This window comes from Megalops cyprinoides, chromosome 17, assembly GCF_013368585.1.
Source record: "Megalops cyprinoides isolate fMegCyp1 chromosome 17, fMegCyp1.pri, whole genome shotgun sequence".
In the NCBI taxonomy this organism is placed as follows: Eukaryota; Metazoa; Chordata; class Actinopteri; order Elopiformes; family Megalopidae; genus Megalops; species Megalops cyprinoides.
Window position 1 is genome coordinate 7572980 of NC_050599.1, and position 101151 is coordinate 7674130.

A 101151-nucleotide genomic window follows, 5' to 3' on the forward strand; every position below is an offset into this window, starting at 1 on the left:
AGATCTTTTACAGATTCTCAGTGAGTTAAAAGGAATGGACTGAACAAAAAAATAGCCTACACATCCAAACAGCAGTGCTAATGGGTGCAATGGGTCTCTTGCTCCATGGACACAGTGTGTATTCTGACATTGACTATTACTACAGACACACTAGAACTGAAATTGTGTGACTTACTGAATGAATATTGTAGATATTTGATCATAAGAGTAGCTTGCCTTCATTTCAACAAACGCATTTCCACCTACTGTGTGTAGGGTAAGCATCTTGTATGTTCAAGGTCGCCCATGTCAGTTATCTATTACCCAGTGAAGAGTAATATTTTTAACATGCTGTTGCAGCAGACTGTTCAAAACTTGAAAAAAAGACATGAACAACGGTGTTTGGAAAAGGGCTTTAATGAAAAAGCAGTTATACAGAACAAAGCCTGAGGAACATACACTAGCAAACAAAATAATTTCATTTGTTTCTGACAAAACAATTAGAAAAAACATGTATAAATGGCTACGTTCCCTTCAATCATTAGGCTGTAGGATGTAACAGTTCCTTTCGAAGAATCCTTTTTTTTTTTCCATCACCATGAGAACAGTATGTAACTCTATGGCAAGCTATAGACACCAGCAGCTATGCTGCTACAATGCTGGCAGCTCGAATTTTACAATCACCATTTGCAACCTCTCATTGGAGGTAAATACACCAATAATGAGTGCCCCAGAAGAGGTTAGCAGGCCATGATTTCAATGGAGTAAAGGTGCAGTAACTCTTCGTAACACTGCAGGCATGATTTTAAAAAACATTTCTCTGCAGACAGAATAAATAGATTGCACAGAATAGAACATAAACAAAAAATAACAAATTATAGATCACATGTAACAATGAGCTCATCCTTATTACCAGACAGAAACTCATAATCCTCTTATCTTTCTTACTGGGGTGAAAGAAATCCCCCATCATTCTCATCAGGTTGCACTGTTTGCATTGAGGCACAACCCCAGACAAAGCCGAGGTCACACTTTGTGCAACTGTGGGTGTATGGAGTAGGATCTTTTCCAAAAACAGGAGGAAAAAAATAGACTACCTTTAACAATAAATGTCATCATCCTAATTAAGTACTCCAACTCAATAATTATCCCTTTCTGGTCCTCAATGTAGAGACTACCCAGTACCTGAATTCACACTGTGTTTAGCAGAAGAAACAGATGTCTCTGAATTTCATACAAATCTAAGTCTCTGCGTGGCCTCCTTTACATTCCAGGAGGCCAAATGTAAATTTGTGGATTTACAAAAATGGCAGCCAGGAAAAACAAAATCTGAAATAAAAAAAGAAAATTTCACCCAATTTCCGTATGTCCACAATCTCGGTTTCTTTGATTTAGTGAAAACGGATCTCAGACAGCAAGAATTTGGTTTTACCAGAAAACGCCAGTTTCAATTTACTGGTTAGCAGCCACACAGAAAGGTTTAAATTTGTGAGAAATCAGTAAAGGAACCAGGTTTACAGGAGTCGATTGCCCAGCAGCAGAGCGAGAGGTGGCCGCAGATCACCTCCACCGCTAGCAGACAAAGCAGAAAGCACGTGACAGTCGTGCACCGCTGACATGGTCACACGCGCTAGGCTAACAGGGCTTCCCAACGCACGGAGAGGAGAATGACTATTTACAGACCACGTGTCTCCGTTTATCTATAGATCAGTCTGTACAGTATGTACACAGGATCTGAGCGCGCTCAGTTGGCTCGGGCGACTTGGGGGAGGGGGGAGGGGGGTTTGAGCGCTCTCAGTTGACGCGGGCAACTCGAGAATCTGAGCCGATGAAGTTGAGCATGGTCTGCACAAGCTCGGGGAGGTCGTACTCGTGCTTCCACCCCCAGTCCCTGCGCGCATTGTCGTCGTCGAAGTTCATTGGCCAGCTGTCGGCTGTAGAGACAAAGATGGGAAGATACGGATTAGAAACCCGACACTCGTAGACTGATCATGTGCTGCAGCAGTTCATATTAAGAAGGTTCAGCAATCGTCACATGAAGGATTTCGTAAGGAGTTCGTAAAATTAGACAGACCTCCCTGTAGATCTACACTGTCAGTATGAGATGAGATGATCTCTTTAAAAAACAATTCAACAATCTTAAAATACGTATGTGATGGATTTAACACACATCCCAACAACTATTCCTATGAATCCTTCAATTGCTAACTCTTGACCATCTGTTTGGTTGCCAGGTTAAAATCATTAGGGTGTCCAGCTCATATCGGGGGGGATATCCATTACCGATGGCCTGCCGCACGGGGTCGATGTCGTAGGTGACCTGCAGGTCGGGAAGCTGCTTCTGGACCTCGGTGGCCAGCTCCTCGGGGGTGAAGCTCATGGCGTTGATGTTGTAGGTGCGCATGGAGAGCGTGTCGGCGGGGGCCTCCATCACCTCCAGGGTGGCGCGCAGACAGTCGTCGATGTACATCATGGGCAGCCGCGTGTCCGGCTTCAGGTTGCACTCAAACTTGCCCGTCTTCACTGCGTCGTGGAAGATCTGCACCGCGTAATCTGGGGAGGAGAATCAGAGAGAAACACAGGCTCACCATGTAGCTCGCTCTGAGTGCCAGGGAGGACACGGTGCTCACATACAAACTACAGTAACGGAAAGCGGTCTATTCACTTTGGCAATGCTTTGTATAAGAATTAAAAGGCCATGAGCAACACTAGGTTTAAAGCTCCTTTCAGCGTGGGCCCCCATGGTGCTCCGACAGACTTATTGGACTGAGATTTACTGGCAGCCTCAGGTTTCTCAGAGCTGAAACACGGCACAGAGCTCCTACCTCGCACAGCGATACCAGCTGGGGCTGGTATATACAGTACTACCCCCCCCCCCCCCTTTCCCCTCCACGCCTATTAAATTACAAAGATGAGCCCCAGAGAGACTGATCTGACCTTTATTATGTAATAGGGCCGAAGAGGCACAGAAAAAGGGGGAACGTTTGGAAATAGAGACGTTGTACGTGTCACCAGAAATGGCTATAAATACCACGGGGAACAACCCATTGCTTGAAACATGGCAGTTACGTAGGAGGACTTGAGGATTTAAAAAAAAAAAAATACAGAATTTCCTGTTCAACAACCACAGCCTCTACATGAGGGCTCTGCAGCGGATGAATGCTTACCAGTGGTGCCTCCGCCGGGCTGGGAGTCTGCCGAGATGATGCCAGGGTAGCGCAGACAGCGGAAGTCCAGGCCGTACTTGTGGTGGTAATACTGCCAGACACAGAGCAAGACCGTGTGAAACACTGCTCATGCACAGCGCTGAATATCCGCACAGCAATTGCAAGCTGAGGTTCCTCAGTGCAAGGGCGCACCGCGGGCGACCAGCTCTCACCTCTCCCATGAGCTCCGCGTGGACCTTGGAGACGCCGTAGATGGTGCGGGGGCGCTGCACGCACAGGTCGGGGGTGGGGTTGCGGGGGGAGGTGGGGCCAAAGGCGCCGATGGTGCTGGGGACAAACAAGCGAAGGCCGTGCTCCGCTGCAATGTCCAGGATGTTGTGCAAACCTGAAGAACGAGAGGAAAAACAAACTCAGTCCCAAGAGAGAAAACCTCCAATGGTTCAAGGCCCATAAAAGTATTTCACCAACGGCCTCAGTCTATATGCAACAGAAGTCTTTCTTGCCAAATTGCTTATATCCATCAGATCCATTTGCCAAAATTGTACGGGCCTAGCAGCGCCAGGAAGAGTCTGGCTCTCCCAGAACCACCTCACTCCTCCCACGCAGAGATAGTGAACAGAGGCATCACTTACCAGTAATATTGACGGCCCGAGCCAGGGGCACATTGGCCTCCCCCACAGCACTGAGGAGAGCGCTGTAGTGCACCAGCCAGGTGATGCGGTTGTTCACCACAATCTCCCGCAGGTTCTTGTAGTCCAAGATGTCAGAGTAGATGAAGGGGCCTAAATGTCACAAAAAATAAATAAATAAATGTATGCCAATGTATAAACTGTATGCCATTAAAAGTTATTTAAACACACCTTTTATAACTGTTTACAAAGTGCCTCTGTTGAAATGTTCAAGTTGTTCTATGTATTGCTGAGTGTAATGACTTAACTGGGTGAAAAACAGACACCTCTGGTACTCTTTAAGGACAGTGTGACCCACATCTGACCTACAGTGCATCATTCCAAACACCATCTTCCAAGTTCTACTCACCACTGTGGAAGACATGGCTGGGGGGTTTCCTGATGTCTGAGAGAATCACATTGTTGTTTCCAAACCTCCTCCTACAAGACAGGAAGTTACACCGGGACTTAACACAGAGCAACAGCTGTTAGCAGCGAGCATACACTGACATCCACCTACTGTCACTTCCAACTGACGTATTCTTAGTGAAGTCAGTTAAGTTAGACAAAGGCGAATAAGGATTAAACATACATGGTGGTAAAAAAAAAAAAAAAAACACTGTAAAAAAGCTATAGAAACATATGTGCATGTGAGGAGGGGTGGAATTCAGCTCTTACCTCAGCAGCTTAGCAAGCCCCACCCCAAGCTGTCCCAGCCCCCCTGGACAACAGAGAGAGAGGAAAGCAGACGTTATCAAGGGAAATCGGAGGATGGTAAACATGCTGTTCCCATGGAGACACGGCAAGGTCATGTAGGGGGAGCTAGATTTATTGAGATTTATCTTCCACACAGCTTGGGTGGAAGAGATCGAGCTATAGACATCAGAGGCAAATGTAAACGTATATAGGAAACAAATACTGTTGTGTTTTGTTTTTTTTTTGCCCCTGCACCAAAAACATAGCATGCAGCACCATCAATATAGATGCATATAAAATTACAAAGCATATAAAAGCATGTACGTAGCATATAAAAATATGCTTTGTACTGCATTGAGTACATTACAGTAAATGTACACCATCCTACCTGTGATGAGCACTTTGGGGTGGTCCGTCTCGGAGAAGGACACGGAGTGAAAGCTGGCGTCAGACGTGACCTGGCGCGGGGAGAAGCTGATGTTGCGCACGGCAACAGCCAAAGGCTGGCAGCTGCAGTGAGGGGCAAGGAGGGCCTGCTTGGCCACTTTGCTCAGGGCTCTGACAACTGGCATCTTCAAGTCACCTGTATCGGAAATAGCGTCGGGCAACTGTAAGGGTGCTGGGGTGCAGCTGTGCCAAGATCAGTTCCCAAATGTAAGGCGTTATCATTGTCCCCGCGAGCTATATATAAAGCATTAACCGTGATGAAGGTACAAACATTCCGCATCGATAGTTACCTACGGTGACATCAACAAACCCAAACTAAAGATAAGGGCAAATAATTGTACTGCTTGTGTTCTTTTTATTTATTACAGTAGTTTCCAGCAATTGTCTAATTCTGCCTGGGTGACAGTTCAATACCAAACAATCCTCATTTGAATGCCGTCTCCTGTCTGTTGCGTCTGCAGTACTGGACGAAGATCTTCGTGAAATCGGCTGTTACGGTCCTGTCCGTGCCAAACAGGACTGAAATTTTCAACTTTACCGTTTTCTGTTCACTAACTACACTCGATATTTCATTTTCAGTGCTAATTTGGTTATACTGAAAATGTAATACTTGGCAAATCACCGATGTGCGCGTTATCACTAACTTGTCCCGCCTGACTGCTAACGTTAATAGTTAAACGTTAGACGTTAAATGTCCGCACTAGAAACTTAAGTTTGATTTTTAGAAATAGGAAGATATTCTCACACTTTAGTAACTGTAACCAAATTTCATGATAGTGTCAGATGTGTAGAGAGGCCAGCTGGCTTGATCACTCAAGTTAGCTCCGCAAGTAGTTCGATTACTCAGACACAAGACATTTCCTTGCATGAAGGAGGCCACTATAACATCTATAATGTCACTTCATTCCAAACCAACGCTAAATTAAAAACAATCATACAGTTTTTGTTTTTTAAATACATCAGAAAGGCACGTAATTTCGAACTTAGCTACAGTCGGAGACAGGATGTGTTCAAGTACATCTTACCTTTACGTCTGGTGCGTCTGTGAAGGGAACGCGATGTGTAATTTGAGAGTATTTATACTGCCCTGCCTTCGTCGCGATCCAATCAGCATATGAGGGGTGGACATGCAGAAAACAACTTGGCGACCCTGTAAGCGTGTGCATTGACACGCTCCTCAAGGGGACAGCTTCATAAACTGAATTTATGGGCTCTCCAGCCAAATCTTGATAAGATCCATAATTCTTACCAAAGCTTTTGTATGGTAGGAGTTACCTCAATTGCCTTTGCAAACTTTAGTCTGGCCACGGTTCTAAGACAGTATCCGAGTTTCTTGACTAGTTTGACATAAGACTACAGATAAGGACGTCCCCAGAATCTCACAAATTTCCTTATTTTCAGAATTTCCAAGAAAGGGTTGACTAGGTCTTTATAAAAGGTTCGATATTTGACCATCAGATCGTTAATAGTGCATTACATTGATTTTTGGATTAAACATTATAGCACGTGTCCGAGAAGTAATATATCTCAGCTTTGATCCAACGGGGAATGAGATCATTTGTTAATTAAACGTACACGCATATTACTATGACAGATACCGGGTAACACATGGCTCATTTGACAAGATAAACGCATCCTCTGATTTCACCGTTGAGTAACGATGAGAATATGGCCATCGCCATTGGCTGAGAATCCTTTTTACGTCAAATGATGTCATCCGAGGAAACGTGATCACTTAGCACGTCAAGCGCCTATGGCCGTTACACAAAGTTATTTTGTGTTTTATGTGATCCTTCATCAGCTGTTACTTGTTCAGTACAGGCTAATTAATACCACGAGTTAGGTTAGATGGTTAATGGACAGATGAACTCGCAACGATGACACCTACCATGCACCTTCGCTGGCGTGTTAACTTCCTTCTTCCTGACAGCCCGCGTGTATTGGCATATTCATTTCCGATAGATGAAGTAAATCAATAGCGAGCAAATAGGTTTCAGCTAAACGACTTTATGTGAAATGATGTGTCTTCAGCTGATCGAAAATGTGTTAGGAAACTGACCGCTAAACACATGATGCTCAGCTAGTTTTGTGGACCCCAAACGTCATTTAGTTAAGATTGCTTTAGCTGAATTGGCAACGTTTGCACAAAAACGTAAGTAACTTCATTCAGCAATACAATAACTTTGGCTAGAATTAGCCAGCAGCCTACACGGAGGTATATATATATTTCCCGGCATGATGAGCGCTTGGAGTGGGACAAAAGCCAAAGATGCTGTCCTGTGGTCTACTGATAAGCTATCTTCACGATTTACTGGAAACAAGTTAGCTAGCAACACAAATACAGAAGTTGCACATTATATAGCTAATTTACTTACCGGAATGAATAAATAAGATTCACAGTTAAAATAATATCCCTTATTTTTCCTGTTTGGGTAGTGGGATGCTGCTCGGATGCAGGGTCAGATGGAGTCCTTTGCTAGCCGGCTGGAAGACACACGCGTTGTCTGCTAATACTATTGCATCAGCTCCGGCCATGGGTTATATATCAGCGCCCATCTGCTTTCAAGGGAAGCCGGTTTTCGTCCTGATTGGCCGATACTGGAGGTGCGGTCTCCGCCTGCGACTACTCCCATCCGACGTCACCGCAACACGAGGTCAGCCAGTGTGCGTCTTTTTTTCCGCAAGGCGATTTCGCCACGACGCATATTTGCCTCCTCCCCGTGTGTCCGCGCTGTAGAAGAAATTTTGTGTGTATACAGGGGGACAGACACAATAATGGAAACACAGACTTTTGAAGTAAATAAATTGCAATTTAAAATGAGTCTACACATTAGCTGTAATTGTCAATATGATTCTGTTATAGAGGACATTTTAAAATTACTTGAAGTTCTTTAATATTTGAGTTTCTAAAGCAACATGAGAAATATATTTTTGAAAGAGGTCAAATTATTGTTGCCTGAGTTGTAGGTGTTGTCAGTCACACAAATAGTAAATTATTTAATATGATAAGGGGAACAGTGTCTAAAATCATTACAGTATATGCTAAAAGGAAAAACTGCATCAGGAAAGAGGAACAGTGGCCACAGCTCAAAGCTCAGAGACATGGATAGATGAACACCCAGCACAGAACACCAGTCTCAAAAATTAGTACAGAACTTAATGTACACCTCAGTAACCCAGTCTCAACAAAACTGTTAATTGTGATCTTCACAAAGCTAATGTTTATAGTAGGGCTGCCATTCAGAAACTAATTGTAACAAAGGCTAGTGCACACCAACGTACAACCTGGTGTAATGGGCACAAAACCAGGACTTCTGAGTGGTAGAAGAAAGTAATATTGTCCAATGACTATTCTTTTAGGCTTTTTCTATACATGGATGGGTTTATGTTTGGAACAATCAAAAGGAAGCCTTCATCCCACATTGCCTGTTCCCACCTCTTAAAAATGGTGGTGGATCTTTCATGGCAGCCATCTTATGGGAGTCATTGGGTCTGATTATTACTCAGCATGGTACTATTACAGCCAAGGAATACAAAGCCATTGTAGATGGCTATTGTTTCCTCAAGGTGTTCCCAGATTTGATAACACCCCCACAGCTGAACAAATTCAGGAGTGTTTTCATAACACCAGCTAGTGACAGATCTACCAACCAATAATGAGTGATTTTTCTTTTTCAAAAATGGTGGTTTCATCCAATGCTGGAGTGAGGCAAGTTCTCTAGCCAGGTGGTTTCACATATGCTAATTGCCATATGCCATTTGCACCTCTGCCGCTGCCCTCCACACCCCCCCCCCCCCCTCCAGTGATTAATTCTCAACAATTTATGACACAATGGTCCAATATACCACTAGAAACAGCTCAAAACCTGTTGTACAGCATATTGTGAAGGACTGAAGCTGTTCTGAAGGCAAAGGGAAGCCCATGTCCATAGTAGTTAGTATTCACATATTGTTTGGTGTTTACATTATTTTGTCTACCTGCTGTGTACATGTATATGGTTTGTAGCATCAATTATATGTATTGCTCATAGGTTCTATTAGTATCATGGTCAAGTATCCAGCCAGATTAATTGTAAAGACATGATCAGGTTTATCTATCTGAATAGTTCATCCTACCAATATAACTGTAGCTTAATATTTAAAATTTCCCTCAAAAACAAGGTAGGAAATGTAACACTGTAATGCAGTTCCAAAATATATTTCCAACATGTAAACGTTTTCATTCAAGAGGGTGGGCAGGATACATGTCGTATCTTTGATGGGCAAGTTTCTATAATTTTATATTGACATCATAGCCCCACCAAGTGAAGTCAGTTCTAATACCCTAACAATTTTGCCTTTATCTTAACCATAAAATTCAAGCACATAAATCTAACAGTTTGTACCAGTCTGAATCAATCCAAATCAATTCCTCTGGCCACAATCTTGCTTGAGTTTCAGTTCATTCAGATTCTTCGATAAGATTAATTTCTCAGTTAAATTCAAATCGATTGGTTTTATTCGCAAGACAAGGAAACATTTGTGGTGCCAAAGCACAATCGCATTCACACCAAACAGTACAAAGCTGATTTACAAATACTATTCAAGGAGCAAATTTACAAGTGTAAAGGATCAGAAAATAAACATGTTTCTCCAGCTAGGTTTCATATTCCTGTCACTGGAAAGTGAAACCACTGCAGGGCTGTTTTTCACTGTTTGTTTTCAGAGGGGTGCTGGCCCCGCAGATAAGATGTTCGAGTGGAGAACAGGCTCTCAATGTCAACTGTTGGTTAATACAAATGGAGACCCCGCTCCTGTCTCAACAACAAGCATGCTAATCATTCACGTAGCCTCTGTCATGGACACTGCCTTGTCTTCATAATAAAGAGGAGACCAACAGCTGAATGCTGAATGTAAATCCATCAGTGTTTGGCTGAAGGTAGCCCAGAAAAAAATATTATACACACACACACACACACACACAGATATATAAGTTATGGAAAGCCAGCTAGGAAGTCATAAGATCTGACTGGTGCAAGCAGACGCCCATGTGTTCCCATTACTGTCTCCCTCATGTGCTGCCAGTAGCACTACAGTGCTTTACTGGAATGAGTGTCTGTGTACTTGGGAGTGGCATTTCGCATGTGACACCCTTCATAATCTCATGTGACAAAATTAAACGTGTGCCTGTCGCAGTGAATTTCTACCACTGCCCAGTACCTTTCTTCAACTCCTACTTTTTCAGTTACAGTTTTTTTTCATAAGAGCTCATTGATCGAATATAAAATTCATGCAAAATACCTTTAACAAATCAAAAGCAATATACTGCTATAAAATATTAAGTACATCATTAACTTGAAGGGTGAAAAAAGTAGTCTAATCCAACACTGCTTTTGAGCACAACCATTTTTAATGCCATGAGGAAAAAATAAAGGAGAAATTAACTGAAATGCATCACAGATACAAGAACAACATTTTAAGTGACATTCAATACAGAGTAACAAAAATGTTTCAGTCCCTATTAATTTTTCAGTATTTTTTTATTGACTTGATTCAAGTGAATCAGTTAGCAACAAAGTGTGATTACAAAGCTGCCAGCACTGCCCAAATGACATGTGACCTGGGTCCGGTACTGTATGTGCTCACATATGTGTCCCACCTGCTTATCGCATGTTCCTGCAAGCACACCCACTGTTGCCTTCCACATGTTCCCCTCTCTGACCCTGAACAGAAACATTCCCCACACATGGAATCACATTCCAAGACACACCGAGTGTACTGTAGGCATCTAGACGCAGGCTCCTTTGGGCAGCAGTTACTGTGGTCACAGCCTGAGTGTGAGAGGTAAAACAACTACTGTGGAAAGTGCATGTAAAACATGTGGACCTGCCCTCAGAGACACTATTTCATACCATTATGCTGGTTGCACAAGTCAGACTGCTCATAAATTCCACTTCCATTCCACCTATGCCTGTTCACTCATTCCTGGGGGAAACTGGAAATATTTGACATAATTGTAGAGCAACCGATTCCACTTGCTGCATCTGAGACAATTATGTGCTGTCTAATGCCAAAACACTGAAAATAAAGACAGAACATCTCACTGCAAAGAGGAAAGCACAGCTAGCTGGATTACAGAAAGCGAGCAGCCTCCGAGTATGTAAAACATACCACATTGTGTAGTCTCAGGACTTTGAGAGCACTGTGCACTGCATAATCGCTGCACTCAGATGTGTAAAGCAATATGCACCGTATAATTTCTGCAGTGTGTAAACCTTTGTTCAGTGTGTAGGCTCTGCACCCTGAGTGTGCAGAACGCTGTCCACTGTGCAGGTATGATAAAGACGCAACATATACTCTGTCAGTCATCTCCTATATTCAGTTTAATGGTAAAACACGGTCACCTCAACTTTAAGTTACAAATTTAAGCAGATGTTCCTTTTTTGATACTTACACAACATCACAAGTTCAGCAGTTGATGGCATTAACAAAGCAAGTTGTGTAAGAACCAAAAAACCCTAATATTTGCTTAAAGTCATCATTATTGAGTAAAGGAGAAAGCGCATTGCAGTCAGATTTAATAGAGGCCTTTGAAAGTTTACAATATGCTACTTTGGCAAGTGAAAGGACAATGATTTTGAACAAAGAGTAACTGTTATAAAGAAAAAAATAATCAAGTATTAGACACATATATCAATATAACATATGAACACACAATACCTATACATTTCATCAGAAATATCTTTGTAGTCTATGTACAACTCTAGTATATTTTGGTGAGGTGTTACACTGACACTGAAGAAAATTTGGCAGTTCACTCACTCTGATCTTTATCATTATCCAGGCTATGCAAATATTGATTCAGACAGAAAATCACCAGTGAGACTACAGGATAAGTACATTGACATTTCCAACACATTTACAGTTAATATTCTACTGTTTGAAATGTGACATTAGAATAGTTAAATGAATGGAAAAACAAATTTAGGATTAGGCATTTGGGGAGGCTTAACTAAAAATATCACTCAAGGACAGGGAATAACTAGAGAATTTTGGAATGAGAAATAATTATCTTGGAATGAATTTTGGAATGAGAGCCAAAAATGTTTGGACTTCCATGAGCAAAACAAAGGATGTTCTGCAGTCTACACATGCCTGGTGCCACTTCCTGTTAGTGCATGTATGGGTAAGAACACAGGAAGTTACATCCTGCCTGAAAGACAAATAATTTTTTAAGTCCAGCACTTTCTGTCATTAGCAGTACTAGACGGAGCCAAAAGCACCATCTTACTGCATCCATTCACTTCTTGCTCATTCATTATGATATGAAGCCTAAGGCATACAGTTCATCTGTTGGTGTATATGGAGAGCTATAGACATCTATGTTTAATGGATATGACACTTTAATGGATACTACATTTTCATGTCTATATTCCAGTCATGATCATGGCTCATATTTTGATGTTTTAAATTACATTGGTAAATCAGTTTTGTTATTACTGTAACGTAGTGACAGTGGCTCCATCCCCACACCTGAAGACTCCCTCTGAAGCGAGTGCTACGCTATCCTCACATCATCCATTCAAAGGAAAGCTTCCACATGGACCATTTGGCAGGTTCTTTGGGTGTGTAGTTATTTAAACCAGAGCCCGACATTTTATATGACCCGAGAATTTAGGTCTATGCTAGGGGGACTTGACTGTACTTGAACTCTGGGACCAGCGTTCAGGTCTATCCCAGGGGCATAAGGCCAGTGTTACGAAGTGTCTGCGTAGTGTGTTTATGGGGGCGGCCGGGGGATTTGGTTTAGTGTGCATGGTGGGGGGGCGGAGCTGAGGAGTGTGCATTGGTGTTGGCTGATACGGCCACGGTTCCTCGGCCCTCGCTAAGGCGTGTCCAGCAGGCTGTCCTCGGTCTCCAGCTGGGCCACCTGCTTCCGCAGGGCATTGACCTTGTTCTGCAGCTCCTTGTTGTACTCGATGATGTGCAGCATCTCTTCGTACGCCTCCTCCAGGCACTTAGAGGAACGATTCCAGCGCAGAAACACACCTGCGGAAGGGAGCAGTCACACGATCACACCTGCTCTCTTGTATTCAGTCACACGTGTGTATGTGTGACTGTGTGTGTGTAACTGTATTTGTGCATGCCTGCACATATATATGTGTGTGTGTGTGTGTGTGTGTCTGTCTGTCTGTCTTGGCCAATCACTGAAATTTGAAATACTGACATAGAGATCTGTGTTTACTGTTTACCAGACATCTTGACCACTACAGGCTACTCAGCCCCCCCTTGACCCCCTTGGAGAGGTCAGCCAGTCCGGCACAGAGCAAAGCATCCAAACTATTCTATCCCCACCAGACACCACCATGACACAGCAATTTCAAATCACTCAACTTTTCAGCACCCTGATATAACACTCTTTATTTAATGTGCTTTTACTGGAGTGGGCCTACAGACACGATGCTGGAATACCATTAAAACAAACACAGAAATGAAAGCAGAGAGTGTTGAATGGCTTAAGCAAGGCAGGACAGGCTCAGAACGAAACTGCCCATAACTGGGTCAGGCGCCGATGCGCTCCGAGTCGAATTACTGCACCGTCACCAAATTCCCATATTTAGTCATGTCAAGGACTCAGGCCATGTCTGATGTCATGAGGTGGGAGAGGGGGCCCATCCCAGCGAGGCTTCCGAGCACACCAACACGTGCCACCCAGCTCATTGCAACACAAGCCGCTTTACTGGAAGTGTACTTGTTACAAGAAAACCCTTTCGACACCCCAAGCGCTGTAGCGCAGTGATGTGATGTGCCCAGTACGGTCAGTTCAACAAAACAGCACTTGTGTGCAGCTGCACTGTCAAAATGCACTAGAGAGAGTATGTTATCCAGAAAAAATTGGAAAAAAAAAAACAAACAGGTTTTTGGGGAAATTTGGGTATCTGGGGAAAAAAACGGAAATTGATTCCCTGACTCAGGAGAAGGTAGTCAAAAGACACTTGTATTATTTCCAGCAGTACTGTCACTTTGCCTTGTTTATCTGAAAAGCCGTTCAGTTCACTGTTTCTGTTATTGTGGCTGAAATATGGCACTCTGCACCCTGCTTCAGGGGTCGAGCCGCTTCCCAGCTGTTTCTGACTCATGTGACTGAGAGACGCGGGCTGTCTGAGTGGCACTGTGACCTTAACCTTGCAGGGGCCTGCACAGACGCGGTGTGACCCGGTACGCTTCCTTCCACCCCCCCGGGGTCAGCGGAGGTCGCGCGGGACAATGTGTGACATTGCACACGGGCTTTGGGAGCGACCAGGCATTTGGTCAGAGCACCCAGCGCGGCTGGCTGGTCCCACTCCGCACATGTGCCTGTCAAACAAACAGGCTTAGAAGTCTATGTTGTTACGCCAAAGTGCTATTACTGCACAGTATGTACCGGGCTGAGCTAGTAAAACTACATTTCTGAATAGCACTACTCCCATGCTCACACAAGGTGATGACTGGATGACAGAATACAGGGGTATTAGCTATGTGGTACGTCTGTCCTTCCGATCTATGACAGTGATGAATTCTGTCGAAAGAGCAACAGTGTCACTAAACTGTCTGTGCGGCTTTGACACAAATGGAGGAAATCTACCTGATTCTCCGTCACCTGTTTGCCCGTGAAAGCAGCACTTATTTACAGCCAGCATTTAGTGTATATTTACCCCGCATATACAGGAGCACCATGAGTCCACACTAGTAAGCATCCTATGGAAAAAAAAAGCCGTACTGACACAATAACTGAACCGAAAATGAAAGTTTTTGCACCTTATGAGCCAATTCAAATACACAATGTACTGCATTCAGCCCATGTGGTCTTCAGCTGCCAGTACTGCAGCTGGTGTGTTTCATTCTGACATACTCCTTACTCATTTCATTTGTTTTTTCTAATTTTTCTACATTGCATTACGTTCATTTAGCTGTCTTATCCAGAGCGACTTCCAGCACAGAAGTCTATTCATTCAAGCTGAATGAGCAACAGTGTCAGACCAGGCCAATAACACTCCCAGAGCAGTGAGCGTGAGTATGACACTATTCAAGCCCTGCCAGAAGTTAACTTGTGCAACCCGACGAGACAAGGGAAGACAAGTATGCTACCATTCATCACTAGATCACAGAATCCGAAACACACTGCGATCCCACACATAAAATAAACAGCAAGTAATACAGGTAGCAGGTGTTAGGGGGTGAGGACTGAGGTGGAACTGAGATGCAGCGGATGCGTCGAAAGATGCCCAGTGATTCCACTGTTCTGACCCCCGTGGGAAATTCATTCCACCGCTGAGGGACCACTACAGATAAGGAATCACGTCTGAGAGGTGCCCCCTTGTCAGAATGGGACAGTCAGTTGCCCCGTGGTTGCAGAGTGTAGTAATCTGGGCAGTACACAAAGTTTGAAGACTGATTGCCGATAACCAAAAGTGACTTTTTCAATCTCAGTCATCGTTAAAAGAATAAAAGCCAGTCAAATCAAGCCAGTATAAGCCTGCTGAGTGGGGCTAGATGTGTGCCGAGTGTCACTCACTGAGATAAAGTTACTAAGGCTGTCTGAGTCAGTCACAGGCGACAGCTAAAGATCTGCATACTGAAAACATAGCGTCATCAGCCTGCGGTTACAAGCAGCAAATCTTGAACCATGACCAACAAACCTACACTTTACCTGTTCCCCCAAAAACTGTAAAATACGAGAACAGTCTGGTATCTTTTTGTTTAAAAGAGTGACATCCCTCCTCTTCTCACGCGCTCAGCTGAATGTTCGCATGCAGTCCAAACAGAACATTTCAGCAGCTGTTTGTTTTGCTAAATGGCACTACCAACCAAAAGGGTCCCGCTTCACACCTACAGCTTAAATTTGAGGTCCACTATACATACTGACAATATTAACTATACACACATACATACATACATACGTTCAAACATGTGTATGCATGTGTAGAATTATTTCTATTTTTAATAAAATTTTAATATGAACTACTTTGTGGGGTGCCTTTTTTATACACAGTGCATGTATAAACCAACACATGAACTTGATGAGAACCCTGCCAAGAATGCCCTTTAAATCAGTGAGTTACTGTACACATAACTCAGTCAGGGAGCACCAGACCGCTCAAACTTTCCAAGCCTCCAGCGCCACGTCACTGCGCCTCAGTCCGGTCGTACGTGAGGACACCCATCTTCACATGCGCTATAATAAACCCTACATGTGCTCTGGTACCGTCAGCAGGACTCCTGATCTGAGTGTAACAGAGTTAGTGTGTGTGTGTGTGTGTGTGTGTGTGTGTGTGTGTGTGTGTGTTGGGGGGATGTGCAGTATGGATTCCAGTAAGGACTGGCATGAGCTCAAGAATGGGTTACTGAAATGAACACCTGCAAAAACACTTTGGAATTACTGACATTGAAGCAGGTTTTTATAGCTTGAATGCTTTCTCTTTCAGTTTCAGTTTCAGATGCAGATCAAAAAGGACAAGACCAAATAAAGCTGGTAAGATGTATCTTGCACCAGCATATGATACTGGGAATGAGTGAGAATCCAACCGCAATTCAACTTTATCAGCTGGTTTATAGTCTGTATATTGATAGTACTTAAACATTTCCTTTAGCATCTCTGGATACTTGTTAACCAAAAAACCTTAATGCAAAAACTGAAGTACACTAGCCAGAGGAGCACTAGCTTAACAAAGGGCACAGTTCTTCCCATCTTTCTTATCCAGCAGCTCCTGCTACTAAAGCAAGAATACAGATTGAAAGTCTTTTAATGTGTTCCATACTGCCATCTGCTGGATGATAAAAACTGAAACACAAAGGGTTCTGTCCTATTGAAAATTGATTTCAAAAACCGAACAAATAACTACAAAGGACAGCATATGCAAAGCGAACAGTCATATCAGTCGCTCACTCAGTGTTGATTGAATTTTGTCTGTATCAGCCTAACAGCTGTTATATTACATTACGTTACTGTCATAATGAAACTGTTAACAAATGGTCTCATCCAGAGCGACTTACATGGGTTACATTTTTTTCTATTTATACAGCTGGATCTTTACTGAAGCAAGTGTGGGTTAAATACTTTGCCCAGGGGCACAACAGCGGCCTTTTGATTACTAGCCCTGCTCCACCCCTGTGTGTGCAGTGTGGAATAGGGCAGCTGTGTAGCACAGTGGTTAAGGAGCGGGTCTCGTAACTGAAAGGTTGCCGGTTTGATTCCCCCGCTGGGTCAGTGCTGTTGTACTCTTGGGCTTAACCCTCAGTAAATAAACCTCAGTAAATATCCAGCTGTACAAATGGGTAACGTGTGAAAATTGCAACCTACGTAAGTTTCTCTGGATAAGAGTGTCTGCTTGATGACAGTGATGTAAAGATATGATCTCTCAGCAAAATAACCACAAAGACCCAAACATCAAGATCTATTGAACAGATATTAACCTCTGGAGTATGCCTCTAGTGGGCAGCAGCTCGTATGTGCGTGTGTGTGTGTAAGAGCGCCCATGTGTGCACACACGTGTGTGTATTGGCTAAATGCCGATGTAATGTAATGCTGTGCACGAAGAAGGGACAGGAGAAGAGAGGAGGAAGAGAGGAGGCCGTGTCTCTCACCCTCCCACAGCAGCAGACTCTGGGGGGCCACGGAGGGCCAGATGACCAGGCTGTTGGGCTCGTACAGAGGGTTGAGGAAGCGCTCCATCTCCTGGGGCCGGTTTACCCAGGACCAGAGAGACACCGTCTTCTGAGACAACTTCAGCTTCAGCCTGGGGGATGCATACACACACACACACACACACACACACACACACAAACAGGTTATACATGAGACAGGGAAAAGTCATCCAGTACAGTCGATGCTTTTCTTTTCTTCATCCTATATACCGGTTTGCTGGCATAACCAGACAAGCACTTCACGCTGTTTAAGGCTCTCATGCTACCATTTACCGATTCTGGCAATTACTTTCTAAAATGAAATCTACCATCAGTGATTCCCCTATCTCCACTTTTCTTGCCATATCATTGAGAAGAATGTCTGCAGATGTTTAAATGTTAGATATTTTAGCTGGTGTCAGTGAGACTTGAAACGCAACTCAAATGAAGCCCAGCAGACACATTTTGTCCTTGTTGCCGTAAGAAAAAAATTGCATGTTATTTTTTCAGAAATGATCAAGACAGGGACATTTGGAAGAGCCTGATTCAGTTTCCATGCGCTTGGGTGAAACCAATCATCTCAAACTCCTCGCAGTTAACCCCCCCCCCCCCCAGTTCCTCAGTTTCACAAGGAAGCTGTTACTGAACACGTACAGTACCAGCAGAGTCAGCAGCATGGAAACGGAAGACAGATTTACTCAATTCAACGCATCCACAAGGAAGCAGTCCTGAAGAAGAACTTCGCTGACCGACTCCCTTTCAGTCTTATCATGCAGTGCGTTTCCGTGTAGGATGACAGACAGATGAGCAAGAGGCTGCAGGTCTTGCACAAACAGGATGACTGGCTCAGTGACCTCAGGCAGAGCACTGGGGACACCCACAGCTCTCACTCCGCTGCTCTTTACTGACCCTGTTTGGCCCCGGAGCACCTCTGTAAACGGTGAGGTCAATCACTTCCATGTGGATCACTCATCAGATCTGTCCGTCTGCTCAGGCCTTAGATACCGTACGCATCTGCAGTGATCAAGCTAACCTTCTGCACTCAATGTCTGCCTTAAAACGCCCTCAGATCTTTATTGGTATTACACATATTTTCTGCAAAAAAATCTACAGTCAGAGTCTGTGTGAAAAATAAAGAAGGAACTCTGGAGACCAGTACAGTTATGAAGACGTGATGGAAATGAAGGGATGACACAGCAGGATTTAAGCATTCTCTCATTTTTTGACTTGAAAGAGAGCGTCCTTCTTTAAGCCGTTCGGGTCCCCAGAGAGCTTGCTTGTTCCAGATCCAAATTAATACACGGAGAGACGTTTTATTGTCAGACATACTGAAAACGTTCCCCCCCTTCTCCTCGACAGAACAGTTAAATAAAAGATACTCTGCGAAGCGTTCTGTCTGAGGTGCAGTCGGTAACGGAATGGAACTGAGTTAGACAGCAGCTGACTGGCTACAGCTTTAGAGCTGCACAGGAGGTGTGGTGGAGAGAGGGGCAATGCATTATTTTGCCAAGCTTGCAATTGTTAACATTCACAGGGCAGTCTCCTTAGGAGGGTCTCCGAAGCCATTAGAAGCAGTAACAGTCCCACTATAAATGGGAATTATAGGAGATGACTTGAAATGGCTCAAAGACTCTGCCTTGTCGTGCATGGAAGGACAATAGGCCTGAAAAGAACATGTCTGAAAACAAAGTATCAATGTTGAGATTTACCATCATCTGTGAATAAATCTTGTTTATACAAGCTTGGGATAAGCACCAGTGTACAGCCAGTGTGGTATATGAAAAAACTCACTTGGGAAAAATACATTTGGTATATAACCAGGCATGTCCTAAATTTAAGGGAATGAAATCACTTGTGTACATGTGTAACGATCACGGTGTAGGGTTATATACAAGTGTGTATTTTCTGAATAAATACATAATATTGAAATCTGTGCCTCACTTGCCAACTTTTTCATGAAGCACAATTTTATCTGAAGGTATTTGAGGCATCACAATTAATTAAAGTTAATTTCAACATTGATCTGAAAGTATTTCACCATTGGGGGGATAATGGGTGGGAGGTAACTCCCTGAAAACCCCCACTGTACACAGAACAGCAGTGGAGAAACATGGAATTAATATATAAAAAGGGCCACATCCCTTTGTCCATCTCAGTTTTTGTACACCCCCACCTCTCACAGATCTTCCTTTAAATACGGGTTCAAACCTGCCCAAACCTGTTCTGCTGCTCCCTCTTACCAGCAACAACCACACAGGTAACCTGAGCCACAGACACACCCCCAAGGACAGCCCTCAGGTCACCATTTGTCCTCTGACCTGTCTGTACTCACTGGCCACCAATAGGAACCCCAACAGAGCCAAGTTTTTTGGACAATTTTAAAGTTGTGGTGACCTCCCCCACTTCAGTGCTGCACCAAACTGCTGGGGACAGACTGTTGTGTTGTTGTGTGCGTCGATGCCTATGAAACCACACACACACACCTTCAATAAAGCCCTGGCCTGGATACCTGGCTCCTGTGCTCTGACACACCACTGTGACAGCAACATCATGCTGAACCCAGCTCACGTGTGAAACTGCCCCCTCAGTTTCACAGACTTCAGGATGATTTCTGGGTCAAAGTTTTGAGCTGCTGTGGACTTGCCTCCGGTACAACCTAATTTCCGTCCAGCTGAACTAGCCAGTTTCACACTCTCCATTCTGAGACCTGGCATCTGGGTGCCACTGTATCTTTACACCAAACTGAGAGATTCTTTCTCTCCATCCGCCCTTGTAGACACGGTTTTCACCTTAAACAGTCAAAGAGCAGTGAGACTTTCCTTTGGACTTGTGCACTGCTTCTAAATATGCATTCCTAAAAGATTACTAACATAAAAATCAACCAATTTGTAATAAAAAAGTAACCCTATTCTTGGACCATATGAATCAGCTGGAGCTTTTTATCTACTGCCTCTTTGCTGAATCGGTCTATTGGTGCCAGTGTAATGCAGCTGTGAGGCACTTCTACCCAGAAGGCTGTAGGCTTCAGATCTGTGCTGGGCCCTAGCTTGCGTCGTACCCCTGAGTGAGGGGGCGGGGCGGTGAGTGAGGGGGGCGGGACACAGGTACTGACCGCTCGGCAGCGTTGTTTCCCATGAAGGTACCGAACTGCGAGGCGTAGGCGTGCTCGAACAGCAGCACCAGGAAGTGCTCGCTGAACTGGAAGGAGCAGGGAAACTGGCGGAGGATCTGCCAGACGCAGTCCAGGAAGAGCAGGAAGACGGGGGCCTCCCAGCGCGGCTTGCCCATCGAGTACGCCGACTGCGCACAGCGCTGCTGGAACGGGTGGCCCGCCTGGGGGGACAGAGGCGTCAAAGTCACTGTGTGTCACCGCGCTCAGAGGGCACCGTGCCAGAGTGCGGTGTGTCGCTGGTGTCAGACTGCAGTGTGTCAGTCTGCAGTTGTCACTGGTGTCAGAGCTTAGCGAATCAGGCTCTATTGTGTCATTATTTTCAGGGTGCAGTGTGTAGTGTGTCACTGGTGTCAGAGTGTAGTGTGTCACTGGTGTCAGAGCACAGTGAATCAGGCTCTAGTGTGTCATTATTTTCAGCCTGCAGTGTGTCACTGGTGTCAAAGTGCAGTGTGTAAGCCTGCATTGTGTCCCTGGTTTCAGAGTTCAGTATGTAAGCCTGCAGTGTGTCACTGGTATCAGAGTGCAGTGTGTAAGCCTGTCGTGTGTCACTGGTTTCAGAGTTCAGTATGTAAGCCTGCAGTGTGTCATTGTTTTAGGGCGCAGTGTGTCAGCCTGCATCATGTCATGGATTTCAGTGTGCAGTGTGTCACTGGTTTCAGAGTGGTGTGCAAGCCCGCAGTGTATCCCTGGTGTCAGAACACAGTGTGTTCCTGACGCAGCGTTACTGGGTCTCTCACCTGGAGCCACTCCCTCTCCACTAGGGCCTGGAACCCGCGGATGGTCCTGCAGCCCGGGTCCAGGATGATCTGGGCCAGAGAGGTGACCTGGAGTGTGGAGTCTGTCCCCTCGGTGCCGTGGACCAGCACTGACGCACCCTCCCTGAGGAGTACACCACAGGGCACATGGCACTGACTGCATCATTACCACAGACACACCCGCCCTCCAGTGACAAAGCATTTATTACAGCCATACAGCATGCTATTTAACGCTTGAAAACTCTGATTTATCTGCTTAGCTTAGCAGATGCCCTTAACCAGGGTACATAGCTAACATCTTCAAATGTTATCCATGTATACAGCTGTATATGCAATCCAGGTTAAGCATCTTGCACAGAGGCACAAAGGCAGAGTGCTTGCTAGGGAATGAACCTGCAGGCATCTGGTTACGAGCCAATTTTCCTCCAAGACACTGTGTGCTGCCAATACAGGGTGTTGTTTGGGGGGGGAGTGAGGGGAACAGCGAGTTCCTTCAGGACAGAGCACCAGCGAAATAGCCTGTGTGAAATAACAGCAAATCTCACGCTCTGGGCTGCTTAACAGGCTTAACGCGAGCGCGTTAGTCTCGATTCAAGCAGAGAGGGACGCTGGGAAACACGGGGCGAACCGCTGCTATAATTAGAACCTAACGCGCTCGCGCAAAGTCGTTTGCCACAGGCGGGGGAATCATTTCACGGGAATTAGGAGAGGGATAATTACAAGTCCGTCAAACTTTAAGCGTCTGCACAGAGCTGTGCATTGCCCGCTTCCTGTCGCACCCTGACTCCGGCAGCTTGGCCGAGGCGTTTTCCACGCTGCGCTTTCGGGAATTCTGCACCATCTCCGCGCTTTAGCTGTCCACCGACATGGCCATTCTCAGCTGGGACATTTCTATTTCACACCAAGTCCGCCGCACCAAACACCCCATTCCTGCCATGTCCACGGCGGGTGTGAAAGCCAAAGTTTGGGTATCATAACCGGAATTTACACACAACGATAAATGTGGGCCTCTGTTTAATTTAACCACCACGCGTTTTGTCACAGTCCTTTGTTCACGCTTCCGTTTAATCAGAACCAAAAGGACTCTCATCCTTCTCATATTTAAACCATCCAATTATCTGCAGTTGTATTTTTTATTTGCTATGAGATATAAAAGGCCACTAGTTAATAATACCTTGCGTACGGTGGCTCTCTGGGGCCTAAGCTATGCCCTAATGATATAAATACTGACACACACTTATCCAGCGGGATGCAGCATTGAGTCATCAGTGAGAACGCACACGAAAGTGGTTTGAGTTTACCTGTGAAAGTCTTCAGTCTTGTTAGAAACCCCTAAAAGCACTCTCTTTTTATCTGTCAGCGCGAGCAGATTTATGACAAAACTCCAAAAGTCCAAAACTACCAAACACTAAATCAACATGATTCTAGAAGAACGTCTGAAAAGGGATTTTTTCCTATTTTTTATTAGTGATTTTTCAATTCAATAAATGTATCTACATAGTGATACAGATAGGAAAATGCATGACAGGTTTTCCCACTGAAACACAATTGTGTTTAAAGTGCCATGTACTACTGCTCATCTGCCACTACACCGCACGGCCTGTAGAGGGGGCATGTGAGAGACAGGGGTGCCGATAGCAAGGTTCACCTGCCGATACACCACCTGGCCACTGGAGGCAGTGTGAGAGAAACTGTATATCTGTGCCGACGCTCACCTGCCGATACACCACCTGTCCACTGGAGGCAGTGTGAGAGAAACTGGTGTGTCTGCAGCGAGGCTTACCTGTCGATGCACTGCGCCGCCAGGCAGGCGGTGGTGAGGATCTCCTTGACGTGGGTCTGCCAGTTGGAGGCTTCGAGCTTGCTGAGCCAGCGGTCCATGCTGTGGGACTGGTCATTGCAGGCCTCCACCAGCTTAATCAGGCTCTCCTGCAAGATGTTGGACCTGCAAAGGATTATAGAAAAAGCTCAGCACACCACAATGATGTCATTTTCCAAGTCATCTCAGTCTGGAAAGGGCTGTGCTGTTAACGTGTGGCTTACCATTCTATCTACTCATATTTTACGCAAGGTGTCTGACTGGGTAGCGTTCTGTCAGTCACGCAATCCTCTAAGCAAGGGTGAGGAAAGGCAAGGAGGAACAGACCTTATTCACTCTGACAGTGGTACTGAACTAAAGAAACCAAGCTGTCAATAAATGCAGCAACCAGCCACTGATGCGCTGAAATATCCATTCAGACAGCGTGCATAAAAGACCACAACTGACAGAGTTATTGTCACTATTTAGTCACTATTAGTCACTATAGTCACTATTTGAAGTATTTTATCCTGCTGTACGGCTGGATAAATAAGCTAGGTGGCTTTCTGTTATCTTGGTTTAGTGAACAGGTGAGCTAGCTGGATAGCTAACAAACTATTCACAGCAACGCTGTCAATTCAGAGCTAGCGAGTAGCTATCTTATCTAGCTAGGTATATTTATCCTTTCGCACATACGGTCACATCGGTGTGATTAGCCCTTTTGCGCATACGGTCAAACCGGTGTGATTAGAATACCAGATTGGAAAAACTCTAGGTAACATTAGCTTTGAGGAACCAGTGATTTAACAAAGTATAGCAAATGAGGCGGTGAAAACTAAGAGAAGCTTAATAACGCTAATGAAAACACGACGAATCATGTAACGTAACACGCGCGCTACATAGCAGAAAATAAGTCACGTACGAAAGGGTTAAACCAAATCTGAACAGGGATTCCAACCCTGAGTCCTTGCTGCCAGTCCCAGCCAAACTGTGGGATTATTCTCCACACGGCATGAAAAGCAGGGCTCCTGTGAGATATAAAGGAGGCAGAAAGGAGCGCGGGGGCGTGCGGACCGACCTCTCGATGGCCTTGTGGATCCTCCTCCACTGGGGGTAGTTGGCCTCCTGCTCGAACCCCCCGCCCCGTGCCTTGGCCTGCTGGGCCACGTTGATGGTCCTGGTGTCGATGATGTAGCCGCGCTTGCCCGCGCGCAGCGTGGCGTTGATCAGCTTCTCGTCCTCCTTGCAGCGCCGGCCGTTGGTGCCGGTCAGGGGCTGCCCTGCTCGCATCATCACCTGGGGACAGGCGGAGAGAGGAGGGGCTCCAATGCACCCGATTACTGCGGATCTCACAATGCTCGTGCTGAAAAGTACCAAGGCAGCCGATCATAATCGTTTTGTATGACTTGGTGCCTTCCTGCAAAATGCCACAGGGCAAAAGAAATGGAACAGGAACGTGTTTGCAGATTCTAGATGATCTGTGAAAAGCCAGCCAACTGACATTTCTGCTGGAAATAATTTACACTGGATCCTGAGCAAGCAAATGTGCTCTGATAATCCAGTGAATAAAAAAGACAAAAAAAGGACAAGAACGCCAGAGGTAACACATGCATACGGTGTTAATGTGGGGAACAAACAGTACCAGAATTCACCTACATTAAAAATGTCTAACATGGCACAGAATCACCATCATATATAGCTGTGTTACCAAGTGCCAAAGGTGGCACATCAACATACCACAATCATGAAGCACACAAGGGAAAACATTACTGGCATGAAACACAATTGCCTTTGCGGTTCTTTTCCACAAGACTGAGCTCAGGTGGAAATACCACAGCCGCGGACACGCCCTACTGACTGCCTCCAGCAGGAAGTACAGCACTTACTGCTCAAATGGGGTTTGTCAGGCAGATTGCTCCATAAGCCCTTCATGAAGGATCAATGTCAGTGTGTTCACCTCAAAAAAACTCATCCCTTTGTCACCGTATTCTCTGTATGATTCCTATGACTCACAAGTACGACTGTCTTCTTACACTTGCTCTTTTAGTGCAACACATTACATGAAAATCTGTTAGTGTCGCAAGAGAGGAAATGTGGAATTTCAATCAGAGGTAGGAGGACAGAGTCAATCTTTGATCTGGTCTTACATTTCCCTGAAAATTCCACACCCTTTCCCCCCTAAGACACCCTGGGCTGATTCTAAGGAAGAGGCTTTGGTGTGTCCATTGTTGTAAACTGCAGTTTAACATTATTTAAGAAGATTAAGCATATTTAAATATGTTTTAAATAGCCAGGTGAAATGTAGGACCCACATGGTCACAGATTTAAAGACTCATATGGTGGAAAAAAGCTTGTAAGTAGCATAAATACAATGTTGAAGAACGCTGGAGCTTAGCTTCTATGGTCAGCTTATTTGGTGATGTTTCAGTGCATAGCCTTCATCTTTCTTCTCACCAATATTTCACCAGTAAGATTCATGCTCAAAGATGAGGTGCACTTCAGGGCACAAGGAACACTGGTACGGTACGGTCAGTGAAATAGTTAGGGTGGGGGCAGAGAGGCGGAGTATTTCTTTTCTGTTTTAGGGGGGCTGTAGGGGGAGCTGGTTTTGGCGCTCTGTCATCCTGCTTTCAGAAAGAAAGTGGTGTGGGGGTGATGGTGAGGAGCTGCTCACAGAGAGAAAATGGCGGCTCTCTGCGAGGAGGCGGAGGGGAAACGGGAGATTACACGCGGGCAGAGGCAGAGGGTGATTGATCACCTCATTTGCAATGCATAAGCTGTTGGGCTGCAGTCAATAAGCGGCCGGCGAGGGAGAAGGCCTGGCGGGGCTGAGGCCGGTGCGCAACACACACACACACACACACACGCTCGCACGCACATGCGCGCGCACACACACGCTCGCGCGCACACACACACACAGACACACACACGAGCACGCATGCACACGCATCCGTCTCGCAAGAGATAAAGGCCACCGTGTCACCGCTCGTCCCCAAGCAACACGAGAAACATTATTAGCCTGTGAGAAAAGTCAAACGCTTTCTCTTTCTTCAGCTCCACACAGAAGCGGTGCCAATGCTGGTGTGCTGCAATTACTGGTGTGAGTGTTCTAAAACCGCATCCTCCATCTGCACCACATTCCAATACAGCATCCACCTTCTGCAACATGTTCTAATACAGCATCCACCTTCTGCAACACGTTCCAATACAGCATCCACCCTCTACAGAACAGAGCACTATGATACAGCATCCACCTTCTGCAACACATTCTAATACAGCATCCACCTTCTGCAACACGTTCCAATACAGCATCCACCTTCTGCAACACGTTCCAATACAGCATCCACCTTCTGCAACACATTCCAATACAACATCCACCTTCTGCAACACATTCTAATACAACATCCACCTTCTGCAACACATTCCAATACAACATCCACCTTCTGCAACACATTCCAATACAGCATCCACCTTCTGCAACACGTTCTAATACAGCATCCACCTTCTGCAACACGTTCTAATACAGCATCCACCAATACAGCATACCGTCCCCCTTCTGGAGAGCAAAGCAGTCTCACCCAGTGGTGCCAGTTTGAGGTGATTTCTTATGCATCCTGCAATGAGGAGACTGCTATAGCTAGAGAGGGCACACAGTAAGCTGACAGTACAGTGTAACTGTACAGGGCCCCACAAAAAGCGACAGCCACAGCCACTCACAGAAACAAAAAACCAGCCTCCCTCGCTGATGAGATATAGTTTAGCTATAGAGTAATTCACCAAAGTAGTCGAATGAATCGGGATAGAACAGTTTTACTCTACATATGAATGGCGCTCTTTTCGATTTCAGGATTCCCTAATCATATAAATTCCCTTGTAGTACAACATTTATTTATTCAGTCCAAAGTAAAACAACAAAAGCCCACAGCGTGCTTCCACATTCTCCTGTCCTTTAGAGAAACACCCCACTGGACTCCAGTCTCAGGGCGAGGCCAGCCACAGTGACTCATAAGGAAAGGTAGGGTCAGACATGAAGCAACACCCCTCGCCTCTACATCCGTCAGTTGGGTGCCCAAACGCCACACAGGTGCACTCCTGAGTGTGGAATATCTACTGTCCTGGTCTCTGATGGTGCAAAGGCTTCATCTCTGTGACCCACACTGTGTAAGAAATCAAACTGCAAGACACATCAGTCAGAGGGACTCCTAATGACTCCAGAGGGCATTTCCTAATGTGCTGTGACCGTTTTCCATTAGATTCACAAATAACATTCAGGAAGAAGAAGCGAGTCTAGCTCTTCCTCTTAAGCTATTTTTGTTCATTTTCAGTAAGTAGCCTACATTTGTGCACTATGCTTCCTGTTATAATAAAACACCATTCAATTTTAATATCTGATGGTAGAATGTCCTTTTTGAAGCTCAAAATGTGGACTGCTTACAGAGTTAAACCACATTTTAACTATATGTTAAACATGAACAAGAGAAGGTTTAATAACCACAGAAGTACACTGATTTAAGAACCTACTATGAAAACCCTGCCTGCTGATGATGACCTTAATGCATGAAGGGTTTTGAGTCCCTCATTTATCTGATTTAATGACAGATGCTAATGTATAATTACTGAGCTCTGATTGGCTAGTCACTCTGTGTCAATAAAATGACTGCTGAATCCTGAGCCCATTTCATGTTACAAATCCAAAGTAGTAGAAGCTGCAGCAACATGAATCAATGAAAAAACAATCACTCCTGACTGAGACACATTTACAGCTGACCTCTACCATGAATTAATGCATCCTGATTATTAACTCAATTCCCAGGACACATACTAGTTCAAACACGACTCAGAATGACCCCCAAAACTCCAACACCCACAATGCAGTGCTCACCATGCCGTTCTTCTTGTGGTAGTAGCTGAGCACAGGGAATCGGCCCCCGTGCCGGAAGGTGGCCACTTTGCGGAGGGTGTCGTCATCGATGTCCTTGGGGACGATCACCAGAGGGGGGTAAGTGGGGCACACCGTGAAGTCCTTATTAACACTGCTCAGCCTCCACTCGTCCGTCTGTCAGGAGAGAGAGAAACATCTATACGCTCCTCCAGTGCGCTGTGCTCACCTCTCACCTCTGGCAGCACAGTCCACAGCTCCCTCAGCACCATCCTCACCTGTATCCTCTTACAGCGTTGTGTTTACCTGCATCCTCTTACATCATTGTCCCTGCTTTTAACCTATGACAACACTATCCTCACCTCTGACTGCACTCTACACACCTCTGTCTTGTTCTTACAGTGCTGTCAACACCTTCCTTTGCCTGTGTTCTACTCCAGTCATTTGGATTTCAGAATCTGGAATTATACAACCGAAATTTAATTTTTGGCATGAAAGTAATAAAGACAATGAAAATACAGCAGTGTATTCCATATTTTATGAACGACTACATTACTCAACATGAGACTTAATTTTTTTTTACGTTTTTAATGGAAAAAAAAGACATATGGTGTTATTATCACATCGGCTTTTAATTTATCATGACGCTGGAAGTGAGATGCTGCACAGGAAGTGCTTTAAGCACACACAGCGTGATTAATGTAGCGTTATAGCGTTATGCCAGACTCTCTCACCAACACCACGCGGCGGGGGGGGGGGGGGGGGGGGGGGGGGGCATTACAGCACAGATATGCATTCATCAGACGATAAATGAGCTGGAATTTACTGAGAGCCGGAACAGGGGCTGGGTGCTGCATCTGAGTGGCTCAGTGCCAGGGAGAGCCTTTGAGAGTCTGCAGTGAAGGCATTTACACATACAGCCACCAGTGTTCACCTCAAAATATTTATCATTTGTTATTAAGTCTAGCATCTGTCCCCACCCCCACCCCCCCCAATACATTAATATCAGACATGACCAGATTCACAACAGGACTGGCTCAATTATGCAATTCCTCAAGGATTAGAACAAAACATCTTAACCACAGTCTGGTCTTTCAGGCCAGCAGGCCAGATGGTTCCCGTCTACCTTGAAAAGGCCGTACTTGCACTGTGGGAGTGCTTGAACCGGCCCCAACAGAACAGAAGAAAAACCTGCAGACAGTGCCATCCTACGACACCAGGATGAGTAGCGCGGTCAAATAAAGGGCCCTGACAACATGGTTAAATAAAGACTTTAGAAAGGAACTTAGAGGGCTAACCACAAACCAAATCACAATCTAGTTTCCCAATATGTGGGTGGAGATTTTAGTGTGATTTACTGTAAATCATGTCTTGTGTTGGAAATTATGGCCATGCATCAGATCGGTCATTCTGCGAAATGGGACCTACTCTGGCATGACCTTAATTCACTTGGAAATTCAAGCAATGCTAACATTCAAAACTCATGGTGTAGACAATGTTCTGAGGTATGGCCATTTTTATCACCACCTAGGCTTTAAGACACACATTTTTAAACTAAACAAAAAGAGGGCACAACCTTGGTATGTGGTTTGAGGTTGGTATGAGGTTTGTTGAGAATTTGCATATATTACTTTTCAAATTCCAAACTTAAAAAGTATCACCTTTGATTTTATTAAAATTGTACTGAATTGTTACACAGCATTTATACAGCCTTTAAAGCAGGTTCTTCTTATAGTGTTACAGATTGCCCATATTTTAATTGGCTTTTGAAACTTTCAGCTTTTTGAGAACCTCAGGGGCTTTGTCAAAATATGATGGAAAATGGTGACATGGCTGTGGGCTGAATGTTTTCCTGAACATATCGGAGGTAAGAGTGAGCTTCCTCCATCCAGCTGCACCAGCGCAATCATTATCATATGGGTCATTCCACACTAAGTGTACGATGCTGCCCACCTGTCAATCAGTGATTCTGCTAAAAAAGGTTCCTGGGGGTTCTTGTACATTCTGTATTCAGGAGGCATAGTGATCACAGTAATTTAATTTTTTTCCCTCGTTTCAAGTTGGGACCTGGCTAAAATGAACAAAAAAATGACTTTGAACTTGGGGGTCAAGAACACAGATGTATACACGGTCGAACATTTTATTTCTTATTTTAAACTTATTTGATTCCTTGTGATGTTTAGTGAAACGCTCAATGAGAGAAAACACACAACAGACGTTTCACTTCCCGCTTTATAAATGTATGCCCCAATTTGAGAATCTGAGAAGGTCATGTCAAAGTCAGTCCCATTTCACTTCTTTTCTCGGATGTCCCACATCCGACTAACACAATTTCCTGCACCACACCAGAAATATCCTCTGCTGTTTCAGCAGTTGATAGCAAACTTCCATATGCTTACTTTGGTCCTATGCCTTCAGAGGACTCGTCAGATCGTTCAGCTCCGACACCATACGTTAGAGATTTGTGGGGACATCACAGACAGTCAGCAGCCATCCTCTCCAAATTGATGAAGTTCATTATGACAGACTGGCAGCCTAACATGAACAGTGCAAATTCCTCAGGGGAAGTGGGGTGGGGTGGGGAGGGGAGGCCATGAATCCAAATACCCTGTGAACTGGAACAGACAGGAGGGAGGAGAGGTGTCTGATGGGAAAGATGGTCTTACCACAGCCTCGATGTGCTTGAAAGCCTGCTCCGGCAGGAATAAGTTCCACCCATCCTCAATGACCTCAAACATGGGCCGGTAGAAGAAGGGGTACATCAGGGAGACCGAGTCCAGAGTGGATAAAGCCTGCAGGGGACATAGATGAAGGTTACACACCCTCTGAGGGGCACCTGGGCAGGGGGGACATCCAAGGGTAACACTCCTCTCAGTTCCCATGGAAGGACAGCTGCTTTTGAGACTGGAGCCGCCAACCACCACGACACAAAGTGCATTACATTACATTCATTTAGCGGACACTCTTATCCAGAGCGACTTCCAGCACAATGGAACATAAGCGTGTCCATTTGAGTTGCAACAGTGCCAGACCGGGCTAACAACACTCCCAGACCAGCGAGTGTGAGTACGTGTTTAAATAAATTTGTGTTTCTACAACCAAACACATCAGGCAAACAACCTGATTCCCAGCAATCAGGTTTTATGCTCCTGGATAAAGGTCAACAGCATCTGTCCATGTTTCTTCAGGTCAATTTCCTGTGGGCAGGGGGGTAGCAAAACACTGAATCAGTAAGACCAATCAAAACAGAGGACTGATCTAGCAAGGTGCAAAGTTCAATCACACAAACAGGACAGATAAATCCTGAGGAGACTTCGGGTTTCCTGCTCCTGTTTTCACTGAAAGCAGAGAGTGAAGAGAGAGTGGCCTTCCCTCTCACCTCGATGGAGCTGGCGATGTTCAGACACTCCTCCATGCCCGGAATGTCCAGCTGGATGATTCTCAGGTCTTTGCATTTGACAATGATGGTTCCCAAGGACCCCACGAACCTGCGGGTTGGGAAGCCGAGGTTAATGCGGTTCACCCAGCTCAAACCACCGGACTCTGACCCTGAGGAGCCTACATCACGTCAGTGTCTCAACAAATGCAGGTCAAAGTATAGTTTGGGTTGTTGATGTTTTTGTCCTTTTGCTTTGCTTCGAATTTGTATTTGCACTGTAATACAACTACTTGTATCAATGCAATAATGAACTCCTATAACAGTGGTGTTACATATTACATGAATACCACAGATATGAAGAACAATAAAGGTTACTGAATGCCCCCCATGGTTTATGCACTAAACTCAGGCACATTGCAGCATGTCTTCAAGACCATCGGTCTGCTCTTGCAGGCCTGTAGTCCAAGGGGTTCCCTATCAACACCAAATCCATAATATTTAAGTACTGGAAACAAATGAACATATGAAACTATGGCTACAGAAACTGCAGACCTAAGGAGTAAATAAAAGTCAAGCATCACACATTTTGGCCACAACTTCCAGTGACAGACATCATTGCAACACATCTGACCACATAATGTCCCACAATCTGCAGGGTGAAAACATTTCTGTGGGAAATTACAGTAAATGAAACGAATCATTCCAACACATGTGGCCACAGAACAGCCCACAACCCAGTTCATCGAAATGCAAGTGGTGCAGTTCATAGAAGGCATCATTTAAAAAAAAGTGTACATCATTTTTGAAAGTACGTTCACTCGCCACATTACACTACATTGTATTATTGTCATTTTAACAGACATCCAGAGCGACTTACATAAGTTACATATTTTTACACGTTATCCATGTATACAGCTGGATCTTTCCTGAGGCAATTGTGGGTTAAGTACCTTGCCCAAGGGTACAGCAGCAGTGCCCCAGCGGGGAATCAAACCAGCAACCTTTTGCTTACAAGCCCTGTTCCTAACCAATATGCAATACTGTCGCCCCATCTGACAAAAAGAAACTCCTGCATCGATTTACCATTGTATCTCATATTATCATAACTAATATTGTCAGTCATTATTTAACGTGTCAATGTTCAACTCAGAAGTGCCCTGGCCATAAACAATGTCTCTTTGAAGTACCTCCTGCCCTAACAGACTGAAGTGACACACTACATAAGTATATCCCTGCAGGCAGAAATCACAAGATGATGATCACTCTTGGCAAAAGTGCAGTAAATATATTATGGGACAAGCGAGCATGAACTGCCGAGCTGCCACTCACTGCCACTTCAAACACAATGGTATTGTCTTGTTTTTACAGGGCGTTGTTTGGAAGGACACCTGCCCTGTCGCGACAGTAGCCGGAGACGGCACGCGTGGCTAAGGCTAAGGGATTGGGGTTGGGGTGGTAATGCCAGCATTTACATTACAGTGATTGCATTATTGTCATTTAGCAGACGCTCTTATCCTGAGCAACCTACAGTACATAGGTTACAGTTGGTTGCATGTTATCCATTTATACAGCTGGATGTTTACTGAGGCAATTGTGGGTTAAGAACCTTGCCCAAGAGTACAACAGCAATGCCCCAGAGGGGAACTGATCTAGCAACCTTCTGGGGCCAAACCTTGCTCCTTACCAACATGCTACACTGCACAGTGGTGTACAGTGGTGTACAGTGGTGCACAGTGGTGTACAGTGGTGTACAGTGGTGCACAGTGGTGTACAGTGGTGTACAGTGGTGCACAGTGGTGTACAGTGGTGTACAGTGGTGCACAGTGGTGTACAGTGGTGTACAGTGGTGCACAGTGGCGTACAGTGTTACACAATGTCGCACAGTGGTGTACAGTGGTGTACAGTGTTGCACAGTGGTGTACAGTGGTGCACAGTGGCGTACAGTGGTGCACAATGTCGCACAGTGTTGCACAGTGACCAACCGTCCCCGCCCAGCCTGACCTCTTCTCGATGGAGTCGATGTTGGAGTGCAGGAGCCACAGCTCCTCCGTGTTGTCCTGGCGGGAGGACAGGATGAGGTGGTGTCCGGTCAGGCACAGCGTCCCCTCCACGGTGGGCATGAAGGGACGATGGAGCACCACGCCATCCACACGAGGCGTCTTTATCAGCTCAGCGAACTCCATCCTAAACTGAGGCTTTGGCGGCCTCCATAGGACAAGAGGGCAGTGTCTTAATGTCAGAAAAAACAACATCACTTGCCACTGTAGACTACTGTGTTTTAAAAAGCATTTTAAGATCAATAAATAAGATATTTTAATCTCTTTCCACCACAAGAAGAAAATGTCAAATGTATAATTCACAACACTTCCACAGAAAAGATCCCGTGTCCAAACCATTTATCAGATAAAACAGAACCACTTACTGGTCTTATTTTCTCTGAAAATGAGTTAGCTAGCTGCAGTAAATATAGATATTAACTAGAGCAGGTTTACACCAGGTGCGTTGTAACGTGATGCATATTTTTTCTGCTATTACAGCAAGGGTTTGTGATCGACTGTGGCCTCTGGTATCAAACTGACAGACTGACATTTAGAATCCACGTAAATAATGCTGTCCTGACAATGAATTTAGCTTGCTAACCAATGTCTACCGGTGTTGCTTTCAGCCGCATCAGGCCTGGTGTTATGCGATAAACTGAAGTCAGCAAACGGTAGCTAATCACCGTTGCTCTAATTTGCCATCTGGTTTGCCGTTCCTAGACAGCAAGGCAATAATTGTAATTACGTTGCTATAGACAATTCATTGCTACTGAGCTTGTTGCCACCATGACAAGCATCCTGCTAGCTCGTTAGCTGGAACATAACGTCATGATAAGGGCTGGAAAAAGCTTAATGTTAGCTAGCTAGCTCGCTAGCTTTGTTTATAAGAGCGGCGTAAGCAATCAAACAAAATCATCGACAATCAATACACCCAGTTAACATGTATATGGTGTGTCCAGACCAATTTAAACGTATAGGTTTTTAACCATACCTGATATCCTCTATCTGATTTGCAGAATTTTGCCTGTCGAAATAACGGAATAGCGGAAGTAAGTTTCCACGCCCAAAAACACACCGATAGGAACACGTGAAACGGCTCAATATGGGTTCCGGGCAGGGTGCGATCCCCAGCTGGCTTATGAACCGCTTTATTTAGCCAGTTGTAAGTATGTGAAATATGTAGCATATGTGTTTATAAGAACAATTTGAGTCCTATAAGAAGGTGACTGATGAATTTGGAGGGGAAAATAATTTAATAATTTTAGTGCATCTGCCTTATAAGACCAATCAGAGATTTTGCTTTGAACAATTGATTAAAGTAAAATTGACATTGTTTTAAATACTTGAAGCTATATTTGTTAACTATAATGACATGGTTACCCTAAATGTCCACTTTGTGTCATCAATACATCTTGTGTATATTTCAAGCTCAAGAATGACAGTAAGGCTAACTAATGATCTACCGTCAGAGCCCTCTGAACAATTTCACTTGCCCTGCTTCTGAAACTCAGGAGTAAGTTCCAGATACTCAGACTGTTTTCCCCCAAAGCAGCTAAGTCCACATTGTTATCTTTTTCTTATCTTTATTCTTCTAGCTTTTTTCCTGAAAATCAGCCAGTAATTCTGTTGTGTCTTGCATATGTGCTTTTTACATATAATATAAAATATCAAATGTTTTATTTAAGCCTTAACCAATATGACCAACATATATATTCTAGTATATAATAACAATATGTCTTTCAGATTCCCATGTATGACATACTGTCCTTCTGCCTTCTAGTCATTTTGTTCTTTTGAATCTGGTTTACATTCATCTTATCCTCAAGAAGGCCAGCATCGTCCTCCTCAGATACCAGAAGGGGGCGGTATGGGATCTTCCAGCAGAGCACATGGGCATTTCATCGGAGTGGGAGATAATCAGTTTTTCCTTTGCAGCTGCCTAAATAAATTCTTGTTGTTTGTATCTCGATTGTAATTATCGACTTCAGTACTCCACATATAAGAAAACACACTACCAAATGCATCAAAATAATGGACAAAATTATATAGAGTAAATGGTGGTATGCACATTGAAGTGCCATGACGCTTTTGACTTCTAGTTTCATAACTGGCAGATTTTCAAAAAAAGAAAACGCTAACGTTTCTTTCATTTGGAGAAAAAGGAAAATCTATAAACTAAATCTAATCTGCTTTAGAATTTCAACTGAACATAAAATGAATGTGATGGAAGGGCATCTAAGGTCATTCTGTGAAAGTAATCAGCAGATTACCTTCCAGTCATTATTTTAAGTTTACACTTATTTCTGATTGGTCATTTATGTCCATCTAAAGTCCATCTGGTGTCTTGCCCATGTCTCATCTCCCAACCCCCAAAAATATTACTTTATTTTGCTCTGTAAGTGAAGTTAGGCTCTAATGGTGAACTATTAGCAGTCTTTACTTCATTTTTCTTCCCCTTCCCCTTCCCCTTCTAATAGGAATAGAATTCATTATCCCATGGCAACATTATACCATCACAGTATTAAGAACTGAAGAAACTCATTGTAATTCAGAACATTTTTTATTAGATAAATATGTTGTCACTCTTTTAGTAATCAATTTTACTAATTTCTCAGAACATGAACATATTTCAGCAGAAGAAGCAGCAGAAAAAGTGTTTGTTTTGTGGCAGTTTCTATTGCCTGTGGATAAAATTGACATAATTGGGAAGAGTGAACCTTGATAAATATTATGCAAAATATTTTACAGACTTTAAATGTGATCTTTTTGTATAATGCCACCCTCAGGAAACATACTTAAGTCCATTACACAGTGCTGCTTTCAGGAAAGGAAGACTTACGGAAGGAAGACAGAAACAAAATCTCCATGCACATTTGTTTCACTGGTGTTGCACATAATGGTAATGTTTTGAAAAGATCCATCCACAGAGGAAAACATATAGATTATCTGTTATATGTTTCTCGTCCCATTGATGAGCCATGTGTTTTCACTGACTGCTTCCTCTAAGGGTGTCTTATTTCTTTTAATTGTCTGAAATTATAGCATCGTAGTAATTAACTACACCATAGTAATTAACAAATCTCCTTGTGTTCTTGCACAGCTTGTTTCTAGCCCAATCATATGGGAGACTTTAAATGCTGGAGATGTTTGTGTATTGGGTTCCAGGCAATACCATTGTTTTGTGTTTCCTTAGGGTATCAGAAACACTATTTTGTCAAGGGAAAGTACTTATATATAAATATGCTCTGACACACATGATTGGCTGGACAAGATGGTATGGAAGAGGGCATGAATAATTTTAAATTATTTTAAAACATGGACACGTGTAAGCCTATGACCAATATTTTAGCTAATGCAGTTAACACATAAGCCATTATCTTTTAATGAGGGGGACGCTCGGTTGCTCTCCATCTTGGCTTTTATATTGCCAAAAATGAGAAACACTTTCTATGGGGGATTCCTTAAATGATCAGTAAACACTTTTGATGAGGCCCAGAGCAGATGGCTGGCTGAAACTCACAGATGTGCTGCATTCAGTTTGTTTGCTCATTTTTTCCCCCACAAATCTGCGTTGCCTGGGTGATGCATTATAAGACGGCCAATTTGTGCTTCTGAAGCAGACTGTCTTTCTGCAGGATGGAGCAGGCGCATGCAGCTCAGTCCTGCCCGTCGTGTTTGGGGGGGGGGGGGGTAGGCGTGCTGAAGCCGGGGACCGGCTGGAAGCACCGGCTCTTCTCTGAATATGAAGCAGGGCTCCTGTTTAACAAACCAAATAACTGTACTTCATCTTGGGGGGAAAAAACTGCTTGGCTGTGCAGAGACGCTCCGCGGAAAAAAAACAGCTTCAAAAGCAAATCTTTAAATCTGGGTAGTACAAATGTTTTATTCAAAAGGGTGCCAAGAAAGACTCTGGTTGTTATGAATGTATTTGTTCTTACACTTCCTGTAAATGCTGTTTTTACACTTCCTGGAAGTGCGGTAACAAATGGGAGTGGTTGTATTCTGACAGACGGTTGGTTACGGAATACTAATACATAGACACATAGGTAATCCAGCCCTATGGCTCGCTGAGCTTACGTGTAGCATTTACCAAATAAGATGGTAAAAAAGTAATGGATGAAAATATCACTTCATTTTGCAAGCGGTCTGTTCGGCCCATTGCTTAAGGATGAAGTTTGAACAACAATGTCACAAAAACTATATGTTAAAGCTGATTCTAGGGCAGTTGATCTCCTGTCACACCCGCTCCCAGTCAGCCAGCTCAGCCACACCCAGTTCAACCCGCTCAGCCAGCTCAGCCACGCCCAGTTCAGCCTAGCTCAACCACACCCACTCAAGCACACCTGTGATCCATTCCTGCAATCAAGCCCTGCCTTTATAAGGACTCAGTTTCAGTTGCCTCATTGTGAGGTATTGTTTCTCAGATTCATTACCAAGCCTGCTCTCTGCCATTTGACTGTGTTGCTTCTGTGTTTTGGCCTCTCGCCTGTTTTTGGACCTTGCTTGTGTGTGTTTTGGATTCTGGCTTGGTGTGCTTCTGATTCCTGTAGCCGACCTGTTTTGTCCCCGACCACGTTCTCGGATTCTGTCATTAAAACCCCGTAAACGCATCTGGATCCCAGTCTGTTTCATTACATCCCCACAGCATTGCTGACTGATGAAGAGCGGCATCAAAACCATCTTTATCTTTACTCGCCACCCAGATTCCTCCATCCAGTTATGTACTGTAGATGACATGCAAACATGCATATGCCTGCATACACACACACACACACACACACAGGATAGTATAATTCTTCTATTACTACTACTAATCAGTCATAATTACTCTCAATAAGTACATAAGTCAACTAGCAGATCTGATTATTCCATCAGTATGGAGCTCAGTGTCAGTGTCTTGAGACACCCATAGATAAACTTGATGTGTGTTTCTGTCCTGAATCTTAAAATTAAGGGGATGAAGGGGGAGACAGCGGGCACCACTTGAGCTTCAAAAAATCGACTAATTTATTAGTAAAAGACCTGACAGCTGTAAGAGGCAGCACTAACGAGTGATAGGCACCCAGCTGCAACCATTATTAATTCATTAATTGCATAAATCCAATGCCTGGAGAGAACAGGTGCATCCGCTAGCGTAACAGTGTTGTCATCATTGGATCATGGAGACCCGTGTCCACCCACAATTTCAAATACAGGGTCATTCTGCTTCCCTCCGACAGCAGAAATTAGATGATTCCAGACGGTTGATCGAAAACCCGAAATGACACAACGTCTCACAATTCATGGTGTTCATACGCAACCCGGTCCACAGAACAAGAGGTAGTGCAATACGTTTGAACGATCACTTCCTGTCTGAAATTGTGTATAATGTTTTCACAGCTGAATAGGGGCAATGAGATGGCGTGGGGGGCATGCCAGTCTTCGAGCTTTCTCTGATTATAGAGATGAAAGCACGTGGGCTCTCCTGGGATCCATCGCCAATTATCTCCTTTGCATTATTCAGAACATGATACATGTTTGGTGTGTTTAACCCCTGGCCCCCGAAGAATATATACCGGGCTTTAGCGGTCATAAAATTTTAATGTCCGTTTAAATGAAAAAAAAAAAAGAAAACAGCGTTTTAGTCGGAGTAGGTTTTCTGTGCTGGAAGACATTGTGGTAACGAATCCAAGCGGCGCTTCCATGTAGAGTATCCCGACATGCTGAGAGGCGCTGTCGGCTCAATATGTACCGCGGTTAATAGATTTCTCACCCAGCGGCAGCTCTGAAACGCTGTCCGAGCGGAGATAAACCCACCCCCGTGAAACTCCTGCGTGAAATCTGGCTCCTTCCAGAGGGTTGTCTGTGGACCACGTCCACTGAACAGGCTGGTCACCACAGATTAAAGTTTCAATTCAGTGAAATCCCCACATCTGTTAGAAAATAATGTTCACGACGCCTAAGACTAATGCATAGGCTATAATTACGATTCACCTTCTGTTATACTATACAATATATCGACTATTGGGAAAACCAGGAAAAAAAACAGCATATGGATTGCAAATACCAGTGTTCTGTTCATGTGTAACCAAACGATAATTTCAATGCAGAAAAACACAGTACACGCCCACACCACATACTGTAAATCAATGCGAACAGAATATGCTATATGAAGAAGCTATTTACATCTAATATAGCCCGTAATGAAAAATGGAAATGACATTTGGGTTTGTGTTGTCCTCCAAACCTTCCCATATGCAGCCAATGTGTGGGAGCTTTAATTAGCTGTAAGGACGGAGAGGCACGCAGCATCGCTTTCAGACGATAGAGTCACGCCTCTTCTACATGTAAGGATTTAAGATGTAAGTCTGTAGGCTTGAGGATTGTTGAAGGGATGGGGTCTTTGTAACGTTTGCGTGGCCGCGGTTACATTTGCGCTGCGCTAATCCTGCTAATTCCTCCCTGGTGGTAAGTGCAGGTGCTGAGGATTTACAGGGCTGAACAAGCAGAACACAGTGTGCGCGTGTGTGTGTGTGTGTGAGCGTGCGTGCTGTTATGTGTGTGTATGTGCGTGCGTGCGTATGTGCCTGCGTGTATGTGTATGTGTGTGTTTGTGTTGCCGGGTAACCCATGTTACTCGCTCTTTCGACCTCTCTATCTTTTCTCCTGTTCTCACACTCTGAACTCAGTATTCAGTTTTGAAATAAAACTGAACTGGTTAATCTCGCATTTTGAAACAGAAGGTTTCAAAGGATTCCTATAAGCACGATTTAAATTGTATTCAGCCTGCTGAACTCGTCGTGTAGTATTTCAGCACCGGACAGCTCCCCTGCCCCTAGCCAAAAGAGAGGAGGAGATCCAGTCCTTGCTTACGGTACAATGACTTCAGAGTACCGTAACAAGAACGCCACAAAGCGATACTCCCGCGTGATTTTATTTGCCCGTGAGCGTGTGTGTGTGTGTGTGTGCGTGTGTGTGTATGTGCGTGCGTGCGTGCTTGTTTGGCCTAAAACATCAAGCCACATCAAAGCTGTTTCAGATTTTATTTCATGTACACCCTCCCCGGAGAATGCTGCTCTGACTGGAGTTCTGTACTGAGTGATGTAAAAACGCAAAAGCGGACGGAAATGGATAATACTTTAAACCACAAAAGCATTTAGAAATTGTTCAAATCTAAGTTCTAAATGTTGTGTGGTTGTATGGATACTCTGAACAATTGTACAGTATTAATAACAAATGTTTTACAGTTGATTTTACAGAACAAGGCTGACTGTACCGGCGCAGTTTTGTGTGTGTGTGTGTGTGTGTGTGTGTGCATGTGCGTGTGAGTGTCTACCTAGTTGCGACGTTTGGTTGATTTGCAGAATCAACATCACATTCAAGTTTAAATATTAAGGGTGTAGTTAAATAGCGCAATTACCCTTTGAGGCACAGCGCTTAATCCGGGATTCCAGCACACAACCCCCTCAGAGACATTGCTAACAACTAATCAAGATGTAGGACTGTCTGCACAGAAGGTTCTGTCGTTGCATTTTGACTTAAAGTTCCTCCATATGGTGAACGATTTATGGACCGACCGGATGTCTGAATAAGTACTAGAAAACCATAGAGAGTGCGAAGTCCCCACACTGATAAACGGTCTCTGACCCTCACCTTACAAGTCTTAAATCATTATCAATGCTTTAGAGATCCGCTTATGTGTGCGTGATTTCGGACAGAATATGGGCAGGCGTAGTACGCAGGTAAGAGCAGGAGCACTAAAAATGTCATCAAGGCTGTGATCATTTCTCCGTAAATGTTTATATCTTTAAGAATTCGTTTACCTCTAACATTTTCACCCATGCCTTACGTTCCATTTATCGTGATTTAATATCCAGAGAAACGCAAAATGACACATTTGCTTTCGTTAATCGGCAAAACCAATTATATCTATAATTTTTTTGACCGGACCCCCATTTTTTGCTTATTCATTTCATTGGTACTTGAGCCTTACTACAGTATATGCATATGAATTCATCCTAACAATTATTTGAGCGTGATCAGCCCGCCTGTTCCACACCCGGCGCATTCCGATTGAAAGCGAATTACCGGTTACATGATGTAGTAACACTTACACAATTTTCAGTTCTCTGGATGAGATGTTTGGAGATTCTGTGCTATGGAGTCGATGACATGTGAGGTCCTCAGGGGAAAAGTGAAAATAAAATTCATTTCAGAAGGGGACACCAGCTGATACAAATGATGTGGAATTTCTTTATTACAAAGATGATTAACGTCTGATAGACTTTAATACTCACAGATTGGCCGCACCCACTCAGTTACATCACTGACTTAAAGTGTGATAATAGCATGTAGACCTAGGGATTTTTAGTCTTGAGTCTCTGATCTTGCAAATTCAAATTATGCGCATGTTACCACATTACATCACCTTGCGAGTGCCATTTTTGATGTTTAAAACGAAACACTAGGTGGCAACAATGATGAACCATGAGAGAGGAAAAATAAATTGCGTCAAGGGAAAGCGCGCGTGATCGTTCGTGGCATTTTTTTTTTGTACATTAGAAAGAGGAGCGGTAGCTGACACAGCCGCAGTATCACAAAGAGGGGCTGGAGGAGTCATTCTGCGCGGGGGAGAAACTCAACTGCATCTTCAAAGACTCATCATTTTCACCTCATTACATCGTTGCGACTGGTCCACCAGATGCCCGGCAACTTAGGTGCTTGGAAGACGGTGTGTCTCGGCAGGAAAAGATGGGCTGCAGCACTGCGCAGGGAGCAGTTTTGGGTACAAGGGCGCTAGCCCCCTCCCAAATTACCCGGACACTAGATGGCAACCATATTTGGGGTAGAGCCAGAGGACAGGTGTCTAGGAAGTGACGTCACTAACCCCGGAAGCCGGAGGTGGGAGCTTCAGAGAGCAAGATGGCAGCGAAATCTGATGGTCTGGGGGTCGTCACCGGTTTCGCCCAACTGCACAACCTGGACGAAACGGTGGGGAACTGCGAGGAGGATCCCGGGGAGGGCAGCTCATTTCACATCTGTCACTGCTGCAACACCTCGTCGTGTTACTGGGGCTGTCGGAGCGCCTGTCTGCGTTATCTCCTGGGGAAGGGGAAAGAAGCCAGGCGGCCGCCGCAGGAGGAGCGTCTCTGGCTGGACTGTCTATGGATCGTCCTGGCGCTGTTGGTTTTCTTTTGGGACGTGGGCACGGACCTGTGGCTAGCCGTTGACTACTACTCCAAACGGGACTACCTTTGGTTCGGGCTGACTCTGTTCTTTGTGCTTGTCCCGTCGGTGCTGGTCCAGATCCTGAGCTTCAGGTGGTTCGTGCAGGATTACACCGGGGGAGGGCTGGGGGCGGTGGAGGGACTCAGTAGTCGGAGAGCCGGGTTGAGTGCCGGCATCCACGGGAGAGACAGGTGCTGTCAGATATCAGTGTGGGTCTGGCAGTCAGTCATACACATTCTGCAGATGGGACAAGTATGGAGGTAAGTATTGCTGGGATTTTCCAAAATTCTGAACTGCAGACCTGCGCCCCCCCCCCCCCCCCCCTCCCTCTCCTGTCCAACCCTCCACTCTCCCCCATCCCCCCTTCCTCGCCTGTCTCTCCTCTTCACCTGAAGTAACCTGGCGCATACATGAGGACACACGCCAAAGTTGCCTGTGCTTCTGTGTGACTCAGAGCAGTTAATGCTTTATCCGTTTTTGCCTTACTCTGTGCACCCCTGCTTCTTGCGAGGGGGGCTGCTGTTTGGTGTCTGCGCTGGTGTTGACTCAGCCAGTGGGTAATAGCTATAGCTACGTGAGCCGAGAAGGAGACCGATCTCTGCGAAAAATGAGCCCATTTCAGAGCTATTATATTTGTTCATCGTCCATTCATAATAAAGTTGTCTTAAACTTTGCTAGATGTTGCAATAGCAGGGAGAAAGACATGCGTGTGTTCGTCTAGCGTAGGAGCATCAGTCTCAGAGTGGTTGTATGGTGCGCTGCGTATGCAGTGCATGTAAGGACTCGGCGCCTCGTTTCGCTCCTGCATGACATTACTCAACCCAGCGAACTGCAGCCAGACAGGGCATTGTTTTGATCCACACTTAGTCATACGAGAACGAAATCGGTCGTTGAGGTGCGGCGTTGTGGAAATGTTTACCAACCTTGGCATTTTTGATCATTTCCCGACGTTCCTTTGACGCTTTTAAATAATTCTAAGTGGTGAAAAAGTGCATGTCTGCTCAATGTCTGCCAGCGCGTAATATGTGTACATCGATGTGACAAGCTGTGGCTGGTACTGCAGCTTAGCAAATGCGTGCTACCGCTACCACCTGGCTGAATTCTGGCGTAACCAAAGGGACACGGTGTTCAGTCGGCACACTGTAAGAGGAGCATTAACGCTTCGCGTCTGTTTTTGGAGCGCATAATCAATATTTGATCATTAATTTAACTGGATGACCTTTCTTTTTGTGTGTGGGGGGATGACTTTTTTTGTATTTCACAGCGTACAAAAGATCTGCCAATAACCATTTAGCAGTGCTTTGCCAAAATGCAATGTCTGCAGTGTGTGCGTGTATGTGTGTTTGTGTGTGTGCGTAGACTGGACCCTTAATCCATCTTTGCATTCGACAGCTGTGTCCCTGTCTCGCCAGTCAGGATTGCTTTTTAAATGCTGTTCGATATTATTTGCACTTAATTGTGATTAATTCGGCAGCTCATGTCTAGATAGCTCTTCCAGGATTACCCATCTGTTGGCATTTAAAGGGTGAAACGATAGTCTGAAAATTGCTCTACCCATCTGAAAATATGGTTCAGCCCTTTTTCACTGTCAGGATGGTAGGTGGGACTCTACAATAGTCACCAGCGGGGGTGGGGGTGGGGGCGGGGGTGCGGAGTGAAGCCACAGTGGTGTGGCTGTCATTTTACACAGTTGTGGCACCATCTGCCCGTGTCTGGGACCAGAACTTGTGTTCACAGCCCTTGCCCTGGCCAACACAGAAGCTGCGTCTCATGATGTCATCGTATGGCATGTCCTCAACTTGTTGTCAGTGTTGGATTTCAACGCACTGGTAATTTGTGCCTATACAACCCCCACCCACGCACACCTACACACACACACACACACACACACACACACACATGCACGCACACAGCTTTACTTTGACTCTTTTATGAGCAGCTGGGGTCCCTTTCTCCTTTCTGTTATATCTCTGAAAAGTATTACACCTGTCCCTTTTATCTTTTTTTCAGTCCCTCACTTAAAGCTGGGGGGATGGGGGGGGGGCATGGTGGTAGAATTTAAGTGTGGCCAGGTTTGGTTTTCCTCAGGTCGGTGGGATGAATTATTCAGGCCCTGAGATTGGGCATGTCGTGTGGACAAAACGGTGAAGGGAGATGGCATCAGTGCTGTCACTCCCAGGCCCTGAGGAAGGATCTCGGTCTATCTGCTCATCTCCCTCCCTTTCATTGTCAGCGGCTGCTGTACTGCCTGCAGGCAGGGCCAGATGGATGGGCTTTCTCAGTAGCCCGGGTTCATGCTCTCAAGTGCATTATGGGTATTAAAAATGTTTATTTATACACCGTGTGTCTGATTTAGGTGGAAAGGTGTCATAGCTGCAAGCTGAAAATATCTGTACTTCCACGGTGGCGGCTGGGTTCATGTATGTGCTGACAGTGGTGGTCGTAGTGTTGTGATGTTGCAATTCAACCCCTTCAGAAAAGAGGGCTGCTATCAGATAGTCAAGTAGCTCTTTACGCGGTGCTGTTTGCATTACACTGCACCAGAACACTTCATAAGATGTGAGAGAGAGGATATATAGCCTGTCAGAAATTAAGCCAATCTAACACACCATTGCACTTAAAGTCTGTGTTACATTTGGTAACATTAAATGCTCTGTTAAGGTCTTTGACCTTGAGTATATGGAAGGTTTATGTGTGTAATTAAATGGAGTATGTTCTAGTTAGCATCTTGTTGAGCTGGTTGGTCTATTGGTTCATATGTAGTAATGGCAGACAGACTAAATCTAGGAAATTAGTAATTGACACAACATTAAAACATTACCATGACACAATGTGTACCAAGAGAAAACCCTTCTGAGATTTATGAACTTCTGATCAGTTTCTGTAAAGGCTAGCATCTATATCTCCAAATGCCTATCTCTGTCTCACACACTTCTGTGTATCTCTCTGTGTGTCTTCTTCTTCTTCTTCTCTCTATCTTTATCTCCAAGATACCTTACCTGCTTTCTCAGTGCCCCTCGGGCTGTGGTGAACCAATGGCCATGTCTGTCCCTCATGTGATCATTTTCCATCAGTCATTTCACACACACACACACACACACACACACACACACACACACACACAGATATAACCAATGGTGCTGTTTGACACTACAGCGCTGTGAAATCAGTAGGCTATGCCATGAAAACAGGTGCTCTTTTCTCTGGTTTGTTTGCTGCTGGAACTGTCCAGTGCTGAAATGCAACATGACCAGGTCTAATGAGGGCACTCGAGTGAAATCAGAACAGCTCTCTCACGTTGCTGATGTCCTGTATGTTTCAAAATGTGAAGCGCAGCTGAATGTTTCATTGATATGCAGAAGAATGCAAATCGGAATGCAAAGTTGTGAGTGTGGAACAGCCAGCGTTGCAGGGAGACTTGAACAGCTTGCTAACGCTCAGCGCTTTGCTTCCACACGGCCCCTTACGTGGTCCAGCATGTGTTAACATGCGTATTCTCTCACAGCTATGCCATGTTTTCAGTGTGAAAAATATTTCTTTAGAGACATAAAATGGAATAAGTACTGTGCAGTAGCTGAGGATGCGGATCCTCAACAATAGAGATTGTATATACTTTTAGCCACTGATGACTCCATACAAAACTTTGCTCTGCAAAATTAATTCCAGTATTATCAGTAAAACTAATCTGTTTAATGATTGGTGAATACCCAATAATTGTGATGTAATTAGGGAATCCATTAATTAATGAATATGGACTGGCATTACACACAGATGAACTATTGGGTTGTTTATACCACACACTCCATTGAGAACACGTAATCCGTTACTATCATGAGTTTATGTAAAACACTGAAAACAGATGTATAATTTTGTCCTAGTGTTAATTTGTGGCCAAGAATTATGCAATTTTACTAGGTTCAGGTTCATTTATTGAAGAAATAACTGATTTTTTACATAAAATTAGCTATAAAAAATAAAAATGTAACCACTCACAGACTTGATGACATGAAATTATAATCTGCTGTAATCATAATGCAAAGCCTTGTAACTTCCTAGGTATTTATATGAGATATTGTAAATCTGTTGTCTGGTTTATGATTTAATCCAATATAAAATCAGGCTTAGAGCACTGTTACAGAGGGAATCAGCTTGGCTTTGCATCAGCCTGATAATCCTGCACTGGTAAATGCCAATATAAACTGTGACACAGTCAGCAAAGGCTGGTGTGGTTTGGCCTGGAGCTTACCTTTGCCAACAGTCTTAGGAGCAAGGAAATACAGCATTGCGATCAGGAGACAAATCTTAAAAGCCAAAGTCACAATCTGTATGTGAGGCTATGTTCAAATAGCTTTCTCAGCCCAAACTCCAGACCGAGAAAAAATACCAAAACAATTGTGTGTGGGTTTTCCCAGTGGAACACGCTGTTTATTTTCGAAAGAGAAATGCGTTTACCGGGTTTGGTGACTTCACAGCGAATTATTTGTAAGTAAGGAAATTTTTTTGAAAATATGACAGAAATGATCATCTGGTATAATCTGGCACCATATGCTTAATCGGCTCTTACTGGCTGAACAGGCAAAGTAAGAGAAGAGAAAGAATATGAAATTCGAAAGCAGTGGGGTACTCTCAGCACCATTGCAGCTTGGGGCCCCTAATTGTTTTTGCTTGGCAGAAACTGTTATCCAGGGCATTTTAACATGCCGTGCAGTTTTACATCAAACGCTGTCTCTGACCCATTTATCCACATGGAATTAAACAGCAGCTACAGAGATGAGTACAAAGGCGGTGATTGACCTGGGATGTCAGCCCACAACAGCTAGGTCCAGAGTCTAGATCCACAGCCCCTGAGGAAAAAGTAACCCTGATATCTGATATTATTTGATATTTTTATTTATGAAAACTTTTCAAGAGGTTGGCCATTTGAATGAATTAATGTTTTATGATTGTAGATTTATAATGCTATAATGACTTACCTCCACACTTTTGTTCTACAGCAGGTTTCCATCAAAAGCTGTGTCTCTGGGTCTTAAAATTGACATGGCAAGGGGCAGCGTGCAGAAAACGAAATGGGCTGTGCATTTTTTTTTTTTTTAAATGCATTTTTTAAAAAATAAACCCAAACCCCGTCAGGTTGACCTGAGCCGGGTCCCAGCGGGCCGTCCGCTTTCATAAATCAATTTGTAGATTAACTCTGATAACAGGGAGTGTGCTTCCTTTCAGCCAGCTCACCGGGAAAGGCACCAATTACCCGACAAAGAAGCGTGTCGAGCCATAGGAGATAGCACTGTTTAGCAGAGGTCCTGCTTATTTATTCCCTCCTCAGGAGGGGCGGGGGGAGAGTAACCGGGAGCATGTGGCTAGTGGTTCTTCAGTTGATCGCTTACTTCACCAGCTCCCCCCGTTGACCTCAATCACAGATTCACTGGGTAAGAGTTAGGTGGGTGGGTGGGGGATGGGGGGATGGGGGGGATGGGGGTGGTGATGATGATGCTCAATTAAACCGCCCTGGGCAGTTTTTTTCCCTGGGTCGGGAATGCAGTTTAATGAATCCTGGGGCTATTGGGGGCTGTGGATTTCAATCCCATCTTTAAGAGATTATTTATTCTGCCCGAATAACTCCACCCTCCCTGCTCTCCCTACCCCCCACCCTTCCATTCCCCCACAAACCCCCGCCCCTCCATGCTCTTACTACAGCTCAGCTGCAGCGTCAGTCTGGAGCCCCAGGTGGAAAATCTCCCCGCTCCGTTCAGACCTCGGGGAGGAAAGGAGAGCAAATTGAGGCCTGGTTCTGTGGGCGTGGGGAGAGCCTGTCCGTTACTCCGTCCCGTTTCCCCTCCCCGTTCTCCCTCTCCCCCTCTGCTCGTTAAACTCATCATGTGCTCTCAGCACAGAAAGCCATACTTGACCTCCATTTCTGTCAGGGAAACTGGAGCATCTGCCTGCCCATTATTACTGGGTTATTTCTCTGTCCAGCTGGTATTCCTGTGACAGATAAAAATAAAAAAAATAAAAAAACGGTTTTCAGGCCTGCATGTCCCCAAACCTCCTCGCGGCTCATTTTGAGCAGGTTGAAAACCGGCCCTTTTTTCATTTCTTTTTTTTTCTGTCCGGCCCTCTCTCTGTTGTAATTAAACCTCTCTGTCCAAATCAATGTGTAATTAAGGATCTTGGTGCAGCGAGTGCACGGGGGGCCTTCAGAGGGAACAGCCAGAAGGTTTGCATGTGTGCAGATGTTTCGTGCACCTTCTCGGGGAATAAATGTATGTACGTTTGAGGGCTCCAGAGACTTGTATTTTGACACAATGCTACTGGGACGGAGGGCAGAGGGACGGGAAGCACACGCCGGCATAACTCCCAGCGGGCTTTGCGTCCGCACTGCCTCGGCAAATCAGGGACTGTGGCGTGTCAGGAGCCACGGCGCCGGCCTCGGAGGGACGTCACGCTCTACGTGGGCCGCGCTGAGAGCCAGCCTCTGACCCCTCGTCCCCATGGACCCACACAGGCCTCTCACCCGGAAAATAGCTCCTTAGAACAGGGACCCTGACAGGTTCATCGTCAGACACACAGCTAAACTCAAACCCTCGTTCTTTTCAGTAGGGAAGGAACCAGACTTTTTATGACTTGCATGGACAGACGCAGAGTGGTAAACTCGTGCATGAGCCCGTTCAGCTACAGAGACTCAGCTCTTTTCAAAGCTGTAGATGATTGTCAGTTGACCCCCCCTCCCCCGTCCCCATCCTGTGCGTGTGTTGAATCTCCCACTGTGTCTTTCCCACTTTGCCTCCTGCTGCGGGGTTTGCTGTTACTTCTATCCCCGGAGACTGAGGTGGGGCCTTCAGGGCCGAGGCCGCGAGTGCACTCACAGACCCTGGCGGAAAGCCGCGCATCTCGTGGTAACCGACTGCAGGCGGCTCGACCCACGCAGACACGAGAGCGGCGGCGCTGGAGTCGCGCACGTGGGCGGGTGGGCGGGTGGAGTGGCCCCCGTTAGGCCGCAGGAGACTCGCGCGGCCCCGTCTGGGCTGCACGGGGGCGGTGGCGGCAGCGGCCGCTCTCAGAACCCAGGATTCTACCGGTTATTGTCCCTCCACTGTTCGAACCCGAGCAAATGGGAGGAAGGCCACTCTTTCCGCGAGAGGTTCAGGTTCAGGTGTGAGGACTTGAATCTTGAAGCAGGCGTCACCTTTGGTTCCTGAGGAAGGAATCACTGCTTCAGCGGAGGAGCGCTGGAGTGTGGGGTGAACATGCTGTTGCGCTTTTCCGCTCGCCTATGTACATACCTTCACCTGGCCTCAGTAAACTGCTTTTAGGACACGGACAGGGGTTGAGCACTGCACCCTGACTTGTCTTTATCAAAGATTAATCACCCGCTTGTTTAATTACCTTGTGAAGTCGTGTGAATTAATGATGGATCAGAGCTAATCAAAGTGCAAGCAGGGCACCCTAACATCACAAAATGAACCACTTCCTAATTGTGCTACTCTGTGCTTGAGGCTGTCAGTATCATGTAGCCATTTTTTCACCTGTTGCCTTCTGTATTATAACATATGGTGGAAATTTTGTCATCCATATGATTACAGAAACAATGTGTTATGTATTTTCTCCTAAACAATTCCTAAACAATCATATTCTACACTGGTATTTAAAGCCAGAGAACTAAACCCACAGGAGAATGCTGTAGGCCTTATGAGTGTCTCAATTCACATACCTACTGAATATCTGTAAAATAAAAGTCCAACAACGGGCATATTTATGCATAGATATGGCCCTTAAAATAAAAAAGTATTGGCACATTTTTAAACTCCTGCGAGACGTTGAGGCGCTGGCGTTTTAGTGATTTTTATCTGGCTGATAAACTGCAGTGGTGGAGCGGTGTCACCTCGGCTCCAGGCTGTGAGAGTGGAGCTGAGGACACGGGGTGGTGATCAATAGTAATCCGCCGCAGGAGTGTGGGACGTGGTGACAGAGCCCTGACGAGGAGCTGGCTGCCTCCGCGGCCCCTCCTCCTCCTCCTCCTCCTCTTCCTCCTCCTCCCACGGGGTCTGCAGTGGCATGCGTGCGCGCTGTGTGATGGAACCCCAGCCCTTCTGTATGCACCTGAGCAGCACCATGAGGGTGTGTGGTCAAACCCTAACCTCCTCCTTGCATCAGAGCCACAACCTCAGGATGTGTGATCAAACCCTAACCTTTTCTCTGAATCAGAACAGAACCCTCAGGTTATGGGATTGAAACCTCATCCTCTACCTGCATCAAAGCAGCACCCTAAGGACGTATGATTGAAATCTGATCCTCCACCTGTTAGACCAGCACTCTCAGATTGTGCTTGCCCCTCACACCACTCATCACTGGTGGCACACCAGTGAAAGACTGCCCCCTGCTGGCCAACCAACAGCTGAGAGAGAGAACCACTTCCAGCAGCCCACCTGGTTTTCCCAGGAAGTCTTCCATCTCCCAAGTACTAAGTCCAGCCCTGCCATAAAAAGCTCCACCCATCATCTGAATAGAAATGGAAATGACATCAAATGGCCACACTCCTGTTTCGCCCTGCATTTGCATGGTGTGTTGAAATGGTCCACAACACAGCAGTGTTGTGTAGTGGTAAGGAACACAGCTTGTACTCCAAAGACTACCACAGCATTGGGGCACCCTTGGGCAAGGTCCTTCACCTGAATTGCTTCAGTAAATATCCATCTATATTAAATGGATATCATGTAAAAATGTTAAGTGTTGTAAATTGCTCTCCATCTGCTAAGCAACTGTCACGTAGTGTAATGGTTGATTCAAGCATTTTGGCAGTGAGGGTCCTTTTTACTTCATCCTGTAGCTTTTATCCAGAATGTAGAACCCAATCAGGCTGTGCCTGCTAAGAGCGTAAGTGTTACCTGTGCTCAGGTGCTTGCTAGAGGTGGTCGCTAGAGGTTTTACCTGCGCTCAGGTGCTCGCATCGTTAGAACAACTTCATCAGACAGGGGAGCCCTTTTCCCCTCCGCGCCGCTTTACTGCCATTTGCTCCGGCGGCCCCGTCTCCGCGGCAGAGCAGCGGAGCTGAGCGGGACGCATGCTGTGCCGCTGTGCATTAAGACAGCAAGCCGTTTCATCTGACAGCACGGCCTGGACTGCCATCGTCCTGCGACTCCCGCACGGACTCGCGCTATAGAGCTGTCACGTCCGAGCTGTCCCGCCGCGTGACGGCCGCTCCCGCTCCCCTCTCAGCGCTCCGGAGAGCGTGTCTTTTGGGCCGCCCACGGAACTAGAAGGGCAGAGTGACATGATGACTCTTTACCGGGAGGTTGCTGGGTCAAATCCCAGGTGAGGCGTTGCTGTTTTTCCCCGCTCGGGCGAGCTACCTGCCTCTGAAAACATCCGGATCATCATTTCAGCCTGTGCGTGTCAGCTTGGATAGGAGCTTGTAGTAAAGCAGATGAGTGATGTAAAGCCTCCTAGTAAACCTGCAGATGTACTTTGACACCTGCTGCAGCCCACATCTTTTTTCCCCGAATGCTGCAGCAGCAGGTTTGGATCACTGTTATTCTGATATTGTTTTAGTAAGCAGTGTAGGCACGGCTTTACTACTGAGGCGGCAATGACAAGGTTATGCAAGGGAGTGACATAAAAAAAATATATTTCCATATACACAACACATGCATACACGCACACACATGCATATGCACATGCAAACTCCCTCTCATTCATTTACTGACTCACTTAAGGATGGCGGAGGTGTTATCAGTGCCAGCTTATCGTACAGTATTCAGCTAGCAAATGAAACCATCTTTATGACTGGCCTGCAGAAATGCCATATCTTTTATCCTCTTTTACAAGTCACATGAATGGCAAACTGGACATTGGACCATATGGTCGTGGGCTACAGTTCCAGCTAGAGTTGCTTCACAAGAAATGCTTGACTAAATATTCAGCAGGATAAATGGACTCTGACATATACATATAATCTCGCAGAGTCCATATATACGGTGGCGGAATATTTAGTGAAGCATTTCTCCTGTGTACATCACCCTGGAAAACGACATCTGGTATGGTAATTAATTATATACCTTATTGTAGCAGTTCACCCCAGTAAGATACACGGACTATATATAGCGTGTTTCCTTTACAGCTGTGCTTCTGTTCCATACCCTCTGAGGCACAGAGTGTTCGACGCAGCTGTGCTCCTTTGTAAGCAGGCTCTGAGGACGCAGAGGGGGGGAAGGGGGGGGGGTGAATTTCAGCAGGGTAGGGCCGTGAACCCAGAGGCTGTTGGAACAAAGAGGATGAGGGGAGGGAGGTTTCCGGGATCTGTAGCCGGGCGGCTCTGCACAGCTTGGGGGGTGGTGGGAGGGAGGGGGTTTGGTGGGGTATTGGGAGGGGGTTGAGCGGGGCAATTAGGTGCCCGCCGTGATGGAGCGGCATTGGCAGGTGGGGCGCAGGGGTGCAGGCGGCGCTGGCAGGCGGCTGTGGAAAATCGCTCCCTGTCATCCCCACTTAGGCTCTCCCCGTATGCACATATGCTGCCCTTGGCAAGCACATTCCTGATGAAGCCCCCCCTCCCCCCCCCCTTTGAGGACATGGACAGATTTGGGAAGGGGGGACTGGGAACGCGGGGTAGGGATAAGCCTCTCCTCTCTCTAACTCCACTCCACTCACGCCTGAGTCTGCGCTTAGTAAGAGGCTCGCCATATTTCAAACCGTCCGCGTTTGATAAGTGGGCTCACAGCTCAGATGTACAATATATCTGCCAGTAAACTGGCCACAGATTCTCACAGCCCCTCTCGGCTCTTTCAGCCTGCAGCGCTGCCATACCCCTCTGATTGTCTGTTTCAAACCAGGAAGCTCTTTCGTTCCACGTCCTCCCGGCATGCAGGGAAGTGTAGTCTAGTGTGGGTGGACAGGTCAAAACCAGCATCCTTCAAGGGACAATTAACCTGCCGCACAAGGTGAAATGTACAGCGCTAAGAGCTTTAAGAAACAGCCAGAGATGCTGAAAGTGGGTGGCGAGCCCATAGAATATTGAAAGGAACATCTGGTCCCTGAGCTTTTGATATTCATTTAATTCTCCTTGCCCTCATCAGAGCTCCGAGGAGCAAACAAAGGAAGCGTCTGGTTTTGGGGGGGGGGTTTGCATTAACACAAAACGCGAGGCAGCCCCTTCGTAACCTTGACCCTATACCTCTGAAGTGAAATGAAGAGGTCATTTACTGGCAAACCCCCACCTACAGTAAAGAGGAAATCTCAGACTGTGCTCGCCTTTGGCAATTAACGGTACAGTATGTTCTTCACACAGACATCTGACAGCAAAGGCAAATTCACACCATTTTAATGGTGCCCTTTGATGAGAGGGGGAAGTGCACTTTCTCTTGTCATCCCTTTTCAACCGAAAACCACTCCCCAAACTTTCCCAAGTGCATTGTGGGTAAATGAATTCACTTGAAGCCAGAGAAGCTTTTTTTGGAGTTTTCTGTGGAGCATCCCAAGATTAGCGGGGTGTTTAATCACGGAGCCTTTGTGCAGCTTAACATTTATCTGCAAGCCAGGAAAAAATACCACAGCAAAATCCTCTCACAGAAACAGGGAAAGGCCCGGGGAATTCAGAACAAAACAGCTTTGTAACGTTTTCACTTGGATGCGTTTTTATCAGTGCCTGTGGAAAAGCTCCAGTAAGACAACATGCTTCATACACAGTCTCTAAACTGTAGAATCCCTGACTATTGCAATTAGTGCTTCCAAAACATTTTTTTCCCATTTGGTGTGTGATTTTATTGGTACAACAGAAATTTTTTCATACTTTCAGGAAAACACCATGTGTTCTTTGACTGTTTTGTGAAACCACTAATAATTTCTATGGAATTAAGCAAGCAATTGAGTAATCTAGTTCACTCACAGACATGTAGTGAGCAACCTACGAAGCATCATAATGAAGGATCTGATCAGATTGTGTCAGGATCAGGATCATCTCACTCCTGCAAGTGCAATCCTCACTCTCTCTGGTTCCTTCTGCAAGCACACCTTGTAGTCTCTCTGCTTCCTACAGCAAGTACAACACTCAGCCTCTCTGCTTCATCCTGCAAGTACAACCTGCAGTTTCTCTGCTTCCTTTAGCAAGTACAACTCACAGTCTCTCTGTTTCCTACAGCAGGTATACAATCCTCAATCTCTCTGCTTCCTCTTAAAAGCACAACCTGCAGTTTCTCTGCTTCCTCCAGCAAGTACACAATCCTCGATCTCTCTGCTTCCTCCTGAAAGTACAACCTGCAGTTTCTCTGCTTCCTCCAGCAAGTGCAACCCTCAATCCCTCTCCTCTCTCTCACTAGTACAATCCCCAGACTCTCTGGTCCCTCCTGCTTGTGCAGTCGTCAGTCTCTCGTCAGAAGCCGTCCTGGTGTGCCTTTACAGGTCTATTCACATGCAGAATTCATACAGCACAGTGATGACAATCTGTTTGATTTCTCTCTCTGTCAGTCTCTCTCCTCTGTGGCAAACCAGGGCAGAGATGGACAGACTCAGATGCAGTCATTTATAGGGAGGGAATTGTCAGGTGAGATGTATCTGAAGGGACATACATTTCCTCTCCAGTTGGGGAAGAAAATAGTGAGATATTGTGATTGTTATGCAAGTAATAGTTTTCAGGCATGCAGAACAGAAAATAACACTTATATTGCATCTGCTTAACAGATGCTGTAAATCCACTCTTATACAGCAGCAGTGTCCCATTGGCAACCTTTGGGTTACAAGTCCCATTAATTACCACTATACTACTGCAAACCACCACCTTGTCTGTCAGCTACTTTCAGTGGAAAAAGTTTCTTTGTGTGTGATAGTTTTGGAGTAAAGCTAGTTAATGTGTGTTTTAATCTTTGATCTCTTTTAATGAGCTTTTAAAAGAAGGTCTCTTCTAATTTTTTGTAACATGGTTTTATTAAATAGTGATCAAGAAAGCAACTATGAAAAAAATTGACACTTCAGTGACTGCAGGGCACTTTGTAATGGGAGTACATACTGTGTATCAGCCTGTACTGAATCACTCGCCTGAGAAGCCTTTAATGTGAGAGAGCGTTTTGTGGTAAAAAAAAAAAAAATAATAAAAATGGTGGACCCAGTGTTGCAGCTTGTGTCCGTTACATTACCAACAGCCCAGTTCAAGCAATAAATGCATGCCTTAGAGATTCACACTGAACACAGCTATGTTTTCACTGGTTTTGATATACGTTGTCAGATATATTTCATGTGGTGAATGAAAAATGTATTATTTTACACTTGACTGATTCAGTGGTTCTTCAGATAAAATGGATATTACATGTTCTCTACTTAAGGCTGCCACTTTTCCTGACAAAATTGATGAATAATTTTTCTGTTTGGTTAGACTTGCATCCTTTTTTGTTGACCATAGATAACCATGGTTACAGGCTGGACTAAGCACAAAAATATGGCCCAGATTAGTCATTAGCCAGTCATTAGCCAGCAGCCTTTCCAGATGCTTGTCAGTGGTTGTTTCACAGTTAATTTTTAAATTACACCGAAACTACAGCTTTGCAGTTTTTGTACATGGCTGTTTATTGCTTAATTAGGTAAATTGTTGCAGAAAATTGCTCGCACGTTGTTGTAAATAGTGGTCCTGTGTAGCTTGGGGTGGTGGTGGTCCGCCCAGGGTTCGAGCTGTGCGGAACTCGCCAGGCCGCCTTGGTGATCCTGTGCCAGCACTGACCTACTTTCAGTGCACTGCCCTGCAGTGTACACTCTCTGATACCACTTTAGTGCCCTACAACAGTGCTCTCTCCAGTGCAGCCAAGTGCATTAATCTGTGCCAGTAGCTGTCTTTCTCTTACTCTGTCTTCTCTCTCTCTCTTTATTTCTCTCTCTCTCTCTCTCTCTCTCTCTCCCTCCCTCTCTCTCTTTGCATGGCTCTCCTGCTCTCTCTCACTCTTCCACTGTCCCCCCCGTTACTCACTTGTTCTGTCTTAACATTCCCTCCCTCTCGCTTTCCATCTCTCTCTCGTCTCTCTCACTCTCTCTATCTCTCTTCCAGCATAAAGGCTTATTCAAAGCTGCTCTTTCATAATTTTTGCCAACCCCCCACTGTTACAGAGAGAAACTGAGGTAACTGCAAGGTTTCAGCAAATCATTATCAGACACCAGGAGAAAGGGAATCATTTTTATTCCTAATTGGTGACCCAGTGTGACCCCTGACCTCTGCCTCTGTGAGGTTTGAGCAACAATCCATGAGCCAGTCCAAGCTGGGCACACTTCAGAGAATCCAGACAGAGTGTGCTTTGGGTTCCGCTGTAAACACAGACAGAAATCTGATTGCTTCTCTCATGACAGAAGCAGTGTGCTGCAGTTTTGAGGTGCAATAAGAACTGCTGTAGGACTGCTTGGTAAAATGTCCGCAATATATGTCAGGTACAGCAGTTTGGAGATTCGTTTGCAGGGGTTCAGTATACTGTTGATCCTTGAAGGAGGGAAAAAAAAAACACTTGTGATGTTGGAATTCCTCGGCATCCATCTCTCAGTTCAGGTCTCTTCCGCAGACCCGTATCATCCAGGCGTTTGTGTAGAAGCGGCTCCGCAGGACTGTGATGTCAGGCCGGGGAGATGAAGTCCAGCGGTTCTGGCTGGCTGTCTGCACTGAAGCAGATAAAAACCCGTGTGCGCGAGCGAGCGCTCAGGATAGCACACGCTACGCCACCGCAGCTGAGGACAGACTGTTCCCAAGTCAGCCGGTGCACCGTCCTTCCATTGCAGAGCTCAAACGCTCAGGATGCTTCATTGTGTCTCTGAATCAGAATATAATTCACATGCAAATCACACGAGAACACTGTCTGTTTCTTGGCTGAGATATTTCTGTGTGAAATGCCTGCACATATACAGTATCACTGAGTTTTAAGCATTTGCAGAAACTTCACAGAATGATAATTGAATGATCAGGTAGTAAATGAACTGTGTACAACTTATCCATGCTGTACCACTGGGGGTGGTTCAGGAAATATTTGTAGGAATCTCATGTACAGCCATTAGTCTTTTTTACACAGAAAAATGTCGGTTTGTTTCATAATGTGGAAAAAAGAGTTATATTGTGTAAAGAGAGCCAATGCCTTGCCCTGCTCACCCCCTGATCAGTTTTCACTTCAGCACCTCTGACAAGAGGCCAGCTGGAACCACTGACCCACTGACACTGAGTCTGCTGTATGTCTCTGTCCTCTCACTCTCTCTCTCACACACACACTTTCTCTCGCTTTCTCTATCTCTTTCTCTCACACTTTCTCTCTCTTTTTTCTCTCTCACACACTTTCTCTCTCTCTCTCTCTCTCTCTCTCTCACACACACACACTTTCTCTCTCTCTCTCTCCCTCTCTTTCCCTCTTTCTCTCTCTCTCTCTCTCTCTCTTTCTCTCTCACACACTCTCTCTCTCTCTCTCTCACACACACACACACACACACACACACTTTCTCTTACTCTCTCCCTCTCTCTCTTTCTCTCTCTCTCTCTCTCCCTCTCTCTCTCTCTCTTTTTTTCCTCTCCATTCCTCGACACACCCGCCGCACACAGCTGTCGCCGCACGTGCTCACACGCACCCTTAAGTACCTCCGTCCCTCTCTCCCTCCCTCTTTCCACCCTCCCCCTCTCCCTGTAGGAGGTCCCCAGCTGTTCAGCTGCCAAGAGCACCCCCCGCAGTCCCATGCTGGGAATCACACCCTCGTTCTCTCACTCCCGCTGAGCTCCGGAGCCACAATGGCTCTCTCTTTCCTACTCCTTCTCAGGTTCAGTTTAAGAACATGATGAAATCCTCTGAAAGGCTTTGTTGAAGCAACTTCTGTGCTTTCCCTGTCAATTTGTATGAATTTATCATTACATTACATTACATTCACTTAGCAGACGCTATTATCCAGAGCGACTTCCAGCACAAAGGAACAGAATTGTATCCATTCAAGTTGAATGAGCAACAGTGTCAGGCCAGGCCAACAACACTCACAGACCAGTGGGTGTGAGCATAACAGCATTCAAGCCCTACCACAAGTTAACTTGTGAAACTTGACTAGGCAACGGAAGCCAGGTACACTACAATACATCAATTACTATGTATGTTGCAGTGTATGTTTTTTTTCTGTATGTTCATCTTTCACTATGAGCTGTATGTTCTGTATGTTGTTTTTGAGCCACTGAGTACACCAGCAGCACAGAACGCCAGTCGTTTGTTGTTAATGCTTAGCAAGCGTTAACATAACGTTACTTCAATGAGAATAACAGCTGTAGGCTTTAAAATGAGGGTAATGAAAGCCTCACATCTGGATGAATACCGTGGCTATAATTTTGCGCTGGAAAATCTCCAAGGCAACAAACATCTTAGCATTAATCATATTCATCTGCTCTTATCATTAATCAAGAACACTGTCCACCAGGCAAATGAGGAAAGCGTTGCTTGTCAGAGTGCTGATTCAGTCTAACATTATGTGGGCTGTGATACGTCCTGCCTCTCTCATAGCGGTGTTGTCATGAACAATGCTGGGGATGTGTCATAAAAATGCTGTCAGTTGTAAGTACTTTTTTAACTCCTTTTGTCATAACACACATCCTGTCTCATTTTCCGTTTGGTCATTCTGCGGCTTTTGTTCAATATAGGTATTGGTACATCCCTGGGATGCTGTCATGTGATTTTGAGCTGGTATTCCTTTTCATCTTTCAAATAGTATGTATTTCCTGTTCTTCCCTCCTCTTTGCTGATAGAATCAGTTTATCTTTAAGTCTGTCAGTTCAACACCTTTTGGATCACACATTGTATCGTACGTCAGTCAAGCAATAAGCCTGTTTCTTACACTACCTGGTTGCTCCACTCTCTGTCTCCCTCTCTCTTTCGCAATCTGTCTCTCTTCCCTCTCTTTGCCTTCCTTTCTAAGGTCTCTTTCTTTTTCTACCTCCTTCTCACATTGTCTTTTTCTCTTTCTTTCTCTCGCTCTCTCATTTTTCTTCTCTATGCTTGGTCCCGGCACGTTGTGGGAGGTGATGACAGTTGTATTAGCGGTCGATTGCAGGGCTATGCTCTTTCAGGTCCGCTGAGACTGAGCACAGAGACAGAGAGGGAGAGCAGAGCAGAAATTCGGTCAACAGAGAGTCAGGCCTAACCGCCTGCTGATGGAGTCTTAGTGCGTTCTGAACTAAAAGGCCTGCTGATGAAGTCTCAGTGTGTCCTGGTTGAAAAGGCCTGCTGATGAAGTCTCAGTGTGTTCTGGGCTCAAAGCCTGCTGATGGAGTCTCAATGTGTTCTGGGCTCAAAGGCCTGCTGATGGAGTCTCAGTGTGTTCTGGGCTCAAAGGCCTGCTGATGGAGTCTCAATGTGTTCTGGGCTCAAAGGCCTGTTGATGGAGTCTCAGTGTGTTCTGGGCTCAAAGGCCTGCTGATGGAGTCTCAATGTGTTCTGGGCTCAAAGGCCTGTTGATGGAGTTTCAGCGTATTCTGGTCTCAAAGCCTGCTGATGGAGTTTAAGTGTGTTCTGGGCCCAAAGGTCTGCTGATGGAGTTTCAGTGTGTGGGAGAAATGTTTTCTTTGGAATCACAATTCTTAATGCACAAAACCTGAGCTGCAAATCGCCTCACAAGAAATGACAGCAGCAGGATACTCTGAGTGGACTGTGTAAAATTGATGTTTTAGTTCCTGTGAAAAGCCGTTTTTATATGGCCCTTTTGGACTTGTGGAACCACCAGCAGCTGCGTCATTCAGCCCGGTATGAGGGCTCCCCAGAATTTTCCCTCCTCCTGCGGTGAGAACCGCTGCGTTTATGTTTCATATTAAGATATCTCTTCCTGTTTGTTTTCACACTTTCCTCGCACCTGTTGACACAGTGGTTTGGGAATAAGTGCAAGGCAATGGCGGGCGCTTAATAGAAAAGCCGGAGCTCTTTTCATATTTCTCTGTGTTCGTATTTTACTCCTTCAAACACATGCAGACTGTGAGTAACAGCTCTGTAGGGAGGAGTCTGAGCCAAAAAGGAGCCGAGAGAAGGGAAGCAGCTTGTTACGGAGCGTGTGTACTCTTGGTGTTTATTCATTTATAAGCCGTTTTTTTGTGCCCCTGCTCCGAGACAGTAGGTTTCCCTTACGGTTCCAGTGTTTTGTTCATGTATAAGCAACATTTGATGAATAATTAAGATGTCTTCTAGCAGCAGATGATATCATTTTGCAGTTTGTGCCAGTGCAAGGACCAGATTTTTTTTGCTCCATTTCACTAACACATGCTGTGCGGTTCACGGCCAGGGCTGGGACAGAGGCCCATGCCAGTAGGTCAGTGAACCCAGATGCCTGGCACTGCAAGCTGCTTAACCCTTTCATCACCAGGACATAGCGCTCCTCTGTGTACAAATGTAGTCCTTTTTTGTGTCTCCATATTACCTATTGGAGATAAATAATTGGTGCATCATTTTGTAATCCTTTTGTAACAAATCTCTCCTTACCACTATGCTACACTGCCGCCCTATCAAACTACCCTGCCACAATGTCATTTGAGGATGTAGAAATGTACGTTACGAATTGGAAGCGAAATGTTGCTTTTTCTGTTTCTTTTGAACCGTTTGAAGGGGTGCATAAAAGTTTAAATAAAGCAGCCTCAGACTGAGAGGTGGGGAGGAGGGACCGGCCGGGCGTGTGCAGGAGCAAGGGAGAGGAGCCGGAGCGAGAGCGGGAGTGGGATGAGAGCCCCCCGCGGCAGTCCCACCATGGAGCCTGCAGCTCACAGCGGGCTCCCGACCACATCCTGTTAGAATGGGATCTGAACACATCACCCACTGCGAGCCCTTACGAGTTAATCCTGCGTGAGGAGAAGTCAAAGCCCCCCTACAGCGACGCCCCATCCACGAGGGCACGGGGGGGGGGTTAGAGGGAGTGGCTGTCAGTTGCACTCGAAGCTTCAGTCGTGACTCGAACCAAATGAAATCGTGCTGATCAAAGTCCTCATTCCACTGTTCTCAGCTGTGTCAGTAAGGCTGTGCGCACAGAAAGTGTCAATCCGGAGCAGAAACAATATTCCTTTGCTCTTTTTTTTTTATTTGGAAACAGATCACAGACCCTCATGACCAGGGTCTCCACCCTCCTGAATTACTCACTGTATTCATTAGTATCACAGTACTCACTGTATTCATTAGTATCTCCCTGACTGGCTCGCGTGGTCCCTGTTCTGCTACAGCAGCCAGCTGAACTGGCTGAACTCCCTGTGCAAAGGGCTGCGTTTGCATCTGCATTTGTGCTCGTGTCCAGCATGGGCAACAATTTTGATGGACTATTTTGGGGCTTTGGAAATTGTTTCTGTTCGGTTTTAACCCTGCAGCCACGCACAGACACATTGTATAGAACAGCCATGCAATTTATTGGCATTTCCTGAGTGTGAAAATGCTCAGGGTCCATCCACTGGTTATGAAATTATGATTATTTCTGTTGGAAACCCCAAACTGGGCCTAAACCCTTGTTGCTGTGTAGCTAACTTGGTAGACTGATGCCAAGGTGTTTGGCACATGCATTGCCATCATCTAACATACACAAATACAAAAATATAAGTAAAGAATAATCCATAAAAAGATTAAAAAGAAGATGTAAATGGTCGTTTTAACCCAAGTCAGTTTGCGTACAGCAAATTATTCAGTCACTGGGAGCACTGAAATGTTAGTCTGATTCTGTCTATTCAGAATGCATACTTTTTAAGGCTAGTTTTGATTCGCTGTTCTGAAATGATATTGGCCCTAAAGTGTCAGTGTAATGATGTTGCTCTGAAGCAGTTATTCACGCAGTGGAGCCATGAGGAACTGGCTGAAGCGGTGAATCTGTGAAGGAGTGGGTTTGTGTTGTGTGTCTGTGAAGGAGAGGCTGATGCAATGAGTCCAGACACAGTGTACACAGAGAGGAGCTAAGCACTATACCCTTAGTACTGTCTCTCTGTGGCTTTGGCTTGTCATGATTATATTGTCAAGCAGACTACTGAGGTTTTGGGAAGAGAGCTATTTGTAAGCCTGAGGCTATTTGGAGCGCGGTTCCATTTGGAGTTGTCGATGGCTCCGTCAGACAAGCAGGCAGGGAGGGAGAGAGAGAGAGACAGGGAGAGAGAGAGAGAGACAGGGAGAGAGAGAGAGAGGGAGAGAGAGACAGGGAGAGAGAGACAGGGAGAGAGAGAGGGAGGGTGGGAGAGAGAGAGACAGAGGGAGAGAGAGAGGAAGGGAGGGAGAGAGAGAGTAAGGGGGGGAGAGAGAGGGAGAGAGAGAGAGGCAGGGAGAGAGAGAGAGAGAGAGAGAGACAGAGAGAGAGAGAGAGAGGAAGGGAGGGAGGGAGAGAGAGAGAGAGGGGGGGGGAGAGAGAGAGACAGGGAGAGAGAGAGAGAGAGAGACAGGGAGAGAGAGAGAGAGAGACAGAGAGAGAGAGAGAGGAAGGGAGGGAGGGAGAGAGAGAGAGAGGGGGGAGAGAGAGAGAGACAGGGAGAGAGAGAGAGAGAGAGAGAGAGGGGGGAAGGGAGGGAGAGAGGGAGACAGAGGGAGAGCGAGAGAGAGAGAGAGGGAGGGAGAGAGAGAGAGGGGGGGGGGAGAGAGAGAGAGAGAGAGAGAGAGAGAGAGAGAGAGGGAGAGAGAGAGAGAGAGAGAGAGAGAGAGAGAAAGAAAATTAGGTACAGATCTTAAAGACTTTTTCATCCAGGTCCTCTTCAAACCACAGAAAGGACTTTTTTTTGTTCAGAAATTGCTCCTATTGTTAAGTGACACTTAGAAAGGCCTTTCTGGTTTACACGTCAGGTGTCTCATTGTAGTCCGTTTTTGGTTTGAAATGCAGTTCTGAGAAACTACATTAGGAGGGCCTTTTTAATTAGTGCAACATTATTGTACAGTTCTTGTCCTGATGCAGTTTTGCTGACATTAATGTATTCCTATCCTGTATTGTGCTCAGTAAAAACTGAGATGACATCAGCCAATAGCACAGGTCTTCACCTAAACTGGGTTCATTATACCTGTGTGCACTTCTGTGAAATGACTCCATTAGCTTCACGGGCTGGTGTCTTAGAGGAAGAAGTGGAAGCCAGTGAAGCATATGGAGCGCTCTTTATTGCAGAGTTCCTGGGTTTATTTGGAGCGTCTCTGAAGGCCTGTGGGCTGGCTGTCTCACTCTGTGATATATGCCGTGGATCTGGTTACACAAACGTGCTGTGGTTGAGCTGGAGGAGACATATCAGCTGGCTCTGCTTGTTTCCACAGAAGAGACAATGACGGTGTGTGTTTTACATGATCCAGAGTGCTGTTGTGACAACAGTGTGTGTTTCACACCATTCACTGTTACAGAGACAGTGAGTGTTTTACATGTTAATGAGCGCTGTTACAATGACAATGAGTGTTTACATGTTCCTGAGTGCTGTTACAATGACAGCATGTGTTTTACATGTTTCTGAGCGCTGTTACAATGCCAGTGAGTGTTTTACATGTTCCTGAGTGCTGTTACAATGACAGTGAGTGTTTTACATGTTCATGTGCACTGTTATCATGACAGTGTGTCTTTTGTATGATCCTGGGTGCTGCACCCTTGTGGAGTGGCCATATGTGGCCTCTGGGACGTGCTTGATTTTGTGATGGTATTTTATTATTATGTATTTATTTCTACATGAGCAGAACTCAACCTCATTTTGAGAATGAGCAGTAGGCCTACATGCTCACAGTAGGAAAAAATGTATTGTATATATGTGTTGTTATTCCATTTAATTTGGTTTCCTAATTTTTGATTCATAATACCAGTTCTGAGTTGATCATTTTCCAATTATAGACAAATAGAATGTAATGATGAAATTTATTTCTATAAATAGTTGCTATTAATTTTTAAAGAAATTGCATTGTTTATACACATAAACATTTAACTTTAGTTATTTAACAGACACTTCTATCCAGAGTGACTTACAAAAGTGCACATAAAAAGGTTAGGCAAAGATACCAAATCATCAGTGTCCCAACCGATAGTAGGAGTCATTACATAACATGCATCATTCTGCTAAGTGCCATTGTAGGTGCAAGATGGTGTTTGAGGGTATAGTGCATAAAGGACACTTATTTGTTCAGTGTTCTTATAATTTTCTTGATCCTTTTTACCTAATTTCCCTCTAAATTCAGAATTGGCAACTGCACATTAAGCTCGGCCCACTGCGCTCGTGCTGGAGCCATGAAATGCGATGCACTCGCCTGCAGACAAACGGCTGGTTTTCGTTTTTCAAATCCCACGGTTCACCGCAGAGGAGCACACGCCGGGTGGAGGATAGGCACCTCTCCACTGATTTCATCTAAGTCAGTCACAGCTGCCTGACAAGTTGCTACATATTGAGTGAAGGGATGAGGGAATCTTGACTGTCTTAATCCACCCTATAATGCTGGACACATTGAGCCCTCTCTCCACTGTGACATCATCAGTGTGCGCCACACACAGTCACAGATTTTACCCAAACCAGGAATAAAGGCATACTGCTCTGCTGTAACAAACAGTTAAATTACTAACCACCTTTCAGTGATATTTTTGCCCTGGGAAATAGACTGTGACATAAAATCAAAATTCAAGATTCGAGATTCACCTTTATTGCTCATTTGGGTAGAAACAGATTTCATATTTTTACCCAGACTGCAAATGTTTCCATAGCAGTGTGGGCCCCACACTCTACCTACAGTGCAGTAATGTAAATCCACACCTCAATCCCCTCCTATTCCACATATCACAACAGAGCTCTTCATTAAAAGGCTATTTTTAAAATGGCCTTCCATTTTTCTTTAACAGTCCTATACGGGGTCTGAACAGACAGGCGTTTATGCATAATGCATATCCATAATGCATTCTGCAAGTATATTTTTCTCATTAAAAACGCTTTTGTCTGTGAAAATGGAGAGTGATGACTGACTTGCAGCAGAACGGCAGAAAGCTGTAATTACAGCCACCGTGCGCAGAATGTTTTCTGTGGGCTTTGGCCAGAACAGGTCCATGACCACCCCCCACCCATACACTGACATTCGAGGGCTTTGGTTCCACAACTGGAAATGGTCACAGATGCTCTCGAATCATTTCTCTTTATAATGCTGATATCTGTAGTGGCGTTTGCTGTGCACATGTCATTAAAAAAGCTTTTTTATTTCAATTGTCTGATTCCAACAAAGCCGAGTGCCGCTTTCCTTTGTGTTTCCAGTGCATGCGCAGTACAGCCGTGAAGCACGGCTCATTTGGAATCAAATAGGAACGATGCATGGAATGCATTTAGAGTACACACTCACAGATATGCATAAATAATTAATGCGTTGTCGAAGGGTTTTGTAAGGGCTTTAGTCAATTGGGAGCTATGCTTTAAAATGGCCAGAAGCTAAAAGTTACGGGTCAGTGTGGACAGTGGCTGCATGGTTTTTCTGTAGACCTAGAAAGGACAAGGAGTAGTAGGTCCATGCCCAGGGAGGTGGGCTACTTTATCAAGGCTGATTGTTACAGATCCTCGTCTCGACCAATGGAATTCGTGTGGGAGGTACGAAAAGTAATTCTACATGGTTGGCAGTTTCTGTGAGAGCCATTTCCAAACTGTTCAGTACCACACGGTCATTGTAATCAGAGCCCAGAGCTTAGCTGGCTGTTGAGTTTGTGTTTTCATTTTTTTCTGCCCCTGTGTGCCCTGTTTATTCATTTCTCTTTGATGTCTAATTTTGTGCTATGATTTTGTTTGCTTTTTTTTTTTTTTTTTTACCCTCCACCCCGTTCTCATTTCATCAGTGCGTTATTTTGTGTTTGTTTGATTTAGCTGACACAGCGCAGTGGACCCCCTCCCTAAAGGGCAGCGCTTGATTTTGACACAGGGGTGAGGTGTGCCTCAGCAGAGCGCCCCCTATGGACAGGGGAGGTGAACGACTCGTAAGTGTCCCCCACCTTCCCCCCCCCCATCGCCGCCACACCCTCTCTGTGTGCTGTCCCCTTTCATCAGGTGGTGTTTGTTCAGGGGGTCTGGGCCTTTCAAAAACTAGCTACATAGGATACCACCACCACCCCCCACCACCCAAAAAAAAAAAAAAAAAAAAACAGAACAAAAAACAAGCATGTGTTCCATCTCTGTTCTAAATTAAAGAGCATGGTTCCAACAGTAAGGGCCCAGCACCTTGGACAACCCCAGCTGTACCGCTGTACTGCATGTCGTTGAAGTTCCATTGATTAAAATTAAAAGGAAATCCTGATCAATCCTGAATCTCAGGTTTTAAACCATCAAGCATAATCAGATAAATGTATCACAGCTGCAGAAAGAATGCTTTTTAAGTGGCCACTGGTGTTGAGCAAATTAAGTGCATTGGAATAACTTAACAAAGGGGGGTTTTACTGTACATATTGTGTGTAAAAAACATCACTGCATAAATGTGGACAATGCAAAACAAGTAAAGGCAGAACTACTTTATAGTGCAGTGCCTTGAGATGTATAAATAAATATGTAAAAAAAAAAAAGATACAGTCACGGTTTGTCAACTGTTTATTTCTTTGGAAACTTCAGATAGGAGTTAGCTTTTGATATAGACTATCTCTGTGCACAGACGCTCAGTGAGATTTGGGAGGTGAGAACAGTAGGGCTTTTCTTCGCCAGTGATTTTAGGCATTTGTGTTTGCAAGTTGTCATTTTTCCTGTTCACACGTTGTTTGCGCAGAGATTTCTCCTGCCTTTGGAAAATCAGGGCCAAATTGTTCTGAATCCACTTTTAGCAGTGGGACTTATTAGAGGTTGTATATTAGTGAGAATAAGCAAGAAGGACTAATGATAGGTTATTATTACACACTGCTGTACATATGTATTGGAGGCATGTTCCGCTCTTTTTTCTAAAAAAGCTTACTACCATATTAACAATGTATGAATATAAACATACTAACAAATAAAAGGACACAGCACATTAGAGTGCGTCTGAGCCTGTTTCTAATAATATTTTAGCAAATGTGGCATGTCCTGAGAACACATGAGTCATACTGTGCAGGGTTACTTTTCATTACTGATGAGGCTGAACGCTTGCACTTCACAGGAGTCAGCCAGTCTTTCACACAAAAGTCTTTATTTCCCTCCTCCCCCAAAACTCTGTTTTATTATTGGAGATATTGGAGACCATTATCTTTCACCTTCAAAATCCAAGAGGCATGACAGACTCCTGTTGACTTTGCCTTTCATTGCCTCCTGTGGTGGTCCAGTTGGAGTTTAACACACACACACACTCTCAGACAAACACACACACACACACACACACACACATATAGATAGATATGGATATACAGTACCAGTCAAAAGTTTGGACACACCTGATTATCATAGTTTTGATGTCTTTACTATTTTTTCTAAAACGTGGAAAATAATAAAGATGAGCCTTCTATAAGTAACTGTGTACAAACTTTTGACTGGCACTGTATGTTTATGTGGTATCCCATTTTCAAACCTCTTTGTAGCATTCTGACTTAAGATATGTGTAGTTAGGTTTAAAATTACCTTCCTCCAATCTTATCTTATCTATATCTTAAATATTTTCTATATTTTCTTTTTTTCAATATATCAGCTAATGGTGAAACAGTGTTGCACTCTGAGCCCTATGTTTTGGTGCCCTACACATTTTGTTTTTCATAACCATTAACCTAAATAGGCCTGGCTTATGTGCCAGTGTACCCCTGCTGAAAGCATTTTCAGTCATGAGAGGCCCTGGCATTAGTACAAAGGGTTTTTCTTCCCTTCCCCTGTAGGTCTAAACAAGAGATGGCACGGAGTCCAGGGACAGAGACAAAGCTGTTGTTGCTGCTTGGAGCTGGTTTGTACGGGCCTCGGTGACAGAAAAAAAAGATCAATATCTCCCCAAAAAGTTAGAGAAACAATGGTTTACTCCTTTTCCCAGCTGCCAAATAGTGTGAGTCAGGAGGGTGGGTGAGTGCAGCTGGTTCAGTCAAAACCACTAGCAGGAAGTGGTGCCTCCTCTCACTCAGCTATATTCATGACATTACATGCCATTTACTTCATTTAAATACACACCATTTCAAATACTCTTAAATTTTTTTTTTTTGTTGCTGAATAACATATTTTTTTTCTGTAAGATCTACTTCTTAGAAAGCAGATGATGAGGAGCTTTGAGTGCATCTTCTGGTGCTTTACTTTCAGAGGAGATGTTTGTGGGAATTAAAACCCAGGGAAAATGGTGAGGAATAAGGACCATCGACTTGGTGTGTGTTACATCAACATACTAACCAAACATCTAACCCCCTGGAGTTCCCTTTCAAATTCCTACTGACACCTTCCAGAAAGCTTCATATACTTTGATTATTCGTATTTTACATGTCTCAAGACAGTAAAACAAGTCTGTGCACTGCCTACCTATTTGTGACATCAATTGATTAATTTATCTCTGGAAGAGAGCCTACTTCAAAGTCTTCAGCGATCCGCTGTTTCTGAAGAAGCAGTTAGAATCAGGGGAGAGCCGTGTCCTACATTTGACCTGTACTGTGTACCGCAGGGGGCGGGGGGGGGGAATCCACTCAAAGATGCTTACGAAATTAGTCGAGGGAAACGCTCCTCCCGGCTGTCCAATTTGGTCAACATTTAGCGGAAATTAGTAGGACTGGGAAGACATGTCAAGCACACTGCATTGTAGATTTGCATGTTCAACGGTAATGGTGAGGTGGGTGGCTGACAACAGCCTTGGGCGTCCTTTAAGCATGGACTCGTTTGATGTATACAGCATGAGCACTACATGGGAGAGCACAGCGTGAACTCTCAAAGGCTCTCTTTCCAGTCATTTTAATGAAACGGGATTATTTATATTCTAGGAGTCACGTTACCTCGGTGCTGCTCAATATATTACATTACATTCAGCGTCATTTAGCGGACGCTCTTATCCAGAGTGACTTACATACAGCAGGATGCAGGTAACAATTTTATCCATTTATACAGCTGGATGTTCGCTGACGGAGTTGTGGGGGAAAGTGCCTTGCCCAAGGGTACGACAGCAGTGTCTCAGTGGGGAATCTAACCAGCAACCTTACGGATGTGAGCCCTGCTCCTTACCACTATGCCACACTACTGCCAATATAATCAAACCTCTCAGAATGTCAGTGAAGGATAACGTTCTTCACTGACAATGATCCTGTATGGCATAAGCATTCTGGGTACAGGGAACATGTCAACCCTGACAAAGGACGTGCTTGTTTTTTACCATTTAGGAATGCTGAGTACCACTAAAGTAATGTGGCTGCCACAATATGGATAAATGCTGTCTTTAATGGTAAATAAAAGAAGACTGCTAAGAGTTTACAGTTGGGCTTTACACCTAGTACTCCCATCAGAACAGACACTTGGAGTATCCTATCTGCTGCTCCTATTTTAACAGAGGCATTCCGGGACCTCCAGAGACACCCTCCAGCCTCCTCAAGCCTCTGTATCGGCTGTTCTGTGGGAACGATCTGCGCATTCCTGTGAAGTGAGGGTGAAAAATGTGTCGGTCATGTGCTGTATTGTCTTTCTGAGACTCCTTGCGCAGGTGTGCTCAGGTGTGATTCCCCAGTGTTATAACGGTAGTCCTCCTCACCGCATAACGTCACCACTCCGCCCTCAGCCAAGTGGCGGTCAGGACACCACCAGCCCTCACATGTTGAAAGAACGGCACTCAAAATACCGAGACGAACTCTTTAACAAGCCAGCACACAGACAGCCCAACGGCTGCGCGCTTGTTTTGAATACGCAGTCCCGTGTTCGTACCCGCGTTCGTTACGCGGCTAATTAGGCACAGAAGTGTTTTCCACGTTAGCGTTTTGTGCAGCCTGTCGCTAGCGAAGTCTCAAAGATATGTAAATGATCTCATTGTCCCAAATAAAAGGCGTGTTTTTTTTTCCTCCTTCGTTCCAGCACGTCTTTGTTCTGTGATGCGCCGATGAGGAAAGGGAAGGGAAATGGGGAAATCCCGTTTGATAATCCGTTCCTCGGAAGATTTAATTGGAAATGGCCCAGGCTTCCATGGCTTTTTTTTTTTTTTTGGCTGGTGTGCCCATTTCTTCATCTTCAGTTCAGCTGCCCAGAGGATGGTTGCCAGCCTTATCGGTCCCGGGCAAGGACGTGTAAAGGGGAAAGTCGGTGAAAATACCCTTTTTTCAGTGTTTGCGCATTTTTCCATGCAGACGCTTCTCCGCAGCCAGAGTCTGCCTTTTACAGTTTTTCAAGAAAACCTCATTAAGGGGGATTTTAGAGGTGCAAGCTTTTGTAACATCAAAAGCTTGTAGACATTTCTGAGGGCGTTCCTATTTTTTCCTCATTCCAAGATACTGAACCATGGTGTCTTTGATAAGACCACCCCTATTAAAACGTAATTATTCAAAGTGCATAAATGACTTTTCCATTTGACTCCTTACATTTACATATACTTATGGGACAATTCAACCTATATCATCAAAGTAGACAACCAGTCTTCACAGTATATGAAAATGATAAAGCCGATGAATGTATGAGGAACAAATGTCTTTGACTGATCTCAATATTTGTATCAGAACGGACATTATACAGACTCGACGCAGACCTTTCACAGTGCACACACAGACCCTACACAGAGTCCAGGTAAAGATAAGGTTCTTTGGTGCAAGGACATTCGCCGTGAATGCCACGCCAGGCCATTGGGCTGTATTCCCAAGAAAAGCAGTGTTCACCGGGGCTGCTAATGACTTATTGACCATCGGCTTGAAGCCTGGCCCCAGAGCGCTCTGATGTTTCTTTCATTCCTGACATCCCTGCTTGACGTTTGAAGTCCGCCCACGCTGTGGCTTTCCTCCGGAGCCGTTCCCTACGATTGACCAATCACAGCGGGACCCACGTGTCCTCCCCCCCACGGACGGCATATGGGGGGGACATACAGAGCTTCCACCCGAGCGGATTCCTGGCCGCCGAGGAGGTGTTTGAAGACAGCGTCGCGCGCTCCCGGCTGGCGGAGCTGTGATCATCTGGGTCCTGTTTGATGCGAAGGGGGGGTCAGGTCACACACAGCTAATTCATATTCTCTAAAAGATATTTTTCCATCAGGCCTCCTTCCCTGGAACGGGCGGAGATGGAGAAGGTTGCACACGAAAATTGGCTGGCTGTTCAGAAGTGCTTCCAGAGTCTTAGTGGGGTGTTTGGAAATATGGTGAGGTGCTAATTGATGCTGTGTTCGTTTGGCTGTTGACCACGGTGGGAGGATTCACGGTGAACAGCCTTCTTTTCTCCTGCCAGACGCATCACACAACTGCCTTTTCTGAGCAGTGATAAACACAACCCGAAAAATGTGGTTATCTTCACTCATCTTGCTTTGAAGAGCTCTTTTAAGGGGGTTTAAGCATCAGAAACTAAATTGCACACAAAATTGGACCATAAGAATAAAATCTTTTGATGAATGACTGTGATATAGAAGTGTTCCATTAATGGATGATTTTTATCTTAACTGCTATACACTGATATGGATGTCAATATTGACTGAAATAAGTGAAATAAAACGCATTACTTATGAAACTGAAGCATGTGCTGAAACACAGATTATGAAAATCAGTGTTGGCTATAACCTGATGCTCACACATAAGAATTCACACATTTTTCAAGAGTAATCCATGTTCCTCCTCAGCAAACATCACTATAAATCAAGGATATGTGACACATGTTACAGAATAATTGAATGAGACGCTTTGATTTCTGACAAATGGGGTTATTGAACAGAGATACTGATGTTAATGTAGACTAACTCCTAATGTTAGTGTTTGCTCCTTCAGCATAGATTGACTTCCGCTCTTTTTGGGCCGTTATGTGACCCACTGTACCTCTCACTGATCTGAGATCAGTTAAACCTTTGAATTATCAGAAAGCCACTGTACCTGTCACTCCTCTGAGATCCACTCGTGTACGTCTCATGTACGTGTTTAGCTTCTTGTTATCTGTAAGCGTGAGCAGTGCAGATTATAGACTCCCTTACCCAGGGTGAGTTTCTGAGCACTGCTGACAAAGGACTGTCCCTCTGATTCCCAGGGACAGAGGGCTCAGCCTGTCTTACACTTCCTCGGATGAGGGTTGGACCATATTCCTCCTCTCACTCCAGTTTCCAGAACCACCCAAGGTTTGCCCAAGGAGCATCCTCCTCTCTGCCCAGCCTCTGTCTCCATTATTAACTTTATTCCCCGTAATGATTTTATCCCCTCTTTGATTTTGAATTCTAACTTTGTGTGTCACTGTCTAGAATAAAGGAGTATGATCATTATAACAATGAACGTCAATGCATTAAGCACTGATAAATCACGTGAAAAAAAATCCAGAAAAAGATTTCGAGGTCTGTAAACACAAACCTGTTCAAGATTATCTGTGAGAATGGGTGCGGAGAAGCACATCGGAGTGTGGTATAGGTATTCAAATCTCTGTATCTCACACGAGATTCCACTTCACTCGTGTGTTTGTGTTTTCCAGTGTGTCTCAGTGTGTTTCTTGACCCTTCCCCAGTGTTTGTGAGACTGTTTTTTCTAACTTTGTGTGTTACAATCCAGAATAAATGAGCATGATCATTATAACAATGAACATAATTGCATTAAGCAATGAGAAATGTATCAATAAACTACTTGAAAAACGTACAATTAAACAATCCAGAAAAAGGTTTTGAGATTGTCCTAATGTGTTTTCCCAATTTTTTCCCGGTGTGTCTAAGAGTATTTGTCCGATCCTTCCCTATCATGTTTTCCTGATCTTTCCCCAGTGTGTTGGCTCAGGCCTCAGTGTAGAGGCCTGCAGGCAGGCGTAAAACTGTGATCTGTGGAAAATTAATCTTTAGTTCCTTGTATGCAATAGATGTGACGGATCAGCGCAGGAGGTTTCATTTTCAAAGGGACAGGGCCAAGGTGTCCGGCAAAGATATTGCCATCCGTTTGATAGGGCTGTCGGGCACGAGTGCTCCAGCCCATGGGGATACACACAGCCAATAGAAAAACCTTGATTTGTCTCTCTCTCTCTGGCAGTTGATGTCAGCGAGTTTTCCAATGTGCTGAGCTTCTGGGCTTGTCTGCTTCCATTTCCTCTTTAATGTCTCAATTTGACATTTTTGAAACTATTTCCTTCTGCCTGTTTGCATGAGAATGAAGAATCCACTATAGCACTTTTTTTAAGGCTGATATTTCCTGTTGGGGGAATTAATTCAGCAAGAGGGAGATTGCTCAGCTGCACGGAAAAGGAACGTATGTAGACTCCTTTCCCCAAAGTGAAGAGTTCAGTGGTCAAGGATTGTTAAGGCTTGGACTGGCTACCATAGTTCAGCTCTACTACAATACCCCCCCATAAGCGAGACCTGTCAAGTTCTGTGATATGATTGGTTCCGTAATTATTTCTTTTTTGCTTTTTTTAATATTCTGTTCCGTGCTACTCAGCATTGTACTCTTACATATTCACCCCCCACTTCCACCCCTACCTCTACCACCACGCTGAGTGAGAGACAGCATATGAGTGTATATGAAATACAAGTGTGGCATATACCTGCAACAATCAGTTGCGTATCTTGTTTCTCCATTTTATAGATTTTTAGGTGTTTTAGCTGAAGGGGTTAAAAGCCAGGGCGTTATTTCATTGGTGCTCTGGAGGGGTGAGTGTGAGGTTTTTATCTCAGACTCCAGCTGTGGCTCAATGCGGCCCCCCCTTGAGGGTAGTGGTGTAATAGCAACCGTTCATTCATTATTAATAACTCTGTCTTAGCTGAGAGCCCACATACCCCTGTCCTACTTCTCTCTCTCTCTCTCTCTCTCTCTCTCTCCCTTTCTTACCTACCTCTGTTGTCTGTCGCCTTACAGTCCAGTTGCTTTTCTGTTACCTCAAAGAAAAAAGGCCAACTTTTTGTCTTTCACTGTACTTTTTTATAAGGCTTTTCTGTTCAATAGCTTTCTTTTCTCTTCTCCCATTTTTCTTCCCACCTTCCTTTAGCAGGCACAGACTGGATGGCAAAAGCACCCCTTATACTTTGTATTTACCCCCCCCACACACACACACACACTCACTCACACATACACACACACACTCACTCACACATACACACATATACACACATCAGATGGAGACTTTGGTCCTCAGCCAGCCAGTCTGTGTTATTACTGTACTGTGCAGAGCCCTGCAGATTCACGGGTGGGAAGGTTTGAACGCTGAGGTCTATGTGACATGTCCAGTGGGGAGTCACAGTCCTGAGTCATGCGAAGGGCCAGGTGGGTGTGCTGGCAGCCACTGGTCTCTGCAGCCCACCTTAGGGAGGCACGTAAGTGTGCCAGTGTTGTAACGTCAGGCCATCTTACTCACACAGCTAACATTTATTCCAATCTATAGGCCAAAGTATGTCAAACATTGTGTTGTAACATGCGTGACTGCGTGCCCGTGGCCGTTCTCCTCCTGCTGGTAATGCTTCTGTACGTGGCCTCCCTTCAGGTTATCAATGCAGTCCAGGGGCCGGTGGCCATCCTCTGCTGGTCGTTATTCAGGAGCATGCCAGACTGGCCTCACTGCCGATGTCTTATCTGTCTGCCTGTGTCAATGATTCTCTCTCCTCCTCCTCTCTGTCCTCCCCTTCCCCCCCGTATGCTTTCCCTTTCCCACTCTAGCCTTGGTGTTCTCGCTCGGTGGAGATGGGGGAGGGTGATAGGGGGAGTCTCTGTTTCCTGCTGCTTGGGGGGGGGGGGGGGGGGTGGCGGGGTGATAGGGGGAGTTTCTGTTTCCTGCTGCTGATGAATTTTTGATGCTCAGGTCCAGTGGCTGAAGCTGTAGGCCTGGGGGAGGGACTGAGTGTGTGTGTGTGTGTGTGTGTGTGTGTGTGTGTGTGTGTGTGTGTGTGTGTGTGAATGCTGTGTATGTGTGAATGCTGTGTATGTGAATGCATGTGTGTGAGTGTGGGCACATGCATGCATATGTACGTGTGTGTGTGTGTGTGTTTGTGTGTGTGTGTGCATTTGCATGCATGTGTGTTCGTGGAGTGTGTGTATGCATGCATGACTGTGAATGTGTGTAAATGGACTGAGGGTTTTTATGTATATGTGTTTGTGTGTGTGTGTGTGTGTGTGTGTGTGTATGTGTGTGTATGTGTCTGTGCATCTTCTCCATCTGTGTAAATGGAGTGTAGGCAGCGTGTGAACGTGCGGACGCATACAGGTGGCTGTGTGTGCGCGTGTAAACAGACCGAAGGTGATAAGCAGGCTTTTGTGAATGAAAGCAAGTCTGGCTCAGAGCCCGTGGGCTCACCACTCATCTGCCTTTCCCTTCAATCAATGGCATGGCAAGTTTTCCCAGATGGAGATATGAGTCAGTCCCCCTGCTGATCAGATTACTGTCTGTCAGTGCCTCGCGGAGATCAATACCCCTGCGCTGCAGCGGGTGACAGCGTGGGGCCCTTTCTGTTTCCTGCTCTCGTCTGTCTCCACGGGGCTTCGCGGCAGCACTCGCTGTACTCTTGACTTTTTTCCCTTTGCCTCTGTAAAGCTCGCCACACTCGACCCCGCTGTGTATCTATCACACCCTCATTTCTTTTGATATGAAACAAAACACCGGACCCGAATCTAAACTTAGACTGTCTGACCGCGGAGGAATGCTTTGGACTGGAAGCGGTTTTCTGCCTTTTCTGGTGGTTTGGCTGCAAACCCTCGGCTCTTTGGCTGGATCAGTCTGTAGGCTGCTGTTTACTTATCTCCTCGTTTCTTCTTTGTTCGTAGTGCTTGACCAAAATGATTTAAATTAAATAGTTTATAAATAATTATAATGCCAAGACCAGGCCTTTGCCCATTTTAGCTTGTTATGTGTCTGTAATTATGAGTGGCTCTGTCATGTTAAGTATCAAAGGATATCAGAGTCTCTGACTTGTGTACAAGTCCTAACAAGTTATTCAAACAATTATAAAATTTTCAACTGTAAATTATAGCTTACATTTTCCTTATTTATTTATGAAAACATTGAGAAGGAGGAGCTGCCTAAGGGAGCCAAAGCACCACTTCACCTGAGCTTTAAACTCACACCACCTGACCGGACACACCATTCCAAGGACCCTAAGTCACCACTCAAAACCTCTATCCCTAGCACACCACTCCACATCCCTGCCCCTAACACTGCTCCACACTGCTGCCCCTAACACTGCTCCACACTGCTGCCTCTAACACTGCTCTACACCTCTGCCTCTAACACTGCTCTACATCTCTGCCCCTAACATTGCTCTTCACCTTTGCCTCTAACACTGCTCCACACTACTGCCCCTAGGCATCCAGTTAGAGGGAGACAGGACAGTGGTTAAGGCTCAGATGATCTTAATAAAAACCATGTGATATACTCCTGCATAGATAGATGGAGGATTCCCACACTCAGAGTATTGATCAGGACCTGTGTGTAGAGCGGGAGACTGCAGACTGCAGAGCCAGATGCAGAGAATCCAGGTTTTTATTGTGCAAAAACGTGCTGTATCTCTAAAAGTGATCATCTTTCAGGGCCACGCGCTTCAATAACCATTTATTCATGTCAGATGGTGTAGCACATTAGTGGATTCTCTGGTGGCTTTGCACCCGTGTACTTGTGTGTGTGTGTGTGTGTGTGTGTGGGTGTGTGCCTGTGTATGCATGTGAATACATGTGTATGTGTGTGTGTGCATGTTTGTGTATGTGAGTACTCTTATTTACTCTAGGAGTGTGTAAGTGCACACAGGGACAGCCTATATTGAAAATGTATTGACAATGGGGGGATGGCCGGTCTGTGCGGGTCAGGATGGCCAGTCTGTGCGGGTCGGAATGGGTGATCTGTGCGGGTTGGGATGGTCAGTCTGTGCGGGTCGGGATGGCCGGTCTCCACAGAGCAGGCTGGGAGTTCTCATGGCGGGACTGGCGGGATGGCTTCTTTCCGCAGCTTGTGGTTTACCTCGGCGTGTCACGCACTTGGGTTGGCGGTGATGGTCCCAGGGCGTGCGCTCACTCTCCCCTGACGACTCCAGGCCAGCGCTGAGTCACAGACACCGCGAGCAGAGCGCGTGGGGGGGGGGGGGGTGGTCGATGTTGACACTTCTCCTTATGTGACAGACATGGTGACAGACACGGTGACGAGCGGTACACACAGATGCTGTGAGAGAAAGCAAGCTTTCCAGCACTGCTTAGGTGACTGGAAGCAGAGGGTAGCTGTGATCACGCTACAGGATGGCTGAGGTAAAGGGAAAGAGTCCTTTTCCCTAAACACCCAAACACTTGATCACATCACAAGTTATGCCAAATATGCATTCAATTTCTTCTGACAGTTACATTCTATGATCGGATCACATCTTTGATTGGGTCACGCCATGCACACAGTAACACAACTGACTCCAGGCAGTCCGTGGAGGAAATAAAAAATTTGATTGTTCAGTTATGAAACATTTCACTCTTGCATGAGCCTGATATAGGGCATAGTTTTCAGCTGCAGACGGTTTAAATATACAAAAAGAAACGTCCCTTGAATGATGTACTAAAGTACTAAGTAAACTAACATGGGAATTAAACTCATAGAATGGTAGTGCCAGACACAGGCCACTGTTTTTCTAACTTGCTTTTGGAAACATCATGGCATGCAAATCACAGACATTCTCTTTTGTTGAAATTCAGAGACAACTAATATTGAATTTAATTGGATTTTTTTTTTCTATTTTCTTAGTACATGTTAGAATTTACAATAGAGTGTTCCCTAATTTAGTTAGTTTGACAGTCTTTACGTTAAAGTGTATGTTATGTCAGGGATGTCCATGGTCATTTGGACATTATGTTGAAATACGTGTGCTTTGAAAGAGGCGTGGGAATTCACATTATGTAGTAAGAGGTATGAGTGTCTGCAGATTGATTTTTTTACTTTTGTACATTTTGTACTGGCAGCTAGCACCGTTCCCTCTCCCCCGGCTGACAGAGCAGGGAGAGCACCCTGCGTATGAACACAGTGTACCGTCTCACACAGCCACACGTGGCTGTGCCGTGCTTTTCGGGGGGGGGGGAAGGGGAGGGGGGGGGGGGTCGCTGTTAAATATCAGTGCTTTCTGGATGATGTCTGAAGGTGTATCCACCCCTCTGAGGCGGCAGAGAGACCGAGCAGCTGTCATTTTGCTGAGCGCAGAGCTTTTCTGTTTCGCCACAACATAAGGAGAGCAGAAAAGCCCCCCCCCCCCCTCCACCCCCCCTTCCCCCCCCGCCGCCATCCCCCCCACCGCCATCCCCCCCACCTCTCCCCCACAGTGAGCCTGTGTGGAGCTGTCCACGAGGGGTGGTGCTGAAATGGTAGGTCCTGATAGATAGAGTGGAGAGCGACGGAATATGTGAGAGGAATAGTAAAAAAGGCGGGAGACGCGAGCTGAACCGGGGGGGTGGGAGGGGAGACAGGGAAGCGGGGGCACAGAGCCAGAAAATTGCATTGCGTGCCTGGTGATTAGTTTACCTCCTGGGTCTGATTTTCTCTCTCTCTCTCTTTCTTTCTCTCTCTCCCTCTCTCTCTCTTCCGCTCTCTGCTCTCTCTCTCTCTATCTCTCTGTCTCCATCTTTGTTAACTTCTCTCCTTCTCGCAGCCTGTGTTCCCTCAGTCACACAGGCAGCGGAGTGTAAGCAGGGAGGAGGGTGGCATTATTTGTAGAAAATGTTTAGTTTTCATTTGTCAGAGGTGAGCCGAGTGGGTCTCGTACTATTAAAGTGTTATATCACAGCATTTATTTGCTTAGCAGGCACCAGTATCCAAGGCAACTTATAGAGATTACATTTTACCTATTAGCCATTTATTCAGCTGGATATTTACTAAAGCAGTTCAGGGTGAGGGCCTTGCTTATGTTAGGTCTTGATTTTCTTGCTCCTGTTGTAGAGGAAATCCCTCCATAACAGAAGATGGAAATGTATCAGAAATCATGCGTCCACACACAAATTGCTATCAATTACAGACCTCACAGCACCAATGCACTAGATTTTTACAACAACAGCACAAACTGTGAAGTGCTGTGAGATCTTATGCATGTGGTGCCTGACTTAGGAATAGAAAGTTCAGGGTTTGAGGTGCTTCGTGGCCATTGAAATGCCAAATTCTAGGGGGAGTAGTGGATGATAAGAGGTCCCATAACCTGAACGTTGCCCATTTTTGGCTGCAGTGTGGCATCGTGGTTAACGAGAAGGGCTTGTAACCGAAAGGTTGCAGGTTTGATTCCCTGCTGGGGCATCGCAGTTGTACCCTTGGGCAAGGTACTTAACCCAGAATTGCCCCAGTAAGCATCCAGCTGTATAAAAGGGTAACAGGTGCAGTTGTAACTCCTGTAAGTTGCTCTGCATAAGAGTATCTGTTAAATGACAATAATGTAATGTAACGTCTACGCGAAGCAGGTGCTTCAAGGTTCTCATGGTGTTGCCTTGTTTAGTCATGTATTCCATTTGCCTGAGCAAGTTGAGTGAGGTTCGCAGCATACATATCAGTTCACTCTGTTTTCTGTTCACTAGAAAAAGACACTGTCACAGAGTCAGAGAAGTGTAAGGAAGTTGCAGAACGATTTTGAACTCCTCATCAATGGCCTTTACATTTACTTTGATTTCTCAATTGGTACAATTGGTTGTTAGACTTTTAAATGTCTTAAATATTTAAAAAAATGTCAGCTACTTATCATTTGAAATTGACATTCAGACATAAGTGGAAATCAACAAACCCGTTGCAATGGGGGATGGCATTTTATTTGGTCACTGTACATCGTTTGGGCAGAACTGCTGGGAAAAGAAAACACATCTTTAATGGCTTTAACCTGATCTTTGGGATTATTATATCCAGATCTGCAGAGATAATAAGCAATAAGGCAAAATGAGGATGTTTAAATGTCTGGATAAGGCACTTTTCTGTTTCCTTTTTATGCGGCTTCTGCAGAGACACTGATCTCAATAAGCAGAAACCAGAATGAACATTAGATACCACACAAATATGAGCCTTAATTTTGACTGATTAGAATTATGCAAATGATTCATTTGTGGCTTTGATGAATTCGCAGCCAGACAAAAACAGCCTTTGGCAACTGGTCGCTTTCATTGTCAAGTGGGAAAAAATGAAATGTATTCTGGCAACAACCACTGCTGTTTGTATGGAAAACAATCACAAAATGGTGCTGTTTCGGAACCATTAGCTGTTTCTCACCAGTGCAGGAAAGGGTTACACATTACCCATGAGAGGTGATGTTGGATACGTTCCTGTGTTAGTTTGCATGTTTACCGTTGTCTTTTCCATTACATTTGGTGCACAAAGGCGTAACGAGTCTCTGTAAAATGAAATTAAAATTATTTCTGTTAAATAATTTCCTACCTACTGACATGGACAGATGATTTGTGTCCAGTGGCTTATGAACAGGGACCCTCTTGCAGCAGCTCCTATGCTTACAGTATTGCTCTCCCTTTGCAGAGCTTACTTATGGATCTGTTTCTACTTAAAGCGTGGGACACCACCCATTGGCTGGGGTCTGACTACATGATCAGGGCTATGCAGGTTGAACCAATCAAGAGGGAGGGGAGCAGGCAGTCGACTCTGGTGAACCTTTGCTAATTGTGACAAATTACTCTCTCGGTGTGGGGAGAGTGTTCACGAGAGTCACTAAATGGTCACAGTTGGTTTCACATCTATTTTTCTTGTTTCCCGCTCAGCCCTCTTGAAAGCGCACAGACCTGTATTGTTCAAGGCCCTCCTCTGTTTGATGTGATACCATCTAAAAGAAGTGCGAGCAGAGGGAGGCCACCCACTGCAAAAGGAAAAAAAAAGACTGTAGATTTTACGTATTAATCTGCATATGTACATTACAGCAAACAAATGGTATTTGCCAGTACTAACACAATTACTTCTAGTAGTAGGTATTTTCCAATGGCTGCTTCCCACAAAAATGCCTAAATAAAGAATATCATGTTGTAGGGGAGCAATAAAATAGAAATAGACTGTCCACTGAGCTATGTTTGTTTCCAACGCAGAATGTAACAATTACATAAACAATTTCTTTCTGATTTATGTTAGAAGATATGCTAGTCCATTAAAACATTTGACACCTGCTTGCGGTATTCCCGCTCAGAAAATTGATAAGGCCTACGATCCATGCAGCATTTTTACTACGGAGCCCATTTCAGCGAATCACATCTCATCCCAAAAGGCATTCATCATTTCAAGTAATTCTATTGAGGCTCTTCGGAGCGCTTGCTCATTTGCGGACACGCGTTTGTCCCTAAAAGGTTTCAGAGGAGCGTTACTGATGCTTGCGGTTTCTGGTTCCGTGTTCCGTCGGTCTGCTAACCTAGTAAACGCATTTGTTTCGTAACTGATCGATTGAACTTTTTATTTCCTCCGCGGGCTGCCGCTCCACACGTGGCATGGCGTGCATGGCCTGTTTCTCAAAATCCGCATTGCTTTGCGTCAGCGTCACGGCATAGTCGCACACAAATTCCGGAGATGCACATCCTGTACGCTCTGAGGCTGAGGTTTACACCTGTCAATCAAAGCATGCAACACACTGATGAACAGCGTTTATTTACAGTAAATGTAATCATGGCTTGGGAATTCTTTACCATAAATATATCAGCCCGCCAGTATAATTACTGCAGTGCGTTGTCGCTTTACCTTTAGGCTATCGCGAGTTAGTATTTTATTTGACAATATAAAAAATTAGAGCACCTAGGTACTCTGAAGTAAAATACATAACATGGCATAATATCCACGTTGCACTTACATTTCAAAATGCATGACTTTTTGCTGCTTCCACATGTCCTTTAATACACATGTGAATATGTGCATATGCATATTCAGATTAGTATATACACATACACTACGTATATGATACTGGTATTAATGTATATATTTTATTATTTAAAATATATTTAGACATGGATTCAAATATATTTTTGATTTCTTTCTTTCCTGACTGATTCCTTTATTTCAGTGCACTGTCAGCGGTATTGTATTTTATTTCTAGCTACAATCAGCCACGGAATAGACTATGGATGATAAAATGTGGTGTCATTAAACCTGCATAAACACAAGTGATATATCCACTGTAAAATCCATCTGTCGTAGCCCCTGGCAGAGTGTTAATAAAAATGGATTTCGTCTGAAAATTGCAGTACCCCACTATCACGAAAGGTAGCGGTACATTTCAACAGCCGAAATGGATGCATTCCCTTTATACAAATTACTGGACGAAATGCAGATTCTTTAAGGTGTAATGCAACATTCAGCAAATAACCGAATATATTTGCCATAAGATATGTTTATTTGCTGTCGTAGTAAAAATTTAAACCCTATTTTTTTGGATATCCACAAAACCCACTCTGTCTGTCGGTATAAAACTTTGTGGGCTGCTTTGATGCATCGACTGCTGTATTTCCCCTGCGCGAAACGTTTATGCCCACGCAGTTCCCGTTTCGATGATGTAATGCAGAACATTTATACGCGACCCAGAGGAATAACGATCGTTCTAAATCCGTAGCTGCCGTGATTTCACGCCGTTTTATTTAATTATTTATTTCGCTTATATTCAAATATTGCTTCACTTATGCATTCTCTCAGAAGCTACAAAGGCCCCCTGTTTGGAAAACCTCGTCAAAGCCTTGAGCAATGTGAATATATCAAACGAGACGTCTGTGACAGACGGGTGAAAAGGGAGACGTCTGTGATGCAAACAGCTCTTTCATGAAACTGGAGGTTTCTGTTTTAATCTCTGTGGAGCCAGGCTCGGAAAATTCCAACATAATGAGTGAGTCAGTAATTGATGGGTTATTTGAAGTGATGGGTGTGCTTCACAGTCAAGCTCTTGACTACTGTATTAATCACCTTCTCTGTCGTGATGTTAGCTCAGGGGGGGAAGGTGTCTTCCCACTCAGACTGTGTGGATTTTTTAGTACGCCGAGGCATGCCGGTGTGAGGCGTGCGAATACATAAGCGAATATGAATGAGTTCATATTATTCATGCTTATTGTTATGATTATGACTTACAATCATATAGAGGCTTTCAGTGAGAGTTCTCAAAGCACATTTTAGAGTGTGTCTGTTTCTGTCGTGTGTATTTGGGGCGGTGTGGGGAGTGTGGGGGGTGGGAGATGGGGGGGTGCTTCTGTGTGCTTCGGGGTGGCAGTGACTCATTCACCATATATACCTACCCCCTCCCTCCACCTCTCTGAAAGATGAGAACAGACATTTAGCATCAGGAGCCTCTCCACCCATACAGTGCAGTGGAGGACTTTAATCAGCCAGCTGAGTCTTCCCACATTTCCCTGATATATGAACAATAGACGCCCTCTTGTGTACTACCCATAAACACAGGCCTTATGTACTTCTTTAGCACGTATTAGCCATGTTCATAAAGCAAGCAGGTGTCACAGACAGATTATTGGACTTGACACAAATCCTCACCTTAACCTCCAACGCCATGTCCCATTGTTTTAACCCATTAACCTGTTGTAGTAAGAGGTATTATTGCGTTGTGTTACATACCAAGACCAGAGTTGTGGTCCTGTGTGCAGTGTCTGACTGTATGGGGGTATAGACAGAGACCACAAAGAGGTGAAGGACAGGTCCTGCCAAGTCCTCTCTCTGCTGATAGATGTGTGGAGAGGCTGGTTGCTTAGATATCATGAGAGGTCTGTTAGGGGTACTCACTCTGTCCTCCCACCCCCATCCACTGGCAGCTGATCCAGAACATACTAGCCAGGACCGCCTCGGGAAGGTCATGTGACTCATGGTAATGTGACACACCGATGAACCATCCGATTGGTCAGTCTGTGCCTCCGCAGAGAAGGCTGCTTGTTTTTGCCTGCGTGGTTCTCTGTATGTTGGGCAGTGTGCTGAGTCAACAGCAAACAGAAGTGCTTGGAGGTGGTGTTCATGAAGGGAACATTCTGGTCCAGTGTTTTACACTTTGTGTCATGACTTTAGGAGCTATGATGGCAATGTGCGTCCAATGCAGAGGGAATTTTGGCATGTGTTCTGGTGATTGATGTTTGTAAGGATGGCTTGCTTCATCAGCAGCATGCCATTGGTGAAATAGATGGCTGTTGCGTAAAAGAATATATAGTAAATTGAGCAAAACTGGATTTAAATGGAGGAAATCTACAGCTACACAAAATACAAGCATCAGTAAAAGCCAAGTGGTGAGGGAAAATATATTGAATACGTTTGAAATGTTGACAACCCACTAAACAAACTCCGAACATGGTTTACCATGAGAAGGTTCCTTCCACTATGGCCACACCTTTATTTCAGTCACAGACAATCCCACTAACCGCAGGTTTGAGGCAGTTGCCATGCAGCCTGTCAAGTTGTATCTTATTCATCAAAATTTCAGCTAAGCTAAATCAAACATCATAAGTACACACTGTTTAGCAATGCAATTGATAATTATCTGGGGGACTGAGGCTGCAGTGAGGGTTGCAGTGTGCTGTGTTGGGACTCAGCTGCAGTGAGGGTTGCAGTGTGCTGTGTTGGTGTCGGGGCTGCAGTGAGGGTTGCAGTGTGCTGTGTTGGTATCAGGGCTGCAGTGAGGGTTGCAGTGTTTTGGGCCAGAGTGACAGCTTTGCTCTCTCCTCAGGACTTGTTCTCTCACCTCAGCTGAGTCACTCACTGGGTGACTCATCCAAGCACCATGTGCACCTCCTTCTTTCTTTCTTTCTTTCTTTCTTTCTTTCTATCCCTCTCTCTTTTTGCCGTCCTTTTCCCTCCCTCCCTCCATTTCTCCCTTGTACTCTGTCACTCTCTCTGTCTCATATCCTCCTCTCTCTTAGCCTTACCAGGAAGAAACACATGGTGTGCACTCTCCCCTGTAAATACATGATCTCTAACATGTGGCGGGACCCTTTCAAAGACATCTTAAAACCTCTCACTTCTGGCTCAGACTACAGTCAGATTCACCTCCGGAGCAGGCCTGGCTGCCGATAACTGTACCATATGCTCTCACGGCAGATCTTTAATGGCATCATCGCTTAGATGCTCAGAGAGGAGGAGAGGTTGGCTGACGAGACTGAGAGGTACTGTGTGTGTTTCTTCTGGAACAGCTGGTCTGCGCAATGTGGCGAGACGTCACTGCGCTAAAAAAATAGAGAACTTCAATAGCGTGCAGCGTACAGACAGCATATCTGAGCAAGAGAGAGGGAGACACTCACATGCAAGCAAATGAACAAGCTTTCTACAGTGGTTTCCGAAAATGTTCAGACCCCTTCACTTTTTGCACAATTTGTTGCGTTATAGATTTAATCTAAAATGTATGCCATCACTCAACGCACAATGACCCATAATGAGATGGCAAAAACATTTTTTTAGAAAATTTTTGGCAAATTTATTAAAAATCTAAAAACTGCAAAATGTGCAGAAAGTGAAGGGGTCTGAATACTTTCTGAAGCCGCTGTACTTCTGATTATGTTTTTTTTTTAAAAAAAAAAAGAAAAAAAGCGTAATTTAATGAGGGGATTTTTGGAGGCGTGCAGTGCACCCACACAATCCCACATGCTTGCGTGTGACACATGGTGCTGTCACTGGCCGGCGGTCACTCGCTGACGGACGCGTGCGTGCGAAGGAGGCCGGCCTTGCGGCAGGGCTCAGCTGTGAGTGATGACAGCGGTCGTGGAGGCAGGGACGTCAGCGCTGAGGCCCATCTCAGCCCCGGAGCCTGAAGCGTCAGCGTGACGGTGGTGCTGAGAGGTGTTACGATAATATTTTGCGTTGACGAGGAAGTGGAAATCAGGACAGGCAGACTGATAGATCCTATTGAATGGGTGCTTTCCATGACCATACTACCCTCCTACTACCTGCAATAGTCTTAACAGCCACCTGCAGTCTTACAGGATTACTGTCATCTCCATAATTTTAGGTTCATTCACATTTTACAGTGATTACTGTTGGCATACTATTGGTATACTATCATTAAGACATATAGATATATGAAGTCATATGATTATTATAAGTGCATTAATATTAAAAATCTGAAGGTGGTGTTTTGCGTATAGTCTACTTTATGTCTGGGTGAAATAATAATGTAGACAACAATGCGAAATGAGCATTCGGGGCTTGAGTTTGAGATTGGTGGCGGTGTTATTGACTCCACCCGGTTAATGCCTTTTGTCCTCTGTCTGATCCAAGTGGGCTGCGTGTGTGTGAGAGGTGTACAAACGGCTGACTGCACAGCGTTCAAAACACGGCCCAGCGCGGCAGCTACACCGAGTTCAGGCCGGGCAAACGAGGCATAAGCGATTGCTATGATCTCGAAACAAATAATTCATGGCGATCCATGTTCTGTGCTATGGAGCTGAAAGCCGCGGCAGTCCCGGTGAAGCGGAGGGACCGAATCAGAGTGACGGCCTCCAGGGGATGACAAGCGGCCCGGGCCAGCCGGTGTTTCACAGCTCAGAGGAACTCTCCGGTGAAATCAGTGATGTCACTTTCAATCCGGGCCGCCGCGCCGCCCTCGCTGCTTTTAACACATTTTGACACCGTAACAAAAACATTATGAGAACGTCGAGCGCTTTAGCCGGGAACCCTCTGATTAAACGACGTCCGATAAGTGGAGGTACCATAACAGTGCTGCCACGGCCCTGATATGCATGTTTAAGAGTCAGTTGGCAGAGAATTCCGGAACACACAAGACACGTGTACTCAACCCCCTCAATTATCAATGGTATCCAGGACTGTAAACTCCTGTAAAGGCTGGGGTTGTGTTTCCATTTATCCACCACTCAATGACCGTGGTCAACAGCGGTCAACAAGACATGATGCAAGTAGGACTGTGGAAACCGAGGATCTGTGCGTAAGATGTCCCACAGGACTGCAACACAAACATTGTGTGTGTGTTGGGCGTAGGTTAGACTGTGAGTACTGAGAGTGGCATTTGGGTCAGTACTTTGTCTATGAACTCACAGGCTAACATGTGTATTCAGCATCAGACTTATTTGCTGTACAAAACACCTGTTTGTACCTTAACTCACCTTAAAGGATTTCTTACATGACCTCACACACCAGCCAAAAATGTGGTTGCTTGCTGAGTTCCTTGGAAAAATCAAATTAAAATAATCTGGGCTTGCTAGCTACTGTAGGTCTATCTAACTATATAGCTGTCTACTTTACATATACATTATTTACCAAAAACACTGAATATCAGTACTATTTATTTAGAACAACATTGTTCCAGCGACCACAGATTTACGTATTTATTTGTCTTGAAACTTACTGTAGAATGTTCTGTACACTTACTGTAAATTGTATTGAATACAATTAAATGCCTTTATTATTATAAATGCCTTTATACATTTATAGGCACAGAACTGGAAATTGTGCACTGTTCCTTTTTTCAAAGGCCAGTGTTTTATTATCTGTAATATTTCTGCGGAGAAAGTGCTGTTGTGGAAGCAAAGACAGCTGATTTGGTGGAGTGCAGTCAGTGGGGCGGGTCGGTCTGGCCCCTTTGACCTTTGACCTCCAGTCCCCTGCTTCCAGGCCCTCTCCTGTCTCTGCTGCTCCAGACACCCCCCGCCCCCCCCCTTCCCTTTCCCCCCTGGGACCGGAGCACAAAAAACACACCAGATTTATTTACTCCTAACAACCTGGCTGTAGTAACGATCAGGTCAGACACTGCCCTGTGCATCCCCATGGGAACAGTCAGCGAGGCCATGGTCTGTCAAGGTTAGAGCGTTCCATTGTGTCTGTGTTTGCATGCGTGCGTATGTGTGCACTTGTGTGTGTGTGGTGTGTGTGTGTGTGTGTGTGTGTCTGTGTGTGTGTGTGTGTGTGTCTGTGCTTGTGTGGGTATTTGTGTTTGTATGTGTGGCTGAGAATGGACGTGTCTTCAGTTGGTTTGGTAGAACAGCGTCAACGTTATTTCCATTGGCCGTTCAGTGTTTGTTTTTAGATGATTTCTTCTGCGTGGTTAGTAGCTGTACTGTCACAGTGCAAACCCTGGGTATCTTACTGATAAAAATTTATAAGAAAATGCTGGTCCAGACTGAGCTTTTCCATACTCCTATGAGACATGTTGCTTTCAATATTCTACCATTTTCTTCAAGTTATCAACACACAAATGCTAGCATTGTTTTATTTTGTTCTCTTTCATTTTATCCATTCATACAGTTCATTATTTCCTGAAGCCATTTGGGTTAGGTACAGTTCTGAAGATTACAACATGATTTGTGGATTTTTTTTTGTGTAAGTGCTTATTCAAATTATATATATATGTAAATTATTGTAAATGCCAGGCACAAGAGCATAACAATGCTTGCCAGTCTGTATTAATTATAGCATTTCAGATTGTTTTTTATAGTGTTAATTGTAAATGCCATTTTAACCAACAGTGAATATCCACTGTGGACATTAACGTTCTCTCTCAGACATGTCTATCACTATCTTTCAAGGAAAACAAGACTATCAACTGCTTTCAAGGAAAAGTATGTTTAACTGATATGTCAGTGTCTCTCTGTGGTCATCCAAAAGCCTGAATATCTTCACATCTGAGTACATTGAAGCTATTGGCCTAAAGTTTTATGGCGGTTCCTCAGGCTTAACTAGGCGTTTAGCGTGACATATCATCTCCAGGGGAATAACTGCACCGGTCAGAAAGGCTCACCCTGTCTCGCTGGGTTAGCTAATTGAGCATTTGATCAGGGTACGGGGAGAAGGGTGGCGACGTTCTCGCACAGATCAGTCATAAAGTTCATTTTACCTCTTTGCTGAGGTCACACAAGGACACAGACGCTACGCTACTGCCGGCCAAAGAGGAGGCGTCTCCCCCTCTGAGATTCTGTGTGCTTCGCGTTCACAGACTACCCATTCCCCATGAAGATGGAGGGCACCCACTTGCATTTTATGTCAACTATAATGAATTGTATCTATATCCCTTTCAATACAGCCATTGGTGTAGATTTGCGATGTTCTTAAGGCTTTGCTTTTTACCTTTGTATATAAGAAGTTAGCTAAGGCAATGCTGAATTTGTAGCTCTTTCCCAGTCCTTGAAAAGCAATGTTACTGGTTTGCTGACGTTGCTTAAAAATACTTCATCAAGGGAGAAGGATAGAAGAATCTGTCTGCCTGTGTGTATGTTAGCATGTGTGCATGCGCACGCACGCACGTGTGTGTGTGTGTGTGTGTGTGTGTGTATGTGTGCGGGTGTGTGTGTGTGTTTATCTGTGTGAATACTGAAGTTGATCTTTGTTAGAAAAATATATAAGCTTCAGTAGCTCACTAAGTTATTGTAACTTAATATCTGAACAGAATTATGGCATTTGGATAGACTGTCTTGGTCTGTAGCTCCCAGCTCCAAATTCTTTTCACCACTGTTTGCTGTATTAAGATTGCTCTGTATGCAGTGTTGCTTCTTACATCAAACTAAAAATAGAGCACTCGTGTTTGGGTTTAAATCTGAAATATTGTACCCCTGAGGAGAATACAGGATCTGAATGTAGATACAGTCTCTAAAAGACTCCACACTCAGTCAGAGCCAGGGCCCTTGTGTTGGACAGCTGTTGTTGATCACTGCTGCAAGTGGTGCTTTCCATCCTGTGACAGCAATAGAAAACCACACTATTCATCTAAGCAGGTGTTAGCGGTGGAAAGCAGGTGAAACCTGTGTCCAGATCCTTTAGTCTCTACTAAGAGGCTGTTTTTATGGTTATGGTGTCACCAGTGCTGGTTCCTTCTATTTCTGTGGCTGAGAGCAGACTTACGATCTCTCCTGATTGCAATCATGAGACACACAAGAGCATATTCAACAGCTTTTTATGGTCATGAGTCAGGTTTCTCACTCTCCAGGGCTAAGACTACAAACATCACCCACGCGGTCAGCAATGCAGTCTGGGAGCATGTGCCTTGCCTGTACTGGCGACAGCATCTTGTTTGTTGAGCCATGATATCACTCTTGTTTTTATATAATTGCCAGCTCAGATTGCAGCCATTAGTCAATCTGTGACAGAGCCAAAGATGATTGTCACCTCAATTAGCAAAATCTGTACACTAAGCTGCGGCGATATGATAAGTCTCTGCATGTTTGCTCCTGTAGAATATACTCAAACACTGGGACCAGCTGTCACCAGCACACAGGCACTCGTCGAGCCCGAGCCTGTGTTTTTTCGGTGTTTTCTTAGAAAAATGAATAAATGATGACAGTGAAAGGTTTGGTGTACATATTGGAGTATTTGCAGGTTTTTCTGACTGCTGCTTGGTGCCAGCGCTGCCCAGAGTACATGCTGTTCCCTCTGCTCTGATGCTTTGTGTGAGAGAGAGGCAGTCCGCGCGTGTGACTGGTCCAGCCGAGTGCTAACGCGTGACCACATCTCTGCAACATTTTTGGCTCGCTTTCTGTGTGCTCTCAGTTCAGCCCTTGCCTGTAAACAGTCAGATGTATTTACTAAACAGTCTCCAATGCCCTGAGGTTTCTTGCGCCGTACGGTGTTGCCCAGAACCAAAGATTATGGCATTATTTCAGTTGCCCAAAACATGGGAGGAGACGGTGCATTTCCTTTCTGTCCGTCAGTATCAGCTTTCATGTATCCCTTTACCAGGTTGAAAGTGATTTCACTCTAATTAAGAAGCACAGGGTGTGCAGGAGTGGAACAGAAAGACAGGAGTGAGACAGAGGTGAGTGGCACAGAGATGCAGAGGTAAGCAGAACCAGAGATCCAAAGTACGGCAGAGGTCAACGAAAAAGATGAAGCGGTGAGTGAGACATGGATGAGGGAGTCTGAGCAGAGTAAGACAGGTGAATGAGACAGTGTTTTACAGGTGAAGAGGGCAGAGGTGTCCAAAACAGCAATTTAGAGGTGAGTGAGACGGGTTAGTGAGATATTAATTTAAATCGAGTGAGACAGATTCGTGCGACAGAGATTTAAAGCTGAGTGAGACGGGTTAGTGAGACAGCAGTTTAAGGATTCTTGAGATAGATTGACGAGACATCGATTTAAAGATGAATGAGACAGGTTAGTGAGATGGCGGTTTATAGGTGAGTGAGAGAGGTCAGGGAGACAGAGGTGCAGAGGCGAGGCGAGAGATGAGGAAGGAGACCGAGCTTCCCAGGTGAGACACACAAAGTACAGGGGCAGTGAAAGGGCAGTGATGAACAAGTTGGCCCGTTACAGACCTGGAACAGAGAGTTACGTAAGTGGAGGCAGTCAAATTACAGTCCTCGCAAGAAGAAGGAGACGAACAAGTGATGAGTCTGCGTGAGTAAACCTCGAGGAGACAGGAGAGAGGAGGACTGCAAGGCGCATTTCTGCAGGGGGAGGGGCTGGGGGCTTCTGAGGACAAAGGACCGAGACAGAGCACACCGTTTCCAGACTCAGCTTTGGTGGGCTGCGGCAGGCAGAGAGAGAGAGATTCTGATTTATTATATCCTGGTATCTTGATCACAGCAAGCATTGCCCAATTGTTATTTAAAACACAGGCAACCATACTCTGCCAAATCATTTGGGCAGGAGACGTGAAGACGTGTCTTGAATGCACCTGAAATTTCTCATCGCTTGCGGCTGTCTGGCAAGAATTCGGGCATAGAGCGCCCTCTAGTGTTATCTTCTCGTTAATACCGTCTGTTTGTAGTTTCTACCTTTCGTGTATTCCATTTGTAGGCTTGTGGACTGTGGACAGTATTTTCTGCAGTGCACACGTGTGTACTGGGCTTCATCTAGGCCCCTTAAAATCTTTGTTGTTGCCTCTCCGAAGGGACGTCTTTTATATTTTCTGTGGCAGAAATAAGTGAGAAATACTGCTGTATCAAAGAACACACATTTCATATTAGCTTTGCATACCAAAGCTTTAGTTGGCAAGCATCTGAAAAAGCAGCTCTGAGCAGTAAAAAAAATTCTCTATGAAGCAAGTTTTAGCTTTCCTTCAAACATAAAAAACTAAATTGCATGTTACTCTTGCGTTTCATTTCACAAACTAATTAAAAGCAGGAGGATGAACAGAAAAGGTAGTTACACGAATAGAATGCAACTTTAAATGTAACGTTTACGTCATGTTCTAATGAAGGCAGCTGAGACGCCAAAAACATGTCCAAATGAGTGTGTCATTGCCCTATTTTTCTACTGAAATGGCCTGAAAATAAGATCCAAGTGAAGTACAGTGCCAGTCAAAAGTTTGGACACACCTACTAGAAGGGTTTTTCTTTATTTTTACTGTTTCCCACATTTTAGAATAATAGTAAAGACATCAGCACTATAAAATAACACAAATGGAATTATGCAGTTGCCAAAAAAATGTTAAACAAATCAAAACTTGTCTTATATTTTGGATTCTTTAAAGTAGCCAAAAAAAAATGGAAAAAATTCATATGTAGGCATCAACTTCAGTATTTATATTTGTCTAAGAAACAAATATAAAGCATTTAAGCATAAGTCTTTAGATCAAAATGTGTTTGAATGTGTGTTACCCATTATCTTAATCAGGTGCGTCCAGACTTGGCTGGTACTGAAAGTGCAGACCCCCCCCCCTCCCCCTCTACTTTCCGTGGGCGCAGGGAGAATCGTGGACTGTTCCGCCTGGCCCTGTCGGTTAAGCGCTTCATGTCTCCATGGTTACATCGCAGTCGCCCCCTCCCTCCGCAGCCAGGCCCGCCCGCTCCTGACGGGGGTGACAGTGACTGTAATGCAGGTGACAGCTGGCTTGAAGTGTCGCAGCCAGTCCTCTCGGTGGCTCCTGGCTGTCCTCTCGGCTCAGTCACGGGGCCCCTCCAAAGCCCCAGCGCCATGGGCGCGGAGCTGCGAGGGCCGGCGTGTCACTGTGACACTTCTGCGATGGAGGTGACAGACAGGGCCAGACAGCAGAGAGAGAGAGAGAGAGAGACAGAGACAGAGACAGAGAGAGAGTGAGTCAGCTGAGGTCACGGGGGGAGTGTGTGTGTGTGTGTGTGTAAAACGTACAGCCGTTAAGGAGCGGTGCTGCAGGTGTTGCGCTGGACAGGTTTGAGGTTTGAGTCCCCGGCTCAGAGCTGATGTGGATACCTTACTACCACGTGGGGTCAGCTGTCTGGACCTCACCTCTGTAGGAGGACTCCTCGTTTTATATTACATTACATTGCTTTACATTCATTTAGCTGACACTGTTATCCAGAGTGACTTCTAGCACAATAGAACATTAGCGTATCAATTCAACTTAAACAAGCAACAGTGTCAGACCAGGCTAACGACACTCCCAGACCAGTGAGTGTGAGCATAACACTTTTCAAGCCCAACCGCAAGTTAACTTGTGCAACCTGACTAGACAAAGGAAGTCAAGTATACTACCATACATCACAGTCACTAGATCACAGAATCCAAAACACATCGCAACACTGCATGTAAAAAAACGGAGATTACTACAAGTAGCAGGTGTTATGGAGCAGGGATTGAGGTGGATTATGATGGCGTGTGCTTCTCATTTTCATCACGGCACCTCTCGTTTTGGAACCCCTCAGCTTGGTACGGAACAAAATCATGAAAGGGGACTGCACCCGACCGTACGCTCTTCCTCCTCTCTCATTGGACGGTTGGGCCTGAGATGACTCGGCACGGAACAGCAGTTTTCAGGCAATCGATGCCAGACATCCTGCTGACATGGGACACCCCGTTCCTTCCGACCCCGCTTCCCTGCGAGCGGCCAGCCCACCGCACAGACGCCTGTCTCCTCTCCCCCGTCCCCACGTCTGTGGTCTCCATTCAGAAGAGTCTCATTGAGATTCCCATTGAGGAGTCTTGGGTATCAAGCGATCGATTGGTGAAACCGAGCACTGGGGGGGGGGGGGTGACCTGACTGAGAGAGACCTGCCAGAGACCACAGGGAGGGGTCAGAGTCCAGCAGTCTTTTCACCGAAGCCAGCCGCCAGCCTTTTCACTGACCATTTCCTACAAACAGAGGTAGCAGCCCCACTCTGGGAGAAGGAGTTTCCTGTTGTTTCATACGCACAGTGAATTGATCGTTTGGATTTAGCAGCTCAGTTTTTTCAAGGCATTGTATCACTGATTCTGCATGTACTCGAGCAGGGGTAAAATTAGCCACCTCCTCTGCCCAGCTGCCTGTTCTGATATTGTAGAGGAACTAAAGAGATGGAATGCTGGCAGGTTTTACCTCAGGAAACAGCCCTTTTGGTTTTCGAGCTGGGTGAAAACCATGAAAGCTAGTCCAGTTTGTGTCCCGTGTAGTGATTTTTCTTTGCTTACATTCTGCTGTGAAACCAGAATGCTTTCAACCACTTACAAAGGCTAGGCCAAGAAAAAAAAAAACCTAAAGCTGAAAATTGTTGGACTGTAGCAGGAAAACACCAGCTGTGCAGAAGAATCTCATGCAAGCGTCACTTGAGTGTTTCTAAATGTGTATTCAGAATATCTCTGCTCAGGCCTTGGTGCTGGATCAAATGGGGATCCAAAAACAGGCAGAAACACAATGCTCCATGTCTGAGTGATATCAGCTGGTCACAGTGATGGCTCACTATCGCAGTATGGAAGTAGATGCGGCTGTTCACGCTGAAGCTCGTGTCTTTAGCGCGAGGAAGAGTGGATCCCAGCGTCTCCTCCTCCCGGAAAAATAAACTCCATCCAGCCGTGTCCTCTTAGCGAGAGCCGGCGTGATTTTGACCGCCAGCTGGCGGGTTCAATGAGCTGACATCCGAGGGCTTAAATAATTCACAGGCATTGAGTGTGAGCCTCTCGGATGCTTGAGCCCGCGTTTGCTCCGGGCTCTCTGAAACCTCAGAGCCTGTTGTGGCAGCTTCCCCCTCCGGTTCTCAGCGCGGCTCAGTGAAGATGTACGACTGCCCTCAGGTGCCGGAGGTGCCCGGGTGTGACAGGACAGGCACATTCAGACACACGGCTGGATGCAATATACCTTAATAACAGCACAGGGACATTCAGAGCAGCAGGCAGGTATGTTATGCTTTAATAACAGCGTAGGGGACATTCAAAGCTTCAGTCAGTTGCACCTCAATATCAGTACAGGATCATTCAGACATGCAGTTGGGTGTCACACACTTCAGTAACAGTACAGGACAATTTATACATGCAGTCATGTGTGTTATACCTTAATAATAGTGCAGGTACACTCAGACATGCAGTCAGGTGCGTTATACCTTAATAATAGTGCAGGTACACTCAGACATGCAGTCAGGTGCGTTATACCTTAATAATAGTGCAGGTACAGTCAGACATGCAGTCAGGTGCGTTATACCTTAATAATAGTGCAGGTACAGTCAGACATGCAGTCAGGTGCGTTATACCTTAATAATAGTGCAGGTACACTCAGACATGCAGTCAGGTGCGTTATACCTTAATAATAGTGCAGGTACAGTCAGACATGCAGTCAGGTGCGTTATACCTTAATAATAGTGCAGGTACAGTCAGACATGCAGTCAGGTGCGTTATACCTTAATAATAGTGCAGGTACAGTCAGACATGCAGTCAGGTGCGTTATACCTTAATAATAGTGCAGGTACAGTCAGACATGCAGTCAGGTGCGTTATACCTTAATAATAGTGCAGGTACAGTCGGACATGCAGTCAGGTGCGTTATACCTTAATAATAGTGCAGGTATATTCGATTGTGCAGTCATGTGTGTTACACTTTAATAATAAAACACTACGGTGTCGGCTTCTGTGTCATCTGTTTCAAAATGCCGGGGTTAGCCTGTGGGCAGTGAGGGGAAAGGCTCTTCTGTATCTACACACCACATCGTTCTGCTGTGTGACCCCAGGACACTAGTCTGTCTTTCCCCATTTGGATCCTGTATCCTAGGCTTTCTGCCTGCTCCCGACTCGAGTGGTGGGACAATCCTCTGATACAGGTCAGGACAGCGTCTTGGCTCCCATGCCAAGTCAAAACTCATCTTCTGTCTCTGTAAATATCCAGCAGTATAAATGGATAACATATAAAAATTGTAATCTATGTAAGTTGCTCTGGATAAGAGTGTCTGCTAAATAACGATATTACATTACATTACATACATTACATCCAGAGCGACTTCCATCACAATAGAACATAAGTGTATCCATTCAATTTAAACGAGCAACAGTGTCAGACCAGGCTCACAACTCTCCCAGACCAGTGAGTGTGAGCATAATACATAACAATAATGTAAATGTAACTTGTGCAGTTTTTGGATTTAACTTTTTGGAGTGACACCCATTTGACTCTAGCGGGTTGTGTTTTGTATGTACTTTTTACACATACTGTTAAGTTATTCCAGAAAAGAGAATCTGCTAAGCATAAAATATAAATGTAATAAGTGCTCAAAGGATCTCAAAGTCCTTTGGAGTGAACCGGGAAGGGGTGACTCACCTCAACCACCACCCACATGAGTGATACATGGTAGCCATGGTTGTGCCAGAACAGTCACCACACATCGTGCTGAGGGGGAGAGGGAAGGAATTATCAGTCCAGTTAAACTGGGGGATTATTACATGGCCAGACTGAATCAGCCTGAGCAGAAGTTTAGACAACTCTTTGTGGTATGTGTCATAGAGCTTTACCTCACAATGAGTCAGGACCTAAGATGAACTAATAAAATAAGACCTAAGATGAACTAATAAAATATGAAATAACAGTACCAGCAATTTCAGGTGTTCAGTATGGAGTGTTACATCTCAGAGGGGAGTGTTAAAAATGGGTGTGAAAAAAAAACAGCAGCTACCATAGTAGTTTCTCATTCAGACTCAACTTCTTGTATTTTAATGTTAACAGTTAAAAATATGACAGCAAAAACAGCAGATTATGGTAGATCATGGCATGGGTCAGCGTCAGCGTATGACTTGTCCATGCTCCGAACAGCAGCATGCCGGCTTCTGCCACCAGCTGTATTGCCATTTCTGTCTGGCGCTTGCTGTCTCGTATCTGCAGGTACATGAATTCCATGTACCGGGTTAACCAGTGTCCTCTCGCCCCTCTGTTGGAACATCAGTGAAACGTGTCTTATCTCTCTACCGCGTCCAGCAAATGAATAAATGTAGCATCCACATTATGTTCCTGGTTACCTGGCTAACCGCCCCTCCCTCTCTCCTGCAGGTACATCCGCACCATGTACCTGGGCATTCAGAGCCGGCGGAGGAGGGAGCACCAGCGGCGGTTCTACTGGGCCATGATGTACGAGTACGCTGACGTCAACATGCTGCGCCTCCTGGAGACCTTCCTGGAGAGCGCGCCCCAGCTGGTGCTACAGCTCTGCATCATGATCCAGAAGAACCGGGCCGAGACGCTACAGTGTAAGGGCCCGGATCCCTGTGTGTGTGTGTGTGTGTGTGTGTGTGTGTGTGCGCGCGTGTGTGTGTGTCCATGTGTGTGTGTGTGTGTGTGTGTGTGTGTGTGTGTGCGCGCGCGCGCGTGTGTGTGTGTGTGTGCGCGCGTGTGTGTGTGTGTGTGTGTGTGTGTGTGTGCACGTGTGTGTGTGTGTGTGTGTGTGCATGTGTGAGTGTGTGTGCATGTGTGCGTGTCTGTGTCTGTGTGTGTGTATGTGTGCATGTGTGCGCGTGTGTGTGTTTGTGTGTGTGTGTGTGTGTGTAAGTGAGCATGTGTATGTCCATGAGTGTCTGTGAGTGTCTGCATGTGTGTGTATGTGTGTGTGTGTGTATGTGTATGTATGTGTGTGAGTGTGCATGTGCACATGTGTGTATTTGTTTTGGCAAGACAGACAAAATATTTGCTAAAAATTAACAAGTTCATCTGTACTCTTTTTGGACTGAGGAGATCAACCATGTGAAAATCATGCATATTGTTGGTTTTCGTTTTTTGGCTATCAAATTTTAAAAAATCACAATGGGAATTGTGTACCGTCAGACAGACCTTCACTTTGACCAAAACAGTTCCACAATGAAACTGAAGGTGCTGTATGGTTATGCACTGAATTTACATCAAATGAAGAGAAGAAGCCTGGTTTTCACATTGCAGATCTGTACCGTTTAATAAGCAGGATTGTTGTATCTCAGATATGTATCATGTAAAAGAAACAGCTGGATTAAAAAAAATAACAGTTCATGCTCACAGCACTTAAAGAAGAAACTTTTTTAGATTTATGAAATTTTGTATAGGCTAAATTGATGCTTATTGGATAAATAAGCTGAATCAAACACTGTATTTAAGTGTGTAACATGCAGCCTTTTGTATGCTGCACACTTGATTTCATGGTTTGGTGTAAATGTTGACTCTTCAGATCTTCTGTGATATTAATATGCTGCAAAGTTCCCACATGAATTATGTAACCCACAAGGAACAAAAAGACATACATCAAAGCAGTACCGGGAGCAGGTATTTAGTTTAAAATGTTCCTCAGGGACAAAAGCTTGAAAATAAATATATATATGTATAATCTGGGGCAGGTGACTGCAGGTATGCTTGCATTAATAACAGGAACAAGGGATGTGTTCTGGGAGAGGGAAGGGGAGAGAATGAGAGATACTGCTTCTGTACGTCGTGTGACACTGCATTATGAACCTGTTGGTTGCCAAGACTAAAGAACGAAAAGATTTATAACCCTTGCATAAGTATGAATCATTTGCTCTGGGTTAAGGACAAAATGCATTGTGGTTAGGTTAAATGGAGTCCTAGGTGTTTCTTAAAGTGATGCTTTCCCCTGAGACCTTTGCTACAGTTAATCAGTGAGATGAATATGAAAATAGTTACAGGTAAAGACTCAAAGAATACACACTGTACCTCCCCTATCCCTTTCTGTCCCCTCCCTCTCCCTTACTCCCCCACTCCCTCTCTCTCTCTGTCTCTCTCCCTTGTTTTCTCTGTCCCTCTCTGTCCTCTCCCTCTCTCCCACTCTCCCTCTCCTCCTCTCTGTCCCCTCCCTCTCTCCCTCTCGCCCTCCCTCTCTCCCTCTCCTCCTCTCTGTCCCCTCCCTCTCTCCCTCTCTCCTGCTCTCTCCGGTGCAGGCGTGTCCTCCGTGGCCTCCCTGCTGTCCCTCGCGTGGGTCCTGGCCTCCTACCACAAGCTCCTGCGGGACTCTCGGGACGACAAGAAGAGCATGAGCTACCGGGGGGCCCTGATCCACATCTTCTGGCGCCTGTTCACCATCTCCTCACGGGTGCTATCCTTCGCCCTCTTCGCCTCCATCTTCCACCTCTACTTCGGCATCTTCGTGGTGCTGCACTGGTGCGCCATGGCCTTCTGGGTGGTGCACGGCGGCACCGACTTCTGCATGTCCAAGTGGGAGGAGGTGCTGTTCAACATGGTGGTGGGCATCGTCTACATCTTCTGCTGGTTCAACGTGAAGGAGGGCCGGACCCGCTGGCGCATGGTGGCCTATTACTCGGTGGTGCTGGCGGAAAACACGGTGCTGACCTGCCTGTGGTACGTGTACAGGGACCCGGCCACCACCGACGCATACGCCGTGTCGGCGCTGTGCGGGGTGTACCTCAGCTTCGCCTCGGGCGTGCTCTTCATGTTCCTGTACTACGGGCTGCTGCACCCCGTGGGCCCCCGCGTGCGCCTGCTGGCCAGCTCCTGCTGCGCCGAGCTGCTGTGGGGGCTCCCCCTGCCCCCCGAGGCCGAGCCCATGGCCCCCACGCCGGGGCCCCGCGGGTCCCAGGCCACCCCGACCAGGGGCTCCACCGGGGACTACACCCAGGGGGAGGACCTGGCGGCGGACACCTGCCTGCCCGTGTTCCAGGTGAGGCCCACCACGCCCACCACCCCGCGGGGCCGGCCCTACCGCCCCGAGGGCCCCCTCATCAAGATCGACATGCCCAGGAAGCGCTACCCGGCCTGGGACGCCCACTTCGTGGACCGGAGGCTGAGGAGGACTATCAACATCCTGCAGTACATCACCCCTAGCGCTGTGGGCATCCGCTACCGGGACGGGCCCCTTCTGTACGAGCTCCTCCAGTATGAATCCTCCCTCTGAGACCTCATAACCCCCCCCCGGTCCATCCCTCTTTCTCTCTCTCTCCCTCCCTGCTCCCTCCCTCTCTCTTTACCTCTCCATCTCTCTCTTTCTCTCTCTCTCTCTCCATTTGGTGTTTTCCTTTACTTGGTTGTTCATTTTTCTTACCCTGAAAGCTATGAAAAGAAGTTCTTTCAAAATGTTCACGTGGTGTCATGCCAGATCAAGGAAAGACCTAAAAAGGTCTAAATCAAAACGATATGTAGAAAGGGGGAAAAAAAAAACCTTAATGTAAAATATATTTCAGTGATATAAAACTGTTCAAAAAACAGTTGAAGATCACCTTTGTTTTTGGTACCTGAGTGTATATATTTTGTATGTACAGGAGAAAAAAAAATCCTTTTCTTTTGGTTGTTTTGGTTTTCTGTTCAGCAGATGTGGCAGTAATTCAGACTCTGCATATGGGAATGGTGGGAACAGGAAACAGAGACATTTTCAGCACCGCCTCTGAAAATGTTTATAACCAGCAACTTAACCATTATGACCATCACAGACTTAAAGAAAG

The 101151-nt window shown here is 45.3% G+C and overlaps 3 protein-coding genes across 3 annotated transcripts; 1 reads left to right on the forward strand and 2 right to left on the reverse strand.

Moving 5' to 3' along the window:
- Positions 1–380: 380 nt before the first annotated feature.
- On the reverse strand, positions 381–7490 carry tdh (L-threonine dehydrogenase). Its single transcript, XM_036550255.1, has 9 exons — positions 7333–7490; positions 4899–5093; positions 4493–4535; positions 4185–4255; positions 3779–3928; positions 3359–3531; positions 3147–3237; positions 2263–2532; positions 381–1913 (listed from the first exon to the last, which is right to left on the reverse strand). Exons 2-9 carry the CDS (start codon positions 5080–5082, stop codon positions 1774–1776), a joined length of 1122 nt encoding a protein of 373 aa, XP_036406148.1. The 5' UTR covers positions 5083–5093; positions 7333–7490; the 3' UTR covers positions 381–1773.
- Positions 7491–12374: 4884 nt separating this feature from the next.
- Positions 12375–34686, reverse strand: mtmr9 (myotubularin related protein 9). The gene is made up of 11 exons (XM_036549987.1): positions 34613–34686; positions 33584–33787; positions 31583–31691; positions 30870–30995; positions 28207–28380; positions 24403–24620; positions 23310–23471; positions 21509–21650; positions 20712–20932; positions 17561–17712; positions 12375–12985 (listed from the first exon to the last, which is right to left on the reverse strand). The coding sequence occupies exons 2-11, from the start codon at positions 33763–33765 to the stop codon at positions 12822–12824; spliced, it is 1650 nt and encodes a 549-aa protein (XP_036405880.1). The 5' UTR covers positions 33766–33787; positions 34613–34686; the 3' UTR covers positions 12375–12821.
- Positions 34687–42522: 7836 nt separating this feature from the next.
- xkr6b (XK, Kell blood group complex subunit-related family, member 6b) lies at positions 42523–100607 on the forward strand. The gene is made up of 3 exons (XM_036550453.1): positions 42523–43088; positions 97772–97968; positions 99637–100607. The coding sequence occupies exons 1-3, from the start codon at positions 42523–42525 to the stop codon at positions 100605–100607; spliced, it is 1734 nt and encodes a 577-aa protein (XP_036406346.1).
- The last annotated feature ends 544 nt before the right edge of the window (positions 100608–101151 follow it).

Coding starts and splice junctions, on each gene's coding strand:
- tdh (XM_036550255.1), bottom strand. CDS start 5,082: ATGCCAGTTGTCAGAGCCCTGAGCAAAGTGGCCAAGCAGGCCCTCCTT. Junction 3,929..4,184: donor CAGCCATGTCTTCCACAGTG/GTGAGTAGAACT, acceptor TGTGACATTTAG/GCCCCTTCATCTACTCTGAC. Junction 2,533..3,146: donor GCCCGGCGGAGGCACCACTG/GTAAGCATTCAT, acceptor TCTCCTCCCCAG/ATTACGCGGTGCAGATCTTC.
- mtmr9 (XM_036549987.1), bottom strand. CDS start 33,765: ATGGAGTTCGCTGAGCTGATAAAGACGCCTCGTGTGGATGGCGTGGTG. Junction 31,692..33,583: donor ATCGACTCCATCGAGAAGAG/GTCAGGCTGGGC, acceptor CCCAACCCGCAG/GTTCGTGGGGTCCTTGGGAA. Junction 30,996..31,582: donor ACATCGCCAGCTCCATCGAG/GTGAGAGGGAAG, acceptor TGTCCCCTGCAG/GCTTTATCCACTCTGGACTC.
- xkr6b (XM_036550453.1), top strand. CDS start 42,523: ATGGCAGCGAAATCTGATGGTCTGGGGGTCGTCACCGGTTTCGCCCAA. Junction 43,089..97,771: donor CAGATGGGACAAGTATGGAG/GTAAGTATTGCT, acceptor TCTCTCCTGCAG/GTACATCCGCACCATGTACC. Junction 97,969..99,636: donor CCGGGCCGAGACGCTACAGT/GTAAGGGCCCGG, acceptor TCTCCGGTGCAG/GCGTGTCCTCCGTGGCCTCC.